This window comes from Rattus rattus, chromosome 8 (assembly GCF_011064425.1).
Source record: "Rattus rattus isolate New Zealand chromosome 8, Rrattus_CSIRO_v1, whole genome shotgun sequence".
Lineage (NCBI taxonomy): Eukaryota > Metazoa > Chordata > Mammalia > Rodentia > Muridae > Rattus > Rattus rattus.
In genome coordinates, this window is record NC_046161.1 from 97,575,479 (window position 1) to 97,717,244 (window position 141,766).

General features: G+C 51.2%; 2 protein-coding genes across 2 annotated transcripts; both read left to right on the plus strand.

Moving 5' to 3' along the window:
* The first annotated feature begins 10,610 nt into the window (after window positions 1-10,610).
* On the plus strand, window positions 10,611-77,763 carry Poc1a (POC1 centriolar protein A). The gene is made up of 11 exons (XM_032910831.1): window positions 10,611-11,016; window positions 12,354-12,438; window positions 14,594-14,765; window positions 15,124-15,303; window positions 16,701-16,808; window positions 18,254-18,369; window positions 25,089-25,222; window positions 35,020-35,088; window positions 37,699-37,791; window positions 58,426-58,569; window positions 77,553-77,763. The coding sequence occupies exons 1-11, from the start codon at window positions 10,999-11,001 to the stop codon at window positions 77,649-77,651; spliced, it is 1,218 nt and encodes a 405-aa protein (XP_032766722.1). The 5' UTR covers window positions 10,611-10,998; the 3' UTR covers window positions 77,652-77,763.
* Window positions 77,764-94,797: 17,034 nt separating this feature from the next.
* Window positions 94,798-101,925, plus strand: Dusp7 (dual specificity phosphatase 7). The gene is made up of 3 exons (XM_032910465.1): window positions 94,798-95,441; window positions 96,860-97,294; window positions 99,790-101,925. The coding sequence occupies exons 1-3, from the start codon at window positions 94,925-94,927 to the stop codon at window positions 100,095-100,097; spliced, it is 1,260 nt and encodes a 419-aa protein (XP_032766356.1). The 5' UTR covers window positions 94,798-94,924; the 3' UTR covers window positions 100,098-101,925.
* Window positions 101,926-141,766: the final 39,841 nt, after the last annotated feature.

The window sequence follows — 141,766 nt, forward strand, 5'->3', positions numbered from 1 at the left end:
GGCTCTCAGTCATCTGTAATTGAATCTGATGCCCTCTTCTGGTGTGTCTGAAGACAGCAACAATTTACTCACATAAAATAAGTTAAAAAATATGACCATCTGAAGCCAGGTGGTAGCTTTGCAGACCTTTAATCCCAGCATTTCATAGGCAGAGGCAGGTAGATTTATGAGTTAGAGGCTAGCATGGTCTACAGAGCAAGTTCCAGGATAGCCAGGGTCACACAGAGAAACCTTGTCTTGAAACTGTGTGTGTGTGTGTGTGTGTGTGTGTGTGTGTGTGTGTGTACACATATGACTATCTAAGTGACAGTGACCCTTCACAGGACAACTTGAGACTTTCTAGTATGAGACTGATGGCTGTGGGACAGTTTTAGCTCCATCTATTTGTGGGGGGTCAGGCACATCTTGAGACCCCACCCCATAAGTATTGCAACATCCCAAACTGGTTCAGACCTCTTGGTCGTTCTCTCTGAACACACTAAGGTTAAGAGGTCAGGTCTGTAGACAGATGAGTTCTAATCTTTACCAACTCCGTGCCTCAGTTTCTCCATCAATAAAATGGGCTTAGTTCTACACTGCCCCTGGTGTCCTGGTTGACTTCATTTGCATTAGTTATCCATCCACTCAGTAGGTGAGATCCATTCTCTGCTGGCCATCTGGTTTTAGGCTGCTTCTTCAAGTCCCATTGTGCTTTGACCTCTTTGAGTATCAATGTTCAATGTATTCAGGCCCTCTGGAAACAGCTGGAGAAGCCCCGTCATGGCTAACCCTTTTGTGCCCTGCTCCAGGTATTTACGTTAGACGAGTGTCCCTGACCCCTTGCCTTCACCTGGATAGTGGGGCATAGGCCAAACGACTTCCACAGGTACTGTAGGTTGGACCCCACACCCCTTCATGACCTTACCAGAAAACCAAAGTCCAAGTAGTCAATGACCTCTGAATCCACAGAGCCAAGGGACACAAGGGATATTCTGGAGCTGTGCTGGCCAATACAGTAGCCACTGGCCACACACAGCTAACTATATTTAAATGAATTAAGGTAAAATAAGATGAGGGATTCAGTTCTTCAGCCACACTAAGTATTCCGTACTCACATGTGACCTGTGTATACCACGCTGGACAGAGTACATGGACATTTGCATAGCCCTGGAAAAGTCTTTGGGTCGTCACTGGACTAGAGCAGGGTTCTTAGTCTTGGCTGCCCACTGGACCCACGTGGAGAACTTTAAAAACACTGACGTTAGACCAGGCACGATGGTGTACACTTTTAGTCCTTGCACTCACCGGGCAAGAAGGTCCACGAGTTCAATGCCAGCCAGCTCTACGGAATGACTTTCAGGATGGCCAGGGATTAATAGTGAGACCATGGCACACACAAACAGAGTCAGTGGTGCATGAAGAGGCTGTGCATGAAGCTCACTAGGTAGAGTGAAGGCCTGGTGTTTGAGTCTGGTGTCTTAGACAGGCCCCCAGCCCCCACCCCACCCTGAGTCCTGACAGTGTGGTGCTGGGCTTGATCCCCAGAACCACATAGACTGGGCCAGGTGGTGGTGCATGCCGAGTGATCCCAGCAAGTAGGAGGCCGAGGCAGGAGTATCTACAAGCTGAATTTGATGCTAGCCAAGTGTACCAGAGACCTTTAAAGTAATAACAAAATAACAAAAACTGAAAGCCACTGATGTTGCCATTGCCCTTGCATGGGTTCTGCACAGTAGCTGGGCTGAGCGAAGCTGCTGCTGTAGCCGCTTTGCTTATTGGGAAAGATCTACACTTTGACCTCAGTCTGTGTGTATTTGCACCCTGTTCTCAGCCCATGCTTGCAGAGCTCACAGCAGAGAATATTGCTGAGGAATACGTCTTATCACGGCTGGGATTCCTGTGCTCCTCCCTTGGCTCTGGCCACTGTTAAAATGGCCTGGGACTTTTGGGGGAGAGGAGAGAAAGGGGCCAGGCTTAGGGGATGCTACTAGAAGACCTGGGACACAGAGGCATCTGAGTTGAGCAGATAACACAGTGCAGTTAATAGTCAGCTAGGATCCACACACTTCTTAGAAGCTGGTTGAAGAGGACACAGGGTTCAAAGCCAGCATTATTTCTTATTTCCAGGAAGCCTAAGACAATTCCAGGCATGTCTTCGACCGGCAACGTGGGAAGAGGGCAAAGCTAGCTGCTCATTTAGAAGGACCCTCTTGAATGTCCCTATTGGTAAGGGATTAAAAACAAACAAAACAACAACAACAACAACAACAAAACCAACAGAGCTGCTGCTGGACTGAAGAGCCTGGTAGGCAAGGCTGTAGACCTATAACCCCATTGGCTCTCTTCCCTCTCTAGGATCTGGCCTACTTATAGAGAAAGCTGACTCAGAGGGTCATGTCAGCTCTGCAAAGCTCACCTCTGAGACCAGAATTGCTGTGGATTCCCTAGGGAGGGAATATTGCAGAATCACTCTCACCATAGGTGGATCTGGGCAAAAATCCCGTCGGAGGGACATAGGGGCCTCTTTTGTTTCTTCACAGCACTAGGGCGGTGGGTTTACTGGAGACTGATTCCCAAGGATCTAGTCTGCTTCTGTGTCCTCACAATCTGGTTTACCCCTGATCTCATCTGCTCTGTCTTTATCCTCATGTTTCTGCTTAGTTCTCCTTTCAAGAGAATTACAGACAAACTGTCCTTCTTCAACCACACCTGTAATCACAGCACTTGGGACACAGAAGCAAGACAGGAGTTCAAGGCCACCTTTTACTACATATGAATAGGAGGCTAGCCTGAGCTATGTGAGATCTCATCTGAAACAAACAAACAAACAAACAAAACCAAGGCTAGTTGTGTCGGCTCACACCTGAGCACTCTGGAAGCAGAGGTGGACAGAACTCTTTGAATTTGAGGTCAGCCTGGTAAGTTCCAGACCGGCCTGAGCTATGTACTGAGACCCTATCTGGACAGTGAAGGACAATAATGAAATCAACCCAGTGTCAGATAAGTCACTGGAGGAAAAGGAAGCAGAGACAAGGGAGGGGAGGGCTGAGGTTTTTTGTTTGTTTGTTTGTTTGTTTTGTTTTGTTTTGTTTTGTTTTCCCGGAGCTGGGGACTGGGGACTGGGGACCAAACCCAGGGCATTGTGCTTACTAGGCAAGTAAGCTATACCACTGAACTAAATCCCCAACCCCAAGGGCTGAGGTTTTTAAGTAGAGTGATGTTTCAACAAGACCTGATAGAAGTGCTAGTCAAAACCAAGTTGTCACTGGTACTGAATCCAGTATTAGGGGGAGAGAGAGAGAGAGAGAGAGAGAGACAGAGACAGAGACAGAGAGACAGAGAGAGAAACAGAGAGAGAGAGACAGAGAGAGGCAGAAACAAAGAGAGAGAAAGAGAGACAGAGAGGCAGAGAGAGGCAGAAGAGAGAAAGAGAGACAGAGAGAGAGAGAGAAAGAGAGAGAGACAGAAACAGAGAGAGACACAGACAGGCAGAGACAGAGAGACAGACAGAGAGACACAGAGACAGACAGAGACAGAGAGATGAGAGAAAGATAGAGACAGAGAGATGAGAGATAGACAGAGAGATGAGAGACAGGGAGACAGACAGAGATAGAGAGGGAGGCAGAGAGAGACAGAGAGACAGACAGACAGAGACAGAGAGATGAGAGATAGACAGAGAGATGAGAGATAGGCAGAGAGATGAGAGACAGGGGAGACAGAGATAGAGAGGGGAGGCAGAGACAGAGAGACAGACAGACAGAGACAGAGAGATGAGAGATAGAGAGATGAGAGACAGGGAGACAGACAGGGAGACAGAGACAGAGAGGGAGGCAGAGAGAGACAGAGAGACAGACAGACAGAGACAGAGAGATGAGAGACAGAGAGACAGACAGAGACAGAGAGGGAGGCAGAGAGAGTCAGAGAGACAGATAGACAGAGACAGAGAGAAGAGAGACAGAGAGACAGACAGACAGAGAGGGAGACAGAGACAGAGAGATGAGAGAAAGATAGAGACAGAGAGATGAGAGATAGACAGAGATGAGAGACAGGGAGACAGACAGGGAAACAGACAGAGAGAGAGACAGAGAGATGAGAGACAGACAGAGAGACAGAGAGATGAGAGATAGACAGAGAGATGAGAGATAGACAGAGATGAGAGACAGGGAGACAGAGAGACAGACAGACAGAGAGAGAGACAGAGAGATGAGAGACAGAGAGATGAGAGAAAGAGAGAGAGAGAGATGAGAGAGAGACAGAGAGAGACAGAGAGATGAGAGACAGACAGACAGAGAGACAGAGAGGGAGACAGAGAGAGACAGAGAGATGAGAGACAGACAGAGACAGAGAGAGCTGAGGTAGGGACAGGAGGTGTTGGGTAGACTGTTGCCGCAGAGGAAGTATGAAGTCACACTTCATATTAAATGACAGAGGAACATCAGGCTCCAACATGAATTAATAGTCATGGGATTTCCCTATGCTCACTGTGGCAGGTACAGTGCTATGACTGTGATATGTTTGTGAGCAGAGAGGCTGGGAGGGGTGGTGTGGCTCTTACTAGTTTATCCAGCTTTCAGATGGCCGAGGCTGGATGCATCCCCAGACCAGCCCAACCCTGGGGACAAGCCCTGAGCTGTCCTGACACAGAATTTCTAACAGAACAAGATGGCCTGACAGCATTGATGGGGTTTCCAGGCCAGGCTAGACTGGGCTGGGCTGAGGAGAGGGGTGCCTTTCCTATCTCTGTCTTCATCCTGTCCTGCATGGCCTTAGAATTGGGGTCGTGGGATGATGATGGGGAGAGATTCACGCAGATGGACATGCCCGTGGCCTCAGACTGAGACAGAAACTCCCCTGGGACAGAGGCCTGAAAAGGCAGGGCTCCTCTAACATTTAGTCCCCTCCAACATGGAAGCTCCTCCAACACTGAACTCTGACACAACATGGAGGCCCAAGTCAGAGCTGCAGTCCAATCTAAAGGAGCTGAGGAGGGTAGGAGGGCGGCTCACTGAGGTCTTGTCTCTCTTCCCTGGTGGGTAGGAATAGAAAATGTAGAACCTGAAAGCTCTGGAGGAGACCTGGAGACCGAGCAAATCTTCCCATGATTTGAGCAAAACTGGCATTCGAAAACTATTTTACGGGGGCTGGAGAGATGGCTCAGTGGTTTAGAGCACCGACTGCTCTTCCAGAGGTCCTGAGTTCAATTCCCAGCAACCACATGGTGACTCACAACCATCTGTAATGGGATCTGATGCCCTCTTCTGGTCTCTGGTGTGACTGAAAACAGCTATAGTGTACTCACACAAAAAAAAAAAAAAAAAAAAAAAAAAAGCTTGATTAATTAATTAATTAATTAGAGATGGGGTCTTTCTGTGTAGCCCTGGCTATCCTGGAACTCACTCTGTAGACCAGGTTGGCCCTGACCTCAAGAGATCTGCCTGCCTCTGTCTATAAGTGCTGAGATTAAAGGTGTTCACCACCATGCCTGTCCTCAGAAGTTCTTCCAAATCCCACTTTCCTTTTTCTTATTTATTTTGTGGCACTGAAGATGAGATTTGGGGCCTTGATGTGGCTACAGCCTCGGCTTCTGTTTTTACATATTTTTTTAAACATTTGTTTAATTTACTTTCGTGTGTGTGGGCACATGAGCCTACGTGTGGAAGTCAAAAGACAACTCGGCTGAACTGGTTCTCTCTTTCCACCTCGTAGGTTCCTTCCTTTTGGGCTGGGGTGGTGGTGGGAGAGGGTGTGCTCTTGTGATTATGATGTCTACCAGAGTAACGATCAAGAGAGGAAAGAAGATAGTTGGGTTCAACACCATTAACTAGCCAGTGCTGGTCCAAACTTGTGGACTCTGACCCCCAAGTAATTTATTTTGGGCATATTTAAGCATAGCACAACTTGGTGAAAATATTCCTAGTGCTGATTTACTCCATCTCACATGCACAATAAAGCTTAAGGCATGATGACATGGAAACTCTGTATGTGGGACACCTACGATTGACAAGCTCGTATTAAGAGTTTTGGGGAGGATCCCGTGTGATCTCAGCCACACAGAAAATGTGTGAAGAATGTCATCAGGTTACTGATCATGTCTGCCGCAGCCTCCTGGATGGATAACCGGTTGTGCATCCCTTCCTCTGAAAGAACAAGCCTGTGTGTTTAACATTCCTGGTTCCCTTAGTGCTTCTCTGTGAGCACAGGACTTTTGTGCCTCCCATATCTTCTGGGGATGGAATTCAAGACTGAACTCAACTTGCAGCAAGCTCTTTTCCTGCTCAGCCATCTCGATAGCCCTTTCCTTTTTTAAAATATCTATCCATCCATCCATCCATCCATCCATCCATCCATCCATCCATCCATCCACCCACCCACCTACCTACCTACTTTTTTTTTTCTTTTTTCGGAGCTGGGGACCAACCCAGGGCCTTGCGCTTATAGGTAAATGCTCTACCACTGAGCTAAATCCCCAACCCCCTACCTACCTACTTACTCTGTTTTATGTGTATGTTGCTGTGTGTGTGTGGATACCAGCCTCTGTGTGAGGATGGAGTCCAGAAGAGCGGGGCAAACCAGTGAGTTCGGGCAAAGGGTTACTTACCCTTTTTTACCTTTTGTTTTGAGACAGGATCTTACTGAGTTTTCCAGGATGGCCTCATATTTACTCTGTAGCCCAGGCAGGCTAAGAACCTGTGATCATCCTGTCTCAGCTTCTCTAGTAACTGTGACTACAGAGCTGAGCCACTGAGCCTGCTTAAAAGGTAAAACAGACAAAACCCCACTTCCATCCCCACCCCATATTATTATTATTATTATTATTATTATTATTATTATTATTATTATTATTTTTTTTTTAGAGACAGGGTTTCTTTGTGCAATACCCTTAGCTATCCTGGAAATCACGTTGTAGTCCAGGCTAGCCTATGACCTCACAGAGATCTGCCTGCCTCTGTAGAGTGCTGGGATTAAAGGCATTCACCACCACCACACCCAGCTAAAATATTAAATTAGACATATTTTTCTGCACCCTCCCCCCCACGAAACCCCTCATCCTCTACCCCTGTGCCTTGAATGTTTAGCTGACTGTGGAGACGAAGCTGTACCCTGCTCTAAGCTGCGCTACGCTGTGCGAAGCAGTGGTTTATCAGCTCTGCTTTGCCCTCCGGCCCTACAGCCTTGCTGTTACACAGCAGCAGCTGGTTTTGTAGTGAGTGCAGAGAGGCGGAACGACTCTATTCTTGTTTGCACACGGAACTTATCACCAGTCATGAGACACATACTGATGAAGACCTCATTCTGTCAAGTGAGAAGTCACCACCTACACCCTTCTCCGAGTCCGGAGGGAGCATGTAGGCACATGGTGTTTTAGAACCATACTAGAGACTCCAGGTCTGAGAACTTTGTTGTCATTTTGAGCCTGGGTCTCACTCTGCAACCTTGGCTGATCTGGAAATAGCTGGCCTCAAATTCAGAGACCCTCCTGCCTCTGCTTCCAAAGAGATCAAAGGCTTGTGCCGTCATGCTCAGCCCCTTGAGAGCTCCTTGGAACAGACTAGACCAAGGAAGGGTGCAACCTCCTCTGGGTCCCATAAAAAAGAACACCTAACGCCACCATGGTAACAGCTCCATTAACCTGCTTTTCAGTAACCAGTCGCCCAGTCACCAAGTGACTGTGTCTGGGAGCCAACAGAATTCACAGTTCTCAAGGCTCAGTGCAACTCCCTGTTTAACTTGGTCCAGTCAAAGTTCTCTGTCCATCCGTATCTGAGATGTCCTGTGTCTCTGCAGCCCCTGTGCCTCTGCAGGGTGGCCCTGGGCACCACTGGCAGCTCTCGACTGTGTTCTCTAACACCATGTTAACGTATATAACTAACTCTTTGCATCTGTACCCGTTCCCCACCTCTCCTTCCAGCAAGGCTTCTTTGAACTCTGTAGCCTCTTAAACCTCTCTGTAGTCATTTTGTAGTCTACATAATAATACATTGTGTGTACCTATATATTTCTACAAACACATACTTTCATGTATATTATTATGTAAAGGTAAGCGATCTGGAAGCAATATTAGTAATTAAGACTGAAATCATGAAGCTAGAGTTATAGCTCAGATGGGACCTTGCTTTGCCTAGCATGCATGAATGCCTGGGTTTAATCCCTACCATCGTGTAAATCAAACACGATGGTATAAACCTGTATTTCCAGAATGGAGGCAGGACCATCTGAAGTTCAAAGCTTTCTTCAGCCAATGTTGTGACAGGCCAGCCTGGGCTATGTGAAACCCTTCTTGGAACAGGTTCCCAGACCTTAGCACTAACTGACTTCCGTGGTGGAAGTACCATGTAGGCCGTAAAACACAGCACATAGATAGCACCACCTGCCAAAACTACAACAAATACCTAATCCATCAAAGTCCAGAGATGTGGGAAACTCTCTAAATGTACTAACCTTGCTTTTGGGCTCACCCTGAGAAAGGCTCATGGCTTCTATGGGAATCTTGAAAACCCAGTGTAGTCACTGGCTGGCTAATCAGGACTTTCTATTGGTTAAATCCATGTCTTAGCAGTCTTCTCTGGTGGCTACCCCACAACATTCTCAAAAAAATAAATAAATAAAAAGCAAGATGAAAGAAAAAGAATAAAAAGACCCCGTGGCTGGTTGCTAGAGAGAACACCAAGGGCACCACTGCTCTTACCACAGACCCGGTTTCAGTTCCCAGCACCCACATGACAGCTCACAACTGTTTGAAACTCCAGTTCCGGGGGATCTGATATCAGACGTAAGTGTGGTACATATTCATACAGGTAGGCAAAGCACTCATGCATATAAATGTAAAAAAGTAAAAATAAAAACAACCCACAGGGGTTGGGGATTTAAGCTCAGTGGTAGAGCGCTTGCCTAGCAACCGCAAGGCCCTGGGTTCGGTCCCCAGCTCCGGAAAAACAAAAACAAACAAACAAACAAACAAACAAAAAAAAAACAACCCGCAGCTGTCCGAGGAAGGACTACGTAGAGAGACCTGATCTCAAAAGCAGAGCAGCAGCAGCAAAGTGATACAGCTCGTGAATTTATTGACATTCAATACATTTTGACACTGTAGAAATATACAAATGTGGCCATCACGTTTCTGGTGTTGGATGCTCATGACACTTACAGACTAGAGACAAACTGAAAACTGTTTATGGGAAGACTTGGAATCTGTCCTCTCAACAGTACGGAATGATCCAGAGAGTATTGTATAAGTGGGCAACTATTTTTGTCTTGGGACTTTCACAATTAATGGCCTATGTTAAACTAGCTTAAACATTCCTAACACAAAGGAACCAATTCTATGCCAACATAGTTAAAATAGGTTCAGATACATATCCTGTATCTCTCATCAAAACACTAAAAATTCGTTTTAATGGTGTGTGTGTGTGTGTGTGTGTGTGTGTGTGTGTGTGTGTGTACACGCGCGCGTGCCTCAAGAGACAGGAGGTGTTGAATTGCCTCCGAGCTGGAGTTACAAACTGGAGTTGTAAGCCATCTGACGCGGGAGCTGGGAATAGAACTTGTGTCCTCTGGGAGAACCGTATACACGCTTAACCAATGAGTCATTCTTTTAGATCCAGATACACTTACCCACATGCCAGTTGCTGAGTTTACTGTCCCTGCAGATTTAGGGACACAGTTTCAAGCCTAGACATGTGGTAAGAAATCTCAGGACACAGCCAGATCCTAATTAGTGTTTGATTATGGACAAGTTGGCTTCCTCAGGAGAGGTGATAGAAGGTTCTTGATTCTTACAAAACATCCAGTACAGGTCAGATGTATAGGTCACTCCGGGCCTTCACTGCAGAAAGTGGGAAAGGACGACCTCTGGTGGTCGGGTCCGAGGATTGCTTCTTTTACCTTTTTTTTTTTTTTTTTTTTTGGAAGCTCGGGTCAGGCTATGTAGCACAAACCCAAGATTATCCTCAGACTACCCAGTGATGGGAATATATCGACTTCTTTCAGACATACAGTTTATAAAGGCTTCTTAAGGCTAAAGAGTTCTGAGCAAGACGGGCCGCAATCACAGTCCTCTTAGGACAAATGGGGAGGCAAGTCCTCAGAGTAGATGCATTTTTCCTGAGGTCACTCAGTAGAGAATTAAGAATTGAACCTAGGGGGGCTGGAGAGATGGCTCAGAGAGTAAGAGCACTGGCTGCTCTTCCAGAGGTCCTGAGTTCAATTCCCAGCAACCACATGGTGGTCCGCAACCATCTGTAATGGGATCTGATGTCCTCTTCTGGTGTGTCTGAGGACAGCTGTAGTATACTCATAAATAAAATTAAAAAAAAAAAAAAAAAGACTTTTTAAAAAAAAAAAAAAAGAATTGAACCTAGGTCTCTAATCCATGGTTCTTATTCTGAGTGACTCTGGTTTTTTCTTGTTTTCTTTTTTTTAATATACCCTTAAGAGCAGGAACGAACCACTCTGGGGTACCAAGGCGCTAATAACTGGTTTTCAGTGGCGCCTTGGGCGGAAGCTTTAAGCCAAGAGCAATACCAGTATCCTCCTTCCGGAATCCTTAAGGCCGTCACTCAAAATGGTAAAAATCCGCCCGTCCCGGGGCATCTTGGGAAATGTAGTTCTACCTTTATTAAGACTGTGGGGTAAGTGCTATGTAGAACTTCATTTCCCCGATGGCTGTGCGCTCCGTTACCAGAGCTAGAGCTGAAAGGCCGAAACCTTCATCTAGAATTTTTTAAGTTCTCAGGAGGAAAGTGTGACAGCGAAGTGAAGCTTTTGGCTGCTCGGTCGGTTACCTCATCTGGCAGAGCTAGAGGACAAGAAGGTGGCGCCCATCGAGCAACCCAACTTCCGGTCGGAGGGCAAAAACCTAGGGCGCTTCTCCTTTAATTGCGGTGGGCGGGACGCGGCGACGCCACCGGCGTTGCTATTGGCGGCGATTGGGGGCGCGGAAACTGAACTGGCACAACTGTCGACCCAGCTATCTCCCGCATTTGGGGCGCCACTGGTACTACCAGCCCCGGTAGCCCCGCCATGGCTGCTCACAGCCAGGTAAGTCCCTGGAGAGTGGGCGCCTGGCTGGTTGGAACAATGGCCGCGAGAGGGGCGGGTGATGACGTGGGGTTCTAAGGTGACCTCCTCATCCAAGATTACAGGGTGGGCCGGGCATTGACTTAGCACCCCAAGTGCCAGGCTAGATGCTGGACCACCAGGGCGAAGAAACAAGTCCCTGCCTCTGGGATGTACACAATCAAGACACAATCAAGGCCCGACCCTTGTCGTGGCCTGGGACGTGGCCCCAGACGTGGCCAGGGTGAGCCTCGTAAGTTTGTCCTCTTCAGAGCAACAGGTCTTTTTGGAGGTGACATCCTTTCCCAACAAGTAGAAGCAGTAGGCCTTTGGGATGCCTGGGATGGTGGAGGCCTGCAATGTGACAAGGGCTTGATTCTGACCCCTCTTCCCAATCCAGAAAAGGACTCTAAATTGGTCTTTTAAATAAGAATTTGCTTCTACATGACCAGGTGATAGCTGGTGGCCCCTGATGCGCCTCAGAAGACTTGGGTAGAAATAGGAGCCAGACTTTTGATTGCCAATTTGATATTCTGTTTACATTTAGCCACACACAGATTTTAGGGGAGAGGAGGCCTACAAGTAGGAAACTGCTCAGGGAAGAAGGCATTGGGAGGGAAGGGGTCTCACTGATCAGGGTTGAACGTGCTTCTGCCCACTGAGCCTAGGATGGACACGACCTCACCCGTATGTTTCTAAGAGGCTCTGGTGAGGACAGGAGGCAGAATGAGTGAGCACTTGCTGCTTAGTTGGAGCCTCCCCCTGACCTACCCCACCATCTGTTAAAAGGCGTGGTCCTGCAGGTGCGCTTGGGCGGAGCTGGGCACTGGGCCTCATCTTTGTTTAGGGTATAGCTTTGTGGAATAGCAATGGCTTTGCTATGTCATAGAAATATCCTTTCCCAAAGTTGTTTTGTTTTTTGTTTTTGTTGTTGTTGTTGTTTTGTTTTGTTTTTAATTTCTGATGTTTGAGATAGAGGGAGATACTATGGTCTTGGCTATTTTGGAACTTACCTTGTAAACCAGGCTGGCCTTGAACTCACTGAATTCCACCTACCTCTGCCTCCCAAGTGCTGGGATTAAAGGTGTTTGCCCCCACACTGGGCCCATATTCATTAGTTGTGGATTTATTGATTCTTCCGTTTGTTCTTGGACGCGTGTTTGCTGATTGTGTACCTATTCTTGCCATACTAGTTTTTAGTGGATTCCTTAGGATTTTCTACGTACAAGATCGTGATTTGAGTGCTTTTTAACATCTCCTGGTTATTCCAGAGAAGCCTTTGTTTCTGGTTATAACCATTTGACCTTGCTCTCTCCCAGGAGGACCCCTCACTGGAGAGACATTTTAAGGGCCACCGAGATGCAGTTACCTCTGTGGACTTCAGTCTCAACACCAAGCACCTGGGTAAGGGAAGGCGAGTTTTTCTCTGGGAGATGTGGTATGGGAACACCAGTGTACAGCTAGGACATGCTGCTTTTTCTGGCCCTTGGCTTTGGTTCTAGCTGCCAGCCTTCTGGACACTGGGCTGATTAGGCTCTGTAAGCTCCTTCTGCATGAACAGAATCATGCAAATGTTCAGAGAGGTTAGGAGCCTTGACGAGGTCATGCAGCATTTATTTATTTAGCTATTCATTCATTCATTCATTCATTCCTCTTATTGAAAATAGAGTCTTTTCTCACAAAATATGTCCTGATGACAGTTTCCCCTCTCCCTACTATTCCCAGTTCTTCCCCACCTCCCCTCCCATCTGGATCTGCCCCCTTTCTCTCTCTCATTAGAAAAGAACAGGCTTCTAAGGGGGGGTAATAATAAAACATAACAAAATAAAAGGTAATAAGATAAAACAAAAACTATCACATCAGATTTGGACAAAACAAATAACAGAAGGAAAAGAGTCCAAGAGAAGGCACAAGAATCAGAGACCTTGGACTGGAGAAATGACCTAGCGCTTAAGAACACTGGCAGATTTTCTAGAGGACCTGACCCAAATCCAGTTCCCAGCACCACATGGCAGCTCAAAACTGTCTGTAGCTGCAGTCCCAAGGGATCTGACACCCCCACACAGATATACTTGCAGGAAAAACACCAAGTGTACATTTTAAGAAAAAGTATTAAACACTTGTTTACACATTCAGGAATCCCATAATGACATTAAATTGGAATTTATATAATGTACCTCGGAGGGCCTGGGTGCAGACCCATGCAGGCTCTGTGCATGCTGGTAATGCAGTTTGAAGAGAGAAACTAGGGCCAGGCGTGGTGACATGCAGCTTTAATCCCAGCATTTGAGGAGGCGAGGGAGGCGAGTCTATGTGAGTTCGAGGACAGCCAAGGCTACACAGAGAAACCCTGTCTTGAAAAAAACCAGCAAAAGGTCTGAAGAGATGGCTCAGCGCTTAAGAGCACTGATGTAGTGGTTTGCTCTAAGCAAAGAAGGAACTGACACCATTGTTTGTTCTCTCCTTGGGCTCCTTATTAGGTTTGGTTCTTTCTTTTATTTTTATCCTATCTCTCTCTCTCTCTCTCTCTCTCTCTCTCTCTCTCTCTCTCTCTCTCTCTCTCTCTCTCTCTCTATTCTTTGGGAGAAGATTTCTCTGTGTAGCCTTGGATGTTCTGGAACTCACACCATAGACCAGGCTAGCCTTGAACTTGAAGAGGCTTCCTGCCTTTGCTCTCAAGTGCTGGGAATAAAGGTGTACTTTGCCTCCTCCACCACCACCTGCCTTTCTTTTATTTTTAACTTAGATTGCCTTATTTTATGCACATGAATGTTTTACCTGCATGTACGTCTGAGTACTATATGTGTGCCAGGTGGCCCCAGAGTTCAGAGATAATATCAGATCTCCTGGAACTGGAGTACAGAACCATGTGGGAATTGAACCTAGATCCTCTAGAAGGGTAGCAAGTGCTCTCAATCACTGAACTATCTCTCCAGCACCAAGTTGGGTCCTTTCTTTTCTTTTTTTTTTTTTTCTTTCTTTTAAAGATTTATTTATTTATGTATCTGGGTGTTTTGCCTGCATGTACATTTGTACACCAAAAGAGGGCATTGGATCCCATGTGACTACAGTTCTAGATGGTTGTGAGCCACCATGTGGTTTCTGGGAATTGAACTCAGGACCTCTGGAAGAGCAGCCAGTGCTCTTAACCACTGAGCCATCTCTCCAGCCCCAAGTTAGGTCCTTCCAATAGTAAAGGGCCTTTTGTGTCTGACAGGCTCCTGAGTGTTGGGAGTGCTTGACCCTGAGCTCTTAGAGTATCAATGGTGAGACCAAGGGCCCTACAGGTTTGAATTTCAAGGACCTTGGGTTGTAGTACAGAAATGTCATGCAAATGTCCTGTGTTGGCCTGCTACAAGGAGAACTGCCAGGCCATAACTGTCCAAACTATAGGTCAGTAATCATAGATGTAGGCCGTCCCAATGGGATCCTATCATCGTCCTGTTGGGAATGCCTGTGACGGTGGAGATGGGCCTGTTGTTCCCCTGTATCCCTGGCATTGAGGTGGGTGCTCATGATTCTTGAGATCTGAGAATCATCTTGTTACTACTCTCTTCAGCCAGTGGCTCCATGGACTCAACCCTCATGATCTGGCACATGAAGCCCCAGTCACGTGCCTACCGCTTCACGGGCCACAAGGACGCTGTGACTTGTGTGAATTTCTCCCCATCGGGACACCTGCTTGCCTCAGGCTCCCGAGACAAGACCGTTCGAATCTGGGTACCCAATGTGTGAGTTCTGGACTTCAAGGGACTGACAGCATCGAGGGACTTGGTATAAGAGCTGTCCCTCCTTGGGTCCTTATCCTGGCTTTGAGCTTGTCACAGTGGGACATGTGACCTCTGAGGTGCCATCAGAGGCTGAAGCTTCACTTGGGCTGTCTCCTTATGTTGGAATGACTGCTACCTGGTGTTGCTGCTCACATGAGGGTGGAGGTGGTGGGAAAAGCGCTTTGTTTCTGTTGGGCAGCTCTGGCCTCTTTGGGGTGAGACCGGGACAGTTAGGCCTAGGGAGTTGGCGAGAACTTTGGTGTCCTTGTAGGTTCTCATGTCTGTTATGAGTCTCCTGAGTCTGGATATCTATCCTCAGCAAAGGTGAGTCAACTGTGTTCCGTGCACACACGGCCACAGTGAGGAGCGTCCACTTCTGCAGTGATGGCCAGTTGCTCGTGACAGCCTCTGATGACAAGACAGTCAAGGTGTGGTCAACTCATCGCCAGAGATTCCTGTTTTCCCTGACCCAGCACATCAACTGGGTCCGCTGTGCCAAGTGAGAATTTCCTGTCTGGAGAACCTGGGAGCGTGAAGGGTTTGGGGTCAGAAGGGCTTGCAGGTGTCAGCTTGTAACCTTGGGCAGGTTGCTTACCTCCCTTTAGTGTACCCCTGAGTCTTATTTTTCTGATCTGTATTATGTCAATAGTGGTTGCTGTATTGAACTTGTTGGGGGAGCATCATTGAGCTCTGTGTGACACATATTAGTCAGCCATGACCCTCTGTCAGGTGTGTGGAGCACTCCCAGGCTAGCAGATAGCAGCCGCAGCAGCCACAAGTCCTCTTAGTACCACGGTGTGCTTTCTCCTTGTTCCTGAGGACAGTTCTGCCAGCTAGGTAGCATCTTCTTTAGTTTGCAGAGAGAGAAATAGGCTTCCAACAGAGCAGTATCTACTCAGCTTAGTTATACTTCAGAGCTGCTGGGTAAGGACTTGGTGTGGAGGCCCTGGCTCTGGTGTGGGAGGTGGAATGCCAGGTGGCTTGAAGAATTACAGAAAACATATTCCTGCCTGTGGTTTTGTCAGCTTCTTTAACAGAGCTTTCTCATGTCACAGCTCTGCTCCAGAGGAGGGTGTCCAGGGAGCACTAAGAAACCATGAAAGTCGGAGGTTGGGGACCACTGAACTATCTTCCTCTGGAAGTTTCTTATTCTCTATGACAGAACCATTCTTATTCTGGGAGGGCCCTGCTCAGAGAGCGGGTACTGATAGGGAGGGCAAGCCAGCAAAGTTGGGTGTTAAGTCCTCGGTAGGCCTTGAATAGTAAGTCTCAGGCCCTCCATGTGTTTTGTTGGCCCTCATATTTTGCTGATGTCCTCATGTGGTGTTCCTGACCACCACCATGCATCAAGCAGCACCATCTGTGTACTGCTATAGGCCATCTGTCTCCTGGGCGTTCTGTGCTACCGTGTGCTTATGGGTGGGCACTGCAGAGGGTCTGTCTCACAGAGGAGGGCTGCTTGTCCAGGATCACTCAAGGTATCAGAGCAGCACATGCCCGTAGGTGGTTCTCGGGTCAGGCAGTTGCTGGTACACACTTGGGAGGACTTGGGAGGCTGAGGCAGGAGGATTGCCACAGTTCAAGGGCAGTTTGATCTACATATAGCGTTGCAGGCCAGCCAGTGCTACACAGTAAGACCCTATGTCAAAACAACAACATTAAAAAGCCTTAATGCGGGGTTGGGGATTTAGCTCAGTGGTAGAGCACTTGCCTAGCAAGCGCAAGGCCTGGGTTCGGTTCTTAGCTCCAAAAAAAAAAAAAAGAAAAAAAAAAAAAAAAAAAAAGCCTTAATGCCCAAAGAGTTCCTGGATCAGGCAATAGCATGCTAGAGGAAGTGGCTGTAGAGAACATGGTGTGGTACTCAAAGTAGTGTGACTTATGGTCCTGTCAACCTAGGTTCTCTCCTGACGGGCGGCTCATCGTGTCTGCCAGCGATGACAAAACTGTCAAGCTGTGGGACAAGACCAGCCGGGAGTGTGTCCACTCATACTGTGAGCACGGCGGGTGAGTCTCTGTCGTCCTCCCTCTGCGGGTCCTGCACAGAGTAGGTCAGGGCATGGTGACCCAGGGGCCTTCAGGGGCTGGGCTGTGCATATATCAGCCCTGCTTGCTGCTCGTCAACTGAATATGCCTTTCATACGCACTTTTACCTTTTCCTTTGTAGATGGAGAGTTAAGCCCCATCCTTATCCCATAGACAGCAGAAATTTTTTTACCTAAAGTTACACAATAATTTGGTCTCTTTTCCCCCTTTTAGTTTCTAGTTCTCAAAATTATAATGTGTCTTTCTTTCTTTTTTTTTTTTTTTTTTTGTTCTTTTTTTCGGAGCTGGGGACCGAACCCAGGGCCTTGCGCTTCCTAGGTAAGCGCTCTACCACTGAGCTAAATCCCCAGCCCCATAATGTGTCTTTCTGAACATTGAATCAACCCCCTAAACTGTATGTCAAAACTTAGCGTCCCCCATGGTGATGAGTTATGAATGAAAGCCTCGGTTCTCTTTTTCTTTCTTTCTTTTTTTTTTTTTTTTGGGGCTGGGGGCGGAACCCCGGGCCTTGTGCTTCCTAGGCAAGCACTCTACCACTGAGCTAAATCCCCAACCCCAAAAGCCTCGGTTCGGTTCCGTTCGGTTCGTAGCTGGTATTGGCTCTTCGTCCTATGCCGCATTACTCAGGCAAAGTAGGATGGGCCTCTGAGCAGGGATTTAGCTTTTCTACTGTCTAAGCAGACTGCGGCTTCACTCCTCATTCCTTAAGCTGGGCCTCACCGCACGGCAGGGATCCCTCCAGAGTGCCTGAGTATTTATGCTTGTGCATTGAAGGCTCTTGACTGGTCTTCCAGAGACAGATGGGCGAGCAGCCCTTGTAGCACTGCCAGACCTTCCCACCCACACCTCAGTTGGTGGGACCTGCCTTGGAGCTAGCCCTGGCAGAAGAACCCCAGAGCAACTTGGCTGACCTGCTGGTCTGAAGATAGCTATCTCCACTTGTATTTAAAAAATCAGCAGGGGGCTGGATGTGGTTACACACACTTGAAATCTTAGTCCTGAGGAAGGGAGGTAGGAAGGTCGGCCGGGGCAACATACTGAATATGGAGGTGTTGTCTCAAAAAAAACTTAAAGACAATGGGGTTGGGGATTTAGCTCAGTGGTAGAGCGCTTGCCTAGCAAGCGCAAGGCCCTGGGTTTGGTCCCCAGCTCCGAAAAAAACAAAAAACAAAAAACTTAAAGACAGAAGAGGAGGGGAAGGAGGGAGGAACATGGTTCCTGATAAGTCTACTTTATGTCACTGCTGGTCACTGTTGTCAGCTGCTTTTTGGTGTCTCCTGGCTACCTGGTAAAGAAGCATGTTCCAGGTTGAGGGACCTGTGTGAGCAGACACACAGGGAAAGGGCGCTTTGGGTGCGTCCTATCCAGGGAAGAACTCTTACAGTATGTGACTGTTCTCTCTCCAGCTTTGTCACCTACGTGGACTTCCACCCCAGTGGGACCTGCATTGCTGCTGCTGGCATGGACAACACGGTGAAGGTGTGGGATACGCGGACTCACCGGCTGGTGCAGCACTATCAGTGTGAGTGTCGAGCAGTGTCGCAGGCCCACAAGCCGCCACTGCTGAGACGGCACGAGGGCCGGGCATCTGCTTCATTGCCTCGGTGCTTAAATAGGTCCAAAGACAGCCCCGAGCTGGGAGGATTCCTGCGGCTGTTGGGTCCACCAGGATGAATAGTTGGTGTGGTAGCCATCTTGGCTTGGAACGTTGGTCAGGTGGTGCCCTGCTATAGCAGAGTCTCACACACGCTGTAGCTGCCGAGTCTTTGGTGAGTTTCTGGCTAGGACTGTTCCTGAGGCCTGCTCCTTGAGAGCTCTATACTACTCATCTCTCCCTGTGACCGAGATGACTTTCCAGGGCCAAGGAGATGGGCTGCATAGAGGTTGGTGGGACCTTGGCCTCGTGTTACCTTCCACAGGTCTTCCTACAGCCATGAAACACGTAGAAGGTTGCTTTAGCTGAGGGCCAGCCCTGGTGCCAGGCCTAGGCCTATGGTCCCTTCTTTAACTGTCACCTGTGGATACAGAGCAGTGGGAGTTGACATTGGGTTTAGAGTTCAGTCTTTAGCACTCTCTACCCCAATGTTCCCGTAAGACTTCCGTGGTTGCTTCTCGGACATTGGAAAGCAGCACTTTCTTGGGCTGCCCAGCTGAGGAATCCAGGAACTGGGAGAAGTTCCTGGTTTGGGACAGGTCAGAGTGGAGTGTGGATTCTGTAGCCAGCTTCAGCATTCTCAGCTGTGTGACACTAGGTGGTGGGTCAGTGACTCCTCTGAGCTCTTGGGACAGTGATGGGGTTCATCTTACAGGTGGCAAGCCAGGGCTTGACTTAGCTCTTGTTAAGAGGGAAGAGTGGCTGGCACAACATGGCTACAGTGACAAAGATGTTGTTGCTGCTGGCCCCAAGTGTTCAGGAGTCATCCAGTCACTTGTAGAGACATACAGTCCACAGTGCCACCAGCAGGTGGCAGGCTTAGCCACCAGAACCAGGCCTTTCCTAGTCAGAGCCAAGGCACCTCCCGCTGCTGTGCTTTCAGAGGCTTCCAGAGCAGAACAGTCGGCTGCACGTCCACCCTCTGTAGACTCAGAGGCTTGGTTTCTGTCCTGGCCCAGGCCCGAGTTAAAGGCTAGGGCTGGAGACTGGGCGCTGTCTCCATGTTGACTGGTGAAGGTGGCAGAGCAAGGAGAGTCTGGGCAGGGAGAGATGAGACAGGAAAGGGACCAGGGAGTGCAGTGGCCAGGAGCGCAGGCTCCTGTGTTCTGTGACCCTTGCCCATGAGGTGATAATCTGCTGAGAGAGTATGTAGGGGTATTACGGCACAGCGCTTGGTGTGGTTTGTGCCACACGACCCTACACTGGGAGAAGAGGATTTCTAGCTGTCTCTGGAAGAGTCTCCCTGATAGAGTGGGAGCCTGGGCCTGGTATTCTTGAGTTCTAGCAGCATGTATCCATTGGAAGATCTTTGAATGCCACCTTTAAACCTAAGGTCCCAAATCCTAGTGACTGGTAACTCTGGGACGTGACACTCGAGGAGCAAATGGAGGAGGGGCATTTGAGAAGACAAGTGTTGAGAGAGATTCTGCTATGATGTGTGGTTGATAGACCCTGGTCATTGCTGCATGGATTTCCATGCTCAGTGTAGCATGAATCAGAGTGGTTAGGCCAAGGGCTGCTTATGTAGAACGAGTAGAGGCAGAAGCTGATGCCGTGCTGGTGGAGGGGCCACCTGGGCCTTGGGATCTGGGACATGAGAAAGAAGGGCCAACCATTATGGCTGGAGCTGGAGGACCACTAAAGAGGAAAGGACTCCACAGCAGCCACAGTGAGACCCATGAGACAGCTGGGGAGGGCAGAGTCCAGAGGAGAATGAGATCTCAGGAGGGGGCCAGCAGGAGGTGGAAGAGTTCAGAGGAGGTAGGGAGAGGACTGTGGGTTTCAAGGGAGTGAGCAGAAGTGCAGCTCGGGGCTAGCAGGGCCAGGAGGGCCTTGGGTGAGCATCAAGGCCAAGTTCCGAGTGGACGGGAGTGCTTGCAACCCACAGGTTCCTCTGAAAGCTTTCAGTGGGAGTTTGCTGCTTCTTTGCCTCTTGGGATGGAACTCCTCAGCAAGGCTGCAGGGTCATATTTCTCGGCTGTCCTGCTGTGTGTCGGAGCCTTGTGGGGACTTTGTGCAGCCTATAAACACAGCCGGCTTCCTCCTGAGCTTCCTGCCCAAGGCTGTGGCACCTGGTAGGTGTTCACGCGAGAGCAAACTCACCTCTCAGCTTTGGGGATCACCTTCCGGGAGTGGGAGGGGGTTACAGCTCACTCTACTTTCCGGTACTGTACCTCTGGCTAGGTCTGCTCAAGTCAAGGGCCTTCACAGAGAGCTTGGCTAAAACACTGCCAGGGAGGGTCACCCTCTTCAGTGCACCCATGGGTCTGTTTGGAAGCTCTCAGCACTGTTGTGGTAGCAAACCTCTGATCTCTCCTCTGTTCCAGATTCCTAAGAAACCCAGGTGAGAGTTCTAAGGATACAAAGTTCAGTGTCTCCCGTGGTGGTGCGGGATAAGAGGCTGGTGGGCTCTGAGAGAGTGTGGTTAGTGCTTGCAGTGAGTACCCAGCGCCCGTGCTTCTGTCCTCGCCTCGGCTGTTGGAGTGAAGCTTGCTTCAGCTGTGAGTTACAGCATGTAGCCAGTGCTGTTGGTCTAAGGTGGGCTGAGTGTCCTCCCCGGCAAGGTGTTTCTTGGCTCCTGCCTCTCACTGCAAGGAGCAGTTCTGATTTCCTAATTCAACGAGGAGCCAATGGGCTGGTGGAGCCCTGATAGTGCCAGTTCCCGTGGAGGTGGGTTAAGCACCATATGCTCAGAGCCCACGTTAAGACTGTTCAAACATCTGAGCAGCAGCCCCCGCCATCCCTGAAACCCAGAATGTGCTTTGTGGTTTGCGAACATGTGCAGGCCCATGATCCAGGCACAGGCCTGGGTGACCAGCAAGGCATGGCCTCTCCCCGCTTCATCCTCAGGTAACGTGAGGCTTGCCTAGAGCCACACAACTGAGAGCCAAATCTAGCTCTTCAGTAGGAAGGGTCTGGGAGTCTGCCCACTGTTCCCACGCTGAGGCCTACGCACTCTAGTGTTTTATTTACAAAGCTCCTGGGAGGCTTGGCTTGGTCATTTCCAGAAACTTGACTTGCTAAGTCTTTGAGTTCTCTGGTCACTGGCTCCTGAGAACATCTATGTACCTCTATCCTACCCAAGGGGTCTTTGCTTAATTGTATTCATTTTTGTAGGTATGAGTGTTTTGTCAAACATGTACAATGCCCAAAGAGGCCAGAAGAGAGCACTGGGCCTCCTCAGACTGGAGTTACAGATTGTCATGAGCAGCCATAAGGGTGTGAACCATGACTTGAATCAGGGTTCATCAGAAGAGCAACGAGTGCTTGTGACCACTGAGCCATCTCTTTTAATGTGGTACTAGGAATTGAACCTAGGACATCAAGCATGGCTTTCACCAAGCTATATACCCTAGTCTCATTACGAAGGCCTTTTTGCTCTGTTTTGTTTTTTGATTTTTTTTTAAAGTGTTTGTGTGTGTGCGTGTGCGTGTGCGTGTGCGTGTGTGTGTGTGTGTGTGCGTGTGTGTGTGTGTGTGTGTGTCTGCCTGCAGAGGATACTGCAGATACTGATAGGATACTGGATCCCCAGATGTTGGGAACTAAACTCAGGTCCTCTATAAGACCTGAGTTATAGGTTACCTGAGTTATAGTTATAAGCAGTACACATTCTTTTTTTTTTTTTTTTTTTTTTTTTTTTTTTTTTCAGAGCTGAGGACCGAACCCAGGGCCTTGTGCTTGGTAGGCAAGCGCTCTACCACTGAGCTAAATCCCCAACCCCAGCAGTACACATTCTTAACTGTTGGGCTATCTCTCCAGAGCATCATGGAGGGCTTTTAAATGACTTTGCAGCTAGCAAGATACTGAGCCTTTTATTTGGTGTTCTAATTTTTTTAATTACATTAATTTATTTAAATGTTTGTTTAGAGTGAATGCATATGTGTGTGCACGTTGCATGTACACACATGTGAATGTGCCATGGCATACTTGTGGAGGTCATAAGACAACTTTGAGGAGTTGGTTCTCTTTCTGTCATGTGGGACTCAGAGATTAAACTTAGGTTGTCAGGTTTGGCAAGCACTTGTTATTTCTCTGGTCCTATTTGGGGTGTTGGGACTTAATGTATTAGTCAGGAGCAATGCTGGCCAACCTTCTTCACTGTCTCCTATCATCCCAAAGTGGCTATTTATGTGACCTTGCTTAAGTGACTTAAGGGTCCTTGCTGCTAGTATCAGGATACATTTAGGTATATTCAGCATTCCTTGGAGACCCAGAGCCCACTGAGTCACAGGAATACGAGTTAGCATCATGAGGAGCATGTTGGTCCTTGGAAGTGAGCAGACCCCTTTGTGACAGGATGTGGAAAAGGAGCTCAACCCCAGCACCATCTACCTCAGAGAATCCATCCTCCCAGTCACCAGGCTTTATCTGGGTCCCTTGGCATCCCTGGACTCTAGCAGGCTCAGGTTTGCCAAAGGCTTCTTCCTGTACACAAAATAGTGTCCGTGGAAAGGATTGTGTGTACTTAAGTCTCTCTCCAGGTTCTCTGCTGCCCATAAGCTGTAGCCATTTCCTGGTGTTTAGGGGCAGGGGCTGCAGGACCCTGCTGGCTCCTGGTTGACCTAGAGCAGCGTACTGCTGAGCGTCTCTGACACAAGTTACAGTTCCCAATCTAGATCACAGCTAGGAGCACACAGCTACCAAATGATAATCTGTGTTGTCCCTGATATCTGCCATAAAGCTAAGGCGACTTGGACAGCTCAGGACGTCATAAAAAGGAGGTTGTTCTTGGACAGTCACTGCTCAAGGCATTGTGACGAGAGGCTCATCCCTTTGTTGGCTATGAGGAGAGGCTCACCCCTTTGTGGGCATTTGAGAGAATATTATGCAGTGATGGCTTTTGGGGTTGGAATAGATGGATCCTGCCCACTACCTCAGCAGAAGCAGAGCAGAGGAGACTGTGGCCAGCAGTCAAGGCAGGAGAGCAAATGGGGATAATGGGGGTGGGTTCTATGTCTGGATGTCCCTTGAGCCTGATGTCAGGCTCAGCCCTCCTCGGGGGTCAGTGGCTGTAGAACCCTGGCATTTGTAACAGAGTGGGGCTTCTGTTTCTTTCCTTTGGGGACAGTTTTCTTTCTCAGGTAGTGATGGGGTGCATAGTTTTGTGTCTACATAGACTGCTGTCCTTTTGGTTCTGGGGAAGCCCAGGGCTCCCCGAGCATGTCTTACTGTGCTCCACCTTTCTGCCACTGGCTGTGCCTCTGCTGCTTTGTCTTAGGTGGGTCAGGGGTCAGGGTGGCCTTCACTCCAGGGCAGGCGGAGGGGTCTCTATTCTGTCTCCAGGAGTGGGCTGTAGAAACCTTGAGATCTTTTCCATGCTGCTTCCCGGAGTTGTGTCATTGGAACGTGTTGTTCAGATATAAATATCAGGTTACATAAAGCCTTGGCTGTCTCCCTAAGTGTTCCTGGGAACATGTCTGCGCACTCCCCGCACATTCATACACCAATGCGGCTCGCATCTAAAAGGCTTCTTGTAATCCTTGTGGGCTCTGCTAAGGGCCTCAGAGGCTCCTGAATGCTCTCAGAGCCCAGGTGAAAGCCTGGTTTTGAACTTGTCTCTATGTGTGGTGTTGCCTACCTCAGGGTCATGGTTACCTCAGCTCCACTGTTTCTCCACTAGATCAGTGGTAGTGACTAGGAAGACACTGGGTCTTACCTTTGCAGCCTATAACAAGCAGGTCCATGCGTTAGCTATGATGTTGCTCCTTCCCTCTGTGGACCGCATGGGTCTACCTGTCTCTCTAGCTCCATATACAACATACCCTCAACCTCAAGGAAGGGCTGTGTAGCCCTTGGGGCTTCTGAACATCCATCATAAGTAACTGCTTCCTCTCCATTTTCTGAGTTCTGCTTGGTGGGAGACACCAAGCTAATAGTGAGGGACTGTGCTTGTTAGTCTCTGTCTGATAAAGGTTGTGATGCCATGAGACACCCAGGAGTGAGTAGAGTGGACTGGTGTGAGGCTTGTGGTGCTTTGGAAGGGAGCTGAGCAAGCTTCCTAGGGGAGTTTACTTTAAGTGGAGAACTTTATGATCACAGACAGGGCAAGAGACTTCTAGACCCATTGGGAACAGCGGTACAAAGTCTCCACAGATGGGTAAACCACCAAAGTTGAGAAGATGGAGATTCTTGGAGAGTAAGGGACACCAGAATAGATGGTTGGTTTGGTGGAAAAGGAGTCTTGAATGGGTAGAGGAGAAGGGCACAGGGAAATCTCTGCATCTTCTGCTTGCCTGTCCCCATACAGGTCCCCTCCTAGAGGACAGCATATTGTGTGTATGTGTCCTCTTCTCTTCCAGCTTTCTGCTGAGCATTGTGGGACAAGGTGAAGGGTCATTTGATCCTTTCGCTTGCTGTATGTCTCTCTTCCTTGTGTCTTCCAGTGCCTGCCCTTGGTCCCCATCCATAGATTGTGCCACTCTCCTGGGAAATCCATGTGGGGTTCCCTACCTTGCTTATCAATGGCCATCCTAGCCCAGTCCCCTGAGGCCGATGCTGAAGTGCTGTTGACCCTTTTCACCTGTCTCAGGCTCTGGCTGTATTCTGGGGGCCTCTCAGCCAGTGCCTGATGGCCATCTTTTCTCCAGTACACAGCGCAGCTGTGAATGCCCTCTCCTTCCACCCATCGGGAAACTACCTCATCACAGCCTCCAGTGACTCGACCCTGAAGATCCTGGACCTGATGGAGGGCCGGCTGCTCTACACGCTCCATGGGCACCAGGTGAGGGGCGTTGGTGTGGCGTGGGGCAGAAGCACAGCTTTGATGTAGGTGTGGGGCTAGGTTTCACCTAAGGGGGTTCATCTGAGGGGCATTCCCTTGGAGCCCACCATGGGTCCATCTCAGCCTGGACAATGGAGTGAGACGCAGAGATAGGCCTGGCACCAGCAGGAGCCAACCGGCCTTTTTTGTGACCTCAGTTGATTGCTGGGGTTGAACTTGGTGTGCCTGAGGAGGAAGTAGGGAACTGAGGTGGGGGAGGTGTGGGCTGAATGGACTCAGTTCCTAAAGAGCTCTTTGGTCTGGTGACTGAGTAGTGTCCTGGAACCTTAGTCACCAATGGTGTTCTGGGACACACTGATGTCCCATGACCTCAGAGACAAAGATATGTTTTCCGAGGTTGGGGCAAGAGAGGGAATCTGCATGTTTGTTTAAGGACTTCTGGCATTGAATCAAGGGAGCAGAAGTTTTCTACCTGAGCGGCTTCAAAGAACGTTAGCCCTCTGAACTCTGGTGGGTGGTGGCTAGTGTAGGGCTCCTGCAGTCATCTATGGGAATAGGTCTGCTTGCAGCTCTCACTGGCTGTTAGCCTGGGGCCAGGCCTCAACCGTACCCCTACCAGGGAGTTGTGATGTAGCTGTCTTCTGCTAAACAGATCAGTCACCAAAGTATCGTCTGTTGGAACATCGTCACTGTGTGCAAGTCGGGTCCAGGGATTTTAAGTTTGTCCTTTACTCCATCTGTGAGCTGGAGGAAGGCAGGATAAAGAGTAGGTCAAGTCCTCAAGGGCTATGGGGGCCCCGGAGCCAGGTGTGGAGGATCTAGCCTAAGGCTTCTGAGCGGTTTTGGAAACCTGTTATCTGTTGTTAGGCTACATGGAGCCTTTTAGCCATGGCTCAGAGGTGAGGACATAGCCTTTTCTTCTTTCTTGGGACCTGAAAACTGCTTGTCACCCCAGTGTAGTGGTGAGGCCTGTCTTCTTCGCTGTGTCGAGGAGCTGAAGGCCCTGTCTTCCTTGGGCCTCCACAGCCAGGTACAACGTGCAGTGGCCTAGAGTGTAGTGACTGCAAGCCATTGCTTAGACTCACGTGTAACCAGTGTGGGTCTTGGAACAGGAGAGCCCGTGAATGTCACCTCTCCTGCTCCCCATGGGCAAAACAAAAGCACTCCTCAGAAGCAACACGTAAGCAGGTGCATATCAAATGATGGTCCTGATTTTCCCTCTTTCTCTGAGGGTCCAGTGTTCTGCATTATGGAGCACACAAAGGCAAACCTGTCGACATTGTTCTCCCTGCATCCGTCTATCATCTGCACCCTGCCCACTGGGTCACACAGGAGGGAGACAAAATGAAAGTCGTGGTCCTATGCTCTGGTACTTTCAGCACCTAAGGCAGAGGAGCTAAGGGACTAAAAATGGGCAGGCTGAGCCTTAGAAAACTCCAAGGGTTGGGTAAGAGTGGGCAGACCTGCCTGTCTCCTATGGTGTAGCTCAGATGGAGGTGATAGTCAGAATATAAGGTCCATGTATTTCTCTCTATTCATCCTCTAAGTTCCCCAGCCAACACAGAAACAGGGCTGTTTGTCACAGGTTTTACAGGTTTCTCTTCTTGAGGTCTATGATGCCCAGTCCTCTGTTGTGGTACTGCAGGCCCAGGGTATCCTAGGCTTGGCTTCTTCAGAGTTCTGCAAACTGGCCAGGAAGTGAGGGATTGTCTGGCCCTGCTCCATGCCCAGGTTTCCCAGGATTCCTGCCCTTTCTAGAGACACTTATTTTTAGTCTACCTACTTCCTCTTCAAGACCCCTGTGCACTCCCAGCTGGTGGTGGCCGCTCAGTGCTATTCTCCACACCTAGTTTCCTCGTCCTCTCAGCATAGGGTGGCTGTGTGAGCTTTCTCTTGGGTGCTTACTAATGTAGAAGTGGTTTCTGGTTTGAGAAGTTGAATGTCATGGTTAGGGCAAGGCAGTGAATGTGAGGTCAGGGCTGAAGGGAGAAAAGGAAGGCCATGACTGCTGATATGTGCGGTAGGGGAGAAGGCTTACTGTAGATAAAAGAGAGATCTTAGCCCGAGGCATACACATCTCAGAGAGGCCAGAGTGAACACGATCCTAAGCCAGGCCACGTGAAGAGGGAGAGGAGAGGAGAGCCAGGAGAGTAAAGGGCAGACAAAAAGGATTGGTAATCAAACGGCTGGATTATATAGGGAAGGCAGCCCAGCCATACTTTGTAACTGAGGAATGCTGGGAGAACCTGGCTTCTAAGTCCGCTTTGTGATGGTTTGAGACCTAACAAGGGCTGCTTGGGCCTTATTTATCCCAGCCCAGTCCAGCTCCCCCTCCTGGCTCTGCCCTATTTGGAGGTTCAATGTCAGCTTCCCGAAGAGGAGAACGGCCTTGACTATCTGAGTCGTTGGTTAAAAAGCCCACCACTCTGTGCATATGGAGAGCTGTGGTCAAGAATGGTCTGATCTACTCCATGCTTGGAGGTTAGTCTGGGCTGTCTGTGACTTGAGAGTTTGTCAGCTGCTACCAAGCAAGTTTGGCTCAGCTGCAGGAAGTTCTCTGTACTCTTCTGGCTGAGTCCTTGAGAGAGGATTTGCTGGTAGTCACATCACAAGAGGCTCTAGACCACCAGTTCCCAGTCCCAAGTACTACTCCGCCTGGGAAATCCATTCCTGCCTTGATCTTCCAGAGAAGTGCAGGTGGGTCTGGTGCCTAAAGCTTTCACATCCTGTTCCAGGGGGCAGTGACATGGTGGGGGTTGAAGCGCAGCTGTTACCACATGCCCAGCTTTATGCAGCTTAGGAGCTCTAGGGCTGGCAAGTGGTTCCGCCCTGCTGATAAGCAGTGTGGCAGATTTGGAAGCACTTCTGAGGACAGGTGACACTGAGAGAGCCTCACGAGCTTCTCAGGACAGCCTCTCACGGCACAGTTTCTGCCGCACCCACTTGCCTGTCACATATGGTTTTGACATTTGCATTGTGGTTCTTACCCTTGGCTCTGCATCACCGATCTGGTTAAGATGCCAACAAGTCTCATGGCAGCTGTATCCCTACTTTATTGCTGTGTAACCCTGTTCTGGCCTAGTGGGAAGGATAACCCATGAAACTAGGCTAAACTCGGGAGGACAACTATGGGTTATGGGGCTCTCACTGCGTGGCAGTCCCCAGGCATAATCCCCAGACCGCTGTTACAAGGATGTCCACTGAGAGAAAGCAACTTCCTTCTGCTTCCATTTCCACCTGAGGGAAGAGGACCAGCGTGGGCTGAGGGTGGGGCCTGCGGGAGGTCAGCCTCAGTCATACCAGGAAATAGCCCTTGACCAGGAGGGAGGGGGCTGTGCATGCTAGAGAGCTGTGCTTCCATGTTCTGTCAGGGCAAGGCCTAAGCAAGCCTTTTGGGGAGACTGTAGGGAGGGTCCCACATAGGAGGAGGAAGGGCCAGGACTGCAGTGCTTTGGGTGACTTTCTTATCTGGGTTGAGGCCGCAGCTGCCTCAGTCCGTCTTCCCATCGTCTCCTTGGACACAAGGGCATTAGCATAAAGTAACTTGCCAAGCACCAGAACGAGCTCAAAGTTAACTCAGTCAGCTTTGGGTTTCTTAGATTGGACCTGTGTGCAAATGTGGAAGGCAGATATTAGCCAAGGAGTCTGACCGTGTGGCAGTCTGGTCATTCTCTGGTGTATGACGGACCAGACTTCCCAGTGGCCCACTTGAAGGGCATTCTGTGTGCAGCAAGGGGTTTGATATAGGGTAAAGGACCCCCACTGTGAGAATAGGGTCTCACAATGTGGGGCAATGGACTTAGTTTTGCATGAGTGGCTTACTTTGTTGAGCTAAAGGCTCACTCTGAGTTGAGGGGCTCACTCTTGAGTGAGGAATTTGCTCTGTGTAGGAGAGCCTCATTTTGGGGTAAGGACTGAGTCTGTTGAGCTAAAGACTTCCTCTGTGGGTTACGGGGCTTTCACTGTGTGGAGTGAGCTGAGGGCTCACTGCAGGGTAAGCAGGATTGCCTAGCTCCATGTCGTGTTTGTTATAACAAATGCCTTAATACCATACCTCCAGGCATGGTAGCATACTGTAGCGTCCCAGCATTGAGGACTCTAAGCCAGAAGGTTTACGAGTTCAAGGACAACCTGAACTACATAGTGAGCTATTGCCTTAAAACAACAGCTATAAATAAAAAAATTCCCTAGTTGGGCAATCGATGAAGATAGAAGTTGTTTCCTCACGCTCTAAGCCTGGGAGGTCCAAAGTCAAGATGCTGGCCTTGGTGAGGGTTGTTGCTATTCTCGGCTTTCCAGGTGGTACCTCCACACCACCTCCTTCTGGGAGGAGGCCTGGGTCACGTGTTCTACCTCACTTGGCAGAGAATAAGTGGGCAAAAGAGCTAAGTCCCCTGTCCCCTCTGTCCATTTATCTGACCACCTGATTTCTCTAAGACCACACTTTGGAACCCTCACTGCTTTGGGACTAGATTTTAACATGCATTTTTAGAAGAACAAAAACATTTGAACCATCAGAGGGATAGAAATTGGTAAGTTTATTGTAGGCATAAAGATTTCTGGTGTTGTCCTGTGGGCCTGGCTTTGGAGCTCAGATTCCCGTAGTCCATTTTACAGTCTACGTTGCTTGCCTGCACCTGGGGCGTGTGTGGCTGGCTCTTCTGAGGTCCTTTGGGAACACTGGGGTGACATGGCTGACAGACCAGACAGCTGGGTGAGTTCTTCGCTGACATGGACTTGCTTGAGCCCTGGACCTTTCTCGCTCCGCCTTAGCTTGGAGCCTCTCAGCAATGGCGGGAGGGAGTGGCGTGTCTACAAGGCTCTAGATGCAAGCCTGAGTGGACACTGTCGCTGTTTCATTCACTGGATCAGGTCAGCTCCAGAGAGGGGCCTGCTCTGGGTCTGAAGCTTGGGGGTCTGCCTCGATGGTGACTGAAGCAGGAAGGAAGAATTCCCAGCTTGTGTCTCCACTCAGTGCAGATTTAGGGAATTGAGAGTGGTGTGCCCCCTCATTTTACATCAGGGAACACCAGCAGGAGAGGGAAGGGCTTTCCCACTAACCGCAGCTGTCATTTAAAGCTTCGTGCCCTGAGCAGGGCCCTCACAGATCCGTGTGGCAAGTGTGGGGGCAAGATGCTAGAAATACAGATTTATTTTTCTGTGTTTTCTGAAGCGTAGTCTTGAGCCACGCTCATTTCGGTTTAAATCCCCTGGAGCTATTTGGGAGAGGATCGTGGGTGGGTGTGGGCAGAGAGTTAAATCTGGTATTAGTGGCTGTGCACTTGTATGCGTGTTACTGCAGACTGTTACTGTGGAGAGACTGAGCTGCACGCCATCCGGTGAGCACAGGCGCTTGCCCTAGTGTGGGTGGGAACATTTGCATTGGACAGAGGCTGCTAGCTGTCCTCGGTGGGCTCCTGAGGGACCCACAAATGTGTTCTGGGCGTGTGGACCATGCCAGGTCCTAGGCTGGGCTTGGGGAACTGGAGGAGAAAGAGGAATCTTTGGTGCTTGGGCAGCCCCTGGGGCTTCAGCAATGGAAATTAGATTCTGGAACATGTCTCTTCACCCCGTGTCTCAAGTGCACTTAGTCATGTTCCAATCACTTCGTTTCTGAGTATGCTGGTAGTCAGCAGGATCTACTTGGGATTGGTTGGACTCCTCTGGGAAGTGTAAGGGGCCATGTAGACAGGGAGTGGTAGCTTAAGAAACCTAGAGTGGGCTGGGCCTTTTGCCTTCTAGCAACCCAGAGTGGAGAACTGGGAGCAGAGTCCTGGGTTGAGAGAGAGACTTGCTGTTCCTGGGTAGCACCTCCTACACAGAGTTGCAATGTCCCTGTGGGTCACCACTTCGATTTATCAACACCTGATAGGCACAGGGTCAGAGGCCAGAGCACTCACACCAAAAGTCCGCTGGCCTCCTAGTCACCACATCTCTGATGGCCACTCTTCTTTTTGTCCTTCTCAAGGAGTGCGTGGTGTGACAGCCCTGTTTGTTTACTGGTACATGGAGTGTCAGGGCACCCGGCTAGACTTTGGCCAGCATAGCTCTTAGGGCACCATGGTCGGAAGCAGGTGCCATAGAGTCTGGGGAGTGTGAGGAGAGTGCCGAGGTCTGGACGGGCTGCTTAAGGGTAGTAGAGTATTCAGTGGACTCACTATGGAGCTGTCTGCCTACCCTCCCTCCCTCCACCCCTCTCTCCCTCCTCCTTCCCTCCTTTTTCTTGTTTCACTAATGCTTGCTGTTTAAAGGAAATAGACAGGGAACTGACCAGATGGTTTGTGGGTAAAGAACCTTGCTGCCAAGCCTGATGACCTACATTCTATACCCAGAACCCATGTGGTAGAAATAGAGAAGCGACCTCTGCAAGTTGTCCTCCTACTTCCACATGTGTGCCATGGTGCACACATGTTCCTGCTAAATAATTAAAGTGTAGAGGGAAAAAAACAAAATAGCATAGATTCTGTGAGTCTGGAAATTGACAAAGGAAAAGAGGCATGTGGTAAAATGACTGGATGTGAGTTCAGCCAAGCACAATAGGGTGAGGAGAGAAGACAGGGTAGATAGCATGTGTATGCAGTGTTCATGACGGATTAAGAAACATCACCTCATAAAACCACTTCGGGGAAGGAGAGGCGTTGGCCCTAGCTGAGCTTAGGAAGCATCTACATGGATGCAGTCAAGAATCAGACAGGGTTGCCAGCACAGGGGCTGCTCTGCTAATGTGGGGGTGCAGGGCAGCTGGACTCTACACTGCTGAAAGCCCAGCGAGAGATGATGCTCGGGCCACATTTAGGACTCAGCGTAGAGGGACCAGGGACAGACCTATCCTTAGGAGGGAAGAACTCAGCAACATCCCTGCTTGGAGCTGGCACAGTGCACAGGAGTGATTAATCAAAAGGGAAGAATAGGCCACCACAAAGCCAGAGCATACCATATTTGATCAGTGACATGGATAGAGGAAGATTCATTCACTTCCAAATAACTCACTGCCTGAAGAAGAACTTGGGTCAAAACTGGCAATCTGGGAGGGCATGCCAGTGAAAACATTACAGACTAGCGACTTCCTGGGGTCTGGCTAAGGCGGAGTCATAGACAGATTTGTAGCCTCAAATTTATTTAAGATGAAGGAAGATTGAAAATGACTGAAGAGCTCAACGTTGGAGGCTCTGGAAGGGGTGATGAGGAAGAGTCCTTCTGTGGCCTAGCCTTTGAGGAGCAGTGAGCAGTCAAGTTAGAATGCTGGCGAAGGGAGGACAGAGTCTGGCAAGATGAGCAGAGGCCAGAGCATGTCAGCATGGAGAGCCTGGTCTGCACAGTCAGTTTAAAGAACACATCATCATGTGATCTTGTCATCAAGCAAACATCATAGCCCGTACTTGACAAACCGAGGTGGCCACAGTGGCACGGGGATGCAGTCTGATAGGAGTGCAGGCTACACTCAGTGCCCCAGGCTGCCTACTTGGGTCTGGGCTGCCTCACAAGCTGCTGGATGAGCGCTGTTCTCTCTAGGAATGCAGAGGGTCCTGGTTGCAGGTGCCCTGCAGTCCTCTCAGTAGACACGCACTGCTGGGGAGGAGTGTGGGTGGGCCCCACAGAGCCTCCTGGCTGCTTGTGCATCCCTGAGTCTCCTGAGAAAGCACCAGAACTTCAGCCCCTGGCCTCTGGCCCTGATCCCCCTGTAAGCAGGGTGAGTTCTCCAGTGAGTCACTGCTGTTGCTGCTGACATCTTGTTCCCAGCTTGGCATCTGGTGGTGGAGTGATGACAGGCAGGGGAGGGAGCCACAGTGCGTGTTTGCTTCCTTCATTGCTGGCCCTTCCTGGGGCTCCTCCCGTGATCTCCGGGTGGGCAGAGGGGCCTGGCCGCTTTTGAAACTCTGTGCTCTGGTTTCTTTCCTGTTTCTTTCTTTCCTCTTTGTTTTTCCCGCTCACAGTAAAAAGCATTTTGTTGTCTTTTTTTTTTATTATTATTATTATTATTATTATTATTATTATTATTATTATTATATCACTGCCATACATTCATCAAAAACTTCCAAATATGAAAATGACCAAGATTGTCAAGAAGCAGGTAGCCATTCTTTGAAAGTGTGTCACCTCTCTCCATCGGCTGTGTAATCCCTTGCCAACTATCCACTGGAAGGGACATTCCGTACCTTCACTCTGCAGATGCAGCCAGTGGTGCTCAAAAATGGAGTCACGTGGTCCAGGATGCCTTGCACCTGGTATTTGACACTCACTGTTCATGGATGAGTGGGCAATGTTCCCTATCAGTAAAAGTGGGTCCATTATCTTGGTTAATGGTAGCTTAGAATCCCTGGGGCTGCCGGGGGTAGGGTATACCGGAGCCTGTGGCTCCACTTGTGTGGAGAAGGGAGGTGACAGGCAGGCCTTGGCTTTAGATTGTGTCCACTTGGGCTTTGTTTCCCCCAGCGTGGAGTAGTAAAGGCACACAGTGTCCTCTGGGGATTGGATGGGTTAATGCAGGTGCAGGGCGCTGAGCCATCGCGAGCTGATGTGGCACTCTCTCTGTCTCTCACTCCATTCTGTACACCTCTTAGAGAAAGAACTAGAAGTGGATTCTGGAAGTGTGAGCAGACATGTACGCTCTTGTCTCTGCTCAGTCTGCCTGTCTCCTGCGGGAGGAGAAGCTGCTCACGGCTGTGAGGTCTAACCTAAGCCATGCTGAATGCAGGAAGTTTCCCTAGGCTCCCCTTGTCTCTAGTCCAGGCTCTGCTGCTGAAGGCCCTCTGCCGGGCAGTTCTCGTTACACTCTGGCCGTCTAGAGGAACTGAGATGACCTCTGTGACAGATGTAGGAGACAGCCTTTGACCTGGTTTGCCTGCAGAATGGCAGGCACTAGCCACGGTAAATGTATGGCTGGAGGAGAGATGGTTGTGTCTGTGGCTGTGACCAGATCCTTGCTTGGATTATCTTTCTGGAATAGATTCCAGGCATATGGGGAGGAATGTTCTTTCTCTATTGGGAGATCACGATCCTCCCCCAACCCATCCTGTTTGTGTTTGTTGGAGAGTGCTGCATAGCATGTACTTGACATTCCCCTTTAGATGGTTACTCTGACCTTCAGTCCCTAGGAAGCCGGAGCAGCCCATCACCCAGTGTTCAGGCCCAAATGTAAGGAGAATGCATGGGCATGGGCAGAGACATTGGCACCATTTGGTCCACTACCCAGGTGCCTTCAGTGTTTTCCTCCTCAGCCTGCTTCCTGTTGTTCATACCCCTGACTTTGCCTTGTTCGTTCGAGTGTTGGCTTCTCCTCGGGCCTCCCATTTCTCTGGGCTGCAGCAGGGCACTGTTAGGCCTACATCAGAGAGGTGAGTGCTGATCTCAGCTGTGCATCTCTGATCTGCTTCTTCCTGGGGAAGCCATGGAAAGGAAGCCAGCCTGCCCAGCCTGCCAGTGTGAGCGTCCTGCTCCCTCCCTCTGCCTGCCCTTGATCCTGCAGCCTGGCCTCCGTGGAGGTGTTTGGAGGCTGAGGCCCAGCCGTGCTTCTTGTACCTGGACACATGCAGGCTTCTTGGACAGAGGCTAAGGAGGCTGTGTGCTGAACAAGTGCTCAGACCTTTGTCCCACTGCGGCTGCCATTCAGGAACTATGCATTTAGACTCAGAGTGACGGTTGGGGAGGGGTTGCACGGTCTGTATGGAGATAGGGTCTTATGTATTCCAGGCTGGCCTGAAATTCCTGATCTCCCCAGCTCCACCGCCCAATACTTGGACCACTGGTGTGCCACTATGTCAGCTGACCTTTGGTGTTTGTTCTATTGGTTCCGCCAGGGCCCTGCTACCACCGTTGCCTTTTCAAGAACGGGGGAATATTTCGCTTCTGGAGGCTCTGATGAACAGGTAAGAAAGAATGGCCTAAGGAATCAGACCCCCACAGGAGGCTGGGGGCCAGATGCAGATGGGCTGTGGTGGCTTTTGGTGACTATACCCATTGTGAATAGACTGCTGGAGTGTGGGTGGGGGCACCCAGGTCCAAGGCAATGACTGTTCCTAAATAAGTCTTCAGGGGTGACCTGTGGAAGTGTCTTAGAATAGAATGGGTTGGAAGGATTTTGAGCTAATTATCATGGTGAAAAAGTTGAAGATTTTCAGGTTTCTTTTGCCCGATTGCATAAACAGTGAAGAATTACTGGATACTTACTGTAGATCTGGTAATGTCGTCAGTGTGGCAAGAATTTCATAGCTCATTTAGTTCTCCTGAGTCCTGTGGGGCGAGTCTTCCTATTTTATTCTTATAGATGAGAAAACATCCCAGCAGGCAGCAGAGACAGGATGGGCCCTGAGCCCAGCTGACTGCTGGGCCTCGTATCCCTGGAGCCTCTGCTCTATCCTTTCCCAGGAGCCTCTGCGCCATTCTCTGTGGCCTTTTGCTTCCCAGCTCACTGCTCATCTAAAGGATCAGCATTTTCTGTGTCTTGGCTGCAGAGAAGTCCTGCCCCACCTTATCACCACTTGCACTGGGCTTCATCCTGTTAGCCCAGGCCTCTGCCCAGTCTGCTAAATGCCACGGGCTTGTCTGCTGGGGGAGGGAGGTACTTGCCCTTGGTGTCTAGCTCAAAGCCCGGCCCGGGAAAGGTGTGGAGCAGCGAGGGATGCACTGTCAGCAGTCTCCCCGAGTATACACAGTGCCTTTTGTCCAAACACTGTGGAGAAAAAGAGTGGTGGCCGTGAACATGCTTGATCTGGTGGGCTGCCGAGAATGTTCATGCTCTGGGTGCTCAGCCTAGACAAGTCCTGTTGGCCTTCATAACTCCCAGCTGCAGTAAAATACTGATTCTCCAGTAAGGCAGAGGTTAACCGAAGGTTCTTTGTCCACAGCCTAGATAAGAGCCAGCTTGTATCTTCCCATCCCATCACTAGGTCCTAACTATCAGCCAAAGAGGAGGAAGGTGAGAGAAAACCTTGAGCCTCCAGTGAGTGTGAAAGGAGAATGCATGGCAGATGCTCGTGCTAACTGTGTAGTAGAAGTGCGTGCTAAAAGCCGTGGTACCACAAGTCACCCGGCACAAGCAGGCTGCTTGCTGCGGCCATCCTCAGACAGCGAGACCGACAACTCCCTCAACCTTTTAGTTTGCTCGTGTTTTTCTGGGGTGACACTGGCGTTACGTCTACATTCATGCTGGCCACTGTGTTGCTGGTCATGTCAGGACCTTGTACGTGAGGTGTGTACGCCAGCATTCTGCCTGTAAAGGGGTAGATGAGGTACCCGTGTGCCCGTCTCTCGGGGTGGTGTGAACAGTGGAGCTGTGAGGAGCCACGTTCATTGCTGTGTCCCAGTCAGTGGGGTGTACCTAGGCATGTCAAGTCTTCAGTGGGTGAAAGACTGGTGGGCTGTTTTGTTTTGTTTTGTGACCACCATGGATGGCCAAGTCACCCACCCTGCAGATAAGCCTCGCAGCACCCAGCCTCCAGTGGCTTCTTAGCCACCACTAGGGAGTGCTCTTGCCTCCTGGCAGGGTGGGCGACTCTCAGCTTTTGTGAGGTGCTTTTAGGCATTATCCTGTTTGGGAAGATACTGAGTGTGGCTAGTTATTTATTTGGGTTTTTTGACATTTATTTTTGTATCTAACTTTTTTAAAAAATGTGAATAGGTGTTTGGCCCCTATGTAAGTCTATGTATCGTATTTATGCAGTGCCTGTGGAGGCCAGAAGAGGGCGTCGGGTCTCCTGGTACTAGAGTTACAGAGGTTATAGTAGCTATGTTGGAATCAAACTGACTGACTGTCTGTCTGTCTGTCTGTCTGTCTATCTATCTATCTATCTATCTATCTATCTATCTATCTATCTATCTATCTATCTATCTATCTATCAGTGTTGATCTCACTCTTTAGTGCTGGGTGGCCAGCTTGGCCTTGAACTCACAGATTTATCTGCCTTTATCTGTACCTGGCTAAGAGTGTATTTTTTTTTTAATTGTTAAACTTATTGGACTTAGGATAATGAGTGTGTTACTCCATTCCCTGGTGCCAGTGACTGTGTCACACTGTATCCTTCTAGCAGCTCTGGAAGGCGGAAGCTGGGATCTTTTCACAGAAGAGGGCATAGGACATATGAGTCCCTCACCTGAGGCCTCGCAGTAGGGGCTGGAGCCAGGACATTAATCCAGTAGTGTGGGCTGGAGTTTATGTTCACCGCTTCCCACAGTGTCCTAGGCAAGCCAACACCTTCAGGCCTTCCTTTCCAATAGACAAGATAAATGGAAAGGGAACAAATGGATTTAATAGTGATTCTGACATGAGGCATCTATGACGCTTGGGTAGAGGGAGAAGCAGGTGCTAAGATCTAATCATGCTACATGGTAATACTCCATCTGGTGCCCCAGAGACGCCTTATCAGGGATGTGGGGCAGGCCCCAGAGTTGAGTTGTCATATCAGGTGGGAGCCACTACAGCTGAGGACTTCGGGGTTGACCGATTACCTCTCTCATTCTCCGCCTGTTGCTCTTGGTAGGTGATGGTCTGGAAGAGTAACTTTGACACCGTTGATTATGGAGACATGAAGGCACGGAGGCCCCCACCCCAGGCCAGCTCTGCTGGGACTCTGGTAAGTGGCTTGGCAGTTAGGGCTTGAGCCATGTGACTCTGGGATAGTCACAGTGATCAGGACAAGGCTCGGAGATGAGGGGGCCTGGAGGCTTCTCTGCCATGAGAAAGGGACCCTGGTGTACCAAATAATACTTTGAGCCTTGACTCCAATCCAGAATGAACAAATCAGATATAAAGGCTATAGAGCAGTTTTAGGGTCCAGGATGCCCACCCTTTTGGTGGGGGTACTTTTGGGGGGCATATGCTGCTGCTGGAGTGAGGCCAAGGCATACAAAGGACCTGTCCCATGCCAGGCCTCCCTTCGATCACAGGACCCACGCACATGGGGTTCCTAGAGGGCTCGGGACCCAAAGCCTCAGCTGGGACGAGTGGGAACGACACTGGTTTGGTTAGTCTCACTTCTTCCCCCCTCCCCCCTTAAACCATGCAGAGGAAGTTCCTTACCCACAAACTATTTTTAGTACCTTTGGTGATAAAAGGACATTCAGTTTTCCTGAGTAAAAAGAATCTAATGTTGTAAAATAAATAATTGGGTGAAAACTGGAACTGATAAAGGCTCATTAAAAGCTATCACTTATTTTAACTTTGGTTGAAATCCCAAAGGCTTTAAGCTTCTATGGCCGTGGACTGTTATCCTCTCCTCTGCCTGGGCCAAAGAAGTACTGTGGCCTCCTGGGCAGGAGGAAACTGGCTCGAGCCACAGGAAGCGGCTCGCCCAAACCCCCAGCAAGTCAAGGCTGGAACTCAGAATAGAACCAGGAAGCCTCCCAGTCTGTCCCAGGTTTACTGTGGCTGAATCTCTCCTACCACAAGGCCCCCAGTCTGCACCAGAGCTGCCTTTGGAGTAGGCCACATTGTGCCTACAGTGTTCTCCCAAGAATCTCCCACTTGCCTGGCCACTGTGGCTGCAGGCTTTCTTTCTGCTCCGTGTTTGAGCTATGGGCTAGTTGGAGCTCTTTGGGTCGCCCCAGTGTTCTCCTTGCTGCCAATCCCTTTTCTGCCTAGAAAGAACTTTGAATGGTGAGGCTTGGGTCCTGTGTGGGTCCTGCCCTCTATCCTGCAGCTCCCTGACTATTGGGCACTTGCAGTGAGACCAGCACTGCCAAGGCCTTTGCCTGTGCTCATTGCCTGCAGAGTGAGTGGGTGGTTCTTGCCCTAGTTCTCAGGTGAGACTCTCAGCTGTCACCATGCTGTCTCCTCAGAGCAAGGCTAAGTAACCATGCAGGTAGCTGCTGGTGGCAGGGGCCTGCTTGACAGCCCTTCCTATCCTAGGGGGCTACTGCCATCTGCCTCGGGAGAATAGTTAGCATTCTTCAGGTAGAAGAAAAACTGACATTACTTCTATTTTATTATTATTAAAAAGAATTTCATGCAATTATTGAGCATATTTCTCCCACTCCCTGCCTTCTCCTTTCTCTTCCCTCCCCTCCTGGTAGTTATCTTTGTCCCCTACAGTTTAACTTGTACTTCGATGTCATATATATGTACACAGGTTTATGAATCTGTATATAATGTAAGAACTACAAATGAGAGAAAACATTGGTGTTAGCCTTTCTGAGACCGCCTGATTTATTTAATCCGGACATCTCTGATTGCATCCATTTGCCTGCAAACAGCATTGCTTCATTCTTTTTGTAATTTAGCTGTTGTGAGTAAGGCTGCAGGTGTCCCTGGGATATGCTGACTTGGAGCTCCTCTAGTAAATACCGAGCAGTGGTAGAGCTGCTTTTAGTTGTTTGAGAAGCCTCCGTTCTGAGCTCCACAGTGGTTACTAGCTTACATCCCACCAACAGAGTGTAAGTGGTCATTGTGTCTACATCCTTGCTAACCTTTGTTGTTTGTTTCTTAATGGCAATTCTGGCAGTACTGGGGGGGAATCTCATTGTAGTTTTAATGATTAGTGAAATTGCCTGTATTTTTTTTCTTAGTTATTGGGAAGTTAACTTGGACAAACTGCCTAATGTCCCTCAACCACATGCAGAATGGGGAACATACCTGCCTCGTTTCCCAGAGCTTCAGGGCCTGAGAGTCTAGGGTGAAGTCACGTGGGTGGGGAAGCCAGCATGACAGGATGGAGAGTTGAAGGTGAAGGGCTCAGCAGGACCCAAGGAAGCCAGCTGTCCCCAAACTACTCTGAGGCCCATATCAGGGCTCTTACTGTAGTCCTACCAATGGGTGGCCCTACATGGGACTCAAGCAGGGGCAAGATATGAGTTCTGGCGGCCTCTGAACCCTGTTGGGTGGTCCCGGACATCCTCCCAAGCCTCCATTTCTTCAGCGGTTCAGAGTACTCCACAGCATGTAATGAAGGCATCTAAAGAGACACAGTAATCTTAGAGTTAGTCCTGGTTGACATAGGAACTTCTTGTTCTTTGTCATAAGTCCCTTCTAGAGCCTTGAGCGAACAGGTAGACCCGAGACACCCCACCCCACCCCCATCAATGCTGCCTGAGGGGTTTCTCTGAAAGGGACAAAGAAGATGGCCCAGGGGTATTGTTCTGTCTGGTTTTATTGTGGGGGCATATGTGTGTGTGTGTGTGTGTGTGTGTGTGTGTGTGTGTGTGTGTGTGTGTGTGAATGATAAAATCAACCATTTTAACCATGTTTCAGTGTCTGTCTTAGGAAGCCATGAGCATCCACTTCCACAATTTTTTCATTCTCCTGTGTTGGAGAGAGCACGTTTTTGCAACTATAATGGCTAGGTTCTCTCCTGAGGTAGGAAGGGAGCTGGTTAGTGAGTTCCCCTCTTCCCTGGCACTCAGATCCTCTGTATGGCCAGAGAGCTCGGCTCCCCAGGGGAGCCCAGGAGCACTGCTTTGTCCTGGGAACTGGGTCCGACGAGCTCCCTTGCTTCTGGTAACCCTGGTTTGCTCAACCTCAGCAAGTTGCATTCGGGGCAGATATTCTTTGAGTGCAGTGCTGTGCACCGCGACATCTTTAGCATCCCTGGCCTTTACCTAATGGATTCCAGTTGCATCCTGCTTCCCAGTTGTGATGACCAGAAGTGTCTTCAGATATTGTCAGGTGTCACTGTTGAGAATCACCGTTGAGCCCAGAAAGAAAGCAGTTGGGAGGTGTGGGGTGAGGCTGCAGGAGGAGTGTGGAGGGGACACTGCTCTAGAGGTGGGCAGCTCTAGAAGACATGGACCAGAGCTCTCAGCTCTTAGTCCGTTTTGTAGAAATGCTGTTAGGTTGATCAGATTTCAGGCTCCCCTAGAGACGTTGGTAAACAATAAGAAAAGACACTTCACCTTTGCAACTTGGCTTTCCTCAGACTGGCTGTCTTGCCCTTCCTGCCCAAAGGCTCAGGCTCAGGCTCAGAGGCAATACCTAATGAGAGGCCTTGGGTGCCAGGGTGGTTTACTTCTCTGTCATCACTGGACTACGCTGCCCCTTTGAGGCCCTTTGCTCCTCCAGCTCTGTCTTCCTTAGGCACCGAAGCAAGGCGTGCACCCCTAGGCATTTGGTGCTGTCAGGGGCCAAGTAAGTGTGGAACTTCGGACCACATGCGTTCTCCACTGTGGCCATTGGAAACCAGAGGGACAGACCTTGCCTGGACCCTTGCTGCTCTCCCCCACCCCCTAGCAGAGACTGGCAAGGACATCCTTGTGAGCCTGTAGAGGTCCTTCACCCTTGAGCCCCCCGCCTGTGACCGCGTCTCTGAACGTGACTTTCAGCTTTCAGCTCTTGGAGTGAAGGCTGTCCTTAAACTCACTCCGAGCAGAGCTGCGTTCACTGTGGAGCTATTTTCAACCTCTGGTTGAAATTCACAGCTTATTTTTAGGCACATTTCATGTTGAAAAGCAAAAGCCATTTCCCAGCCATTCAGAATGAGAATAATGGGTGCCATTTTCCCTCTGTTCTTGGCTGAGTTGTACAAAGGAGGGATTTCAGGGCTCGTGGCTGGGGCTCTTTCTCTGCTTGGAAGGTTGCACATGAAGGATTCCAGGCCATGCTGCAGGCTGAGAGTGGGCAGGAATCTCCATGCTCTGCCCTAAAAGAAGACTGGAAGGACTACTTTTGGGCAGATGAGTGCCTCCTGGAGGGGGTATGTGTGGGTACCCAGAGGGCTTCTCTGTAGCAGCAGATGCTTGACTGGTGTTCCAGGGAACCACTGCTTTAGCCTGTTCCTTGCTGTAGCCACGCCCACCATCTGTCCTTACTTACCTGCCCTCCTGCTCTCCGGACTTGAGGGTCTGTTCCTTAGGTTGAGAGACCTTGGCCAATTTCAGAGTTCGCATCTTGCCCTCCTCAAATCTTCTCCAAGACAGATTTCTACCTCAGCTGCAGAAGTACTTTTAAACTTCTTGTTTGTTTTGTTTTGGACAGGGTCTCACAATGTAGACCAGGCTGACTTTGAACTCAGAGATCTGCCCGCCTCTGCCTGCATAATGGAATTAAATGAGCGTACTACCATGCTCAGCTTTTTAACCTACTTTTTTTTTTTTTTCCGGAGCTGAGGACCAAACCCAGGGCCTTGCATTTGATAAGCCAGCGCTCTACCACTGAGCTAAATCCCCAACCCCTTTAACCTACTTTTAATTAACAAGAATGCATTTATCTGGATCTATCCTTATTTTTGCCACAGTTAGAAGCCCATTATGCAATTGAGAAGTTGTGCTAGGTGGGGTGGAAGAGGAAGAACACCACGTTCTAGATAATTCAGCAAAACTGACAGAGGGAAAAAACCAACCCACTTCCTGAGCTCTCAAGGTTGGCTGCTCCAGGTTAGACATTAACCTTGATCTCTGGGTTGAGGGCTTTTCTCTGCTCTCCTCTCAAGATTGCATTTGAAGGAGAAAAGCTACCTGTGGTTAAGTGCTTGGCTTCTGGCTTCCGACCAACCAGTGATTGAATCCCATCCCTGCCTTGTTTGGGCTGTGACCCCAGCCAGTGGCCGGATCTCTGAGATCTTGTTTCCTCTTCTGTCAACGTGGGAGACACTGGGTCCTCCTCTTTTTGTACATTTCACAGGTGGTATTCAAGCAAGCAGCACTTGGCCCTGTTCCTGGCACATGGTGAGTGCTCAAGAAGCATAGCTATTTCAAGAATGTTCTTTTCCCCTTTAGGTCTTCTGAGAGTCAGAGTGATCAAGTGTTCATCAAACCTTCTGGGGTGAGGGGCATTGAACAAAGGTGTGGGTGCATTGCTGACTGGGGTAATTTCCAGTGCTGGCTTCTCCTTCAAGTGATTCTTATGAGGACCAGGGAGGATTTTAGACCCCTCCAAACATATATTGTTCGTTTGTTTTAACTGACAGATCCAAAGTCAGATAAGAAAGTAAACGGAAACAAATCACACATAATACACATACACATCACACCACACATGTACACACCACACCCATCCATCACACCACACAAACACACACCATACATACACACACATATGCCATACACACCATACCATACATACACACATCACACCCATCCATCACACCAAACATACACCACACATACATACACACCACACCCATCCATCACACCACACAAATACATGCCATACATACACACATACACACCGCACCACACATACACCATACCCATCCATCACATCATACAAATATATACCACACACACAGTACCCCCACACAGCACGTGCACACATGCGCGCGTGCACACACACACACACACACACACACACACACATACACACACACACTCAAAACTCCTCAGAGCCTTAGTGCTAGAACTTTTCCCAGAAAAGCGGTTGCCCTTAGCCCAAGGCCTTCTTGAGGCCTTCCTCTTCTGCCTCGTGCCTCAGGTTCTGAGGGCAAAGTCCTAGACACCTGCTCTACCTTTGTTTTGTTTTGGGTTCTGCCGTGTAGTTCTGATTTTGAGTGCAAAGGGATCTGATTTCTTCTCCATAGCTACTTCCCTGTTCTGAGGCTCTAGAAGGCCCTCAGTGCTTGCGGGGGATGGGGGGGGGTGTTTCAAGACCGAGCTTTTCCCTACAGAAACCTCACCTAAGGAGGCAAAGAGGAGACCCATTTCCATCTGCCTCAAGGATTTCATCTCGGTGCCTTTTGGCTGCTGAAAGAAAATCCTATGGGCTAGGTAGCTTTTAAACACAGAGGAATGCCATGTGGCATTCATGTCTCAGGGTTCTGGAGGCACTGGTGAGGGCGTGGTGGCTTCTTCTGTGTCCTACTGCAGTCGACAGTGCCGGCTAAAACCCTCTTATAAGGGCAGTAATCCTAATCGTGGTTGTTCCGTCCTCGTGACCCAGTTACCCCCAAAGCCTTAGTTCCAAATGTGCTAGGGATTATGATTCTAGCATAAATTTTATAGGGGATACAAATATTAAACTATTAGCAGTTTGATTTCCCTACTTGGGTCCTTTTCCCAGAATATAAATTTCTGGTCTTGGCATTTGCTCTTTGTGGGGAAAAATAAGGACTCAAGCTGGGTGTGATGGCACACGCCTGTGATTCCAGCCCTTGGAAGGTGGTGGGAGGGAGACAGGGGCCAGCCTGAGCTACAGGGGAGCCTGCCCCCAAAAAACAAAACACAAAGTGAAGGAAACTCGAATTCAAAGGCACGCTTAGCAGGCGGGTCACTGAGGGCATTTGAAGCAGAATGAACCCCAGATTTATATGTCTTAAAAAGGAACGTCTCCCTTCTCCACTTGACCCCCTTTCTGGCTCTTTTTTTTTTTTTTTTTTTTTTTCTCTCTCAAGACAGTTAAAGGGAATTCTTGGCTTTCTGTCTGCTCCCAGTGAGTCAGATACCCAGAAGTTACGCAGCCTGGAAAGGGGTTGGTTTTACAGGGCCCATTGCCCCATCACATGGTGCTGCCCCTCCTCTGGGTCCAGGCATCTCTGGCTGTTGAGCAGTGTCTCTTTATGTGGATATGTTGTGCATCTGGCTGGTTGGCCAGCTTTGTCCATTGTGCCCTCACCTCTGTGGGTGATAGCTTGGTGGGTAACAGGGAGCCAGGCTGTCTCCTGAGGGGCTCCAATCCTCCCTTTGGTGTTGGGAGTCTGCAGATGTCACAGGGCTCTGAGGGGTGACTTAGGGACAGTGGGGATGCTGATACCTGGTTGTACATTGCTGTGTGGCTCCTGGTACTGTTCATTCATGCCTAGACTAAGTCATACGACATTCTGGTGAATAGTTCTAGACCCAGTCAAGTGCAGGCCCCTGGGCTGGGTGCAGCAAGATCAAGAGGGCCTTGAATGAAGAAGCGAAAGGTGTCTCCGCATTTCTCCTTCAGCATCCTCAGACCTAAGACAATACCCGGGCTCAGTGTGTGCGAGTACACACTCACAGGCTCAGTGTGTGTGAGTACACACTCACATGTAGGCCTGCGGCATTGCTGTCTTAGGGGCCTGTGAGGTCTGCATTCCTACCGTCTGTGGTCAAGTGTGATCATTAGTGCCTACCGCTGCTGCTTAGACATGGGGTACCGCGGATCCCAGCACAGGACAGGGGACATCAGGCTACTCAGATGCCTTCCTGGTGTGAAAGTGGGAATCTTACAAGCACGGATTGCATTTGCACAAGGTGACATTCGCAGGAATCCATGTTAGCTGTTGGGATAAAGACAGGATTTTTAAAATCTTGGCCGCTAGCCTCAAACTCATAGAGACTTGCCTAGTTCTTGCTGCTTCCCCATCATTGGGATTAAAAGTGTGTGCCACCCTGCCCAGCCAAGGCAGGCTTTTTAACATTTGACATTTATTCATTGTCAGAAGCTCCTCCAGCTGGTTCTGAAACTCAGCAGTGCATCACAGCACACATGGGGATGTTAAAACTTAGCTGCCGGCTGGGCTGTCCCCAGGGCGTCTGATTTGCCAGAGTTTCCACGGCTAACACATTTCCAGGAGACACTGTGGTACAGCCAGTGCAGGCCCCACTCTGGAAACACTGTTTGACGTCCTAGACAAGGAGCCCTTCCTATCTTAGACATTTCTGTCACTGGAAGGATCTGGCCAGCTTTGTGGTGTGGAGCAGAGCAGGCATGAGAACGGGCTTCAGGCTCCAGGCGTCTGAGGCTCGGCCTTGTCTCTTTTTTGGCTCAATTCTATTTTTTAAATCCAGGAAGCTGAAAGTGGGAGAAGCAAGCCACGTGTAGAACAAGCCCAGATGCTTGAGCCCCGCTCTGCTTCTCTGGGGCGCTGACACCTGTTCCCGGCAGAGCTGCTCTCTGCCATTGGCTCTCCCAGATGGTCGCTTCACGCAGTCTTCCCAGGTGTTCAGAGGCTGGACATTCTTTCTCTTTTCTTGTTCTTTCCTTTCCTTCATTCCTTTTTTCTTTTCTTTTCTTTTTTTTTAAAATGAAACAAAACAAAACAGGATCTCTCTGCGTAGCTTGGCTGTCCTGAAAATCACTATGTAGACCAGGCTGGCCTTGAACTCAGAAATCAGTTTGCCTGTCTTCTGTGTACTAGGATTAAAGGCCATCGAGTCTGGCCCTTTTTATTTTTTAGATAGGTAGGAGGGAGGGAGGGAGGGGAGGGAGGAGGGGGAGGGAGGAGGGAGGGAGGAGAGAGAAAGGGGGATAGAGAGAGTGAGTTGCAATGCAAGAGTGGACGTCCAAAGACAACTTCCAGGAGTTCTCTCTTTCCACCATGTGGGTCTTGAACTCAGGTCATCAAATTTGGTAGCAAGCACCTTGACTCACTGAGCCATCTCACCTGCCCAGAGCAGCCCCTTCCCAGAGTAGGCTCCCTTCCCACATCAGTTATTCCCAGCCTAGGACTGAGCTTCGTTCTCCCCACAGCGGCCATCGTGTGCTGGAAAAGGATGCCAAGGAGTCAGGGTGTGGAGGACACGCGCCCGGGATCCCTGAGGAGCGAGCTTGAGTGTGTGAGCGTAGTACCTGGCTGGCTTTGGCCCTTTCCTTAGGGCGTTTGTTGTTGTTTGTTTGGTTTGGTTTTTGGTTTGGTTTGGTTGGTTTGGTTTTAGGTTTGGTTTTCATGGCTCCAGACTAATGAAGACAGCCTCTTTCTGACTGTGTTTGCTCCTCTGGCAGCTGATGGCTGGGGTGGTACAGCAGCCCTCAGGCCACAAAGGGAGGCAGAAGCTACACGTCTGGACGAGCTACAGAATTACTTCTCATCTGAAATGGAAAACCCCTCTTTGCATTTTATATTTCCAGATTGGCTAGTAGTGTTGACCATGTGGTGTAAGGGTGTTGGATAATACTTATGTTTATGTTCTTATTGGTTACCATGGCAAAGGGAAAAAATCAGAATAGATGGTTTCCATGGAGATTATCTTACAGTTAGTTTCCCTGAAGGTCTGGACACTGCTGTGGGCTCAGTGAACACTGCTACTGCCGTCAGGGGCTTTCTCTAGGAAGAGCCATCACCTTGTGCAGACATTCTTTGGACTTGGACAAAGCCACCTGCCCCCCAGGCTTACAGACCCTAAAGGGGTGGTGGCCCTGCAGCTCTGCTTCCTGCTGGAGTTTCCCAGCATGGCGTCAGCCCACAGCACTTGTTATCAAAACAAAAACCCTTGTGTGACAGAATAATTCAGATTAGCACTTGAGTGGAGCAGGTAGCATCCCAACCCCTTCCCCAGGGTTCTCTACTTGCCAACCTTACATCTTCTCCACACTTTTTAGAAGCCCTCAGCGCATTTTTTTAATTCCAGATACAATATTTTACTCTAAGGATCTTCCTTGACTATATAACCGTGAGGCTATTGTCACATCAACACAATTAATAATGTCTTCATAACAAGTACTTAGAACATGTTCACATTTTTCTACATTGTATCAAGAATGCCATTTCGTGGGGCTGGGGATGGGACTCAGTTGGCAGATTACTGTGTTTGATTCCAAGCACCAAATAAAAACAAGTGTGGTGATTTATGCCTGCAGTCCTAGCCTTTGGGGGCAAAGGCAGGAGGATCACAAGTTCAAGTCTGGGGTGTGGGGCTGGGGGCGGGGAGGGCGTCTCTTCACTCAAGTAAGGATATGAAGACTCGCATGCCCATGCATATCCTGCTGTCTGCACACTCCTTTCACCATCCATTGTTCAGAGTCAGGCCAGGAACAAGGGGACTCCTGGACCCGCTGTCCTTAGGAAGACCCAACTTCTCCTGGAGCTATGATGGCTACATAGGCAAGCTACTGCTAGGTGACCTGGTCTGGGCACTGGGTAGGATTGCTGGCCTTCTTTGGAGCCTGCAGGGGGAGGGGAGGAGGGATGATGTAACTGTAGTTCATGCAGCTTCATTTTCCAGGAAAGAGAGGCCATAAGACCCCCTGGGACACAGCCTCCCTGGGAAGACCGGGCATTGGCAAAGGGCTCTAGCTAATCCGAGACCAGCTGCTCTGCTGATTGGCTAGAGTCAGGCCTGGGTGTCTCTCGGCAGGCTCAGTTCACATACTTTTATGCTGTGCAAAATATGAATTAACTGAACTTGGGAGTGGTGCCTGGGGCATGGTCGGTGGCTCTGACACTCTCCATTGAACTAAGTGTGAAGAAAGTTTAAAATAGTCTAGCCTTTGTTCCCAGAGTTTTAAAATTCAACTCCAGTAGTTACAATGATCTGTCTTCGAGTGGATCTATAAATAAACTGCTACTGTTCCTCTTTGTCACCAAAGCTTCCGAGTCTTCCAGCGACGTCCCTGCCGCTCATCTTCGTTAGATGCCTCTCATCTGTAGGGCAGCTGCAGCCATCAGCAAGCTGGGCTGACACATGGGGTTTGTAAAGACAGCAGCATGCTCCCTTTTAAAAATCCAGTTCCCCCAAATAACTATGGAGGGAGAAATAGCAGCTTTGCAGTGGAGAAACTTGGAGAGGGGACAGTGCCCACAGAGCCATCAGCATCAAGTACTGGCTACACAGACCCTGCAGTGTCAAAAGGCATAACCTGAATCCAGTCCCAGGAAATATCAGGCACACAAGAATTGAGAAAATAACTGACCAATACTGTTGGAAAGAATTGGTCTTGAAAGGTCCGGGGAACTGACACAGAGTGCAGGAGGCTGAACAAATAGTAAAGTGTGGTGAAAGGCCAGGGAACCAGTGGCTGGCACAGCCTAGCACACAACCCTGAGGACCTGAGTGTCGAACCCCAGCACTCATGTAGAAACACAAGCACACACACCACACATATTATATATACACACATGCAAAACACACCACACACATTATATATACACACATGCAAAACACACCACACACACACACATATACCACACACATTATATATATATATATATATATATACACACACACACACATATATATATACAATGCACACCACACACATGCATATATATATATACATATACATATATATATACAATGCACACCACACACATGCATTTTATATATATATATATATAATATACACATACATACCACACACTATACACACACACACACACACGAAATCCTATAGTATTATAATATTCTGTCTAGACTAGAGATTGGGGGATATCAGCTGCAGAAACTGGTAGAACTCACATAACTTTGGTTAGTGGTATTCCCAATGTCGGTCTCCTGATCTCCTGACTGCTGTGGTTATGTAAGATGCTAACATGGGGGGCAGGGAGTAATGGAAATTCTCTGTACTATATTTTGCAACTTTTCTATAAGTCTAAAATTAGTTCAAAGCAATTTAATCTTTTATTAAAAACCAACTACAGCCAACACTAGGGCTTTATTAGAATTCTTCATCTCCTTCCTCCCAGCCCTCAGGCCCTTGCTGTATGGAGACTCCATGTAGCTGTGGTGGACCTTACATTCTGTTTGTAGGGCTGGCCTGAATACAAGCTGTCCTAACTGGGACCCCTGTGTGTCCCAAGGGAACAGTCTTTCCCAAAGAAAGAAGATTCCTGTGCTCTGACCACTCACCTTTGTTCTGTCTTCCTTAAATATTAGCTCATTTTGAAGACTTTTTTGTTTGGGTTTTTCTGTTTAGTTTTTGAGATGGTCTCTTTAAGTAGTCACGACTGGCCTGAAGACCAAACTGACCTTGAATTCAGAGATCTACTTGCCTATGCTTCACATGTACTGGAATCAAAGAGGAGCCAGTCCATCATGCCTGGCAAACATTTATTTATATGTGTGTATGGTCTGCCATACTTGAATGTGGCGGTCAGAGGTGAACTTGCAAGAGTCTGTTCTCTCCATTCACAGGTCTGTTCCAGGGATTCAGCTCAGGTCTTTAGACCATGAGGGTGCCTCAGAGGCGCGTCTCACATAAGTCCTAGCAGACTATATGAGGAAAGTGGGCTTCACTGGGATGGCCCTGCCTCCTCTGAGGCTCTTGTACACAAGGTTAAAGGACCTAGACCTCACTGCCTGCCCTCTCCCTGTGTGTGTTCCTGACCCCACCTTACCATGCTGCCACCGGTGTGGGTCTCTGACTGTGCTATGGCAGTGATGCAGTGATGCCCTGAACACCAACCAGAAGGCTGTGTTGTTTGCCGTCCCAGGAATGAAGGTCGAGGACCTCCGGGGAGCGCTGTGGTTATATGATAGGCATGGGCAGTCGCTGTCTTAAGGTGGCTTGGCTTTCTCGGTTCATCTTGTTCCCCCACACCTCACTTCCCCTGAGAGCAGAGGTGAACCCTGCCTGCCAGGGCATGCTCTCTCCTCTTTTGAAGACACCCCTTCACTCGATGTGGAAAATACTCGGAAACTTTTGCAGAGCCAGCCTCGTTGTGGGCCCAGGAGTGGCTGTCTCAGGCTGGAGGCAAGCAGAGTGGGCCAGGCAGAGTGGGCTCTGTGCTTCGTCTGTTCATTTGCTCCATAGCCCAGATGGAATGGAGTCACTGGCATTCCCTGCCTTTCTGACGGAATCATGACATAAAAAGGAACACCATGTTGCCTTTAGTCCCAAAGCCTAGATTGCACTGATCTGCATGGCAGGAAAAACTCATCAGTGTGTTGATCAGGCCTGTGGATCCTTTGCCCTCTATTTTAAAGACATACTCAGTTTCCAAGCAGTGAGAACCTTGTAGAGTCAAGGTGTAGCTGGTTGGGACCTGGCTGGGGTCTTTGGTTGCAGAGTATCCCTTTCAGCTGTGAGGCTGCTGTTTTGGCCTCAGACCTTGTACTTGACTGTCCCTCAACTTAAGCATGACCCAGCGCCCTGCCCTCTTCAGAGCCTGGTGTGGGGAACAGGCATGTTCATAAGTCGAGAAAGCCAGCAGCTGTAAGGAAACCCTAGGCTCACACTTGGGCAAACATCGGCCAGACTGCCAAACAATTAGATGCTTTTAAGAAACCAAAATTCCTTGTGGCTTCAGGCTATGTTTAGAACCAGAAGTTTGCTCCCCTATTGGATTCCAGGCCGGAACCCTAAATTACAAGACAAATAAGCGTATAGTATATCTAGTTTGCAAATGTGTGTGATTTAAGAAGCTAGCCCTGCCTCTCCCATATGAGAATCGGGTGTGAGGCTGAGTCCAAGTGAGTTCTACCTTTTAATTCCCTCCCCAGGGCCCGGTTTAGCAAACCTGAAGGCAACTGTAACTTCTGAGAGAGAGCAGCTAATGGTCTGAGGTCGGGACAGAGACCTCTGAGCTCTCCTTGCTAAGTGAGTAGACTGCAGTGAAAGAAAAAGAGCTAAAGAGATTTAATATGTGTGTGTGTGTGTGTGTGTGTGTGTGTGTGTGTGTGTGTGTACACGTACACGCGCGCGTCCTTTGGAAACTCTGAAATGCTTTAATGTGTTAAGTAGGCAGTGACCAGGTAGGCTGTGCAAGGAAGAAATTAGTGAAAACCCAGCCCTGGGTCACCTCAGCCTCTCCATTCTGGCCCCATATGAAGCCATGGGTCAGTTCTTAGATACCTGTCCATTACAGAGTTTTTATAGGAGCAGGCCAGGCAGAGGACAGGGTCCAGGGTGAACAATTAAAAGAAAAGAAGAAATGTGTACTCTGGGCAAACATTAATCATCTCCCATCCACCCACCTGCAGCTCTGTTCTGTTAGCTCAGCATCATCCGGTCAAATGGCAGATGCTTCTGGCTCCTTGCCCACAGTGTGCGGTCCTTGCTTGATTCTGCATGAATCCCTGTGTAGCTAAGGGCTGCTTGGGAAACCCTGCCCATAGGAGTGTGCTTCTTCCTCTCTTCCACTGAGGAGACTACACTGAAATGAGATGCTCTGCTCTAGCCATGTAGAAAATAGTTCACACACCGATGGCAAGCCTCCTGGGCCTCTCTCACCCAGTCATCAGCCTGCAGCTTAGCGTCTTGGCGCTGCTCTGTGGGGAGGCGGTGCTCTTCGCCTTGAGTGTAGAGTAGTACTGACAGACCACTGGCTCCGAGGGGCATTGGAGACGCAGTACCAGCTTTAGAGGGAGTTGATCAAGTTTTGTAATTACAATAGTAATAATCACCGTGAAGAAATAAGCAGTTCTGAGTTCTGTCAAACAGATCCAGTTAGATAATACCACACACCAACACATGATCAAGATACAGAATATTTCATTTGTTTCAAAAAGTTTTCTTGTGCCTCTTTGTATATACAAACAACACTAATTGATACACACCCCTCCGCCCCCGGAGCTGAGGACCGACCAATTGACCTTCTTATTGTAGGATTTTGTTTGTTTGTTTTTGAGACAGGGGCTTGCTATGTAGGCTTTGCTGACCTGGGACCTGCTATGCAAGCAGGCAGGCCTCAAACTCTTAAGAGACCTGTCTGCCTGTCTGTACTGAGGTTATAGGCATGAGTCTGCGTGCACAGCTGTTGTGAGGTGGGGTTTTTGGTTGGTTTTAGGGGTTTTTTTGTTTGGTTGGTTTTGCATATATGCGTGAGTGACATGTAAACATGTGCGGGTACACGTGTATGCAGTTGTGTGTGCACATGCTTGTGGAGGTTGACATTCAATTATCCACTGAACCCAGAGTTTGCTGATTCAACTAGCCATCTTGCTCTTGGAGTTGTGTCCCCAACCTCCAGAGCACTGGGATTACCCACTGGTGGAGCACCTGCTCAGGTTTATGGGACTGTGAATACGAACTCCAGTCCTGGTGTTTGCCTGCTAGGCCCTTTTGCCCACTAAGCCTTCTCCACAGCTCCACTTACTGACTTTGCTGTCTAAGTTAGTTTGCACCTCTTAGAATTTATGTAAGTGGAATCATACAATTACTTACTCATTTGATCTGGTTTCTTCCAGCCTAATTATTTTGAGGTTGACCCATGTTGTTACATGTATAAGTAGTTCATACCTTTTACTGCTGAGGATTCAATGGAGTGGATGCATCACAGTCTGTTTATCTACCTGAGGGTAAACATTGGATTATTCTCTGTTATTTGGTTGTCACCACCAACAGCAACAGCAACAAAGTTGCTGTGAACTTTCATATGCATATTTTCTATGCATATATGCTTTTGTTTTCTTTCTTTAAAGAAAAGTTTGTTTGTTTGTTTAATGTATGTAAGTACACTGTCTCTTTCTTCAGACACACCAGAAGAAGGCATCGGATCTCATTACAGATGGTTGTGAGCCACCATGTAGTTGCTGGGAATTAAACTCAGGACCTCTGGAAGAGGAACCAGTGCTCTTAACAGCCGAGCCCTCTCTCTCCAGCCCTGTTTCTGTTTTTCTTACAGTGTATGGCTGACCAGATAGTGGGTATTATACTATATAAGCCTTTAAGTAACTATGACTGCCATGGGCCACCATGCTAGTCTTACGTGGTACAGGGGTCAAACCAAGGGCCTTGTGCATGCTAGGTAAGCACACTGAGCTGTATCCCTAACCTTAGCCCTTTCGGAGGCTCACAGGACAGTTCTTTCTTTCTTTGAAAAATTTATGTGTATGACGTGTTACCTACATGTCTTGTGTCTGAGGAGATCAGAAAAGGCTATCAAATCCCCTGGAACTGGAGTTCAGAGTGGTCGTAAGCCACACTGCGTGGTGCTAAGAACAGAACCCAGATTCTCTGGAAGAGAAAAGCGCTTGGTCTTTTAGGTTATCCTCTTTTCTCTTCTTAGGGTAGGATTGCTGCTTTCCCCCAGCTCCCAGTATCCTAGGCCCGTTGTACAGTCAGCCAACCTAGACCAGCCAGGAAGTTGACCACAGTGATTTCTCTGACAGTGAAGACCCACAGCCTGTTCAGGTTTGGTTTAATGAAATTTCATGGGTTGCTTTCTCGTGTGCCCGGATGACTGAGAGCTATTTTAATGCATCCCTGCTGTGTATGAAGGGCGGAGCCCTTGGTGGCATATGACAGGGAGCTGACAGAAGAAAAGAGCCCAGGCAGACACCCTTTAAACATGCTGTGAGAGCCTAGAATCACGGTGGCCTCAGAAGAGACCCCGACAGGTCCCAAGGGGAGTTTCCACATCTTTTTTGTGGTTTTGGAATTAAAATAATATTTGATGTAAATGGCATAGTATGGAACTGTACATGTGTACTGATGCTGGTGGGGGTTTACTTATGATGCACTGGATTATTAGTTTCTCTTCTCCTGCTGTAGGGAAGTACCTAACAGAAGAAGGTAAGGAAGCAGGGTCTATTTCAGCTCCCAGTTTGAGAGGGGATACAGTGGGTCATGCTGGGAAGGCATGGTGGCTGGCAGTGGGTCATGCTGGGAAGGCATGGTGGCTGGCAGTGGGTCATGCTGGGAAGGCATGGTGGCTGGCAGTGGGTCATGCTGGGAAGGCATGGTGGCAGAGCGTGAGCCTGGGCTGCAGGTCAGGAAATGGAGGTGGGCGGATGCTGTTGCTCCGCTCAGTGCTCCTTTCACTCAGCCTGGGACCACAGCCTGTGGGATGTTGCTGCCCACATTCAGGGTGGGTCACTCCTCCTCTGTTAAACTTTTGAAAACACTGACAGTCAGGACCAAAGGTGTGTGCCCTGATGACTCCAAGAGTAAGTATCACATCCAAGAACCACTGTGGCCCCTAGGATGCTTCTTGCTAAGCTGCTGTGACCTTTGCTCTCCCACGCTGTTGAGGCACCTGCATCTCCACTACTCCACAGCTACCTGGGCACTTAGCTTTCCTATGACTGCCTTTGTGCTACTCATGCGGCTTCACAGGGAATGCTGCAGCTCTTGGACACTGCAGTGCAGGTGGGTGACTGCAGGCTGTGGGGGCAGGGCCCGTGGCCCACAGCCCTTTGCTGCAGTGCAGATGCTGACGAGGTTTTGTCACAGGAATTTCACTGTTTCTGTGGGTTGAGCCCTTCAGGGCATCAAGTATTTGTGGAGGGCTTCTGTTCTTGCCTGGGCAGGCATTCCAGGATAGACAGGGGAAGGCAGTGATGTAGAAACTGTTAGGCTCAGAGGAGCTGGTGGCCTCACAAAGATACTAAGGAGAAAGTGCACAAAGAAGTCCAGTTGCAGCCAGTATAACAGACATGTCACCTGTCACGGACTGCCTGATACCCAGGAGTTTGTGCTTTGAGGTTAGATCCCAGCCAAATGATTTTGAGCAAGTATGTAGCGTGCCAGGGTGATCTTTCCTGAGAGAACACTTAGACTGAGTGTTCTCTGTCTGAAAAATAATAAAACAACCTCTACTGTGAAGGACCCTCAAGGATTTAGTGAGGTGATGTTAAATCAGGGCTTGCAGTAGATGGCAGGTAAACAGTACTGGCCAGCCTCAGTGCTGTGATGCCCCCTTTGATCTTTTGAGGCGGGATGGCCTAGACCATGGCCTTAAGTTCACTTTGAAGCCTAGACTGGCCTCACATTTGTGATCCTCCTGCCTCAGTTTCCCGAGTATTGGGGTAACAGGGACCATGCACAGCTTCCAGAAACCTCACATTCTTTTAAGTTGTTTTCTTATTATATTTTTCTTATTATCTTTTTCCTTTTCTAATTAATTCTACCACTCAGGAAGCAGGCGGATCTCTATGAGTTCAAAGCCAGCCTGGTCTATAGAATGAGTTCTAGTACAACCAGGGCTACACAGGAAACCCTATCTCAAAAAACTCTGTGTGTCTGTGTGTCTGTGTGTCTGTGTGTGTTTAAATTAAGTATACATGTGTGTGTAGTGTAGTATGTGCTTGGAGGGTAGAGGACAATGTCTGTTAGTCAGTTCTTTCCTTCTGCCATGGGTTTGGGATTGAACTCAGTAAGTACTTGTCCTCATTCTGCCACCCCATATGTCTCCATATGTAGCCCAGGCTACCCTGGAATTCACAGCCCTCTTGTCTTAGCCTCAGAGTGCCAGGATTTGCATTTCTTTCCTCAGTTTCCTCTGTTGTGACGGGAAGACAGCCCATATCCCTGGTATCCATGGGAACACATATCTCCCCTGAAGCCACGTCTCCAGCTTGGAGCACCACGGCTCCAGTCTTTGCTGCTCCCTTGGATCTGCTCAGCTTTGGCTCAGAAGGAGACTGCTAAAGTTGGCGCTCACTCCCCACCCCCACCTCATCATCCCTGGTTTCCAGAAGCTCAGTTCAGCACTGGCAGCCTTCGGGCTGCTCTGCAGAAACACTCAGAATTTCCATTCCCTCCTTCCCAGGCGGCAGGGAGCACCAGTCTGGCGGTCCCCAGGAAGATGCCTGCCCTCGGGACAGGAAGCCTGTAACCTTTTCTCAGAAGTCTGTCCTAGTGGATCCACAGTTCTCCTGCCCTGGGGAAGAGTATGTCTGTCTGAAAGGAGTGAGCAGGGGCACAAGGCTTGAGGGTGACTTCAGGTGCGCCCGTCTAAACTCACTGACCCTATTTTACAGATGAGAAGGTAGAGGCACTAGCTAGAGTGATGGAGCCAAGGCCTCTCCAGCTTCTCATTCCTCACCTGAGGCAGAACTACCTGAGCCTGGAGATCAATGTGCTGGGTCCGAGCTGTCTTGGCAAGGCTGGCAGGCTTCTGAAGTGTTTCCTTATGCAATGGACTTCTGGGTAGGCACTGAGATCTGATTGATTCCACGATGGAAGAGCCCTGGTTCTGATAGCCAAGAGCTTAGGAAATGGCCACGTCACACAGTAGACATGTCAACAGTGGACATGTGGTCATCACACAGTAGGCACGTCAACAGTGGACATGAGCTCATGACACCAATTTCATTCTCAAGAATGTCCCTCTGGCTCATGTCTCATACACTCAAGTTCTTTGGCCACCAGAGCTGGCATTTTTCAAGTTCATATCAATATGTCCTTGAAAGTTTGTGGTTTATAAGATCAGAACTCTTTCCTAATAAAGAAAAATATTCAGGTAGATTCCACAGCTGACTTGCTGTGCATTCCCTTGTCACCTGAACCCTCACCTGCGTCCATTCCTTCCAAAGACTGTGATGTAATCACGGTGAGCATTGCCAGGCCAGACCATCCTCCACAGCTGGTTAGTGGATTAGTCTCAGGGAAGACCCTTGGGGGAGGTGTGAACAGCCAGCTGGCTGTGGGTCTCCAGGCATCCTAGAACTGTCAGGGCTGAGCTAGGTGAGTCCCAATTGTCCCCAGTATACTCCACTGCCTGTGGCTCTGGGAGGTGGCTGGCTTCTCGGTACAGTAGGCTTAGCTCTGTGGTACATGGGTGGACCACAAGCTTTGACCCTCGTGATGTCCTAGATTTGTGTGGAAAGGGGTAATGAGCACAGCCCACGCAGGAGGCCCATGAACAGGGAGCACCAATTCGTCTGCCTGTGTGCTAGCCCTTGTTTTCAAGATGAAGTGGCTAGAGGAATGGGGCAGGAAGGAGGCCTAGGTATGCAGGAGCAGCGGAGCCCCTGATGAGGAGGGCAGGGCACTTTTAGCAGAGGGAGAGGGTGAAGCAAAGTATCCATGAAGAGAGAAATGCCGTGAGAGTGCCAGGGCACAAGCAAGAGGGTGTGGAAGGAGCTGGATTGGACTGGCAGAGCCCTGCGGGTGACATGGTACATCTGGAATGTCCACTAGACACGTGTAGGTCATCAAAGCTTGGGAACTGACCCAGAGCACGGGCCGTCAGTTTTACACAGTGGGGCTGCAGGATTGGGACTGTGGCATCTGCTGTGGCCTCCAGGCACCCATGCTCAGGGAATCCTGCTCCATACATGCAGGCTGCTTCCCGAGGCAGGAGAAGCCTTCCTTTGAGTATAGAGAGGGGCTCAACTTTTATGACTTGGGGGCTTAGTCACCCCTCGAGTCATAAAAATCCAAGTGCCTCCCATTCCTGGAGTCCTGTTGGAGACAAGCCAGCTGTGGCTGTCCTGTGGATTCAGGCTCCTGCCAGCCATCTGGGCACAAGAGTCACACAAAGATCTTGGTTTTTCAGGGGATCTGGGGCAGGGCAGGGGTTGGAACATCCCCTCTCATTTCTGGGCCACAGCTGCACGGCCGTTGGGAGGGCAGGATTGAAATCAAGCCGTCTGGGGGAAGAGGGACTTGAGGGCTTTGCAGTCTTGTCTCTGGCTCCTCCAAGACGCATCCTGGTTGGTGCCTGAGAAGGAAGAGTTGCGAGCCGGATCGGCCTCCCTGAGGACCTCTGAGATGTGAGAGTATTCTGCGCACTCAGGGGTGCCCTGCCCCCGTGCCCAGTAGTATGGATTGCAGAGCGCTCACCTCCACTTCTCCTCAGTCTCTGCCATAAGATGGGCACATGGACCTTGGTGTGAGGAAGGGGTACTTGTCCTATCTCACTGCGTTCCCTGCTGACGTAGAAGCCATTTCCTCAGCTCTCCTGGCTTTTCAGATAAGCCTCTAGAGATGGTCCTCTCTCCTTGTTGCCTCAACCACTAAATAGACTGAGGGCCTGGTCTCTTTCTGTTTTTAGCCAGAAATGGATTTGCCCGTCCCACCAGGCAGAGACAGGAGTCTGGAGTCAGTTCATAGTGACGCCCAGGAGCCCATCAGCATGCCCCAGACACTGACCAGCACACTTGAGCACATCGTGGGCCAGCTGGACGTCCTCACACAGGTAGGGCCTGCTGGGACTACACCCCTCATCGGTGTTGCTTGGTGTTTGTATCATTTGATGGTGGTTGGCAGGTATTGACTTTTATTTTAATGAGTCAGGGTCACCTTGGATGGCCAAGGCTGACCTTGAACTGGAGACCCCTTACTCCAGCCTCAGTACTGCTGTCACAGGTACTACTGTCACAGGTGTGTGGCCATCACTGTCCCCAGCAACCGCTGGGTTTTTAAAGACAAGCTCAGGGTGCCTTTGTGTTCCTCATGAACTGTGTCCTTCACTGGATCAAAGGCATGGTGCCTGTCTTGTTACGGTTTCTATTGCTGTGATGAAATACCATGACCAAAAACCAAAACGTGTTGAGGGAAAGGGACTTATTTGGCTTACACTTTCACATTGTAGGCTGTCATTAGAGGAAATCAGGACAGAAACTTAAAACAGAGCAGGGACCTGAAAGCAGGAGCTCACGCAGAGGCCATGGAACAGTGCTGCTTACTGGCTTGCTCAGCCTGCTTTCCTATAGAGCCCAGGACCACCAGCCTAGGGGTGGCTCCACCCGCAGTGGACTGGGCCTTCCCTCATCAATCACTAAGAAAATGTCCTAGAGGCTTGCTTACAGTTTGATCTTATGAAAGCATTTTCTTAATTAAGGTTCCCTCTTCCCAGATCACGATAGCTTGTGTCAAGTTGACATAAAGCTAGCCAGAATGGTGGCTTACACCTTTGAATTTAGCACTGGAGAAGCAGAGGCAGTGGGTGTCTGTGAGTTTGAAGCCCGTCTGGTCTATAAGTCTTAATAAGTTCCAGACTGGCCAAGGTTACATAGTGTGAGACTCTGTCTTTTAAAATAAATAAATAAAGTGTTTCTGTGAGTGTAAAGGGGTGAGGAGGAGGATGGACCTGTTTTCCAGGGGGAGGTTACATAGTTTGAGACTCTGTCTTCTAAAATAAATAAATAGTTTCTGTGAGTGTAAAGGGGGTAGGGAAGAGAATGGCCCTGTTTTCCAACTGACATTAATGAAATATTAGTGCCTTTCCTGGGATTCTGACTGATGGAGCTATGTAAGCCCCAGCCACTAAATTCCAAAGTCACCACACAGGTCTCTGCCAGAGTTTGCCCACCGTGGTATGGTAGGGTCACAACAGTGCTTTGAGAGAAATCCTGTCCATGCTGTTCTCGCCCGCCAGGAGCTGGGTGCAGTGAGTTGGACTCTCTGTGGGCCTGGCCTTGAACTCCGCACCATCCATGCTTTTTCCCAGGAGCCCTTGGAACGACCCCTTCAGTTCTTTAAACTCCCGTGTCCTGACTAATGCACAGGTGGTCTGAGCGCTGACCTTTGCTATTTTCGGTAAGGGTTAGCAGATTTGAATCTCTGCAGTGTTTGGCTCTTGCCTGATTCTAGGTATCTGCTGAGGAAGTGTTTATGTGACCGATGGTCTTCTTCGGTGAGGTAAATGTGGGTCCTACTCTTTGGAGCTTAGCTTACATTAGTAACTTGCAAATTACAGCATGGCACCTTCAGTAAGCAAGAACCCCAACAGGAGGTGGTAGCTGCACTGTGGTTGCCCAGCAGAGCATCACATCTGAGGGAGGCCTTGACAAAAGAGCAACTGCTGTGGTCTGGAAGAGCCAATCCAGGGTAGCTGACATGTGGCACTACTGGGGGGCCACTGGGCAAGCCAGTGTTGAGAGACCTCTGTCTTCCTGGTGCCTTGGCTGTAGATGCCTGGCAGGGACCCTACAGATCCCGACATCCCATGCTGGCTTGTAGTTAATGAGGCTGTGGGACAGCCTGCAAGGAAGGGCTGTAAAAGCAGGGAGAGGCAGGATCTGTCCCTCGTTCAGTCCTACAGGAGAACTGTAAAGGCCAGCTAGTAGAAATGGAGCTGAAGCAGCCTGCCATCCCTTCCCTGACTCTAAACCCTGGGCTAAGGGAGACAAGCCACTCCATCTTGCCTTGGGCCCACGGATGGAAGCACCTATGGGAGAGGCTGAGTGGCTGGGCGTCAGGGTTGTGGGACTCCAGAGCACAGTGTACAGACATTCCGGGAAGCCCGAGAAGCCCTGAGAAAAGGAAAGCCTTCTCTGAAGAGACTGAGCCATGTGCCAAGGTTTTAAGATGAAAACCCCACCTCGAGCCCAGCAGAGACTGCCTCTGGTTCCTCACAGCCTCTTCAAGTGAGAGGTCGGGGAGGCGGAGTCATTAGGACTTTACAGGATAAAATTGGAAATTAAGTCTGAGAAGATGGCTAAAAATACAGGCGTATGGCACCCAACACGCTTTCTGTTGCTTATTTGGGGGTGCACATGGAAGGTTGTTTCGTGTTAACAGTCAGGAGTATGATAGTAACTTTGTAAGAAGCTCATCTCACAGAGTAGAAGTGGCCTGCAGCTGGGTGTCTGGATGTCCTACCTGACACTGGTCTCTTCGCAGCTCCATAGCGGTCTTCTCCTCTGACAGCGCCTGCCTGTGTGTTCCTTGGTACCACAAAGTGAAAAGTGTTGCCCTTGGACCCACTGTGTCTTGAGGAAGCTTGGATTCCTTAAAGCCCCACACAAGGCCATGAGGTGCAGCCCCGTTTTCTACATGGTACATTTGAGTTCCTCGGACTGTGCTCTTTGGAGGCCCCGTCCTAACCGAACCAGCTCTCTCCTGAGTGGCAGCCCAGGCAGCCACTGCCACCTTCCTTTTCAAGTGGTTTGTTGAGCAGGGCCCCTGTTTATTCTGTGAGTGTTGGCCTTGAGTGCTACCCCTCATCAGTTACTCCTACTATGTGCTTAGTCCTCAAGTTTTCTGTGCTCTGTGCTCTGGCCACCTCAGCACCAACTCCTGCTTCAGTGATATCCATGTGACTTATCTGTTGTGCTGTGTGAGCATACTTACTGCCTTTTCCTCCTCTTCAAGGAAGTCTACACTTCTACCCCACAGAACATCCTTCCAGAGCCATGCTGTTGAACTGGATAGTGGGCAGGGGTGATTTCTTTTTTTTTTTTTTTTTTTTTTTTTTGGAGCTGGGGACTGAACCCAGAGGCTTTCGCTTGCTAGGCAAGTTCTCTACCGCTGAGCTAAATCCCCAACCCCAGGGATGATTTCTGAATGAGTCACGGGTCCTCCAATACCTATTACAAAGGACCCTAGGGGTGTTTTTTTCTTTCTTTCTTTTCTTGTTTTGTTTTGTTTGTTTGGTTGGTTTTTGTTTTGGTGGCAAGATTCTATATGCAAGATTCTTCTCAGCTGTCCTGGAACTTACACTGCAGATCAGATAGGCTTCGAACTCACAGAGGCCTCCCTATGCCTTCCAAGTGGTGGGATCAAAGATAGCAACACCACCACCCTAGTTCTTAAAGCTGAAATCACATTTCACACTTGGCACTTGCATTGCTGAGGCTAGAGGATCAACAGTGTAAGGCCAGCCTGGTCTACAAAAAAATATAAAACAAACAAAACCTACCTTCTTAGTCAACAGTCTGGGTGTGTGGGCATGCAGTTCCGTGGGGCAAGACAGCCTGTGTGGACGTTTGTAGTCTGTTTACCACGAGGCTGAGGGACAGATACAAATTCTCAGCCCTGCTCAGGGAGACACTCTGCCCCAAGCAGCCCTTCTATAAAGAAAAGTCCTAAATTCAGGGAACTGAGCACCACCACCACCGCCCCTTGGGGCTGGGAGTATGTCTGGCTTCACTGCAGCCTCCAGTAGTGATCATAGGAAAACCCAAGCCTCCTGTAGGTCTGGAACGCAGTGCTACTCCGGCACCCGCTCCCCGGGTCTCTGGGAATATGAAATATGCCCCCCGTGGGACTCATCAAGCAGGGCCCAGCTCTGTGCTTCTGTCATGTTAGGAGCTGTCCTGCTGTCCCCACGACCCAAGGCTTGCTGGGCCAGAGCCTCGTGTATGACAGCACCACAAAGCCTTCCTCCAGTCTTCTCCTGCCTTCTGAGGCTAGGCTTTCCCAGGGCCCAAGAGAGCCATTTCTCAGCCCTTCCAATAGCAGTCATGGTTCCCCTATGAACACACATTCACTGAGCCCATTCTGTCTGCCCCTGTGTGAAACCCACTGCCATCCCTGAGAAGTCTCCTTAACTGAATGTCATGTCAGAACCAGGCTTTAAGGAGAAGCAGGCAGCTAGGGCCATTGTGAGAGCCAAGAGCCAGGCGTAAGGAGCCCAGCCAGTGAAGGCATGGAGGCCTTGGGTCCTCTGGTGGGGGTTACAGAACAGCAGCCCAGGAGTGATGGGACACTGAAGACAGCAGACCTGGAGCCCACCTAACCTGGCAGAAGCTGGCGGTATGTGAGAGACAGACAGACAGAAAGACAGAAAGACAGAGACTTGGCAAGAGGCTAAGCTGTCACAGGCTTGCTCCTGGTAGGCAACTTTCTAAAACCTTGGAGTCAGACTTCACCACAGGTCAATGGGTGGTGACATCAGCATAACTGAGGCTTCTAGCCTCCCAAGCTGACCAGGTGGTTGGCCCCTAGGGGTCAAGAGGCCTTGCAGGTCCTCAGTTTCCCAGCTGCCCTTGTGGTGAGTGCTGCATCAGAAATCAGTTCTCTAGCCCCAGGTTGGGGTTGAGCTGGTTTTACCTTAGAGACTCCCATGTTTATAAAATGCACACATTAATTTTCAAACGTGCACTTCTAAGGCAAGTGTAGTGGTGCATGCCTTTAATCCCAGAGGGGGGTGGGGGCAGGGAGCATCTATAAGAGGAACAGAGCTTTTGAAATGACCTTGCAAGGTGTGGGTCCGTTTGCTCGTCTCCTCCTGGCTGTCTTCCCCATCGGCAGTCTCCTGGCTGTGTTTTAGATGGAAAGCCCCTGAGTGTGCACATCCTGACACTTGGCTGGAGCCAACAGGTCTTCTGAGCTCTCCTCCACCATCAGAGGAGCTAACCTTCAGATGCATGGAAGCCATGAGAGAGGTGCTGAGAAGGCCTCAGCACGGATGGCCTCACCTGGCTCCACCCAGCCTGTGGCTTTGGCAGGAAGCAGGTAATCCTGATCTTAGCCACCATGGCCAGAGCATCCCTGCATCCCTTGCTAAACAGTTTGGGTGGAATTTGGGATGTCTTCATCAGGAAGTTTCCTGCAGAACCAGCAAGATGTCTCATCAGTAAAGCACTTGCTGGGCATGCCTGCCAATCTTTGATCCCTGAAACCCACATAAAGCTGAGGGGATCATCCCCTGACCTCTATGCACATGCGTGGACTTTGTGCACCTTCCTTCACTAATAAATAATTAAAAGAATAAGTTTGAGGTTGGAGAGATGGCTTAGCTGTTAAGAGAGTTTAAATAAAAAATGGTGGGAACATAGGTAGTGCTTACCCAGCATTCACAATACCCTGACTTCAACCTCTACGACTGCCCACCCGAACCGTTCCCTGTAGAACACACTTAGCCTTCCTGAAGGATAAAGCCTTGGGGCTCTGTAATGAGAGCACAAAAGGCACATGAACACACACATACACACCATATATTCATACCCCCCCCCACACACACACACACTCATTCACTCACTCACTCACTCTCTCACTCTTACCCTGGCATGTGCTTGCTGTTGGTGTAGAAGAGAGCTTGTTCTTACTATCCCTGTGAGACTGCTCCTTGGGGCTTCACTTGCTCCTCTGCTGAGCTCATGGAGGATCTGATCCTAGCTGGATGCCATCCATGCTTAGAGCAGGCAGGATTCTTCAGCTTCATTCATACCCACCAAGTATGGAGAAGCCTACCGAATAAGCCGCCTGCCTATCAGATGCCTCAGCACATCACTTTCCTAGATTTGAAGCCTGAAGCATGGGAACAGCTTTATGTGGGTTTCTGTGTGTCTTGGATCTTTGATACAATTCCTGTGGCCTTAGTTTGTTTCCTTCCTTCCTTCCTTCCTTCCTTCCTTCCTTCCTTCCTTCCTTTCCCCCTCCCCAAACACCCCCCCGACAGGGTTTCTCTGTGTAGCCCAGGCTGTCCTGGAATTCCCTCTGTAGACCAGGCTGGCCTTGAACTCAAGAGCTCCACCTGCTTCTGCCTCCTGAGTGCTGGGTATAGCTAAACCTGCTAGGATCCTTGGTTAACTGGCAAACTGCACTGGGGCAGCAGCTGAGGTAAAGACCAGCAGTTAGTCCAGTGTTGTATGTAGCACCGTGGGACAGCCCTGCGAGCCTGAAGCATGGGAACAGCAGAAGTGGACATTCAGGAGTACTGTGAGCTGCCAGGGAAGTGCAAGTGTCTGGGGCAGGGGGCACACAGAAGGTGACAGTGGCACTGGGGTGAAGCTGCTGTTGAGATTACAGGTGAGTCTGATCCTGAGCTAAAGCATCCAGGCCCGAGGAGATCGACGTTCTCCTGAGATGAGCACATCTCATGACAGTCTTTCTTAGAATCTAGTTACCTAAGTAACTGGGAGGCCAGCAGCGTTTATTACTTTTGTCTTAGACATCAGCAGCAACTGGCTTGGGGAAAATGTGGGCGTTCCTTCCTTCTTTCTTAAGATTTATTTATTTTTATTTTACGTGTATGGGTGTTTTGTCTGCTTGTATGTCTATGCAACCCATGTGTCTGGTGCCCATGGAGGCCAAAAGAAGGTGTCAGACCCTCTGGAATTAGAGTTATAGATTATTGTGAGCTACCATGTGGGTGCTGGGATCCAAACCTAGGTCCCCTGGGAGAGCAGCCAGTCTCTTAGAGGCTGAGCCTCTTTCTAGCCCTGAAAAAAAGAAAAAAAGGAGGGGAGGAGGGGCGGAGAGGCAGGGTTTTAACCTGTAACCTTGGCCAGCCTGGTACTCAACTTAAAGATTAAAGGCATTTCCTGCTGTGTGCTTTCTCTCCCCTGGAGGACTCTGCTCTGAGCTCATCACCTCATCCCCTCCATAGACAGCATACATATGGTACCCTCGTCACCCTCACGATTGGCCTGCCTCAGTCATTTTGCTAACAAAGCAGGTTCTACCCTAGAAGCCTAAAGGGAAAAGCCAGGAGTTAGAGCACTGTGGTTGGGCTTTACTTCTCAAGGCCTTCTGTGGGGTGGAGCACCTGGTGCGGCAGTTAGAGCCCTTGTAGTGGCTGTCCCTGCTGTTTCTGCACTGCTGACTGTCCCACTTCGTGCATTGTCCTTCAGAAACATGGGTGCAACCACCCGGCTTTCTGCCTTTGTGTCTTCTGAGGTAGGCAGCAGACATCAGCAATGCTGGTAGAGCCAGGTCTTCCCATGAGGCCTTGTGAGGTCTGCTGTGCTGCTGTGCTAGGCTTGTCCCTCATGACAAGACCTGGAGGACTCAGTCCCGACCCTGGGGCTGCCGTACTTGCTTGTGTGACATCACACATCGAGGGGCTCCAGCACAGGCTCTGACCTGCGTGTTCTGTCCCCTCGTGCCCCCATATTGATGCTATAGAGGTTAGCTGGCAGGCAGGTAGAGTGTTGATCAAGCTCAGCTGCCCACTGGCTTCCTTGTGTTTCACTGTGGACTCAGAATCCTGAAGAATTGCTGGGTGGAGCCTTGCTACTCTCTTGAGCTTTCGAGGCCCCGGTTTTCTCTTCAGGACGTGGGGTGGAGCATGGAGTGTAGACAGTGGAGATCCTGGAAGCCTGGGAGGCTCATGTGCGCAGCCCAGCACAGGCTTAGCCAGGGGCTCAGTGGTTCTGTTTCAGGAGCCGACAGCAGAGTTATTTTTGACTCAAGTTTCACATCTTGCTGCTTTTTAAAAATACCAAGCCATGAAATTCTTGCAAATTCTTGCTCCAACTGTTTTTTTAATAGCACGCAGTGCTTCAGGCCAGCCCCAGCCATGCTGTGATGTCACAGTTGGGTCCCTATGGCTCATAGAGACTGCTAAGCTCTATTCTAAGGCTTGAAATTAAAGCAAGAAGAACCAGGCGATAGAAGCTCTGCTGATTTGGGGCTCCTTGGCAGTCACGTTTGCCAGATGTTGAGGTCCCTGAACTCTGCTGATGTCGTTCAACAAGGCCAAGGGTTTTTGTTTGATTTTGGGATTTAGACACCTTTAAGCACCCCCACCCTGCCAAGTCCCAGCAGTTCCCTGCTTCATGGGCTACTGGGGTAAAGTGTCTACCTCCACCCTGGTGGGACAGGTGGGGGTGCTGGCCCACACCACCGTGCTGTGGGCCAAGCTGGGTGACTACTTCCTGGAGCTCTCAGTGTCCTCCTTTGTCATGCAGGCCAGCTGTTGTTTGTAGGAACGACTGGATTTTAAAAGTACTTACACCATTTTCCCTATGAGTCCTCTCATGGGATCCCAAACCCAATTTGTGGGGAAGGCGCAGAGCAAGAGTTCCCTTGCATGCCGCCTGGCAGTCCCTGCTTACAAGAGGGTACGCGTTTGTGTCCACTGAGACCAGCCTTTGCACATCAGTGTTTGCTAACACACATCTAAGCACGCACGCACACACAGGCAGTCCAGAGTGAGTTTGTCATGCTCTCCAGACGGGCGTTTCTGGGCTACCCTTCAGCACAGTCAAGTTCAGAACGGCCTGAGCCCCTGCCACTTGGGGCTTTGGAGAGGGAGGCTTGTCTTCCTGATAAGAGGTTACTTCTTGGGAGACACTGTATAATCTGTGGTGGGGACAGGCTTGATGCCTGCCTTTAGCTGGTTGCAGACGCTCCAGGGAAGAATAAGAACATCTGGCCCCTCATCCCCAGCCCTGTTGCTGGCTTTGGCATTCAGTCCACAGGCTCCTGTGGCTTTACAATGGGGAAGGGTGGGGGAGGACATTCCTGCCTCAAGTACCCGGTCAGGGCAGTGTGCAGCCTCCACTCACAGCACAGCTTTTTCGTTGCACTCCAAAATGAGCCTGCGCTTGGTATTGCATGGAAGGCTGGATGCAGCTCCCTGGGGATCTGGCAGACATGGCTTGCTTTCCGTCTTCCATCCCGTCTGCGGTTGTGGTGAAAAGTAACCCCCTACCCCCCAAAGAAGCTGCAGATTAAAATGGGCCGGGCAATGGCTGCGGTTACCTCTGGAGCCTGGGAATGTTCACGGTTGGTCATAGGAGACTTCTGGGGCTCCAAGCTAGAGTAGTGGGCGGGCTGGAAGACGGTGAGCAGGAGTTGGGAGTGGGGACATATGAGATGCCATGCGTGGACCCCTCATTCCGGCTGGTGCAGGATGTGCTTAGAAATGGGTAAGGGGACTCCAGTACCTGCTCTTGTTCATCTGGAGCCCTCTAAAGGACGGGTCAAGCACAGAACACGAAAGGGGCCTGTGTAAGCTTTAGGTCGGACAGCTGCAGACAGGCTGTGCTGCCTTGCGATTAACCAAGCCACAGCTGCCCCTGTAGGCTGCCAGGTGCTCTCTCTGCCGAAGTTCCATTACAGCAAAGCCAGGAAAAGCTTGCTGTTCCCATCCACTCACTGACCTAACCGGTACTGAGCACACAAACCCTTTTCATCCCGGGGGGCTGCAACAAGATGGGAAAGTAAAAGTGTTGAGCTTGGCCTAGCACAGCGATTGAGAACAGTTCTACGTCTCGCCCTGGACGGGCCAAGGCTGGCGCGGTTGGAAAACTCAGGGCAGGGAAGTGGATTTTCCCTGGTGGGTCCAAGTGGCAGAGGAGGCTTAAGAAAACACATCCTGGTGACACATGCCCTTCTCTGTCCCTGCAGCTGTCCTATTGGGCAGGAGCTGCAGCGATGTTTCTCCTCCCAGCGCAGAGCAGTCTTCTGGGCGTGGGATGCAAAAGGTGGCCAAGGTCCATGTTGGACTCAGTATAGACTCAGTGTAGCAGAACCTCTGGACAAGCATGCCCGCGTCCTGTCCCTTTCCCATGGCTGGCAAGGAGAGGCACTAAACGCAGGTCCACGGTGGCGGGGCTGTGTTCTGGTCTCCTGGGGTGTGAGCCATGCTCCAGGGGTCCCTGGAGCATCTCGCTTTACAGCCGCTGGAGGTGGGTCCTTTTCTAGCATCTCCTTTTAAGGGGAGGCTCTGCTTATTGAGAGGTGAAAGAGGAATTGCTATGAAGCCATGAAAAGGTAAATTAGTCAAAATTCCTTAATCCAGTGGCTAATCCAATGATAGAAAATAGCATTTCGTGTACTTCCCTAAGAGAGCTAATTCAGCAGAGATGGGGACTGGGGCAGGGAGAACCGGCAGAGAAATCCTATACCCCTGAGATAATGTGAAACAGAGCCGGGACCCATGGGCTCCGGGAGCCAGGATTGCTTGCAGCAGACTGTGGGCTGGGGGGGAAGGTGTTAGAGATTGTGGGGGATTTCTGTAGATTCTTGTGTTTTATGGGCCAACTGTGTGTGACCCTGGGTACTTGAACATTACAGATGTCATCATTGGAAAAGAGGACCTCCACTCCCTGCCGCCCCCATCCCCCCTGTCCCCCTTGCCCCCCCCTCGTCCCCCAGGCCTTAAAGCTGTAAGTCATCAGTCAGGGCTGATGGGAAGAGGAGGAACTAACTCACTGATTCTTCATTCCAGCTCTGACTTTGTCTTTCCCCATTTCCTGCTTTCCTAAAGTCAGGGTGGGGGGCTCTCCCAAGGCCATGCTTGGGGTGGGGCAGGTGGGGTCTGGCACCCACCTTCCTCCCTGCCACACTTGCGGTGTCGAGGGATTAAAGTGAACGAAGTGCTGTTGAGAAGCAAGGCCGCCCATCGCCAGCCTCAGCTGCCCTTTGCTCTAGGGAACTGCGCTCCCTACTCCTAACATTCAGGACTCAGCATTTGTCCCTCACGGGCTTTCTAAGTGCCACCCATGTCTTGGAACGGGAAGACTTGGAACTTGTCTATGAACAAGATTTATACAAAACCCTGCCCTAATGGTGTAGACACTAGATGTCTGACTGACAGGCTGCCTGAGGGCCAGCGTTGGCACCTCAGAGTTAAAAACCCCTGTATAACAAATCCTTCAATGTGGGCTGTGACCAAGAGCCTGGGTGTCAGGAAGGGTTGGACCAAGAGCCTGTCTCCAGGGAGCTAAGTTGGCCCCTCTAGTTCCTAGTCACCTTGACATGTGACTGGCCAGGCACTGTCCACCATCAGCAAAACAGGGCTTCCTGTGTGCACATGTGTGTGCACACATAAGGCTATGTACCAAGAGATGGGCTAGCACTTGCTAGGGACAGGGCAGAGCTGGGACAGAGCCCACTCAGCATCCGTACTTTGGTTTTATAGCTCATAAGACCTCACACCAGAGAGAGGCTCTCCGTTTGTGGCTTCTGTTTTAGGTGTTGAGAATTTGAGTAGAGTCAAAACCATGTGATAGAGAGATTAATTCCACATTTTCTGTCTTTAAAATGAACAAAGGAGTTAGAAGTGTGTAGCACAGTCCAGATCATGTTCTTGGAGCCAGTGGCCATCCCCAGAACCTTCGCCCAGACATACCACTTTTACTCACAGCGGCGTGCCAGGGAAACTGCACCTTCTTCTTTTTTTAAAATGATACCCCTTAGCCTTTAATAGAGTCCCGAATTTGGGGGGAAGGGTACTGGGGAACCCAAGATCCTCCAGAGAGACCTCCTGGGAAGCCCAAATCAGCCACAGTCCTGGAAATGATTAAGAGCAGTTTTCCATCGTAGGGGAGCTATAAGAAGCCACAGACTTTGCACCCCAGTGGCTCAGACCCTGCTAAGACTGATCACAGAAAACTCTGTTTGGAATGTCAGTGTGTCCCAATATCCCAAAGCCCAGCCAGGCAAGAGCTAGGGGCATCATGGTGCCCACAGTGCACCCTATTCCCACCCCAACAGTATGTGTGGAATAAACATGAGTTAAGTGAGGGTTGCAGTAGCCTTGAGAGCTGTATTTTACATACAAGAAAACTGAAGCTCTGAGTCCGGTAACATAGCCAAGGCCAGTCGGCAAGCTGGTCAAGTTCAGATTTGAGCACGGACCATCAAAGTCTGAATCCTGTTCTTTTGCCACACAGGCCAAAGCTTCTCACCGAGAATTGCTGTGACATTTCTCAGGTGCTCACACCCCTGCTTCAGTCACACACAAAGGAGAAGGCGGCAGGCCCCACGTATGATCTGGGGCCAGGAGGGATCCTGGGAGAGAAGTTGTACCTGGGTTTCAGGAAGCAGTAGTGACCTATACCACACAGAGCCACAAGTGCCATGTGAGTGTCACACACAGGAGTCTGATGTTTTGGGTAGGAAGGGATGTGATAGAGGCCATGGGAAGGATGGGAATCAAGGTGAATTAGGACATGAGTCACTTGGCAGCTGAGACATGGTGTCAGGGGGACAGACAGGAGGTAAAGCCCAGAGTATGGCAAGGAAGGTGTGGGTCCATAAGGTGGATGTGGTGTGTGCTAGTGCAGAAGGAGCCCTTTCTCCACAGAGCCCTGCTATGGCTACCTTGGTTGCTATGAGACAGCCGAGTGCTACCTTCTGCCCAATGCTGCTGTCTTTTCCTAGCCAGAGTAGGTCTCTATCTTGCCCTAGACTCCCATACTAGACTACAGTCACTCCTCCTCTTGCCGAGGCAGAAGGCATGTGGCTGGGTGTCAGCATTCTACTTCCATCTGGCTGCCTGGCTTAGCCACCTTGCCCACTTCCGTGTTACCTACTTTCCAGCCCCTGGAGCAGGCCCAGGAGGTGCCTCCTCTCAGGAATCTACTCTCTCTCCCAAGAGGGTCCAGGGTTCTCCTTGGAATAAGACCTGAGCACAGCGAAATGCTCTGTCCAGGGTAGGGTATAACTGCTGGGAAGAAGGTCCCCAGAGCTCGGTGGGGAGTGGGGTAGCCGAGGGAAGCTGCGCTGAGTCCTGCACATGTGCAGATCCTCCTAAGAGCCTAGCCGTGTATCTGAGAAGCATAGCTAGAGTGGCTGGCCTACCACATACCTAATAGCTCACTTAACTCTTTTTTTTTTTTTTTTTTTTTTGGAGCTGAGGACCAACCTCAGGGCCTGCACTTACTAAGCAAGCGCTCTACCACTGAGCTAAATCCCCAACCCCATAGCTCACTTCTTAATTCCTGCTAAGATATATATATCACTTACCATCGGTGATGGCAGAGCAGTTTTACCAAAACTCAGCCCTTCCAGACTTGTCCTGGTCACAGCAATGTCTAGAAGCCCTGGGGAACCAGAGTCCCTTGTACTGAGTGTGTAGGTGCCTGTCAAGAGTGTGGTAATAAGAGTTGTTGGATATCCTGAGTGGGTCAAAAGGACCTCATGAGTGTCCTGTGATATTTCCACAAGAGAGGCCTTCTGCACTGGTGGTGACCGTGGCTGTGGGGAGAAGTAGCTGCTGGAAGCTGTGTGACTTTGAACATTATCCTTGGTCTATGTTCTGAAGGGCCTTCCATTCCTCTACTGGTGGAACCAGTGGTTAGGTCAGGTCTTCACCCAGAGTTCCTTCAGGCAGCAGCAGACGCCATATCATCTTTCCTGACAGGACCTGCTCAGACCTGGCTTAGTGACACAGCAATAGGGAACAGAAAATGGAGGCTTCCTCCTTCCCTCTCCTTTTTGGCTAGGACCCCTACTCTAACTTTCGTCTTTCTTTTCTGTTTTTAAATTGTTTGGTTTTGGTTTTGGTTTTGAGACAGGGTTTCTCTGTGTAGCCCTGGCCCTCCTGTAGACCTCTGTAAACCAGGCTGGCATCGAACTCAGTGATCTGCTTGCCTCTGCCTCCCAAGTGCTGGGATTTAAAGGTGTCCCCCACCACCATGACCAGCCCCCAGCCGTATTTCTATCATACATCTCTTCCTACCCAACCACACTGGCCAGAACAGGACCGTTTGCCAGCTGTCCCTTGGCCTTTTCACTCATCCTATCCTTGAGAAGCACCATGATGTTCCACTCTGTGACAGTTGTCAATCCTCTCCCAGGGACAGCAGCCTCCTCAGCACTGAGAGCTGCAGCCTGAGGCCCACAGCCTTATGTCAGGGGCACCGTACCGGTGGGTAAGACATTCGCGAGCTTCCCTTACCTTCTTCCCAACACAGTGAAATGTGAGATAGAAGAAGAAATAACCAGGAAGAAAGAGTTGTAAGAAGATGCAGTATCAGCCTACTTTGAGAACACCAGACCAAAGAGGGAAAGAGGCCAGTGAGACTGTAGGGGGTCAGTAGTGGGGAGACAGGAGATGAGCAGGAGGTGGCCATCAGGAAATAGAAGGGACAATGAAAGGCCCATGCAACCCAGGGAGAGAGCACGAGGGTGTTGGGTGTCCCTGAGGTAGGGGGACAACCACCAAGTTGTACCTGACCCTTTTCACTGTTTTGCCTTCCCTTAAGGAAGAAATCTGGTCTCAGGGTTCTGGACTTTCTCACCCCTCCTTAAAATGGACAGAAGACCCTTCTCTGGGAGTTTGCAGGGATTGCAAGCGCAGTGTGGGTCACCGGTGAGGCCCTGTGAAGTTGCCCTAGCTTTCTAGTCACATCTGTCAGAAGCCAAGCGTCTCCCCTCAGCCACCTCAGGCCATCAGAGATACCCAAGCCCACGCACAGCATCTGGTCTGGCTACTGTGGGTTCTTGGTCCTGTCAAGGAGCAAGATTCAGCTGTTAGGGGGTCCTAGAGCTTTCTTGGGATCCTGGCAGGCCTTCAGCAGACACCCTCATAACTGATGCTGGTATAGAAAGCCATCATCAAAACGACCCTAGCGCTGTTTCTCTGCCACTGGGGGGTGGGGGGAGCCTAGTGCCAGACGTGTCAGGCTTGGCATTTTGGTGCAGCTTCTTTGAGAATCACCATGGTTCTTAGGTGACTAAAAATAAAGGCTGTCACTTTAGAGTCAGTTCCTTTTAGACTGTTTAGAAGGCCCTTCAGAGTGTTACGTAAAATGTCTTACTCGTCTTGAACTGTGAGTGAAAGAAGCCGCGTTTGCCTGGGGAATGTTGCCCTAACCGGAGGCAGATCGCTGTCTCCCCTCCCTTGCAGGAAAATCAGGATGGAAATAGAGTACCATTGTTGAGCCTATCCTAGGAGGGTTTTCCTCCAGAAGCCCAAGATGAGTCACACTGGCAGCCCCACCCCCGGCCCCAGCTCCTAAATCCTCACTTGCCTCCCTGAGCCAAGGGCTGGCCCAGCCACTTGTCACTGCGCCCTTGGGTTTTGTCCCCAGCACCTTACTCCTATCCGGTCACCTACGCTGGGCAATCCCTTCCTGGCTGACTCCTGCAGGGCTCTGCAGCACCCTGGATTGTCCTGTGCCCTGCAGAGCCCCTGGCCCTCCTAGGCTGGGTTCCACTTTCCTTCATCATGGGCTTGTGGATGCGCTGACCGCTCCACTCTCCCAACAGTGATGATTGACTCAGAAGCGCTTGTTCTGCTGCGCTCACTGTGCCTCCTCCAGGCCACTACAAGGCCTACTGTGTCCCTCTGTTCTCTCCAAGGGACCTCACACTCCCTTCTCTCCTGGGCTCTCTTCTCTAACCTGCATCTTGGCTCACTCTCCAGAGAGTTCTCTAATTTTGTCTAGTTTCCTCCAGGGCTTCCCTTTCTCCAGTCTGAACCACCCCCACCCCTCACATCCGATTCCACCTTGCCTTCCCACAGCTATGCAGCCCCTCCCAGACTCTTCCCAGGCAGCAGCCACATCCTCTCACACTCTCCCTGCTGCTCTGAGGGCTGTGGGGCCTGGGGCCCTCTCTCCTTGATCCACCGTGTGACACCGTGTGAGCTCCTGTGGTTGTCTGCCTTGCCTGGTGAGCTCCTCCCCAGCTCCTGATCATGTCTCACTCCCTCAGCCTAGCATGAGGCCAGGCGGGCCAGCACAGCCCCCGGCCAGCATAAAACTTGTTATTTGTCCCTTTGAACCAGTGGGCACTTGTCCACCCCTGACTCCAGGACAGCATTGTCCCTGAAACATTACCTCTTTTTTTCTCCCTTCTCTTTCTTTTTAAACTGTATATGCAGGATGCACACATATACACATGCTCACACACATACCACAGCATGCATGTAAAGGTCTGAGGACGACTCTGGGGATTCAGTTCTTTCCTTCAGCCATGGATTCTGACGATCATACTCAGAGTGGCAGTCTTGTGGCTGCCATTACCTGAGGAGCCATCTCACCAACCCAACATTTTTTTTTTCCTTGCCTCATGGCTTCTGTGAAAATTCCAAGCCTAGGCATTTAGGCAAATCAAAGACCATTTGCCTGAGGTTTGGGGAGGGGATGCCTGCAATCTAGAAAGTGTGTCTGTGTGTTACCAGACGTGTGACAAGGCCCTGGTTGGCTCTGAGCAAACTGGAGTTAGGACCTCTGGAGGCCTCCGCCTTCTCTTCGGGCTGCACATGCTTAGACATTGTGATTGGAAGTCGTGACAGGTGTTCTGCCCCTCGGGCACCTGCAACCTGATCTGACACACTTCCATCTGAGGGAACCGGCCAGGGCATAAATCACTGGATGACCTGGAAGGCCAGGTCTTATCTGCCTTTGTACTAAAGAAAGTCAAGGGAGGTAGGCTATGGAGTGTGGACTCCCAATACTGCAGGTGTGTTTTTATTAAAGTCCCATTCACATTCTGAGAGTCGGATATGGCCTTATGTTCCAGCCCAGACAGATCAGACTTTCTGTGACAAGAGACTCCCATGGGATTGAAATGAGGTGGGTAGCTAGTCGCCTGTGTGACCAAGCTCCCCTGCAAGGGCACTGGGTAATCAGAGTCCTCTGGACACTGATGCAATACATACTTACCAAGCTTTCTGAGTCCCAGACACTGGTGTAGACGTGTGCTCACTGCAGGTAAAAGTCCCACTCTGAGAGTAAGATTAGTCTTGGCAGGGAAGCCCCAGATGTCCACCATGATCCCAGATGTTTTGTCCTCCCTCCTCTAGGTCCTGGCAGAGTGGCAGCAGCCTGTCCTGAGTGTTCCAGTCTGTGACCTATGCAGACCCCAGCCAGGGGCTTGCTTAGTTACCTCACCAGACTGAGGGTGTGTGATCCTGCTACTCAGAGGCCCTGGTGGGGCCTTTCCACAGCGGGGAGAACCCTCTCCTTTGTGGAAGAGAAGAGCAGCACACACGAGAGATAGCTGAGTTGGTAGAGCGCCTAGCGTGCACAGAGCCCTAAGTCTGATACCCAGCACCCAAGTGGGCATTAAGCAGGCATGGTGGTTCATGCACATGTTCATAACATGTTCATGTTAAGGCACAAAACATGTTAAGATGTATCTTGGAACTGCCTGGTAAGTTATCCCTGGTGGTGACTGCCACCTGACCTCTTGACAGAATAGGCTCAGGGGCAGAGCAGACAGAGAAAGTGAGTCCAGACACGAAAATGGCGTGACTCTTCTAGCTTGCCTGGCAGGGAGCAACGCGTCAGAGTAGTAGGGGGAGATGCAAGTACAAGGCACTCACTGAAGTGTCCCTTGCCAGACACGGTGTTCTTGTCTCTCATCCCAGCACTGGAAGGGTTAAGGCAGGAGGACTGCCACAAGTTTGAGGTTTGGAGTACATACATCGTGGCTACAAAACAAGGAGTACCCCTTCAGAACTGCAGGCAAAAGTGTTCCCAGTGGGGCCGGCACCCTCCATTAGTGAATGGTTGTGAAACACAGGATGCTTTTCTATTCAATTTAATCTAATATAGACACATTTAATGACCACATTCCTGCTGGGCTAAAGTCTGGGCCTCCCTCCCATGGAACTGAGTAGAGGCCCCAGTCCTGCCATTGGCCCAGCATCTCTTGTTTTTTAGGTCCGCAGTCTCTGCATTTGGAAATTGGGTTCCTATTAAAAGTTTTAAAGGGGAAGAAAAAAAAAAAGCAGGCAGAAAAGGAAATGCCATCAGCGCTGCTCCCCACTGTGGCCTTGGGTCCTGACTGTCTGTCGGAAAGGGGCTGGAAGAAGACTGATTCCGGCAGTGCACGGTTCACAGCAGCCAATGGAAACTTGCAGGAATGCTGCTTGGGCCAGCCGGGGGCTTTTTCCACTGCCACTTTACGAGATGCAGACCCGTTGCTGGTTCCTTGGCTGGCCAACTTGGAGACGTGAGGAGTTCTTTGAGCTGAGCTCTGCCTCAGGGGGTCCAGTTCATGTTCTACAGGCAGTGACTTTTCAGGTTCTGTCCTCAGACCTAGAGGGACAGAGTCCTCCCATCCCTGGCCAGCTCATGTAGAAGGGACCAGCCATCAGATGGAGCACCCTTTGTAACAGCTGACATCCACACAGGATGCTGTGAGAATTTATAGCAGCATTGAAGGGGAAACTCTTTCTCAAAATGTCTGTTTTATTGAGTGTATGAAAGCTTCCTTTCTGCTGGATCAGGCTCAGGCATCCATGGAGCCTCAGGGGATGAGACACATTACCTGGCCTTTCTAGTGACAGTGGGAACCTAGCTTGTTGCGCTCACAGTGACCTTACGTGCGGTGACCTTATCCTCAGTGGCTGGTGTGGCCTTCATGTATGAAGTGACCAGCAGAGCCTGGGCCAGCTTAGCGTTGTTAGGGTTGGTGAGACTGGTGGGACAGGCAGAGTGACAGTCCTCTGTGAAGTGTGCAGCTGCCCAAAGCCAGAGGAAGCAGACAGATTCTACAATCTTTGTGGGAGCCCCATCTGCAAGCCTGGCCTTGGTCCTTGAAGTACACATAGCCTGGGTGCGTGGAAGTGGTTCCATGTGGCATTGTCCCTTGCCAGTGATCACCCTCGTCCTCACCCCCAGGTGGCACTGTCTCACTCTGTGCTCATAGGACCCACACAAGTAGAGCTCCCACCCTCTGGGCTTGGGCTGGTAGGGTGGATGACACTCACTTTGTCCCCTGCCAGTCTTGGAAAGAGTGCCCTTAGCATAGAGGGGAGGGCTGTGTCCTGTGCAGGAGTACCAGACTAGGGCTCAAAATTCCTTATCCCATGGTTGTCTTGGAGAAATGACTGAAGGCTATGAGGTCTGCCATCTGCCTTTCCTCTTCCTGCCCACAAATTCTCCAGAGATGGGCACAGAGGGCATGAAAGGCCAGGCAGAGCCCATTGGTGGGGAGTCAGGCACGTGGCATTTGGGTACCAGGCTGAAGTGGCTTACAGTGATTCCAGGGCAGCAAGGTAGGCCCTCCATCCTGAGCCTGATACCTTTTATTTTGCAGACAGTGTCCATTCTGGAGCAGCGGCTGACACTGACAGAAGACAGGCTGAAGCAATGCCTGGAGAACCAGCAGCTAATCATGCAGAGAACACCACCTTGATGAGGGGAGCAAGGATCAGGAGCTCAATTGATTGGGGGGATAGCAGGCCAGGGATTTGTACGGGAACTTGAGTAAATAAATAAAGGGATCCCACCCGGGGAGCCACACCTTACCCAGTCTGGGATTGGGTGCCCTCCTCCCCACCCCCTCCCCACCCTTTCCCACCCCCTCCCCACCCCCTCCCCACCCCCACAGGTGCTGTTGGTACCTGGACCTCTCCATCTGACAGTGGGAAGCTCCCAGTGGGCAGAGCCACGCAGAAAAGACTGGAGACCCGGAAGGCAGGGCCACACTCAGTTTAACAAAAAGTACCCATCTGAACTGTGTGTTTACTCAGAAGCCTAAGACAGTGCATGTGTGGGCTTGCTCTGCCCCACCCCACCCCCTCCCTTCCTCTCTCTCTCTCCCCTACCCCCCACCCCAGGTCTCCATTCACCTCACCTTTAGCCTCCTGACTGGCTTCTAAGTTGACTGCTCATTGCTTAGATGAGCCAAGAATCTCTCCATCTGACCCCTCTCCCCCCAAAAGCCCCAACGAGGGCCATCTAAGTCAGGTTTGTTCAGGAATGAGCTGGGTGGAATAGGTGGGTCCTTTACCATGGCCTTAATTTCTGTCACCACGTATATTCACCAGGACCCATGGCTTCTTGCTTTCTATATGCATGAGAGTAAAGGAATCTGAGAAGTAAAACTACTCTGACTGACCTTTGTGCAGACTTGTTCTGGATAAGACCTCATCGGTCCATCCCAAGGTCCTAAAGGGAGAATGGCAGCAACAGGGAGTGGGGTGTTCAGATTGTTTGCAGCTGTTTGGGTACTGGGGTGCACGAATAGCCGAAGCCTCCGTGTACTACCCACACCCTCATAACTGGCTTCCATGGGGATCCTGTCTTCCCGGGCATCCTGTCTCCATTCATGAGGGCTTCCAGGGGCCTCTTCCTCCACCTCTGGACTGGGAAAGCCATAGTGAGTGCTTTCCGTCTGGGCTGCTGAGCCTTCAGCCTTGAGCATCTTGGGGCTTAGCCAATCAGGGAGGTCCTTGTCCCCTAGCTTACTGCCCTGCACCAAGGTGGGTCTTAGTGCTGGAACCTCTCGGAAACTGTCAGTCCCAGCCCACACAGCTTCCAGGAGAAGCAGCACCTGAATGTCTTAAGCGTTCAGGCTGGCAAGAGGGCCAGTCTGTGTTGATTTCTGATAAGCCGTAAGTGTGGGAGGTCACCTCCTCCAGCTGCCATTAGGTGAGAAAGGCTAAATTCCAGAGCCAGACCTTGGTTCCACCCATCCCAAGCTGTACCCCTTAATACTGTAGTCTAACTTCTCTGAGGCTCTCTGATTGATAGCAGTTTTGAAGAATGATCCTATCCTCCAGGTGCTGTACCTGCCCAGCGCAGACTGCTGGCACAAGGGAACCTGTTGCTCTGTCCAGTCCCACTAGATGGCAGAGCCTCTTGTCAGGGACAGGAGGTAGGGAAGAGCTGGGGCTCTCGGGATGCCCTGAGAAGCTGCAGTGTAGGGAGCCCAGTAGCCTCTGGCAGGAAGGGCACTCAGCTGCCTCTGGAGATAGTAAGCACCCGATCCCATGAGCCTTAGCTGGTGCCAACTCCAAGGGCACAACTTGTGTGGCCAGCCTTCTCATCCCCTGCCCTGCTGGCTCTGCCACCAGCGAGGGCTCTTGGTGGAGCCAGGCCGAGTGCAGATAGGCCCATGTGGGAGCACATGCCTTAAATTCCAGCACTCAGTAGGCAGAGGCAGGAGGATCTCTCTGAGTTTGAGCCTGGTCTCACCCAAAGCACAGGTGGGGCAGGGGCAGAGCATCCGTGTCCACCCGTCCTTCCCTGCTTCCTGGCTGTGAGTGCGTGGTAACCAGCTGCTTCAAGCTCAGACTGCCATGGCCTCCCTACTGTGATGAGTGTGACCCAAATAAACCTTTCCTTCTGAAGCTGCTTTTCCAAGTCTCGTCAAAGCAGTGGAGAAAGTAAGAGAGCTACCCTCATGAGGTGCTTCTGCAGCTCACACACCTCCCTCAGTAGAGCCGCCAGTGACTCGGGATTCCCCAGCCTACATACATGGCTCTTGGAATAAGCAGTGATCTTTACTTCCATACCCAGGGCAGATTTACAAAAGGGCTAAAGCTCATTGAAGACCAAGATCTTCAAAAAGATTTTGCTTTCCTACCACGAGACCCAAACTCAGAACCTGCCTGGTTGGGGCAGGGTTCTACAGTGCTCTCACCACGGGGCACTGACTAGCTACACTGCCAGCTCCTACCCTTGTGAAGAAATTCTAGGCTGCCTGAATGGGACAACTATCTGGAGTGGTAGAAGGGCCAACATGGGCCTGGGTGTCCTGCAAGGTTGGAGGTCATGTAACTGGGCCTCTCTGGCAATATTTGTCTTCCAAATAATACTACCAACCCTACCTGATAGCTACTCTGGCCCTGCCCGCACCCGCTTTTGAAGGGTGTCAGGCACAAAAGCATCCCTTCCGAAAGTTCAGCCAGAGGCTCCCAGGAAGGCAAACCGTAACTCCCACCCCCAATGTGCCCCGTCCTTACCCTTCTCTCCCTCTAAGAAGTGGCTAAGTTGCCATGGCCAGCATCTCCAGGCTCTAGGACTTGGACCCACACTTCTTGTCAGAGAAGCAATAGTGGCGGGCCAGGTGGGCTTTGAGAAGCACCATGCCAGGAAGAAGTTGCCGAGTCTGACAACCACAGGCATGGTTTCCTAGCTTGCTTCCACTACTGTGGCAAAACATTCTGACCCAGAGCAACATGGGGGAGAAGAAGCTGACTTGGCTTACACACCCAGGTCACAGTCCATCCCTGAGGGAAGTCAGGGCAGGAACTCAAGCAGGAGCCTGGAGACAGGAACTGAAGAGGAGGCCATGGAGAAACACTGCATTTCAAAAGTCAGAACCTTTTATACAGTCCAAGCTGAGGGGTGGCACCAGAGGGGGCGGGTCTTCCCACATCAATCATTAATCAAGAAAATGCCCCCAAGACTTGCCTACAGGTGGCCAATATGATGGGAGCATTTTCTCAGTTGAGGGTCCCTCCTTCTCAAATGACCCTAGCTTGGCAAAGTGACCCAAACTAGCTGGCACACAGGGCACACCCACCTGCCTCTCATCTTTGCGTACCACCCCCAGGGACATCTAACAGGCGGGTTCCAAGGACCCCCAAAGGCCTCTGGCCATTTTTGCAGTCTCCATTGGAACTCCATCCTGGTTTCCTGCCTTCTGTCCTGGGATCTCTGTCATCTGACAACTTTGCCTTGGCTCAGGATTTCTTCCTAGTCGTGGGCATATGGGGCAGGGGAGCGCACCGCACAGGTGAGATGTTCCTCATACATTGCGCGTGGCCTGGCTCTTTGGTCTTGAAAAGTCCTCCCTTATTTCCTGGCCTCTGTAAAACCCTCGGTGAATGTGGACAACATAGGACTGTCTTTCACCTTATAGCCAGGTCCCTTTCCCGGCACTTGGCTCTTCGTGTCAGTGGGGAGAGGGGACTTGGTTCCAGGGTCTCTCTGGCTCCCGTTGTAAGTGGCCTTCATTTCCTAGTGTTCTTCTCCTGCCACCAGCATCTCTGGGGACAGAAGGAAGTTGGGAGTGTGAGGAGGTAAAAACTCCAGAGCAGCCACCTCCTCTGCCACAGGGAGGGGTAGGCAGGCTTGGGGTGGATGTTTGTGATTACCCAGAATCCCGGAAACCCAGCCCGCTGAGCAAGCGAGGACACGGTGAGTCACCATCACCCTCATCCCAGCTCCGTCACTGACCTCATCTTTCTAATGATTTGCTCAAGATAGGCACTTGATGGCTCCAGCCTAAACTGGCGTGTGACCATTTGAGGGGGACCAGAAGCACAGGGGTAGTTTCCTCGCCCCTCCCACTCCGCTGCCTGGAGAAGTCTGTTCACCGGGAGGAAGGAAAGAAGCCGCCTTCCTACCGCTTCCCGTTCTCAGCCTCAGCTTCTCTCTTTCAGGCGCAGCGTGTGCTCCTGGAAGGGGCGCTTTGGTCTGTTTGGTGGGTGCCCTGTGGCAGAGGTTGGGCCTACAGGTCAGTGTCACAAAGGCACCACACCAGTGCCTTATCATCTCTACCTTCTAGACAGGCATTGGTGAGTTAGACTTCCCTAAGCGCCCAGGCCTTTGTGTTCCCTTGATCTCAAGGTCTAGCCCCCGTGGATGGTGGGTACCCTTGATTCTAGATGTCCTTGCCCATCACAGCTCTCTGCCTTCCGCCAGGCTTGGCTTGGCCTGGGATCTGACAGATCTGTCTAGAACAACCCTGCTGTTCAAGAACTTGCTGCACTCACCCAGCCCACATCCACCATGAGCCTCTCAGACTCTGACGCCAGCCAAGGCCATGCCCTCATGCTCAGGGCTGGGATGGGATCGTGCACTCAAGGCTTGCACATGGTGACCCCTTGCCAGCCCTGCTCAGGATCCAGCATCTTGTTCCCATGACAGCTGCAGAGTGTGTCCCTCAGAAGCCTCTGAACTCCAGAGCCGGAAGCAATGTGTGAGCACTCCTACCCCTCCACACGGCAGCTCATATGCGCCCGAACCTATGTCTGCTCTCTGGAAACAAGGTATGTTCTGTCCCGGTAAACATGGCTGCTATGAACTCTGGCAGGAGCTGGGAGACTGACCTCTCTTCTGACACTGCCCCTGGAGTGTGGGCTGGGATGCACCTAGAGCAAGGCCAGTCATGAGCTCCCACGAGGATGTTCACAGCCCTGTGAGAGGTGGCTGGTCTCCTGTTGAGAGCCAGTGCCTTTGGTCTGAAGGAGATGAAGTGGGAATAGAAGTCTCCGGCAGGAATGCCACCTGAGGGGACCACCAACGTCCCCAAGAGCATGAACCTGTTGCCGTCCTACAGATCGAAAAAAAAAGCAAAAACAAAAAACAAAAAAACCCAGCAACTAGCCAAGGCCTTTCCAACCTTTCTCCCACGCCTGCCCCTGGCTGCACAGCACTCAAGCTGCCAAAGGGTCAAGCAAAGTGCGGATAATAGAAAGCCTGTAAGACGGCTCACACCACTCCTGCTCAGCCCCAGAGAGGCCAAGTGGGCCCTCGTTTTCATCCCGCACAGTATACCATATATCATAAATCGTCACTGTTCAGCCCCAGGATTCCTGCAGCCAGGAATGCAGGACCTCACCTCCGAGCCTCTGCCCTCACAGAGCGACAGTAGAAATAGCCTCATCGGCTGCTGAGACAACTCACAGTTCTGAGAGCTGGGTTTCTCTGCAGTGAAATAAGACCCAGGAAGTAGATAGGAACCCAAGAGGCAGGCCTGTATTATTGGTGCTCCCCCTGCCCCCATGCTAGCCAACCTGGGCTCAACTGGGGCTTGGCCGGTATTCCTAGGAGGGGTTCCATTGTATGTCGCCATGCCTCAAAGACCACTGCCCAAATCTCACACATCTTTTAATGAACTCCACCACCCAACACAGACCAACATGGCCTCTTCCCAGTGGGGTTTCTAACCATCAGGCCAATCCAGGTGCCAGGCCTTTCCATGTACTCGTCGTGAATGCCAAGTTGGGGTTCAGACTGGTGATTAGCTCCTCAAACCACCAGGCCTGGTGGAAGGACAGAACTTGAGAAGACAGCTCTGTCACTAGTCACTGGAAGTGAGGGAGGAAGCTTCTATCCCCACCCTCTCCTGCCTGCCAGGTTCTATACCCACCAAACCCCTGAGGTCCAGGACCTAGACAAGCAGAGCCAGGATTTTGGCTTTTTCTATCTGAGAGAAGAGCAGCCTCCTAGGGGCCTCCTGCACCACCCCCATCGGATCACTGGCCTGAGGCCTCCTGCAGGGGCCTGGGAGCCTGCCTGCCAATCTGGGGTGCGGTAGAGCTTCTGGGGACTGAGCTTGCCTTGGCTTCCTCCACTGCCACATGTTTCCAATCCCTTCCCAGGCCCTTCTCCCCCTCCCCAACCCCTTCCCATTTCCTCTCAGCCATCCACTCCATGTGGAACTCATTAAGAGACCCTCAGGGCTCGTAACCCAACTCTGGCCTGGGCTTGGGGAGAGTGCTCTGTCCACAGCCTGCATTCGGAGAGACTCAGCCTCCCCATGTTCACCCCACAGCATCTCTGTCTGGCCCCGTGGAGCTCTAAGCTGACAGAGACCACAGAGAACTGTCTAGGACCAAGAGTCCGCCGTGCTAAGGAAGGAGGTATAGCCAAGCCATCTCGGCTCTTCCTGTCCTCTCCCTTTAAATAACCCAGCCTCCTCCTCAGTAAGTACCTCAGCCTCCTCAGCAGCTGGGTTAGGAGCCCTGGTCCTAATGGCTAACTGGATTGTGTAAAAGGCAAAGCCCAGTGTCGCTGAGGGCAGATTTTGAGGCTTCTGAGCCACTGGCTTGATGACCTTCAGCTTCCGGTCTGAAAAGTGGGAAAGTCCAGGGAATAAATCAGTGCCGTGTGGAACATAAGGCCACATTGTCCTGAAAGCCCATTCCATTGGAGCTTACGCATGCATAGATAGACAGACAGGATAGACAGACAGACACAGATGATAGATAGGCAGGCAGACTGACTGACTGACTGACTGACGGACAAAAACCTGATACTGATCACTCTGATCACCAGAGTTTGGGAGATACCAGGGTGAGTGTGTATGGCTGACACCCTCCCTGCAGGACTTGTCAGAGTCTTCAACTCATACCTATACAGTGGAGTTGTTTCCAGATGTGTGACAGCATGGCCTTTTGTGTAGAGGTATACATAGTGAGCCTAGAGTTGTGTGGAATCCATTCTGGAAAATACTAGACGGTCAGTGGCCCCTAATAAGAAAGACTCCTGTGGATCTGAACAGTAATTTTCTTCTGGCTCTTAGGAAAGCTGGACACTCGATGGTGGTGACAGCTTAAGAAGGGAGCAGGAGCCCATGGGGGGTAGGGGACGTCTATGGTCAAGGAAGGACGATGAAGGAGTCAGGCCAGGGCCCTGATGACTCTCCACCTAATCTTCCTTCCTCGTGGGAGAACAGGCTAGTGGGTGGGACAGGACAGCATCGGTGCTGAAGCCCAGGCCGGCAGGCAGGCAGGGCCTTTCCCATGGAGTGAGACCTGCACAGGCAGGCCCAGGGTGTTGGGAGTGTCCGCACTGCCACCCCACGGCAATATCAGCCTGGGGATGGGGTGCCACTGGTTCAAGGTTCAAAGGAGTTCCTTTGTCTCTGTTTCCCACCCAGCTGGGGCCAGCCTCTGCCCAGAGCCCACCGTACCTACATGCTGGCACAAGTGCCCCTCACCCTTCCTGGATCTCTGTTCCAGAAGGCCTCCCCACCAGGGTCCTCCACTAGTCTGCCCTGACTAAACACAAGACACATAAGAAGGAGAAGCAGGCAGGGCTGGACTTTCACACACGTATTTACCGTTTCTGTCTCGTGGAGGGTCTGCATGCATCTTACAGCCAACCCGCTTTACAGAGAGAGAAACAGGTTGGGGAGAGGCAATGATGGCTTCGGGCTGGAACCAGCTACCTTAGCTTAGGCCTCACAGCTTCCACCTCACTCCGTTTCACCCCTACTCTGTCTTGAAAGTCACATCGAGGGCCTGGCAGGTGTCTGCACTTGATCTTACCCAGCGCGTTTTGACCAGGCCAAGACACTGCTACATATATAGAGAAGAGAACAGAGTCTGCTCAGCCAGCCCCCTTGGCCACAGAGGGCTTCTCCACTATTTCCCACTAAAGACCTGCCAGGCTTCCCTCTTCCCTCTGGGAGTTAGCTGGGCAGAGGAAAGATGGAAGGCCCCACTTGGAGCCATCTGATTGACAGCACACTCGTGTCTTTTCAGCTCTCCAGGTCTTTGTGTGGCTCCTGGGAGCTGCCTGGGAGTCCCACATCTGGGCAGAGCCTGGGCCCTGTCTGAGGAATCAGCCACTTTTTGCCCTGACGTCCTGCAGTGAGACAGTGTTCCTGGGCCGGCTGCTGTTTCAGAATCTCTGCTGAATGCCTATAGCACCGCAGGGCCCTTTCCCCTGCCCTAGGGTCCAGGCAGAATGTCAAGCTGCCTGGAGATGGGGGGTCCGAGCTAGTTTTGTTGTTGTTTGTTTTGTTTTTGCTCTCCCGCTCTTCCTCCCCCTCTCCCTTCTCCTCCTCCTCCCCCTCCTCCTCTTCCTCTTCATTTTTGGTTTTTTTAAGGAGACAGGATCTCACTATGTAGCTCTGACTGTCCTAGAACCCAGCATATATACCAGGCTGGTCTTGAACTCATGGAGATTAGAGATCACCTGCCCCTGTCTCCAGAGAGCTGGGATTAAAGGTAAGTGCTACTATGCCTGGCTCATGCCGTCTTCTGAGACTCCATGACAGATGCTTCATGAGCTGTAATAGCTAGATGCCAGGAGAAAGACGAGGCAGCTCCCAGCAAAGCTCGCCTCCAGCCCATCCTCTCCTCACATTAGAGAACAATCAGAGCTCACTGAATCTCTGCCCTGCCAACAATCTTTATTGCATGTTTCATGAGGTCGAGGGGCCTTCCTTGGGACACTTGCTGATGTACCAGGAGTAGGACTGGGTACAGCCAGGTCAGATAGGACAGCCCAGCTTGTATGAGATGTACTACTAGGTGTGACACCTAGGACAGGGACCTCAAGCCAGCACCCACGTCTGGGCCAGGCCGGGTGGTTCCCAGGCCATTTCCCTAGCAGCATCATGGTCACTGTCATTGCCACCATCAATGCCTCATAGGAGGGATTCCTGAAAAACAGGGCTGCGTAGGCTGGTAGGGAGAGGTACAGACAGGCCCGGGCGACAGGCAGATGCTAATGAGGCAATTAGGCCTAGCAGCTACAGAGAGACCTGCCCACCCAAGACAAGCCCAGCCCAGGCCCCTGGCACATCCGCCAGCCCAGGCCAGGTGCCCTGGGAATTCCTGGCCTGTTCCACCCTCCCTGCCTCAGAGGGAGGCGGGACTGGCTTGATAGTCAGGAACCTTTTCACTCCTGCTTCCCTAGTTCAAACACCAGGGTGAGTTTGGAAAGATAGATCCAGGGGACCTCTAACTCCATCACTACTTTTTACAAATGAGTGAGAGGGTTTATCGGGGGAGGCCCCAGCCCATCCGTAACCCCTGGGCAAGGTAGCCATAAAAAGCCATCCTCCTACCCCCCAATCTATTTCCTGGTATCACCAACCTGGGGCCAGGCCACCTAGCTCTTGATGCCAGAGGCCGAGAATGACGTGGTGAGCAGTTGCCTGCAGCCAAATACCCTGCTCCCCAAAGATGCCCAGGATGGGCTCATGGGAGTGCTGCCTCTAGCCCGGAACTGTCAGAGAGGAAGGAAGGACAGAGTGCTTAGACTTTCGAAAAGGGAGATATTTCAAGACAGTGGCCTCTTTCCCTCTCTGCCCAGCCTACCTCTGAGGCCCAAGAAAGTTTTCAGCCGCCTACCGGATTCCCCTGGCTCTCTAAGGATGACTTCAGTGTCCAAAGATGGGGCATCTGGCTGAGTCAAAAACCCTCCACACCCCTCTCAGGTTTAAGGGGTACTGGTATTGGGCCTGGAAACCAGGCTCAGGACCCTAAGGATTTGACATCTACAAAGAGGCTAGAGTTTTGTTTCAGCCTGTGGAAGAAAGGTATGCCACCCTGTTCCCAGCCCGGGAGGGAAGACCTCTGACAGGAACTTGAGGCCCTGACATGAGGGAGAGCAGAGGCTAATGGCAGGGAGCTCCAGAAACTCCTACTGAGCAACTCCAGGTAGGTCAGATGGGACGAACTGAAGGCCACATGGGGAATGGAAGTTAGAGGCTGCTATTGTTAGACCATGTGGCAGGGGAGGCCCCAAAACATTTAAAATCACAGGAGCATGTGCTTATGGCTGACAATGTAGACGCATGCTGGGGTGGGTTCTAATCCCGACACAGCCACTTTGCAGGTACCTACTCAGGTCCAGAAGGGGACAGGAAATCTGGGAAAGAAAAAGAAGGTAGTCAAAGGAAAAACCTGGAAGATAAATCCTAGCAGAGGGATTGATACCTTACCCTCCAACACCCATACACCCAAGAAAGAACCAGCAAAGGTGTCTGAGAGGAAGCTGGGTAGACCTTGTCAGAGTCTAGCCAAAGGGAATGTGGTGGACAGCTGAGGCCCTGAAGGAAAGTACAGAGAGTCAGGGCTAGACTGGCCACAAGTAGTGGGGGTGGGGGCGGTAGGATAGACTATACAGGGGCAGCTGAGGCTAGCTGAGGCAGGGACCAAGGGCAGGACCAGTTCACTCATTCTTAGACATGCTGGGGGCAATGTATATCATAGCTGTAGGGCTGGAGACAGGAAGTCTGGATAGAGACTGGAGGGACCCACTGGAGAGGTCAGGAGCCTGGGCTGTGGTGTAATAACTGAGTCCAATGGTCTTCAGGTACTGGGTACATTACCCATGTTTGCTACAGAAGTAGAAAACACCCTGTGGCCTCTCTATGGGGCTGCCTCCCACTCCCAGTCTATCCCCACTGTACTCGTCCTCTGACCTGGGGTGTTGAGGGGAGAGCAGAGGACCCTGGAACCAGATGAGAACACCTGGCAAAGGAAGAGGAGTTCTGGATTTTAGTCGGACCCAGGCCTTGGCCACGGCTTGACTTGTGACCATGGGCCTCAGTTTCTTCATCTGCCAACAAAGCTGGCAGCATTCCCATAGCTGACACAGAGCCCAGATGGGAGGCCAAGAGGGAATATGTTAGACACAGTCAGATGTGCACCTGGCCAGTAAGCCCAAGGGGGCCGGTGTGTGGGAACTCATACTGGGAGCCCCAGGCGGTCCTCCACCCTCTCCCTAGCCTGCCCTTCCCACTTGTTCATGTTTATATGTTTCCTTCCCATCACCTGGGCCACCATGACTCACCCCAGGCCCTGTGGGTATATGAGTAACTTGCTGGGACCAGAGCCAAGCCAGTGGGCAAGACACTTCCCTTCTTGTGCCTCAGCTTTCCCATCTGTAGAACGGTCAGAGCCCTGCTCCACTCACCTCATTGAGGAATGTGGGGCAATCACAGGGCCGGGAAGGTGAAAGCATGAGAGGCCATGGAAAGAGGGCAGCGTGGGTCTCACCTACCTGGGGCTGACCAGCCTGACAGTCCCTATCTTCTCAGGGATACCAAGAACTTGGAGTGGCCACTGGGACGCCTGGCTTGACACTGGCTGGCAGGACTCTAGGGATGAAAGGGACCAGACCCAGTGGGACCAACTGTCTTTAAATGGGTAAAGGACCCTATACAGGGAATTTAGATCTTTGAACAAATTCTACGGTGACCAGGCAGAAAAACTGACCGTGCTAGGCCCCTCGGGAACTAGAGATGTGATGGGCATCGTGGAATGGACGTGTAATTACAGCAAAGGGGATACGACTTAAGTGAGGCTTGAGAGTTCAAGGCCAGCCATAGGTACAAAGTGGTAGATAGCCTTTCTCAGAAATAAAATGGTCCAGAGATGTAGCTCAACGGCAAAGTGCCCGATTATTGTGCGGGGGTTGGTAAGTTACTTCCGCAGTACCTGGGAAGAAGGTGGGATGAGTTCAGAGGGTGGGGACAGAAGCTCTGAGTCTGGAACAGGGAGTAGGAGGGTCAGGAAGACATAGATGAGGTGGTGCAGGGATGCCAGAGCTGCTATGGCTATGAATTAAGAGTCCACCATAAAGAAGGCCTGAGTACCAAGGCCTGAGTATGGAGTCAGAGAACAACTGTGGGGATTGGTTCTCCACTTCTATCATATAAGTCCCAGGGATCCAACTCATCCAACCTCAGCGTCAAGTGGCTGTATCCGATGAGCCACTTCACCAGACACTACTTTTTTTGAGCCAAGTTCTCACTAAGTTACCCAAGCTAGCCATCAGTTCACTCCATAGTCTAGTTAGGTCTTGTGAGCCTCCCACCTCAGAACTCCTGGATAGCTGGAGACTACAGACATCTGTCACCAGGACTGGCCACAATCCTTTATCCTATCACAATTATTTGGCCTGGTAACGTTTGCTGTAAAGAATGTGAAGCCAGGGTCTGGCTTAGCAAGAAGTGCTGCAGTTGACTAGTAATGTCTGTCTGGAATAAAACATGGATGACTGCCCCATGTGGATTCCTGCTTCCTATTTTTCATTCTCAGACTAGGCTCTGGAGATGGGGACTCCATGTAGAGAGGTTCTGCCCTGTCCCCCTGAGTAAGGAGGACTTAAATTCATCTGACCTTATCCGAATGCCCACTCCTCTGTCTTGTATCTTTCCTGGCACAGAGCAGGCTCTCCAAAGGTGTTTGAGAAGGAGCAGGTGGAAGGCTAGCCAAAGACTGGCTTTTTCCTCTCCCCTCTTTGCTTGCTCAAGGCAGCCTTGGGGATCAGATTCCCACCGATTTCCCAGGGCCATCATGTCATGTGCTCTGACCTGGACATGGCCCTATCTCTTGCCTGGGTATTTGTTCCCCAAGGCTCTGCATTCTCACCTGCCCACACATCTGGGCAGATGTGGCTCCCACTGAGACCCTAGAACTAGCCAATAGGAGACAGTGAGTCTGGTGAGTAGGGGTAAGAGTATGGTTCCCACTGGGTTGGTGGGACATATCCTTTGGCTGGCCTGTCTGCTCTACCCAACAAGAGCAGCAAATGCCAGAGAGGGATGCTGAGTATGTGTGTGAACATGACAATGTATGTGCATGCAGTCTATCTTCTTCTCTACATGCACTTAGGTGCATATGACACATATCTACAAGATGTATGTGTGTGTGTGTGTGTGTGTGTATCATAGGTAGATCCATGTCTTGGGGCTGTGTTGTGTGTTCTTGAATGTACATGCGTGTACAGATGCAAACATATGAGCCTGTGTGGCAAGAGACTAGTTCAGGACTAGTCTTTCACAGATCACCCCTGACCTAGTTGTCTGGACCTCATCTCCCCAAGTGAGTGACCCACCAAGGGCTGAGCAAACTGCCAAGGCTAGAGGGCAAGCAAAGTGAGCGAGTTTCCGGTGGTGGCATGGGGAGCATCACTGGGCACAGGGTGGCTGAGCCAACATCAGCAGGAATCGTTGACTGCACTGTTCCTCACTACCCTAACCCTGCTCATCTCTCACAGGTGACAGCAGCCAGGACTGCTCAGAAGCCCTCTTGACTGGAATCACAGAATACACCAGTAGGCCCAGCAGTCAAGGGGCTGAAATGGGGATTGTTAATTTGAAGCCAGTCTCAGCTACAACCCAGACTATGAAAGAGAGATCTTATCTCAAAAAACAAACACAACAGGAAACAAAGATGGAGGGTTTGCAGAAAGGAGAAAGCGTATCTAAGTAGGAATTCAACCTAATTATGTCTAGCTTCTTTGGAGGACAAGAAAGGACTCCTCTACAGGCCATGTCACTTAAAACATGATGGCCCATCTTGAAGAAATCCTCAAGGATCAGAGGATGCTTTAAACTGACACAGCAGCGGGGTCGCCAAGCCACACGAGGAGTGGGGGTTTGGGGGTACACACCAGTTCATATCTGTTTTTGGGGATCTGCAGTTCCTGCTAGAAGACAACAAAAGGCAGGAAATGCCCCACATATCATGACCAGGCTTGCCCCCCCCCCCATTCTGTGTTGAATGTGCACACACATCATGGCCAGGCTTGTCCCCCACTTCCCCCTCCGTGTCATTCTGGGTTGAATGTGCACAAACAGGGAAGGCAGCCTCAAACGTGTCTTGTGGCTTTCAGGGAATTAGGGATGAGACAGGGACAGGGAGTGGAGGACCATAGATGCCACTGGGCATCCAGACTGAAGAAGTCTGTAGGGGTATTGCCCGGTAGCTGTGATGGAATGCAGACCGGATGGGAACAAGGGTCCTGGAAGCTCACAGCAGCTAATCTGGACTGGAGGATCAAAGGAAGCTTCTGGACAGGGACACCTAAGCTGAGATCAGAGAGTAGACAAAGGCTAGGGGTAGTCGATGGATGGTTGTGTAACAGTTTCCTCTGAGATTGAACCACTCCATCCTGCAGGGAAGCTACTTAAACAGGAAGGTAAACAACTCAAAATAGCTTTAGGAAGTCCCTGACACTGACCAGATTCACTAGGCCCCTCCCTGTCAGAATAAGCAATAAAAGCTGAGAGTCCCTCTAGAAAGACCAGAGGATTATTTTGAGACCAGAACAGCTGCCCAGAAGCAGCAGAAACCAGCTGAGCTACCTGAAAGAGGTTTAGAACAACTGAGTCACTTGGAAAGGACACTCTCCAACCCGTTGAGTTGCCTGTAGGCTGCACAGTGAGCTCCAGGTTCCCAGCTTTTGTGAACTGTCACCCTTGCTGGAGTGGGCTTTGGTGAGACATCTGTCTGTGAGTCACTTCTGCTCCTGTAAGTAACCCCAATAAAACTTACTGGTTCACCAAGTTGGATTTTTGTGGTATCCATACTTTGGTCTGTCGTGGGGTTCCTATCTGGGGGGAGCAGATGTGTTTGTTGCAATCTCCTCAAGAACTCTTGGCACAATGCTGCAAAGGCCTGGAAGTGTGGAACAGGCTCTGCCTGCAAAGAGCTAAAGTAAACCCACTTGCATACCACCTTCTGGGGTCTGCTAATCCCAGGGGTACAGACCTGCGAGGGAAGCCGTAGTCTCTTCTTCCTTTCCCTCAGGGACAGCTTGGTAAGCTAGGCACTTCTATGAGATGCAGGAGGGACTAAAGAGAATGGGGTGCCAGGTTCCCAGTGAAACAAATATCTCTTTCAAGGTCCTTCTCCCAGTATCTTTGAGGGAGGCACACAGGTACTGGGTGTTCACTCAGAACCAAGGTTTTGGGACTTTCCTCTGCCTGGGTGGGTGATGGAGACCCTGATCCTGCAAGCATCTCACAGGCTTGTTTTTGCTGTTCTTTGTCCCAGCCCTTTGTCTCACTGTCAGCCCCTCCCCATACGGTCTCCCCCATCCAAACTCTGATGCTTTTCCCATTCTTACTGAGTACACCTCAACCCCACACAGGACCATTTCCAGTTCCCACCATCCTGCAGGTGCGTGTCCCTTTGAGAGACTCCAGAGGGAGATAAAGGCCAACCAGTGAAACATCACAGCTAACAAAGAATGGCAGGCCCTCTAACCTTTCTTTAGGACATGGTGTAGAACTATGGGTGCACCCAAAAGGTGTCTTTTTTCAATGGAGCTGTCACTGGGTAGAACCTAGCTATTTGCCCCCACCTCCCATTCCGAGACCCTCAAAAGCAAGCATGCGTTCCCACAATGGGACCCCAGCCTTACCTGAGGACAGCAGGAGACTCTGGCCTGCCCCTCTGGCAGTGTCTCCCTAACGACATGTTAGTAAACCATGAAATCATCTGAGGAGAGGCCCCACGCCCATCTTTCTCCTAAAGAGAAAGGTCTCTGGGTTTGATTCCCAGCACCATGCAGTGCCTCACAACCATCTGTAATTCTAGTTTTGTGGGATCCTTCACTCTCTTCTGGCCTCTATGATACATGGACATACAAATAGAGAAAACACTTAAATATTTTTAAAAAAAAATAAAAGAAGACAAGAAGTTAAGAGGTTGTGGTGCACACCTTTAATCCTAACATTTGAGAGGCAGAGGCACCAGGCCATCTCTGAGTTCATGGTCAGCCTGGGTTACAGAGAGAATTCCAGGACAGCCAAGAGGACACAGAAAAACCCTGTCACCACTGCTCGTCTGTATTTAGCTCTTGGCAAAACTGAGACCAAGACCGAAGAACAGTACTCAGGATATACCACACATCACCAAGTAGCAGGACAGATTGGGACTTAGCACTTGGGACTCTGAAAGTTGTCAATAAGCAGTGTCCAGTACAGTACTCACAAAAGGGTCAGTTCTTTACCTCTACAACCCCGCCCTGGCTGCCCTACTGTGACCTTTCTAAGAGTGAATGTAGAAGAGGGCTCCTGCGGCTGGGAAAAAAACAAAAAAACAAAAAAACAAAACCTTAAGTGGGAGACGGGGACTGAAACTGCAGCCCAGGCAACACTGACACCGCAATCCCCGGTTGGGGTCAAGATGGCTCAGAGATGACTAGCCCGGGACAGAGTGAGGAACTAAGCTTTAAGTTGGGCCACCCTGCCTGTTAAGAGGTACAACTCCCTCCAAGGAAAGACCGCCTTGGTATGGTCAAAAACGCTACGCGCGCTCGCCGCCCGAGTCCCAGCCGCTTTGTTTGAGCCCTACCTGCAGATCCCTTTACCTCCTTCGCCCCACCCGCCAGAGCCCGAACACCACGCAGGACGAGACCCCGCCCACTACCAGCTGGGTGGACCCGCCGCGGGCCCCGCCTCCTTTTCCCGCAGCCTCCTTCGGCGGCGATTGACTGTCTGCCGAGCGCGTGCCCGCCTACCGTGAAAGTTGATTGGTGCATGGAGAGAGAGAGGTAGGTGAAGGAAAGCTGATTATGGAGCGCTCCCTCCCTCCTACCCGCCCCAATGGGAAAGTCACGTGGCGCTTCACTCCGCGCTAGTCACCACCGTACTTGTAAAAGCTTTCTTAAAGAGCTCGCGTTCCCTTACCCAGGGATGGTCCTTTCAAATTCCTCCAGTTCTGCCTGCGGTATGCGAGAGCGGTCCTTGAACCATCCCCCAAGCCACCTAGGTGATGATTCCCGCAGCAGACCCTCCAACTCAGGTCTGGAACCTATGGTCATCGGGGGGATGAGGCGGTCATCTGAAACTAAGACCGCTTAATACAGAGCACAACACATAGTAGGAATTCAGTTTCCATTTGTTGAATGAACGCGATCAGAGGATGAATGAGGATAACAGGCAAGAGGAGGGAAGATGGGCTCTGGGTGACCGCACCCCCTACCCAATCCTGAAGAAATTCTGCTTCTCTAAATGTTAGGTGGGGTTCCAGTGCAGCCTTGCTGCAGGGCACAGTTCTAGGCGCTCGGCCAGAGGGGATCTGCGAGGCCGCCTTGGCTCGCCCCTGGGTAGGTGGTAGCCAGGTCCCGGCTAGGCGGGACCGCAAGAACCGGCCGAGGGCGCTCCCGCGCTGCTTGCGGGGGAGGGGCTGCGGAGGCGCGGTGCCTTTAAGCCCAGACGCCGGCCTCACGGCCCCGCCTCCCGGAGGACGCCCGGGCGCGCGGCCGCCGGAGCCGCGGTTTAATTGGGACTGTCAGGCCGCGGCACGCGGGAGGGCCGGGCGGGCGGACTGAGGCCGGAGGCTGGGAGGCCAGGGACGGCGGGCGCGCGGCTCGGCGGGAGGCGGGCGCCCGGAGACGCGGCTGGGGCCAGCGCGGCCGGGGCGCCGTCCCAGGGCTGGGTTGCCCGGCCCCGGCCCCGGCCCCGGGATCCCCATGAAAAACCAGCTCCGCGGGCCCCCAGTGCGGGCGCACATGTCGACTTCGGGGGCGGCGGCGGCTGGGGGCACCCGGGCGGGGTCGGAGCCCGGTGCGGGATCTGGGTCCGGCGCAGGCATCGGAGCTGGAGCGACGACAGGAGCGGGGGCCATGCCCTGCAAGAGCGCCGAGTGGCTGCAGGAGGAGCTGGAGGCGCGCGGTGGCGCGTCCCTGCTGCTGCTGGATTGCCGGCCGCACGAGCTCTTCGAATCGTCGCACATTGAGACGGCCATCAACCTGGCCATCCCGGGTCTCATGCTGCGCCGCCTGCGCAAAGGCAACCTGCCCATCCGCTCCATCATTCCCAACCATGCCGACAAGGAGCGCTTCGCCACGCGCTGCAAGGCGGCCACCGTGCTGCTTTACGACGAGGCCACGGCTGAGTGGCAGCCCGAGCCCGGCGCCCCCGCCTCGGTTCTCGGCCTGCTCCTGCAGAAGCTGCGAGACGACGGCTGCCAGGCCTACTACCTCCAAGGTAAGGGCAGAACCTAGACCCCAGACGGCATTGGGGCTGCGCCGCTGCTCCCTGGCGCCCTCGCTGCAGGCTGTTTCCTTTCCATTCGCTTGGCCAGGCCGGGCGCCACGTCGCCCCTGGTCCGAATCCGCCCTTCTGGGAGCCATCCCCTAAGGTGTGGATTTAACCAGGCACGGGGAACCCAATCTGTGTCCTTTTTCTCAGCACCATTCAGTGGCTGAAACAAACTTTTCCTTTCCTATTTATTATTTTTTTTTCTCTGTTGATGGGTAGACAACAGCGCACAGGCTCCAGCTGAGCTTGGAGGAGGGGAGAGATCGCTGCTGGAGCCCAGAAAGGAGCAGGGCCCACAGGCTAGCCTGGAATTTGTGTCATTAGGAAGCTAGGATCGGGAAGGCACCTTTCACAGTATCACCCACCCTCCTGTGCATGGGGCCCGTTTATGTCGGTTTCTCAGGGATCCCAGTATGACCCCTATCAATCAGGATCGCGGCTTCTTGGAGGCACTTTGGCAGGATGTGGGCAGTGGCCCAGGTGTGTGGGTGTGTTGGGGGGTGGGGAGTGGTCCTCAGTTCGCTGCCCCTGAGTTTATAGAAGGGGGAGGCAGGCAGCCTGTCGGCTGGGGGTGGGGGGAGCTATTGGCTGCAGCCGGTGTTTCCAATTAACATTCCAAAATGGCCTCTTGCTGGCAGCAGACAGGCAGGGAGGGGAGGGGAGTCCTGCGGCACCCTCGGGTGCCGCAGGGCCATGTCTAGCTGCATGGTGCTCCGTGTCTCTCCTGTCCTTGTATAGCCCCCATGGCCCCTCTCTTTGGGTCACACGCAGTGTGCGAGGGTGCTTGTGCTGAGGAAGGGCTCCAGAGAAAAGTGGATAGCTAGTACCCATTTCCCCTCTTGCTGGGGAAAAGGACTTCACACCACCCTCCCCGAGTGTGGTTGCTTGAGCTCTGCCTCTGACTGGCCCATATGTGTTCTGGTTCCTCTTTGGAATAGGGGTTTGCTGACCTACAGGTGCTGGCCTGAGATGGGATTGTTGGCCTTTCTTTGCCCATTAGCCACTACTGAGCACTCAGGTGTGTAGGTTATATGTGGGAGCTATGGGAGAGAAATGAGCTGGTACCTGTCCTCAGGTGATCTATATCAAGTGATAGGGCCAGTGTACTTTTAACGGTTAGGGAACGGGCTGTTTAAAGCTTAGGCCTCAGTTTCCTCATCTGTGAAGTGGCGATAGCACAGATGGCCAGAACCTATGAGTTGGGTACGTGTGTGATGCATTTGGCTTGGTCGCATTGCCCTTTGACATGGACGTGTTGTGTGTGGCCTTTGACATGGGGAGTCCTGGCCATTAATAGTTTTTTGTGACCCATTTGGACTCACCAGACCCCCCCCTCCCCTCCCCCAATCTTGCCCTGGCCACAGGTGGTTTCAACAAGTTCCAGACGGAATACTCAGAGCATTGTGAGACTAATGTGGACAGCTCGTCCTCCCCGAGTGGCTCGCCGCCCACCTCTGTGCTGGGCTTGGGGGGCCTGCGCATCAGCTCTGACTGCTCAGATGGAGAGTCAGACCGGGAGCTGCCCAGCAGTGCCACTGAGTCGGATGGCAGCCCTGTGCCGTCCAGCCAGCCAGCCTTTCCGGTCCAGATCCTACCCTACCTCTACCTCGGCTGTGCCAAGGACTCTACCAACCTGGATGTACTTGGCAAGTACGGCATCAAATATATCCTCAATGTCACACCCAACCTGCCCAATGCCTTTGAGCACGGTGGTGAGTTCACCTACAAGCAAATCCCCATCTCTGACCACTGGAGCCAGAACCTCTCTCAGTTCTTCCCCGAGGCCATCAGCTTCATTGGTAGGTGACTTTGTCTGGGCAGAGTGGGTGGGTGGGCGGGCGAGGCAAGGTGTGTGAGGGACGCTGGGTGTCGCCCCTGCCCAACTGGGTACCTCTGGGCCTGTCAAGACCTGTGTGTGTTCTGCATGTGCTGGCGTGTGCCCGTGGGTGTACCCGTGCTTGCAGTGACTCACGGAGTCCCTCAGGCCCCTCTGCCTGTTAGGACCTGAGCAGCCCCCTGAATCCCTGGACTCCCCCAGCTCTCAGTACCTATTGGACTCTCTGGTCCAACCTGTGTTTTTCTGGCTTTGCTGTAGTTTCCAGCACAGCAAGCTGAAACATCACAGCTCACAGACTCCTACGGGTCTCACTTGTTCTACCTCACGCCTCGGCACATGTGTCTCTGCAGTATGGGGCTGTCACGATGCCTCTTTTGGCTTTATTATGCTTCTGAAAGGGCTAGAAGGTAGCCCAGGGAACCAGATTGACCCTAAAGTGCCATGGTGCTTTGGACATGGGATGCCCTCAAGTGTCTCTATTGGGATCCAGATGCCTACATGGAGAAGGTAGAGGCAGCCTGAGGAAGGGCTCTGTCCCCAACCTCAGCTGACTCAGGCTCCTCCTCCTGCTTCCTCCTTGGCCAGCTGGCCTGGAGGTCATCTCTTCTGGCCTCAGGTCTTAACCGGGCAGCCAGGAAAGGACACAGGCTCAGGATAAACATAAACCTTGTGCTGTCTGAGCCTGGTGCTTCTGTTTCTACTCAGCCTCCAGTGTCAGGGTGAGGGAGGACCTAGGCAGTGTTTTCCAGATTGATGACCACTGTGTCCAGCTGAGGGCGTTTAGTGTCAGCCGGGCTGGGCTAACTTTAACAACAGGAAGTGGGAGGCTTCCCCGGCCTCATCCGCTTACTGGGAACCAAAACTAGGTGCCCGGGCTGAGAGGAAGGAAGGAAGCTGAGGTCTGGGGGAGGGGCTGCCCAGAGCTTCCAGCCCTGCCCCAGGGGACAGAGCCAAGCTCTCTGGAGGTGCTGCCTCAGCATTTGGGCTCCCACAAAAAGGGAAGGTACAGAGAGGAGGACCCCAGGTTGCTCGGGACTAAAGCCTGGCCTGTGGGTGGTTTTAGCCTTAAAAGCTCTCCTCTGGTGAGAAACAAGGAGAACAGGATGCAGAGGTGGAAGGGAAGGTTCCCAGATATAATTAGTAAATCGGCCCCCCAACCCGCAGTCAGGACTCCCTGAAGCAGGACTGAGCCACACTCTCAAAGCTCTAAGAAAAAGTTTTAGTGTGGGTCATCTGGGAGTGACCCTGCTGTGTCACTCTGAGGGCTTTCCCCTCACCCCATCCCCAAACTTCAAAGTCAGACCACTCGACTCCTTACAGAGTCACGTCTGCCACCTGTCCTGCCCTAGGACCGGTGCCATGGGCCAGCCTGCCAGTGCTAGCTACTGTTTGCTTAGGAGTAGGTCCCCTAGATGAACAGAGACGAAGAGAGGAAGTTTGGCCAGGCCAGAGAATAGAGAATAACTGGTGAGTGCATCCTACAGGAAAGCATCAGTTGTCAGCTATGTGCCTGCCTCCCAGGAGGCTTGGGGCAGGGACCGTAGGGAGCCTGGGGCTGTCTCTTGTTAGCTCATGTCCCTAGCAGCTGTGGTACAGACAGACGCTTCTGCTGTGGGGTCTAGGGCAGAAGACCTGGTGACCCTGTTCAGCAGCTCAGTCAGTATTTACAGAGTTCATGCTATGTCTCGGGTAGAAGTGCCCTTGCTGGCCCTGGAGGAGCCTGGAAGGGTACGGGGAGGAAAGGGACTGACTGGGGCAGATGTTATCCTTATCCCTGGGTCTTCAGGAGCTGGAGTTAAGACCTAGGGACTGAGTACAGTACATAGCCATGCTGGACCTGGCTGTCCACTTCTTTCCACAGGCTCCTGCCCCAAGCCCCCATCCCAGGATATGGTAGAAACCCCCGGGAGCAGGTGCGGAGGGACCCCCTGTGTGCCCTTGTCACTTCATTTCTGCATCTGTTTGCACTTTGACTTGATGGGCTGACTGACTGTGGTGTCATCAGGAGGATGTGGGTGACACCCTGTGTACCACTTGTGGCCATGTGGGACTAGAAGCGATCCCAGGGGTGACAGTAATTTGTGCTTGGTGAACCCCCTTGCCTCAGGTCCCTACAAAAGCACTGACAATACCTGGACAGTGGTAGGGACACCTTTCATCCCAGCAGTCCAGGAGGCAGAGGCAGGTGGATCTCTGAGTTCAAGGCCAGCCTGGTCTACAAAGTGAGTTCTGGGACAGCTATGGCTACCCAAAGAAACCCTGTCTCTCTAAATTGGGCTGCATAGTCAGGGGCTCAGTTGTAGCATGGTATTGTCCTCCAGTGTCCATCCACACTGGGCTTATCAGGCCCTTAAAGCATCTGCCTGTGCCTCTGCCCTTCTGTGTGACCCGTCTGCCCACCTGCCTTGGGGATTTCTCGGAGATGGCTCTACTCTGACCCATGTCCTTACGTTTCAGATGAAGCCCGCTCCAAGAAGTGCGGTGTCTTGGTGCACTGCTTAGCAGGCATCAGCCGTTCAGTGACAGTTACCGTAGCCTACCTGATGCAGAAGATGAACCTGTCCCTCAACGATGCCTACGACTTCGTTAAGAGGAAAAAGTCTAACATCTCACCCAACTTCAACTTCATGGGGCAGCTGCTGGACTTTGAGCGGACGCTGGGCCTCAGCAGCCCGTGCGACAACCACGCACCCAGTGAACAGCTCTACTTCTCCACACCCACCAACCATAACCTGTTCCCGATCAACACGCTCGAGTCCACGTGAGGCCTGATGCGCGCGGATAGGCGCAGCACCAGGGTCTCCCAGCCCTCCACAGGGCCTGGTGGGGGGGCCCTAGCCTGCTGCCCCTTCTGGCCTGAAGAACCCACAGATGTCACCTGTGTCCGGAGAACCAGGCTGAGCAGTGGCTGAGCTCCCATGCCATCCTGTGCAGGACCCACAGCAAGGCCGCCTGTGATAGCACTTGCCAGATGGCCTCAGCTTTCCAGACATGTTGCCGAAGTGAGCGTTGGCCTCAGCTTGCAGACTTGTGGCTTGGGGGCCAGCGGGGCCTTGTCTCTGCCCCAGGACATCCATTCTGCTGATGGCCCAGCCAATCTGGCAATTTTTAAAGACATATCCACAAACCTGAGTTTGCTACTTTTAGCAGGTAAATCCGAGCTCCCTGGAGCAGTGTTCAGGCTCTCCTTGGTTTTTCTTTTCCTTCCTTTCTTTCTTTCTTTCTTTTTTTTTTTTTTTTAACAAAAAGTGTTATTTTTCAGGCTAAATGCAACAACGGATTGTATAAACCAATATTTCACCCCCTTAGAGAGAGAGAGTGAGATAGAGATGTGTTCTCAGTTTCTTTTCTCGTTTCAAAAAGAAAACCATCGGTGTATTTTGTTTTCCGTGGAAAAGGCAAACCCCGTGTTCTCGACCGAGTGCATTTTGCACGTGTGCGAAGTGAAGTCTGTTTTCCCAGCAGGCCATTCTTGAAGGGTGAGTCGTAGCTTTCCAGGCATAAGGACCCTGGTTACACCATCGCCTACCCGTGGCCCTGCCAGCTCAGTGCCGCATTTGCACGAGCCAGTTGCTGTGAGCTGTGCCTGGTGGGCACCGGTGGTCTTTGTGTTGTCTGCTCTCCTGCCAACCTTCTGAGAGTCCTGCAGACCTCTCTGCCAAGTCCTACTGGAGGTGGTGCTGCAGGGGAGTGCCAAGCAGTAGCATCAGCCATCTGGGCTCAGCTCCTCAGAGGGCTGGGCCCTGGCCCTTTTATAAATTACCCACCACTTCTGTCCTCATCTCTGTCTCTTAACTGGGAATAGAGGCCCCCAGTACCTGAGTAAAGCACTTCCCAGCCCCTCATCTCTGCTGTAGATTCCGTCTAGGTCCACTCCCAGCCCCCTTGTCCAGGTGCACACCTGCCCTGGCCTGTGTTGCCCAGGCCTTTTCCATGCAGGCAACTTACACCTATTGCGTGCGGCACCAAGAGCCGGAGCAGGTGGGGCAAGGACTGGCCAGTGGGAGTGTGAAGCCACCACCCACCCCAGTATCCATAGCACAAAGCCACGGGCTCCATAATGCTCCTTTGGTTTCATTGCTTCTCAAGCCTTGGTTCTCACCAGGCACCATGAGGACCAAGAAGTGCTGAGGGGGACCTGCACCCCCAGTGGGCAGTGACTGAGGCCACAGAAACTCCACACCACCATATCTTACCTCACAGGGGTGGTTTTCAGGGATTCTTTAGGGAAGCAGTTTAAAATCTTGCATCTTGCCACAGTTGAGAAATTGACAAAAAAAACTTCTACTCTGTACATGGTATGTTCTCGTGTTCTCTCTCTCTCTCTCTCTCTCTCTCTCTCTCTCTCTCTCTCTCTCTCTCTCTCTCTCATTTTTAAAAAGAAAATCCAGAAAGGTGTATCAGATCAGAGTGTAAATGACAGTATATCAGAGGTGGCCAGTTTTGCTTTAAGATCTTATGAAGGAAAGTTTGTGACCCTACATACATACATACGTCCACACAAACACACACACATACACACATATATATATAGGTCCCGAGCCAGCATGGGACTTTGTTTATATTGCAAATAAATATTATTTTTTCTTTAAATGGAGTCCTGCTGTTCACTAAGGACCTGGAAGGCGAGGCAGGAGCAGTGTCACCTGTTTTGTGAGAGTGGGGCCTCATCTTGCCTAGAGTGGGCCAGGCCAGGAGGTGCTCAAATATAGGAGGTAGCAGCAAGGGCTTTTGGATGAAAGTAAATCCAAGCCGGGCAGTGGGGACAAATACCCCTAATCCTAGCATTCAGGCAGAGGAGACGGATCTCTGCATTTGAGGCCAGCCTGGTCTACAGATCTGGTTCCAGGACAGCCAGGGCTACCCAGAGAAACCCTGTTTCGGAAAATACAAAGTAGGACCCAGCTCACCAAGGCACTGATCTCTTCTCGGTCTGGCATGGTGAGCACCTGGTTTTCTGGTGAGAGCTTGGGCATGCTGGGGACAGGTGGAGCTGTGTGCTCAGGCCTCCCCTGGGGCTCCCACTCTAACAGGCTGCAGCTGGGAAGGAGAAAGCGACTCTGGTGAGCAGGGGCCACCGTGGACAGCAGCCCCCCTGGTGGAGTGTTTCAGCATGCCTTACCCCTTTGCCTCTGCCTGCATCGGCTGGGCACAAGTACAAGGAGGGTAGACAGACCCCACCTGTCCCAGGACTCGGTTCTCTGTCATCCTGACTCTCCTCTGACCCTGTCTCCTTGCTTGTCCCCCAGCTGCAGAGCACACAACAGTCGCCATCCTCACAGTGTGGCTTAGGACAGAGGGGCCAGGCTCTGCCATCCATCAGCGGCTCGACTGCTGGGACTGGCGCCCTGAATTCAGTGCTCAGGACTCCCGAGTAAAGGACCTCAGATCCCTGCAGGCTAAGGGCCAGTGAAGTGGGGTTCTCGCAATGTTGGCAAAGGGGAGGTTGCTACTTTTGCTGTCAGGGTTCCTCAGGGCCCTGGTCCTTCTGTGCCAGGGGCAGGCAGGGGGTGGGTGTCTGAGAAGGCAGAGACTGCCCCTTTGTTCCCTCTCAGTGCCCTTGCCTGAGGCTAGGGAAGCCCGCGGGCGCCTGGCTGGGGGCTGGGCCCTTAACAGGCCGTGTAAGTGCCTGGCAGTGCCAGTGTGCCCAAGGACATCGTGGGGGTGGGAGCACAGTGACTTCCTGAGCAGACTCCTCAAGCTGAGGACTGAGGGCTTGAGTGTGCATGAAGGGGGCCAACCCCATCCTTCCCAACCATGAAATCTTAAGCACAGTGGTCTGTCTCGGACCCACGCTACCCTCATTCTTTGGAAACTCTGCCCTCACAGGATGTTCACTAAGGCTTGGGGGCCGGTGAGGGGTGGGGGCAGTGGTCCAGATTATGGCTGAGTGGCTGGGCCCCTGGTTCCCTGGTCTGAAACCTTAGGCTGGGCCATGCAGCTCTAGATCCTAAACTCCAACCTTGTGCACTCACACACTGCCTCTCTACCCTGTCACAGCCAATCCCCATCGGTGGGCTCTGAACATTTCAAGCCCATCTTCAGCTGGGCCCCCTGAATTTCGGGTGAGCACTTACACTCGGGCTGTTCTACCCTGTCACTCGCTCTCCTGACCCTCTCTCAGCCATGCAAGGTCCCTGTTTCTGTCTTCTCAGACTCTTTCCCCCAGGAACCCAAGTTCCACTTTGCCACTCTTTAGCATTCTCAGGGGAGAAGGATCCCAGCACTTACTCACGGCACATTCATGCACCAGCCATTTCCTGTGCTGCCTGGGCAGCCCCAGGAATGGGAACATGCCCTGGGGAAAGTTCTGTGATGTCAGCCTGGGTGGTAGGATAATGGGCCCTCAACTTGTCTTCTGATAAATGAATCAGATTGCAACAGCAAGAGTGACTAAGGCTGGACACCAAGAAGGACTTGAAGCACTATGAACTAGTCATCTTGGCAGGAGGGGGTGGGCGAGGGGGGTGGGGTGGCTGTGACAGGGAGACCTCATAAAAGATGAATATTTTCCCTAATGGTCTTGACCTGAGCCTGGGTTGGGAAAGACAGCCTGTACGATAGGGCCGGCTCTAACTACCTGCCACCCTTAGATTGAGAACTTAATGAAAATTAAGTAATTGAAAATGCCTCCCTCCTGAATGGGGTGAGCAGGGGGGTGGTGGCAGGCTGTGACGGAACCTCCCCATGCCACCGTTACTTCCCATCGAAACTGAGTGGCTCACTACGGCCACCAGCACTTGCACCAAGCAAGCTGCATGCTCTGTGTAGGAGTCTTAGCACGAACCTCTGGACATCCTGGTAAGTGAAGCACTAGTTTCTAGCTCTTGACACTTTGCTCTACGCTTGTCCTACGCACCACCAAGGCCTAGGACTCTCCTACCCCAGAAGCCTCCTGGATGGGTCCTGTCTGATGTCAGGTACCCCCACAGTGGGGCAAGGGGTACTGCAGAGCAAGTCAGTCCTCACCCCGCTGCCTGTCTTCTCTCAAAGCCCTGCCTCTGCCATCAGTCTGGCAACATTCCTCCCTCGGGCCCTGTGAGAGGCCGGACACACACACTCACGTGTGCACATGAGGCCTCCTCATTTCACAGGCTGAACAGGTCCAAGCAAGTCCTACTGAGATGAAGGAGAGCCTGTCTCTTTGACTGTTGCTTCCTCCCATCCTTTAATGCCCTGAGTGACATCAGCCCTTCCCAGACCTGGACATTAAATCCCAGCATTTAAAAGCTCTCCAGGGCCTTGCCCTCATTGTCTCTTGACTGAGCCACATGAGTCCCTGTCAGGCTCCCTTGGGGCTTCTGTGGGGACACTATCTGCAGCAGGGCTTCTGGGCTCCATGGGCATTTCCAGGGCCACATGTTCTCTCCCCTGGTGGCCTGCAGGCAAACCAGTAGGAGTAGTTCCTTTCCACATGGGGCCCAAAGGCCAGGAAACCTCTTAAGGGGGCAAAGGTCCCTAAGGGACTTGCAGTTCAAGGCTCCCTGGATGGAATTGTCATGGTGAGATGGTCTAGTCACTGATGGCAAGTAGCCTGAAGAACAAATGGCCAAGGGACGTTAAGGGGACTACACAGTCATTCAGGGTGGGTCAGAAGGGCTGGACCATATGGCTCAGGAGCAGACAGCGAGAGGACATAGCTTCTCTACCAACAAGACTTGGCCCTATGGGAAGCGGATGTCACATGTGAGCAAAAGGTGCCAACTTGTCTGGCTCTGTATCCAGAGCCTGAATCCTGACTGCCAGTCTCATGGGTCCAAGCCTTAGGAGATGATTCTAGTAACTAGGAAGACAAGAGGGTTTAGTCACGAGGCCTTGGATTCCGATGTCCAGCATCCATATAAATACCAGTCACCGCAGTGTGCAACTGTTATCCTCAGCTAGGAAGGCAGAGATATGACGGTCCCTCAAGCTTGCTGGCCAGCCAGACAGCTGAATCAGTGTGTGCTCAGATGTTCAGTAAGAGAGTCTGTCTCAGAAAAAAAAAAAAAAAAAAAAAAAGGTGGAAAAGCAATTGCAAAAAACGTTTAGTCTGCCCACATCTGTCTGCAAACACATGAACACACATGAATATGCACATGTGCACACGCATGCGCACAATGGCACTTAGCCAGAGTTTGTGTGGGTCTCAGTCCCTACTCATATCTTCTGGGGGGAGCCTGTGCCGACCTTTTCCATACTCTACACTGGGCTTCCAGGAGAGGCAGCATCCTTAAGGTTCTTCCTTCTTCTGCTACCTCCCAGGCAAGAAAAGCACAGCCATGATGGCTCTGCTCAGTCTTAGGGATGTGATCCATAGTGATGGTCATCTGCTAGGACCTCCCCACCCTTGCTGAAGGGCACCTTTCAGGGGACAGCCACTGCTAATTCATTGGGTAGACGACCCTCATACAGTCTTTTTTTTTTTTTTTTTTTTCCAGAGCTGGGGACCGAACCCAGGGCCTTGCGCTTGCTAGGCAAGTGCTCTACCACTGAGCTAAATCCCCAACCCCCTCATACAGTCTTGATGACAATGATCTGGGGAGACCTGGCCCTCAAACGCAGACCCCCAACCTTATCCCAAGGACTGGACAGCTTGGCCTCAGTACCCAAGAGCCCCGGAGCCAGTACCTTAAGAGGGCCAGTGCTGAAGTTCCATGGAGGGCCCAAGGACTGAAAGGATGAGGTGAAACCAGGCTAGCCCTTTTGCCCTCCTCAGTAGCTTCTCTGTCTTCCTGTCCCTCCTGTCTTTCCAGGGGACACCCTCCTTCACTTGCTCCCCCAGGTCCAGGGGAAGTCAGAGTGTTCTTAGCAGAGGGTACTTACCCTCAGGTCTCAGTCCCACTAACTGCTCTGGTCTGGGAACCATTCAAGCATGGATTCTAGCTATTCCCATGTGGCCACTAGGGAAGGCTTTAATCCCAGCCACTCCCTTCCACTCCTGTCTTTAGATCTGCTCATTTCCTTTCCTATCCGCCACACACACACACACACACACACACACACACACACACACACACACACACACACACACAAGCTTCCCAACCTACCCACCCTTAGCCCAGCATCTCTGCGAGCCCCCTCCAGTCCCCCTAACCAAGACTCTCTTGACTCTCTTCCTTTCCGAAGAGCTGGGAGTTGGCAACGCTGTGTGCCGTGCAAGGGTCGAGCACAGGAGCAAAGCCTTGCCCACACCTAGCCCAGACCCCTAGAGCCAGAACTCTACGCTTCTCTACCCTGTCCCTGCAAGGCGGGGAAGTGGGGACAGCTGAATGATAACCGATCCCCTTGGTCGCTAGAAGTTCTGCTAATCCAACGTCTGCCCTTCCAGAGTCTGAGTGTGATTTCTGTACATCTGTGATTCTCTCCCTTGGGCATCGTGCCCAGAAGCTGCATTTCTGGGGCAAACACCTGTGTTCTGTTTTTTTGACTTGGCTTCCAAAGGGAAAGGAACAGGGCTGTTCGACTTTCCTGTTGGCCTATTGTTGCTGACTCGAGAAAGCCAAAAGTCAGCTGTCCCTGGCAGAAGCTAGAGACCTAACTAAGCACCCCTCCTTGGCCCAAGCCCCTGGCTAGCCTGCACTGCCCCTCCCAGGTGGCCCTGCCTGAGGGCTGTGCTGACTCGTGGGCTCCTCCACAGTTCTAACTGCAGCAAGAGTGATGTCAATAATAACGCACTCAGCTTGGCCCTCGCTCTAGGTCTGGATGTCCTGCAGGCTTAAGATGATAAACTCATTTAATCCTCCCTGCAGCCTTCAGAGGGAAGGGCTGGGCTAGCCTTGATGGGCAGATGAGAAAGCCGAGATAAAGCAGTATAGCCATGGACAGGAAGATGCTACACTAGGTAGGTTTGGGCTGGTGGATGACAGGGACCTTCAGTATTTGAGGTCTTTTTTTTTGGGAGGGGGGTGCCTAATTTGTTTGTGTGGTCATCTGTGTACTTGGGCATGCTTGTGGAGGTCAGAGGGCAACCTTCAGGAGTCACTTCTCTCTGTTCGTCACGTGGGTCCTGCGGATAGAACTCCAGTTTTCAGGCTTGGCAGCAAACACACTGACCCATCTCACAGGCTCCTAAAGGGACTTATGGTCTTCATTCCTCTCCAAAGCCATAACGATCACCAGAAGCAGCTGAAGCAGAACACTGAGGCCCCGCCAGTGCTCCTGGAGGTTACTGGGAAGGGAACAGTTAGCAACAGTGAGGGGAGCTGGGAAGTGTGGGGCCAGCACTATCACCTACCACAGCACATAACCTGGAAGAGCGAAAAGGTAGACGCCTGGCTCTAACAGGAGACACCCTGGAAGGCTCCCCAGAGGAGGTGGCATTTTCCAGTGAGCCGGAACCTTCTGAGCATCCTGCCTCCAGTCCTTGTCGTGTATGTGGCTTTCTCTTTCCGGAATGTAGAATCACCCACTGTCCCTTTCAAACCGCTAGCTACCTCTTATCTGGCTTTTCTCTGAGCCCATCTCCAACAGCCCCACCTCTTGGAAGCCCTTCCCTAAGCTCATTCTCCAAGGTGGGGTCTGATGTCCCTTCTGGTTTCCATGGGCCCCTGTGCAGTATCAACCCTGGGCCAGGCTCAGCTGGTCATCCCCTAGGCCACCTGGGGAACACGATGAGCTCTGAGTGTCTGTCTGTGTGAACCGTACCCAGGAGGTATTATTGCCTAGGTCCTCAGAGGGGTTGCCCCCAAATGCCTTCGTATGGTCAGGTGACCCGATATCCTGCCTGTCCAGGCTTGAAGTGATAGAAAAGTGTGGCACTGAGCACCCCCACGGTGCTCCTCCCCTCCCTTTCCCCCACCCTGATTGCTCCTCTACCCTTGGCTAGAATCCAGCCAGAGAAGGTTCTGGTCACTCTTGTTCAAAAAGATCTGCCATTGCCCCAGCTAAGTGGAGGGGTCTGGAAGCCACACTAATTGATTAATTAAACCCTCTCGGTTAATTAGCTACATTCCTCCAGGGAAAGAAGTGGAGAGCTGAGCCAAAGCCTAGTTGGGGCTGGGGGAGGGGTTCATTAGCTGGGGTCAGGCACAGCCTGAAGCTTGATGCTTGATGGTTGGGGAGGCAGTGGAGAGAGGAGGGCTGCAGAGGTGTTTGGAGGAGTTCTGGGCTCTGGAGCCAGGTGGTCCACCTAAGGGAGGGAGAAGGGGGCCTTTAGCTTTGTCCTGGACACTGAGAGCATTCCTGAGCATAGACACTGAACTGAAGACTAGGGGATAGTTAGCCCTGGGGAAGAGAGAGAAGCAGAGAATTGCAGAAGCAGAGGGTTGAAGACTCATCTGGCAGGATAAAGGCTGTACAGGGCTGGAAGGATCAGGGTAATCCTGCCCCCCATTGCTGTTTCTATGCCTTGGGGGGAGGCTTTGAACACCAGCACCGGAACCGGGCTGTGGGGGAGGGGCAGCCTGCAGCAGGTTTGAAGCAGGGGCAGCACCTGATCAGGTTTAGGTTTTAGAAAGAGTGCAGGGGAAGGGCTTGGAGAAGCAGGAGAGGGGTGGGAGCTGGGGCAGAGGGGCTTCAGATGGAGCAAGGATACCCATCCAGTCTGGGGACAGCAACAGATAAACGCCCACTGCATTGCCTAGGGACACCCAAGTTCTTCCCTTGGTTCTCTTTCCTCATCAGCAAGGTGTCAAGGGGGTGGTGGGTGGGGAGGAGGCAGCCCTGAGGCCACAACCTTGGGATATGAATGCCACCCAGTATGTTTCCTTGACCCAGGACAAAGCATCTTCACCTCTGAGCTCTGGTGGCACTGAGGTGCACCTGCCATGTGAAGTGACTTGCCCAGCCCCCTGAGGATAAGCACCCCATTCAGGATCTGCAGAATTCTGATTCCAGGGTCGCAGAGAGACACCTGTGTCCAGCCTGGCTCAAGAGGAAGAGGGATTGGCCATGGGTCAGAGGCAGAAAGCCCAGGACATCCCAAGCAGCTACAGGCAGCAGGCAAGGGCTACAGCCTTGGCACAGAGCCTGCCCTGGGCTGGTCCTCCAGCTCCCTGAGTGGCTGCCCAAGTGGGAACAATGACCCTTTCACGTCACGCCTCCTCCAGTCACAGCAACTTTGGCGCCGGAGGACAAAGGGGCCATTTCATCATTGTTGGGTTGGATCAACAGCCTGCCCGACAGAGCTCTACCACCCCCCACCCAGCCAGGCCAAGGACTCTGTCTGGTCCAACCTCATGGGTCCCAGAGACCCTCCTGATTCTCATCTTCCTTCTTCTGTCTCACTGTGAGAATGATAGGCGAGCTTCTGAGCGTCAGCCTCCCCGTGTGGAAAGAGGCTAGGGGCAGTGAGTTCTCAGGCTCCATTCAAGTTCACCACACTAAGATGTGTCACCTTCTACCTGTTGTGCCTTCTGTCCCCAGTCCGTGCTGGCCCCAAGGAGGAAGCAGCACCAAAGTGGAACAGTGCAACACAGCCTGTGAAAGAGGCCCTGTCCTGAAGGTACAGAAAGGAGACCCTCGTCTGAGTCCTTGTCCCCTGCCTGGCCTTCTAGAGCTAGTGGCCTTCCATCAGGTGAGCTAGTCCAAGGCCAGAGTTATTCATTTTGGAGTTAGCCTCAACTCACTGTGTATACCTGACTACACAGAGAGCCAATAGGATGACTTGAGCCTGGCTCGGCTAAGGGGAGAAGTACAGGAAGCCTTACCTGTGTGAAGAGACACACAGCCTCCCGCGATCAGCACTAGAATCTTGCCCTCTGAGGCCCAACTTCCAGACAAGGCAGGGGCCATGGAATACAGGGTGGCCTGTGGTCCCATATGCCTTTGGGCCTGAAGATCACAACAGTATTACTAAGGCCCATTGGTCCAGGGATCCAGAGACAAGTCCAGGCAATGGATCTGGGGATCACAGCTGTTCACAAGCACACGGTGTAAGCCATTCGAGCAGCCTGTTCCAGCAGGAGCACATTCAGCCTTCTGCTAGGCACGGGCAGAGACTCAGGTCCCTGAGAGTGGGACACACTTGCCGAGTAGCCTCCCTATATTGGGGGTGGATGAACTGGGGACGTGTGTGTTTCGCCATCACGCCCACTTCGCAGGTGAGAACCTGGGACTCTGAGGTAGTGTGGTCTGAAGCCTCAGCCGTTGAGAGCACACCCTGTGCTTGAGTTTGGTTCCCAGCATCCATAGTGACAGCTCACACACAACCCCTTGTAACGCCAGCACCAGGGAGGCACAATGCTTGCCATCTCGGGCACCCCCACACGTGTGCTCACCGCCCACCACAGACGCATGTTTATTTTATTTATTTTTTTTTTTGGTTCTTTTTTTTTTTTTTTTCGAGCTGGGGACCAACCCAGGGCCTTGCGCTTCCTAGGCAAGCGCTCTACCACTGAGCTAAATCCCCAACCCCTATTTATTTTTTGTTGTTGTTTTGTTTTGTTTTTGAGACAGGGTTTCTCTATACAGCTCTGGGTGTCCTGAAACTTGCTATGTAGACCAGGCTGGCCTCAGACTCAGAGATCTGCCTGCCTGTGTCCCCAGAGTAGTGATATTAAAGGCATGGGCCGCCACTGTCCGGGTTACATATTTTTAACAAAAAAAAAATCTTAAGAATAATTATGCGTACCGTGATATCTAACCTCTCTGGCAGGTAAGGGGCATAGTTAAGGAAGGAGCTAGAACATGGTGCTGGGCTCAGAGTAGCTGCTGGGCACTGGGCAGCAGGATAGATGTGGAGGTCAAACACGGCCTGTGTGGGTGTGGGAGCCTGCTGGGCTGGGCTGCCTCCATAGTTCCTGCTGCCATGGTCCCTGCAGGCCTGGCGGCCCTACATAGGCACTACCCATTTACCCTGCCTCACTTCCTCTGACTAAGACTAAAGAATTACGGCTCCAGGGGAGTAACCTGGCATCTGTCCGCAGGAAGTGCCCAGCTCAGCCTTCCCCAGAGCCACGTGCCCTGGCATCCTCATCTGGGCTCTCGCCCAGGACTCCTAGGAGCATAAGGTTGGAGGTGCTGCCTTTTCTGAACATTGCCGAGCTCAGCCGGGGCCATCATTAGACAGTCTGGGGTAGAACAGGGGGTGCCCTCTCATCCAAGGCTGGCCAAGGATTCCCGTGCCCTAGTCTTGCTGACACCCTACCTTTTAGAAATATCTAAGAACCCAGGGCCTTGAGAGGAAATCAAGTAAGTGTTCAGCCCCTAGCAGACAAGCAAGGCCAGGACATTCAAGGACTTTCACCTTCCTCTGACTCCTGGGTAGTGCTATTCAGGACCAGTGTGTATCCCAGGGGCTGAGAGGGTAAGCCTGTCACAAGGCCTGGAGAAAGCAGACAGTGGAGAGCAACCCCTTGTCCCCTAGGATGCCTAAAGGATCAGGGTGAAGTAGTGTGAGATTTGGACTTTGAGTAGCTTCTAGATTGAGGGCACCTGCCCAAGTAGGGCCTGGCCTAAACAGAGACCACTGAAACCCAAAGGAGAGGTGCTGCAAACCACAGAGATCCTCAGAAGGCCCAGGAGGCTAAACCTCTGGATTCTCACTGTAGCTCTACCCCTGAAGGGACACAGGCTTGCAGCCACATCCTGCTGGATCTCGGTCCCAGTGTCTCCTAAGGCTGCACATTGGCCAGCCCGCTATCGACAGTGACCTTGGTTCAGACTCCTGAGTTCTGGTAAAATAAGCCACCGGGCCAAACACTCGAGTGTCTTGCAGCCAGCAGGCCCAGTCAGCATGTTCTCAGGGAGTTCCTATGAGAGGATTCCACTCTGTCCTCCCATGGAGTGTCAGTCTGAGAAGGACACAGTGGGCAGCCGGTGTTGTAGCTGAGCGAGATGACAAGGTGCTCTTAGATGGAACCGTGGAATCGGCTGCCTAAGACCTGTGTAACACTCACACTGAGGTTTATGCAGAGGGCCTGGAAAGCATCTCACCACTTGAACCATAAAATAGTCCAGCCCCAGGGTGGACATGGGACAAATAGAAAGTCGCATAGTGGCTGGGCCAGCAGCCTGCACCCCTGAAACTCCTTAGCACCTCCTTTCTCATATATGGACATACCGCTGCCTGGGTTAGTTAGTGACTCCACACTATGTGATCCAGAACCAGCCAGCCCTGCTCTCTCTGGGCTGTAACTGCAATTCCTATACAGTGAGTCCCTGCCCTCCCAAAAGGGTAGGCAAAATCAGAGACCTTGGATGAGCAAAGATTATGTAAAGTTTTGCCATCAGACTGACCTGGAGCCCCCTGTCAGAAAGGATCCTCTGTGGGACTCTTAGGTAGGTCACTTCACTTCTTTGAGTCTCACGTGAATGATGACAATGAAGATACCTCAACAGACCTGGGGTATCCTGGGGCCCCAGGGGAGACGAGGACAGCCCCTCCCAGGACAGTAGTAGTGCATACACAGAGGATGCTCAAAAGTTTTAGGGATGCAGGCTTTTTGGGTCAATGGCATTGGATTGGTGGTGGCTCCTGGGTTCCCATCAGTTCCTGTTGCTGTAAATCTAAACTGCAAAGGCCTCTCCTGCTGAGGGAAGGGCCCAGGATTGGGAGTTGCATTGCTGGGGCTGTGCAAAGTGCAAACGACCCCGCTGTGGTATCCACCCCAACTGGAGGACACAGGGGATAGGATGTACCCTGGTGACCCTGTAGAATGGTGGAAGGAACAGAACACCAGGCCACTGTGCCTAGTGGCAGCGCTAGAGGAGGGGTTCCACCAGTAAAGGAAAAGGTCTCCTGGTCATGATAGTCTGAGCCTCTGACCCGGGGAATGCAGGGTCCTGAACCACTGGCAATGGTTTCTACCAAATCCCCCTCCCAGAAGGGGTCCCTGACATCTGAGGCCAGCAGTGACCAAGTTGAAGACTTGGCTCAAGTTCTCCAACTTGCTCCATGGGTTCATACTTACTGTGAGTGTGGACACTGAGACACTCTGTTCAATACATGATAGCATGAATATTCAATACATGAATACGTACTATGAGTGTTCAATAAAAGGGGGTGGGATGGGGGACCCATGGAGTGGCAATTGGAGTTCAGTTTTCCTTAAAAAAACAAAACAAAACACAGAGATTAGAAAATGTTTTCATTTTAATACCAGGTGTGGAATGTGGAACTTCAGATTGTTCACAGCAGCTGACTATGATTTGCCCAGTGCTCTAGCAGAGGCATGACTTTGCCAGCTGTAGATAATTTCTGTGATTGTGTGGTGTTTGGAATTCTAGGAACTTTTTAAGAGGGTATATAAATGCTGGGCAGGGTAGGTTGTTGGTTGTTTGTGTTTTTTAGTAGTCGTGAATAAAGAAGAAACAACAGGGAGAAATTAGATATCCTGGTGGCGAAGATCAAATCTGTCCCAAGGAACTCTATGCTCCTAATCAGTAGTCTAATGATAACATTGCCCCTTTCACTTTTATTCTTCTTTATCTGTCTAGTGGGATTAAAGGGGTGGAAAAAGGGTCTAAGAAAGAAGAACCACAAAGTAAAAGTTACCTACCACAAGTGGCACCCAATTGTTGGGCTAGGCCGAATGGGAAATTTTATTTCAAATGCTGTAGAGAAAATGGAAGGGGATGAAGGATGGATTTTTTTTCAAGACACCCCCCCTCCCAAAAAAAGTTATTGTGTCTGCTACCACTGGAATATCCCTCACTTTGTTCCCAGAGGGGATTTTCTTTCTTTCTTTCTTTCTTTCTTTCTTTCTTTCTTTCTTTCTTTCTTTTTCTTCTTCTTCTTCTTCTTCTTCTTCTTCTTCTTCTTCTTCTTCTTCTTCTTTCTTTATTCTGTTTCAAAAAAGGTAGGTGTCACTCCCTTGTTTCTGAAAAGGTTGCAGAGTTGGTGAGCCACACTGGAAAAAGGCTCAGTCCCAGTAACTGAGTAAGATAGAAGGAATTTTTCAAAGGAGGAAAGAGGGAAAGAAACTGTGCCAGAGGGAGGTCAGGTCAGAGAAAAGCTGAAAAGGCAGGAGGAACAACCAGCTTTGAAAGAAAAGGTCAGTCTTGAACCAACTGTGCCACCATGGTTCAGGGAGGGGTGGTCCTGGGTTATCATCAGCTTTCCCATTAGTCATATAGCATATGCCTGCTAAGAGATAGGATAGCATGCTAAGGAAATGGCAGACCTAAGGCCATTTAAAGAGGTCATTATTTCATATGAGATGCACTCGCCTTACGTGAAGCAAATTCTAAATAGCTGGGCTACTCAAAATAGAGTTATTCCACAAGACGCGAAGAGATTGATAGCACCTGTACTAGAGGCCAGTCCACAGTTGCAATAATTAACATGGTGGAGGAAGAAGCTGTGAATATTGAACCACAAAGTGGAGTGAGGGGAATGAATATACCAAAAGATCAGTTGCTGGGAGAACAGTGGTCCTCTGAAGGGATGCAGTCTGATGACGCTACTGTAGAGCAATGCCACTTAGTGGCTTTAAGAGCTTGGGACAAGGGGTTGGGGATTTAGCTCAGTGGTAGAGCGCTTGCCTAGGAAGCGCAAGGCCCTGGGTTCGGTCCCCAGCTCCAAAAAAAGAACCAAAAAAAAAAAAAAGAGCTTGGGACAAAGTTGAGCTTGGAGGAAAGTCCACCTCATTTACAAATATTATACAAAGCTCTGGAGAATCCTTCACTGGTTTTTTACAAAGATGAGTCTCAGCTGTGAACAAAGCCCTATCAGACTCTGATGCAAGGCAGGTGTGTGGAGAGCTTTGGGGCTGCTTCTGGAAACTTGGCAAGAATTGGACATCAGGTCAGGACAAAGAAGTAAGCTCAAGGCGGGAATCTGACTTCCGGGCTAGGACTCAGGAAATAGGCCCAGATTAAGAATATTTACATTTGAGCTAATGCAAACCTCAGAGCAGGCTCAGCTATGGCACGTGTGGCAGTCCTTTTGTCTTGGTCATCCTGATTAACAGCTATAAAGGTATTACGGGATTTTGTTTATTGCCTTGCTTGTTCCTTGACCCAGAACTGATCTCATTATTTCAGTGTACTTAAAGTGATATAAAAACAGACTAAAAAAGAAAGAAAAACAAAACCACTTTAGCCTCAGAACTGGCTGGGGTCATGCTACAATGTTGTCTAATTGTTTCTTTGTTTTGTTTTGTTTTGTTACCTTTTTAATCCTCGCTCCTGCTCTGGAGAACCTGTTGACTGACTGAACTGGCTCCGTCACAGGTGCTGATAGAGACCTTGGCATCTGAAATGTAAATACTCCATGTAAAAATGTTATTAGACCATTAAAGGTATGAGGAGTGCCCATGGACGAGTGGATAAGGGGCACGTCCAATATGGTGGCTCTAACACGTACAGCTAATATAGGCCATGCTTCAGCTGGAGACCCCAAAGCCCTGGCCCTTGCTTGGACAGGAGGGGTAGACTGGCTGCTTTGTCTTACCTTGGCTGTACCCCAGAGAGGCTTAGGAACCAGGCTGCCCCATGGGCCACTGTTTAGTCTATCCCACTGTGCCAGAGGCTGCCCCTGCGAGAGCTGGTGTCACCTCTTCCAGGGACAGATGAAGGCTGTGACTTACTTGGATGTAACCTCTTCCCTGCCCCTCCCTCTACAAAGCAAGATGAGCTCATTCACTCTCAAGTCTCCAAAGAAGTAAGTAAAGTGGAAGGAGCCACGAGAAGGGACCACGAGGCCATGGAACCTTGGGGTCAGGTCAGGGGTCCTTCCACACTGGTATCCGGGCCCTAGGTGACCTCATTCCTGGCCCCAGGAATGACTGAACTACCAGCATGGGGGTAGGTGGCTCAGCTGTCTTATAATTTCCCAGGTACACGAGAGCTGCTTTCTGGAAGCCGTTTGACCACTTGAGTCACAAGGTCTGAAAATATACACAGATCTTAACCCAGAAATCTCCTCTATCCTTGTCCATCTGCCCCAAGGAAAGTGCCCCTTGAATGCACAGAGGAGGTGGGGGGGGGTTCTAACTTGCTCTGTGATCCCTGACTCACTGTTACCCAGACTTGGCTGTTATCCAGACTTCCCCTGGATTGTCCCCTCCCACAAACTTGAGGTCCCATATCTATGCCCTTCCCTGCCCAATCCGGCAGGATATCCGTTTCTCAGGAAGACAGATACCCACAGAAGCAGGTAAACGCTGGCTGTGAGCTTTAGCCATTCTAGGCGCATAGCACTCCATCCTGTCCTCGCAGCAAGGTCTTATTCTCCCCGTCTTTCATGCAATAAAACCAAGGCATCCAGGGAGGCTGAGGCAAAGAGCCAAGGAACTCAGCTGTAATCCTGCAGGCAGCAGAGGGAGACCTAAGAGACAACGTGGGCAGGGAAGATGTGGAAGCCCCTCCAGCCCCCTCACAGTCATCTTGACTCTGCAGTATTTCCCTTCACAACACTATAGCAGGTGCTAGAGGCAGAGGGTGGTGCCCCCCTCTCGGCCATAGACACCAGCCCTGGTGTCCCCCCACCCCTCCCCACCCCCACACACATACAAACAGCCTCTGCTGCAGCCTCTGGATGTGCCTGGAATCCCAACGTTGAGCTGCAGCGATGTCTGGCCAGAGCCGCAAGGTCAATCCCTCCCTCTCTTAGCTCTGTACACACTACTGCAGCATCTGGCCAGCCTCAGGGGAGCCCCCACCCCCACCCCATCTTGAAGAAACAGAGAATGAGTCAACTGTGGTCCCACCTCTAGACCTGGGAGACTATCATGGGAGAGAAAGAAGCAGGGTCCCTACAGAGCCCTGGACCCCTCTCTCCAAGGTAACCGCCGCTGAACCATCCACAAGGACTGTCCAGAGGCCTGAAGGCAGAGCCAGGCAAAAGCTCCCCTGGGAACCCCCAGTTTAACAGAGAATCCCGTGAGGCAGGCTCTGGTCCCCTGAGGGCCACATGTGGCCTCTGAGCGGAGAACAGGGTCAGGATAGTCGGGTTGGAGCCCCAACTGTGCTTTCTACAGCTATGTGATTTGGGACGCTTCATCCTAGTATGTCCCAGATTCCTGTGTGGAAAACGGGAAGAGGTTGATCAGAACCTCAGAAGTTTGGAAGAGACAGGGCAGGACCTGACATGACCATGAAGGCTCCTGCCACCGCCACCTGAGTGTGGCCTTGGTCTGTTCCATCTCTGCACAAAGCCTTTTGTGTGCACATTGAATCATCACAAAAAATCCCGTGAGACACACCTATTCTCCTCAAGCATGCGGTATGCTCCGTGGGTCACAGACAGACAGTGGGAGAGGACTGAATCACCTTGTGGTGAGGCCAGTGATGGGCGTGAGGGAATATTGACTTGAAAGATGGTGGAGGTGGGGGAGGAATAGGACAGGAATGAGATTCAGATAGTAACTGCTCTTTGTGGGATGGTAACATGAAAATGGCAGTCCAAGTATAGACATGTGCTAGACCAGCTTGTTCAGAGGCCAGTGTTGGTCTTAGTCAACTTTCCGAAGTGCTACAAAGGGGCTGTTCCTGGGGTCCTGTTCTTAGTGGACGCCTGAACCCACAGCCCTGCTGTTGTGGCTGTCGGTCCTGGTCTCTCCTGTGTTGCTTAGCCTGGTCAGGCTGAGACAGATATGCTCAGGAGGTGGTGGGCTTAGATGGTTGATTCCAAGTGACCAGGCTCCTGTCCAGACCCTGACTATCTTTGGGACACAGGTGCAGCTCCTGCCTTGTCCCCCTCCCCCCAGTCACAGCCCAGCAGAATGCTCAACCATTGCTCTCCGGCCTGCACATGGAGCTGGCTAAGCTCCCAGAGAAGTCACCAACATGAATGGATTCCTTGCCCTGCCACCCCAGCCCCCAGCGGATGAGGGGTAGCCAGCATGGAGACAACAGCAGGCCTGCTTCTGATCAACCCTGGCAACTTCCTCCTTCCTTTGGAGAAAGTGCCAGCACCAGCCTGGAGACTCCAGGAAAGCTCAACGTTGCCTGCTCTGCGCTACACCCTACCAGGTAAGGATCAAAGTTAAGAGTTAGAGAAAGTTCTCCACGGTCCCTTGCCCCGGACCTTTTGCTCCCCGCATCATGTGACATCCTTCTTGGTCCACCAGATCTGACACTAGGCACCTGAGAGGTCCCTGGGGGTGGAATTCAAGGCAAGGGAATGGAGTCTGAGCCCGCTGAGGAGTGGGTCTCGTTGCTGTCATGAGTGGGGAGGTCAAGGAAAACTTGGAGGGGCAACATCTGGATAGGGTTGGTCAAAAGGGCAGTGGCCATGCATGGCTGAGGAGAGGATGTGCCTGGCTTGGGTCTGAGGCTTTAGGACCTGCTAGTGATTGGAGGCCAGTGGCTTGTGAGTTGCTCTGGGCCTCACCAAGCTGAGACGTGGGACAGTGAACATAGCAGGCTCACAGAGACCAGTGGGTTGCAGCAGCCCTGTCTCAAGCAGGTCCTCAGCAGCCCACATTGCACTCAGGCCACAGATTTCCAAGAAGCAGCCTATCAGATCTTGGCACCAGATAAGTGATCTCAGGCCAGGCTGAGTGAAGTAAGTTGGAGTATTTAAACGAAAGGGGACCAGGAAGGCTGTGATAAATGGGGTTTGGCTGTGACAGGTCTGTAGTTGGCAAAAGTTGTCCTGTTTTTGTTTGTTTGTTTGTTTGATGCAAGGACTCCCTACATAGTTCTGACTGTCCTGAAGCTAAATATGTAGAACAGGCTGGCCCTGAACTCACTGAACTGAGAGATCCTCCTGCTTCTGCCTCTGGAGTGCTAGGTTAAAGACATGCAACACCAGGCCTCGCCCATTGATCGTCTTCTTGATGCAGGTGGCTGTCCCTGAGGCCTACACTTCCCACACTCTCCTATCCCTTGTCCCATTTGACAGATGGAGAAACTGAGTCGAGGATGATGCCCTCACTGGCTGAAGGCCATAGGGAGTCTGTTTCAGAAGTGACTTAGCTTGCCTCACCTTGGTCTCCTGGGCCACGGGAAATAGTCAGGAAGGTGTTTGGGCTGGTGGCAGAGATGGGAAACCCCAAAGCCTTAACCTACTCTCTGGAAAACCATGGTCCTCTCCAGCCTCCCTCTCACCCGTGAGGCTTCAACCCTTTCCCTCTAGCTTCTGAGGCTAAACCAACCTTGAGCATCTTCCATCTTCCCATAGTGCAACCAGGCTTAGGACTGCTACAGGAGACAGACGCTGAGGCCTGTGGTTCCCCTGTTCTTCCTATTCAAGCTCAGCCCAAGGCAAGCATGAAGCCCAGCTGGAGTGAGGCTCAGGCAACTTTACCCCAGACAGATGCCCCAGAGGTTCAAGAGGGCACCACGTATGACTCATGTCAGAGGAGTGTCAGAGGTGACAGAAAGGGGAGGGGGTAAGAGGGTAGGGAGTGAGGAGGTGGGGAGATGGGGGTGGGGGAGTGACTGAGAGGGAAGAGAGAGGAGCTGAGGGACAGCAAAGTGAAGGTTCTTAAGCTGCCAGTCATGTCTAGGCCAGCCCTGCAACTCTAGTCAGGATTCATTCCTGGAGCTCTTCTGCCTTTGTTCACAGCAAGGATGCAGAGCCCCATAGACAGAGAGACTGTGAGGGGCCCCTGGTGGGGGATCTGTGTGTGTGCAGGCACACAGAGGGCCCTGAGAGCCCTTCTTAGGCTGTCTGTACCCAGTGTGGCCCTGTGTATATGTCTTCAATGCCTCAGCTAGAATGGTGGGTGTGCTCCAGAGGGTTGATCCACATTGCTGAAACCAGTTTTCCTCTAGCAATGGGCTTGGGTTGCTTTTCTGCCTTGTCTTGGTCCCACTACCAGTTCCTGCACCCATCTGATTGGCATCCCGTGGAAGGGTCCTGAGTGGGAGACATTAAGTCCCCCAAGATTCCACACTGGGGATCTTGCTGTCACAAACCCACTCACCAGGACTGTGCTCTTGAGCAGTGAGGTACTCCCTGGGGAGTGCGGGTCCCTCTGAGTGTGTGCACTGGGCATGAGGATTATTGATGCTCTGGGATGCCAGGCAGGGTTTAGCCCCTCTGGGCCTCTGCTCCTCATCTGTAAACAGGGGTTAATGATTGTGCAAATCTCCCAGGGTCATGAGAATTAATTAAACAAGAGAGTACCAGAAAATGGAGCCCAGCCAGCATCTGGGGCTGAGCCAGAGCAGAATGTGCTATCCTCTAGGTTTCTTGGGTTATCCTGTGACCGCATGGCGTCACCGTCCCCTGAGGAGACCCTCCTGCTCTGCCTGTGCCCTGCAGCCAGCAGCACCTTCACTCCCCCATACAGATACCAGAACCACTTTCTAAGGCTAAGACTTTTCTGTGAAGGGATTTCGCTGGCTTCTGGTTCAGAGGCCGGCCAAAGAAAGTACTTGCTAAAGATCGGAGGCTTGTGTCTCCCCATGGCTTAATGTCAGGTCATTCAACCAGTGTCGTGCATCAAAAATTCTTTCCACAACTTCCGGTCCATGCAAGCCCATCTTGGAGTGCAGGAGGAGGCCCCTGGCCAGACTGAAGGAAGAGCAACTCAGTATGGGAGCCTGCAGGGGCCCACGGCGGTCAGACTGGCACCCATCCATCAGAGATTCTTTCTGTGTGACTAAAACGACCACAGGCTCCCTTCTGAGGCCCAGAGACCCTTCTGGGCCCAAGCTAGACCTTCATGCCTTCCTAGCATGGCCCAGGCTAAAGAGAAAGGATACAGAATCTTCTAGAAGATAGATAGCTGTGTGTCCCCCCCCAGCCTCCTGGGACTTCTATTGCCCGTCAGATGAACTCAAAGGGAAATATGTCTGGGTTAAGTCTACTGCCTGAATGCTAGAACATGGAAGAAATCCAGATTTTCTCCCTAAGACTTTCCCTGGATCGTGAGGCCTAGCCTCCTGTATCACCTGAATGCAGTAGCCCTTAGGGATGCCAGGAGAGAGGGCTGCAAAAATATTCACCCCAGGGGGAGGATAAATCTGGCTCCAGCTAGGAGAGTCCGCTCACTCCTTCCTCCTCCTCTTCCGCCATCTCTGAAATCCAAGGCTTAGACTCAACTTCTTGGCTTCCAAAGAGGCCACTGTCGTTTTTTTATGGGGCATTATGGAGACCCAGGAGATGATGGGCCAATCAGGAGCTTGTCCTATGCTGGGAAGCTGGCTCCGCGGGTAAAGGTGCTTCCCGCCAACCCTGAAGATCAGAGTTCAACATCCAGAACCCACGTGGTGAAAGGACAGAATTGTCTCCTGCAAGTGACTCCTACACATGAACCACTGTGCACGCACACACGTGCCTGCGTGAGTGTGGACACACATGTACACATACATACACTAAAAAAAGAAGTGCAATAGAAACTGTTTTTAAAGGTTGTTGTTGCTTAGGCTTTGTTCAGAAGTTTGTTTTTTTTTTCTTTTATTGACAGAGTCTTATATACCAGGCAATCCCCAACTCTCAATTCTCCTGCCTCAGCTTCCTGAGCACTAGGATTACAGGCATGTGTCACCCACTGCATTTGGCTTTTTGAAAGCATTTATTGAACCCCACTGAATGCCAAAGGAGAAAAGAAAGGTAGGCAGAACAACCCAGGTCCCTCAGACAATTTAGGGTTGATAGCTTCTAGGTGGGCAGAAGGACCCCAGAGCTGCTTCTGCACGGTGGCTTTGTTCTAGACTCTGCCAGCCAGTGCCCAAGTGCACAATGGTCTATTCTGGCTTAGAACACTGTCCCAAGTGCTCAGCCTTCAAACTCAGTGTGACTACTCTCACGAGATGGGGACTGGGCCTAGGGACGTCACTTGTCTGGGCACTGTTTCCATCTGGTCCACACAATGATGGGAATTGCACAGAGGTCACATGTGGGGTGTGTGTGTGTGTGTGTGTGTGTGTGTGTGTGTGATGTGTACACACACAGAGAGATACACACACATACCACACACACACACACACACACACACACACACGTGTATATCCAGTAAGGTTAGAAGGTAAATCATGAGTTTTCTTCCCACCCACATTGTTCAGCCAGGCAAAGGGCAGGCTGGGGTCCAGTGTTTGTTTGTTTGCTTCCTTTACTAAGAGGAGGCCAAAAGACCCTGTACCTCACTTTCCCATTTATTAGTCAGCGATACAGAATCACAGGGGCCGTGCTACTGAAGAGTTTAACCAAAAGGAAACAAAGACCAGGCCCCTGTGGCCTGTGGTTCCGGGGGCAGGATATCACAGCATGGGGCACAGGTAGGAGGTGTTGAAGTGAGCCCAGGATGGAGACATGATTTGTCCCATGGCCTCTGAGTGACCCTAGGTTATCTCCTGCAGACAGTTCCTTCCAGCTATGTTCTCTGGCCACTGCTTATCTTTCCCTGATAAATGGCCCAGTGTCCTTCAGGAGAAGAGCTATCGGTGTCCTTTAGAGCCTTCCTTGCCTGGCCTGGGCATAGCAGGGCACAGGCACATGGCCTCTGACCGAAGAGTTTGCCAGGTAAGGATAGGGCTCTGTACCCAGGGAGGTTGGCTCTCCCCAGATTGTCCTAATGACCAGAGTCTGATAGGAGAGACAAGGTCTGGTTCTCACAATAGGCTCTCATTCCTTCTCTGAGTGCCTGTTCCCTGCGCATGCCCACCTGATACATACACCACATAGTCTTGGTTCCTCAGACCTGGACATTGCTTTGAATTGTGATCAGTATGTGACTCTTGGCAACCAGAGCTGGGGACAGGAACCTACCAATGAGGCCATTAAATGGACGTCTACAGAAGAGGAAGGCCTGTGTCTGTCTCTGTGGAGTCCCTTGGTCCTCACAGCTATTTGAATACTGTCTCTTGAGGGCCATGGCCAGATTCCCAAGAGAAACAGAGAAACTCAAGGAGCCTGCAGACCCCAGCCCTTGTCCTGCAGATAGCACCTGTCCAGAGAACAAACAGCAAGAGAAGTAGCTTTCCTTCCTTTTGGTCAGAGGGCTAAAGACTGCTGGTCCTGCTTCTCCTCCTGGCTTTAGCTTGATGCCCACGTAGGCAAAGCTAGGTTTTGTCTGTCTGTCCACATGCCCAGTCCTCATCCCCCATGGCATGTATTAGAGCTGAAGGAATCTATCGATGAGTGGACACTGGCTCCATATGCCTGAGTATCTCAGTATTTTCACTCAAAAAACGTTTTTGAGTTATGAGATAGGGTCTGACTATGGAGCTCAAGCAGGACTCGAACCCCTGATTCTCCTGCCTCCACTTCCTAACTACTAAAATTACCAGTGTGTACCACCATGCCCACTTCAATACGATTTTTCATTTCATAATGAAGTGGCCATTGACTTAGCTGGTGTCACTACTGTTGTTGATCTCTTCATGGCTGCCCCAAACCAGCCATGGGTGACACTGTGTAAGGATCCAAAGCTTGTGTCCCCGGGGGTTAATGTTGGGTTACTGAGGCAATGCCATAGAGCAAATTCCCTTCCCATACCCTCCACTCTCAAACAGCCCAGTTTTAAAGTCATTGGTGCTGACTCTTGGATGGCATCCTTTTGTACGCAAATCTAATCTTGTCTAAGTTACTTCGAGATTGCTGTGAAGAGACACAATGATTGAGGCGACTTGCCAAAGGAAAGATACTGGGCTTACAATTTTCAGAGGGTAAGAGGTCATGCCCATTGTTGAAGGGAGCGTGGCAGCAGGCAGACAGGCATGACTGGTGCTCTAGCTGAGAGCTTTCATCCTTATCCGTAAACATAGGTGCATGCGTGTGTGCTCGCACGTACACCCCACACACACACACACACAGAGAGAGAGAGAGAGAGAGAGAGAGAGAGAGAGAGAGAGAGAGCGCGCACTAACTGGGAATGGTGTGAGCTTTTGAAATCTCAGGTACCTCTGACTTCAGTGACATACCTCCTCCAACAAGGCCACACCTTCTAATCCTTCCCAAACAGTTCCATTAACTGGGGACCAAGAATTCAAACATATGAGCCTATGGGAGCCATTTTCTTCCAAGCACCATATAACCACCTCTGTAAACCTTCTCAGCAGGTGGATATGGGCTGACACTGCCCTCTTACCAGCTTGGGGCACCTGAGCTTGTGCTTTTGTTCTAGAAACACTGCAGTTTGTACATTTATTTACTCAGTGTGCACATATGTTTATTAAGAACACTCTGGGTGAAGTGATGAGATACAGCAATGACTGACAAAATCATGGTGTACTGTCTGTAGTGGAGTCTGAGTCTCTCACACACGCTGAAGGATCTCATTCCATGCTGAATGCTCTGTGGAGCATGTGGGGGCAGGGAAGCTGCAGTCACAGGGACCTTACAAAGCCTTAGGAGCCAGGGAAGCTGTTTTGAGAGTGTAGTAGCTAACAAAACAGGGCCAGGCAGGCTGGGGGCACACCTGTAATGCCAGCAGCTCTCAGGAGACAGAGACGGGCGCATCTCTGTGAGTTCCAGAATAAGCTGGTCTACATAGAAAGACCCTGTTTCAGGGGGAAGGAGGGGAGGGGAGGGAAGAGGAAAGAAAAAGAAAAAGGAAGGAAGTGAGGGAAAACAGAAAGGAAGGAAAGAAGGAAGGAAGGAAGAAAAGAAAGAAAGAAGAAAGGAAAGAAAGAGAAAGAAAACAAAATGGAGTGATTCACAAAATGGAGACACTCCTGACATCAGAACATGCTAGCAGCAGAAACATGCGCCTCAGCGTAATCAGCAGTACCCTGGGATCAGTCAGCCCTCGCCAGTCAGGAGCAGGCCAAAGAGTCTGCAGCTACGAGATAGCCTCAGAAGGACCTAAAATCTCAGACTCCAGGCAGCTCAGCTGACTGTGGTCTCCAACGAACCTTAACACGCTAGTCACATACTCCAGAGTAGACCTTTTCAGTGACTTCATCTCCCACCATGATATCCTGACTCTGGCCTGGCTCTCACTGTGTGACCACTGAGTGTCCGGCACTCTGGTTGACATGGTTAAGCATAACTGAGGCCATGAGCAGTTAGCTTCTGTCAGTCTTGAGCCAGCATCCGCTACTCTCCTTCCCCTGACAGTGGACATGTCAGCTAGCTGTGCACTGGACTATCAGACTTACAACCCACTTGTGCCTCCTCTGCCCACTGTCCGTGAGTCCTCCCTCCAGATACTGGTGGTATCACTTAGAAACTAGATGGTTAGATTCATCTCTTATGAGTTGTGCCCGGCCCCTTTTATGTGTGAAAAATAAACTGTGTGTTTGAAAGGGACACCTGGTCATCTACCTCCCTGTAAGGTCCAAGTCCTGTTTGAGACAGGAGGGGGCTGAGAAGCTGGCTCTTGAGAGGCAACAAAAGTAAAATGGGAAGGAAAGATGGGGCGTTGTGTTGACACGTGGGTTTAAATTTCAGCACCGGGGAGGAGAAGCAGGTGGAGCTCTTTGAGTTCAAGACTAACCTGGTCTACGTAGTGAGTTCCCGGACAGTTAGGGCTACATAGAGAGATTCTGTCACAAAACAAAATCACAAAGAGGTTCCTGGCAGAAGGAAAAGTCCAACACAGGCAGATGGCCAGAAGGATCATTAAAATAGAATGGACAGTAGACTTGAAGGCAGGGGAGGAAGCAGGTTTCCAGGAAGAAGCAGGGGAAAGGTGGAGCAAAACAGCACACGGGGCCACTTGGGAAGCTGCGTTAGGGTTTTGATGAAACATCATGACCAAAAAGTCAATCGAGGAGGAAAGGGTTTATCCAGCTTACACTTCTACATTGCTGTTCATCACCAAAGGAAGTCAGGACCAGAAATAAGGCAGAGGAGGATTCTGGAGGTAGGAGCTGGTGCAGAGGTGAGGGAAGGATGCTACTCACTGGCTTGCTTTCCCTTGGCTTGCTCAGCCTGCTTTCTTATAAACCCCAGCACCACCAAGCCAGTGGCACCATCCGCAGTGAACCGGGCCCTCCCTCATTGATCAGTAATTGAGAAAATGCCTTACTCCCCCCATTGATCACTAATGGAGAAAATGCCTTACAGCTGGGTCTCATGGAGGTATTTCTCAACTAAGGCTCCTTCCTCTCGGATGACTCTAGCTTGTGTCAACTTGACACAACCAAACCAGCCGGTAAGGAGTGAGTCATGGCAGGTCAACCTGAAGGAGCAGGAGACCAGGGGTGATTTTGAGAGGCTCCCCTCTGGTTGCCAAGGAGGAGGTAGATTCTGAAGGACTTTACTCCCCAAAGTCTGGGGCAGATTTTTCTATTATGGCCAGGGACTTCTTGTCATCGGCTGCCTCCCTTGTAGCTGACTAGACAGAGAGCACCCAAGGGTCTGCATCTAATTCATTTAGCTCTTCTCCCTCTCCTTCTCTCCCCCAACCCCTGTCTTTGACATAAGGTCTCACTATGTAGCTCAGGCTGGCCTTAAACTTACTATGTAGCCTAGGATGGCCCTGAACTTATGATCTTCCTGCCTCTGCCTTCCAAGTACTGGGATTACACATGAATATTACTATGCTAGGCTGGCATTTACTTAATTTCTAGAAGTTCAGAGTTAGACACAGCAGAGGCTGAGAGAGGAGCTCACTGATCAAGTGTCCAAGTGTCCATCTATCTAAGGATAGCCCTGAAGTTGTCTATCTGGCACTGCCTCTGCCTATGGGCTGGTATCCACAGTTTGGTCAGGCACTATTGGGCCAGCCCAGTCAGGATGTGCGAGGCATCCAGAAAGCAACATGGGCACTTCTGATGCTCACATATTGGCTGTCAACTGGGGAAGTATCACCTAGAACCCCATAGCCATACGGCCAGAACTGCCAGCACCACCCATCACTGACAAATCAATCTGGGAGACAGGGCCATGCAGAACTCAAGGTCCTGTCCAGATCCACCTGTCCCCAGGCTTGATCAGGCAAATGAGGTAACGGAGCAAAGATGGGAGCTGGGGGTGGCTGCAGGTTGGTTTACAGGGACCCATGATTGGACGCTTAGGGAGAAAATAGCCCCTCATCCAGAAAGGATGAAGCTGGGCACATTCATAAGCGGCTGGTGAGCAATGAACTGTCTGTCAGGAGAGCTGTGTAAGCCACAGCAGATGCTAGAGGAACCTCCCAGCTCTTCTTCAATCCACCACGTACCCTCTGCCCCACTGGGGCTTCAGAAGCCGTGCCTTCCTGCCCCCTGCAGAGCCAGTCCTGGTGATTGTGGTGTCTGTGGAGGAGGCTGGTGTGAGATAACCCAGAGACGGCCCTCCTCGTCCTCCTTACACCACACACACACACACACACACACACACACACACACACACACACACACACACACACACACCACACACTGACAAGGTCCTCTGATCTGAATGAACCAGTAAGTGCTCCCGATCGCTTCTCGTGTCCTCTCCTCAGCTCTGCTCCCATCGTGTGTACTCTGCTCCCCTAGAATTCCCTTCCCCTGGTGAAGAACACATTTATCCTTTAGGTCTTGGTTCATTTGCCTCTTCTTTCAGGGAATCCTCCCTAGCCTCATCGGGAGTTCCCACAGCATCTTCCTGCTCATCCCCTGCTAAAGCTACTCACTCTGTCCTGTAACTGTCTGGCCACATGTGACGTTACCTTCATTGCCACTTGGTGTCTTGGAGTTCAGCACAGTATCAGACAGGATGTAAATGAATGATCTCCAAAATCCCTCTGAACTTGGGGGCTGGTCTTGACCGGACCTCTTGATTCTAAGCTCACTCTCAAATACCTCAGAGTACAGGCTTGACCTGAGTACTGATCGGCGCCTGCGACCTGGAATCCCTGCACTGAGAAACGAAGGATGTGTTTAGGACTCTTTCGTAGCATGGTCCTCACTTGGGAGCCGGCCTCTGAGAGCAGGAAACAGGAAGGGAACTTAACCTTCTGTTCTCCCATCTAGTCTCCAATTTAGAAGTGGCTCACCCTGTCATTTGGAAGGCTAATTCGGTGTCGGGTTAGGAGGAAGCACTGTGTACCAAATAATGTCAAGTTGTTGGAGCCATACTTCTTCCTGCCTATTGGATTAAACCCATGTCCGAGCAGTCTTCTCTGGTGGGTACACCACAACAGACAGGTCCTTCTGTGAGACCGAGGCTGATCTTGAACTTCAGTCCTTCCCGAGTCAACCTGCAGCGATTAAAGGTATGCATCATGGTCTCCTTGCTTCAAACATGGTTTTACCTCCTCCCCTGTAAAATCCTCCGTGACTGACAGGAGGCTGACTCAGGTTACCTGTCTTATAGATGCCTGGTTACCTTCCCCCATCAGGACACGGATTAGTGAGCACGATTGCCTCTGTGCTGGCCCAGAGCCCCGCCCAGGGTCTGGCCTGGCAGAGTCATGATATCTGATAGGCAGAGAGGCCACTCCACTCACGACTTCGTGGCCCTGGGCCAGAACTGGCACTTTCCTGGGCCTCAGTTTGCTTGTCTGTGGGCCAGACACAGAGCACTCATTAGTGAACGTTTTAATGACAAGTAGAACTAGCATAGCCTAGGCCATCCCTAACTCTCTAATCTCTAAGCCCTGCTCCCCTAAGGTACAAGTCTCTTAGCCCAAGCTCATGACAAGGAGAGCCATCCACCTAAGCTGGGCAGAGAAGCCTGGGGAAGGGCGGGGCAGGTAAAAGCTGAAAGCCGTGACTGAGGTGTCAGGTGACAGAGAGGGATGAGAGACTCTTTAGAGTGGTCCCCACCAATGACCAGTCCTTTCAGTTCAAGGACCCCAGATATCCTGGGGTAGCAGAGCGTCCTCATGCTTCACGGCCCCCACCTTCAGTTCACCCACACCCTAGCAACTCTGAAACTCCTGCTAACTGGGCTCAAACCGTCTGTCGCTGGTGATTCACACACCGCTCCTCTTTCCTCTTCCTGGCTAATTATAGCTCTTGCGTGTTTTTCCTCCTGGAAAAAAAAAATGTCTTCTTAAAAAACGTATCCCCAAGCCAGTGGTAATTAATTTGGTGAGCCTCGCTGTATGCATGCATTTCAGACTGACTTTGAGGACGGGCAGGTACCAGCGTGGGGGTGTATACCATGCTACAGAGGAAGGGCTGACATGGGCCGTGGAATATGTGTCAGGATGTGTAGAGCAGAAGCTCATCCCATCCCTCACAAGATCCATCATGGCTTTAGGGACCCTGGAGAGTAGCAGTACCAATCGTGGGGACTCTGCTGAACACAGTGTCTTATGCTTAGGAGCAAAATGTCTACCATATGTATAGACATGTGTGTGCTGGTACTTGCTAAAGCAAGTCTGGATATAGACACAACCCTTTAGAAGAGTGTCCCACAGTCATCGGTGACCTAAACAGAGATAGGCTCTAGGGAAATTAAGCCCTCCAAGGGCAGGGACTTCTCTCTCTCCTGGATCAGGGCACCATTCTCTAAGCTTCTCCAAAGTTTCAGCTGGTGTCCGAGTGGGCAGCTTGGGAAGGAAGGGGGGCCCAAGAACAACTGTGAAAGAGGAAATCTGACTGGATCAGAGAGTGCCAGGCAGAGCCTAAGAAGAGGCAGCAAGCCATAGGGTATCCACAGAGACAGAGAGGAAGCCTCAACCAGAGACAGGGCTGGGTCCAAGACTGAGATAAAGATAAATAAAGCCTAGAGAGACAAGACAGGAGCAGGGACCCAGCAAAGAGAGTTGGGAGTCGTGGGACAGAGTCACAGGGACAGCTGGGATGGGCAGGAAGCCCAGATCCTGCGTAGCAGTAGGATGGGCCCTGCCAAAAGAGCAGGGGCTAAAGGCTAGGATGGCCCCAGCTGAAGACCACTGAGAAGAAAGACTCAGGCACTTTATAAGACTAGGGCTGCCGGAGAGGCTCCAAAGGGGCAGGGCAAGCATGGCACTCCAGATCGGACTTCGATCATGAACATAGTACCTTCTGCTTTGATCAATTCAGGAAGACTGTTTGGGGAGTATCCCAGGGTGCACTCTGGCCTTGGCAATACAAGAGCTAAAGTTGATGTTGTGAGGGAGCTGGAATGAGGTAGAAGCAAACTCATGCTAGGATAGTAAAGGGCAGCCTGGGCTACACAGCAAGTTCTAGGTCAGCGTAGGGCACAGAGTAAAGCTCTGTCATTTTTCCTTCCTTTTTGTTTAATTAAAAAATATGGGGTTGGAGTTGGGGATTTAGCTCAGTGGTAGAGCGCTTGCCTAGTAAGTGCAAGGCCCTGGGTTCGGTCCCCAGCTCCGAAAAAAAGAACCAAAAAAAAAAATTTTTTTCTTATTTTATTCGCACGTGTGTTTTCTGCATGAATACCTGTGTGCCAGGTGCGTGCCTGCTAACCAAAAAGGCTCTCAGAGCCCCTGGAACTGGAGTTACAGGCAGTAGTGAGCCTCGTGTGGGTGCTGGGAATAGAACCCAGGTCCTCTGGCAGTGCAGCCAGGGCTCTAAACCCCTGAGCTATGTCTTAGCCCTAAGATTCTGTCTTAAACAAATAACAAGGCATCTAGTATCGTGGTGCACGCCTATAATACCAGTTTTCAGTAGGCAGAGGCAGGAGGATTACTGGTAAATTTGGGAAACAACCGGGCCTTTATAGTGAGTTCCAATCCAACCAAGGCTACTTAGCAAAACTTTGTCTCAAAAGAACAAAAACAAGGAGCTGGAGAGATGGCTCAGTGGTTAAGAGGTCCTGAGTTCAAATCCCAGCAACCACATGGTGGCTCACAACCATCTATAATGAGACCTGATGTCCTCTTTCTGGGGTGTCTGAAGACAGCTACAGTGTACTTATAGATAATAAATAAATATTTAAAAAGAAAAAAAACAATAAAAGAAGTGTGTGCATATACATATGTATATATGTATGTATATTCTTTCTGCCAACCCCTAACACCAGGCTCCTCAGACCAGATGGGCTTCCTTCAGCATAGCACATGCCTACACTTCTTTCCCTGGGCCCACAAAGGCAAGATCTGTCTCCTGCTTAGACCCCTCAAGACAAAGTCTGTCAGATCACCAGGACAAAACTTGATGTCTCCTCAGACTTCAGAACAGGATCTGTACCTCCTCTGACCCCTCAGGATAGAGCCCTGGTTGCTCGCTCAGATTCCTCAGGACAAAGCCTCTCAGATCCTCCCTCCAACCATCAGGATCAGAGAAAGACCCCTCCCCCAGCTCCTGGACTGCCTGGCTCGGGCAGCTGAGGAGGTGTTGACAGCTTGCTAACCACAGGCAGAATGCCTCTGACATCATCCATCACCTCCCCCAACTTCTCTGGACACCTGACGTGGCCTCCCGCCTGGCCAGGGTCAGGGCTGGGTGCCCAGGACCTTTTAGCCAGGCAGCTGTTGGGATTTCCGGCAAGGTCTCTCAGCCACTTTCTTGTCTGGAATCTCTTGGCCGAGTCTGCGCTCTTCTGGGGTCTGTGTCTGAACTTTGGAGCATCTGCCGTTAGAAAGGGATACAACAGAAAGCAGGTGGCCTTTGGTGGCCTTTGGCCCAGAAGGCTCAAGGACAGTGCCCGTGAGCCTAAGGAATGGGGGGAAATGGCTGCCAATTTTGGGGCAAGGTTTTAGCCAGTGCATGAGTCAGGAGGACTGGGGACTCACTGGTGGTCTGGGCAGCCCATTGGCTCTGCAATACACGATGGGCCAGGAAATTTTTATGGGAACTGATGGTTTTGTTCATAGGCCCACAAAACAAACCAGAAATTTTCCTTTTGACTTATAACTAGAGACAGCACAGTTTGGGTTAATCCAGCCCACACTCTGGGTACCACCCACCTCAGTTTATCTGTAAAATGGATTACAGTAAACCCTCTTCTATTTTTTCTCTCTCTCTCTCTCTCTCTCTCTCTCTCTCTCTCTCTCTCTCTCTCTCCTCTTCCTCTTCTTCCTCTTCCTCCTCCTCCTCCTCCTACTCCTCCTTCTCCTCCTCTTTCTCTTTTGTTTTTTTTTTTTCTTTTCTTTTTTTTTTTTTTTTGAGACAGGGTCTCTCCTGTCACCTTGGCTATTCTGGGACTCACTCTGTAGACCAGGCTGGCCTTGAACTCACAGAGAGCCTCCTGCCTCTGACTCTTGAATCCTGGGATTAAAGGTGTTTGTTTGCCATGCTGGTCAATGACCAAGATGCTCCAAACTTTTCCCGGAAGCCATCTTTCTCCTGCCAAGCAACTAATGGCTTAAGCAGATAGGCAGCCCTTCATTACCCCTAACCCAGTGTAACCCAGGGCACTCACATTGAGTTCTGCAGGAAAAAGAAGCCTGAATGGGCTCTTAAAATGGAGATCTAGAGTGGAATCCCTCCTGGAAAGGAACATGACCGAGCCCCCTCCCTCCCAGCCTCTGCAAAATGGGGAGCTGTTGGCTGAGTGCCTGCTCCTCTGATGTGGAAGCCACAGAGCGTGCCCAGAGGTCTTCTCTCCTCTGTCTTCCTTTACCTCCCTGCCTTCTAAGCTATTCTGACCTTTGGCCCCAGCTCCTTCAACAAGAGGAGGAGGAGAAGAGATGGCCACCCCCATCCCAGACCTTTTTTAGCCCCCTGGGAACTCGGCGTCCTCCCAGCAAGGGTGCGTGGGTCGTGGTGAGTATTAATAGCTTGGCTGGAGGAGGTGACAGGGACTATCATAGCCAAACTCTGGAAACTTCACTTCCTAGGCAGGCCAGGAAATTCTCCTGTCCCCATCTCCCCTACTGGCTCCAAGTGTCTCCATTTCTGTCCCTCAGGGGCTCTCTCAGCCCCACCAGCCCCCACCCCCTCAGGCAAGCCTCTAACTGCCTCTTGGTTTGAGCCTTCCTGAGATCCTCTTGGGTCAGAGCTCTAGTGGGTTGATGGCTTGAGGCTGATCTGTGACCTGCCCATGGGAGATGAGAACAGGGGTTGGGGGAGGGCTGTCTGTGACAAGGAATTTGTTTGCGCCCTTCCCTGTCCCCTGGCTGACTGCTCCTTCCTGCAAGCTTCCTTCATCTTTGTTTCTGATGGAACTGTGCTATGTCCTCAATTTTTTGTCCATGCTCTATTGAGCAGAGGAAGAAGAGGAGAAACTGAGGCAGAAGAATGGGAGTCTGGGAAAAGTGCTGGCGTCCTGTTCAGCTGGGCCACCTCTCAGAGTAGCTTGGTAAAGAATGACACTCTGAGCTGTGACTGGGGACAGTGCCTTGGCCCAGTGTTGCCTCTAAGGCTATGCTGTGGGGGCAGCCACAAACCCCCACACCCCGGTCTGGAGCACTCATCCCCACCTTCCGAGCTCACCCTCCTCACCCTGCAGCCTTCGGTCTTGGGGGAAGGTGGTGCAGAATCCGGCAACACCGAAGGAGCATGGGAAGTGCTGGGTGTGACTTAGAGTTCAGCAGGGAGCAATGGAGACCTGGAGAACAGGGGGCATCTGAGGGCAGGAAAGCTGAGTTGGAGCCTCGGAGCTGGGGCTTTGGTCCTTAGTTCTTTCAAAAGTCACGTTCAACCCCTGGAAGCCTCATCTTGCTTAATACAGGAGTCTGTCTGCTCCCAACCAGACTGATTAATTTCTAGGAAATAGAAGTTTCTGAATCTCTGAGCAGCCTCTGACTAACATAATCCTCTGACCCCTGACCTCTAACCCTACCTTAGTCTACCTCCTAGCCTTGACCCCAGGCTGAGCTTGCACCTCTACCCTCATCAAATCTGAATGGTATGCTGGCTCTGTGGCCCCAGATTTCAGATCAAGCCTGGACCTCTGCTGCCAAGCAAAGTCCAAACTGAGGCAGGATCTCTGACCTGTGACCCGAGTGAGCCTTGCGCCAGGCCTAGGGAGGCCAGTCCCTCCTCCCTTTCTCAACTTCTGTCCTTGGTCCCTCACTCTGAGGAGGCCGTCACAGCCACCTCACTCTGGGTCTTGAAGCAAGATGACACTAGGGACACGTCACACCAGGCGATTTGTGACTTGGAAGAACAGAGGTGGAAGCAAATGCTATTTCTGGGATGAAGCTTACTGGTTTAGACTGAGGACAGAGAAGAGCTCTCCGTGGGATAGGGAGGGGGAGGAGGCAGATGGACCCTCAGACACATAAATACAGCAAGATGGATAATCTGAGACTGGGGCGAAACTCTCCTGGGGCAAAAAGGTGGACATCCGTACCCCAGCCAGGGGGCAACAAATTGTAATAATACACACCCTAACTCCTGCACCTGCTTTTCTCACTAGTGAAGGAATATGTATTCCTGGTGGCTCTGAGTGGAAACTGGGTTTGAGTCTTCCTTCTCCTTCCTAGGAACAATGACCTGAGCCAAACTGCAAGAGCCCATAGTAGCCTCTGTATTCCCATCTATAAAGTGGGACCCTCTGCTACCTTCATTTCAGAAGTTTACAACTTCAAAATGCAGTTGCCTAGTGAGTCTCTGCACATGCCCAATACACATGGAGAGCTCAGGAGAGCTGGCCCAGTATGGTGATACACATCTGTAATTGCAGAACCCCAGAGGTGAAGGCAGGAGGGTCAGTTCATGTCCAGTTTCAGCTCTGTAATGAATGTGAAGCCTGGGATACATGAGATCCTATCTTTAAAAAATAAAAATAAAAAAAATAAGGAGAGCTAAAATTAACTCTGATTGTGAGATGAAGCCCATTTGCTGCCCTGCCATGGGCACTCATCTCACCCTCTGAGCCAAGGGCTCCTGAGAGACACACTTCGGAAGCCTCGAATAAGATCCTTGGCCTGCAGCAGAAGCATGAGCTAACAATTACAGGAGCTGGAACAACATGGAATTTGTCAGCATGGAATTAGGTCACAGAACTCTTAAACCAAGAAACTACAGAAGCCCCAATAACTCCACATCCTAGGGGACAATGCTCATGGAATTTCCTGAACCAAGCACAAAGGCCACAAACAGACCAAAAGGGGGGGGGGAGGGAGATCCTGCAAGGCCACTCTCAGATCCCGAAGCATAAAGGGAGGCAGAGGGTTCAGAGAGGGTGAGGGCTCCCTGGCTTCACCAGGATCTTATTTTTTTTTTTAAGATTTATTTATTGGGGTTGGGGATTTAGCTCAGTGGTAGAGCACTTGCCTAGGAAGCGCAAGGCCCTGGGTTCGGTCCCCAGCTCCGAAAAAAAGAACCAAAAAAAAAAAATTTATTTATTTACTTAATTATTATATATAAGTACACTGTAGCTGTCTTCTGACACAGCAGAAGGGGGCATCAGATCCCATTACAGATGGTTGCGAGCCACCAATGTGGTTTCTGGAAATTGAACTCAGGACCTCTGGAAGAGTAGTCAGTGCTCTCAACCGCTGAGCCATCTCTCCATCCCCAGAGTCTTATATTTTAAAGATTTATTTTATTTTTAATTATGTGTGTATGTATGCATCTGTGTAGGGTATGTGCACATGGGTGCAGGTGCCTGCAGCGGCCAGAAGAGGGCATCAGATTCCTCTGCCGCTAGAGTTACACACAGTTGTAAACTGATGGACTTGTGTCCTGGGAACTGAACTTGTGTCCTCTGTAAGAGCAGTATGCACTCTTAACAGCTGGCCTATGCCTCCTCGCACTACTATGGACCTGAATCTCCCCATTTCTTGGGGATTCTTCCCTGCCAGCTCAGGTTCCCTGATCATCCATCTTCTTCTAGATCACCTTGCTGGCTTGTCCACTCTCTCTGACTCCTAGAATAACATATTCAGCTGGGTGAGTCTTTGGGGCTGTCCCTGCTTCTCTGGGCCTTCAAGACAGTATCCTAGAGTGGAATTCTGATATAGTGGTGACCACAAGCCCTCTCCTCTCTCTGGCCTCCCTCACAAACACTGTAGGAAGGATGCAAGCACTGAGCATATGTGAGACACCTGCTGTACACCAGGGGTTTACACACATCCTCTCTAATCTGGGAGCCTGAAGAGCAGGCGGGGGAATTACACACCCAGGACAACTTTGCTGAAGGTGGCAAGGGAATTCTGAACTGCAGCTAGTGTCCTGATCGGGGAGAGGCAGTTATGTAACAGCTGTCAAACAGGTTACGGTTTAAGGGGCTGCAACAGTGACCTGTGGCCTGATCTCTGGAGGGAGGGGTGGGGGGGGTGCTAGCTTCTACCATGGCTGGCTAAGCCCTTCCCCTTGGTGCCAGTCCCGCATGACCTTTCTAGGTGGTTAATGAGGGCCCAGACACCACTCGGTAATTGGACTCATTAGGTAGCTAGGACTGCTCAGGGGATGGGGTGGCGGATGCTGGGGCCCTGTGGGGACAGGCCAGACAGCAGCCTGTTAATTACCTGAGAAATCAGACAATTAGGCTTTCTGCCACCCGCCTGCCCATGTCCTGCTGGCCCCTAATTACTGAACGGCTGCTGAGCAGGCCAGGAGTGACCTGGATTTGGACCGGGGACCAGCCCCTGCTATTTCCCCACCTCCATTCTCTGCCTCCATGACAAGCTACAGAGACTTGGCTGGGTATCTCCTTCAGGGATCTACCCCTGCAGACCCCCTGACCTCCACTTCTTTCCCAGCCCTTGGACCCTCTCGTGCTATCTCTCCTGCCAGAGGCAACACTGAGCAACATGAGACAGATGCTGAGGTGTCCACCGTGATGGGATGAAGACTAAGGGTTGTGAGAATGGGACCCAAAGTGGGGACTCCAGAAGTGAGAGGGTGACAAAGCCATTCAGGGTCTCTTTGCAGGACTTCCTCAGGGAGGAGGTACAGGCAGGGCTGAGGAGGTGAAGTTGGGGGCCTGAATGTACCCCCTCCCCAAGAGCTGCGTAGGCTAGATCCGTCCTTGGGGATCCCTTCCACACAGAAGTAAAGAGAACAAGATTGATGGGCAGCCTGTGTTTGGGGGAGGTACAAAGAGAGGACTATGCTGGGAAGTTCTGGAACCCTACCAAAAATGGAGTGATCAGGCTGAGTCAGGTAAGGACAGCTTAACAGCACATTTGGGGACCTGGAGGTAGATTGTCAAGCAGCTGTTGTGCACCAGGCAACTGACTGGAGGGAACCAGATGGGCTCTGCCCTGGGATGATGATGAGGAAGCTGGGTGGTTCAGTGGGCAGGGCAGAGACACAGGCCTCATCTCATCCTGAACATACAAGGAGCTGCTGTCCGTCGTGGTCTGAAGGAGGAGGTGAGATCATGAAGAACCAGCTTGTAGGAAATACCTGGGTTTGCTGCTTTCCTTACTAAGGCTCTTTGCTGGTTCTGTTGTGGAACTGAAAATTCCATCCACTATCTCTCCAGATGATTAAGGGTCCCAAAATTACCTGCCACTCAGAAAAGCACACCCAGCCCTGAGAAGTCAAGAAGATAGGTTGATCAGTCTAGGGATGCACCTAGTTGGCAGTGGTACGCACGAAGCCCGGGCTTCATTCTGAGAGCAGCACAAACCCAGGCACTCTGCGTACAACCCCTGCATACAGGAAGAGAGAACAGAACAATCAGAAGTTCGATGGCATCTTCGGCTACGTGGCAAATTTGAGACCAGCCTGGGCTATGTGAAACCCTGTCTCAAACAAGAAAAAGAAATTAAGCTAAAGAAACATGGCCGGCTGGCTGGAGTGGGTCTCAGAGAGGCATCCCAGTGCCATCCTGGCCCAGCAGAGGAGGCACAACAACAAGGTAGGAGAGAGGCAGGCAGGATTGCACTGGCATGGCTGGACACCGGCATTTGAGAGCTGACAACAGTCACGTGGATCCTTGTCTTTAAAGTGCAACTTGGGGAAGGAGTGTCATCTGGAGGACCTGCACCCCACCTTCTCCAGAGAAAAGGCCTAGGAAACCTTCGTGAGCTTCTTCGTGGGGCTAGCACTTGAGATTCACTGTGGCCCGAGGCCCGAGGCTGAGGGCTGAGTCGAGCACACAGCCACTGAATCTCTCTTCTCCTCACTGGCTCAAGGGCAATCTCTGGATAACCACGGGTGCTCTGTGGTCCTCATTGCTTAAGTATAAAGGTATTTCCTGACAAACACATGCAGTACCCACCTCAGAGATGTGGGGCCTCAAGGCTTCTGCCAACTGTTTCCCAGAGAGCCAGCCCTGTGACACACACACACACACACACACACACACACACACACACACACACACACACACACCTCACATACAACCTGTAGCCCTAACTACCTGTCGGCCTCTGAGCCCAACTGGGTTGAAACATCACTATTCATTAGAACAGGTTGTGCCCTTGTGCCTTCAGGGCACCGTTCCAGACAACAGAGTCATTGTCTGGCTGATCTTATTCGACTGGCCACGTGCTTTCTCCTGTCCGACCTCCAAAGGCTGGCCAGGCCTTGCTCCACGTCCTCTCCCTATGGTACCTGTCTTGGGGTACACTATACAGAGGGAGAGTTGTTTAAGTGTATGTTAGGCAAATAGAATGCATGTGTGTCAGGGGGTAGGAGTGGAGAACAAGTGACATTTCCAAAGTCCCTTTAACAGTGTAACATGTGTAGGACCTGGCACCTAGGACCTGCACTTACAAGTGCTATCCGCCTTATCCTGCACTTATCCCCCTCATATGATGTCTACACAATGGGGGACCTTCGATCTGTGCTCTCTATTTTAGCTGACATTGGCCAGGGGAGATCACCAGGTTGTGTGTGTACGCGTGTGCATTCTGTTCTGATACCAAGCATCGGACCCCAAAAGGTGGCGCTCACCTGGAGAAGGAAGATACTGCCTAGTCCAGAAGTCTCCCGTGCGATGTCACCTTTAGGGTCCGGAGCTGGCAGAGAGCACAGCTGGGAGCTGGGCAGTGAGAGGGGGGTGAAAGGAGGGGGCCAGGCAGCCTGACACCCACCCCAGTTCAAATTCCACCTTCTCCATGCCTCTCAGTTCAGTCAGCCCACCCTAGGTAGGACTTGCTTCTGCCAATCACTGACTCTGTGCCCTCGGGCTGCCCGCTGCCTGGTGACTCCTCAGCTGACTCACCCACAGTCAGGTGAACCATGAGAGAGATACAGAAGTTGTCTGGATACAGACTCCGGGTCTTGGGTCCACAAGCATGGCTTCTCTGTATCGCCCCACTTTCTGAAAGGAAAAAAACCAACGAGGCAACGACAGGGCTAGGACTAATGCTCTGATTCTTGTAAATGTGGCAGCATGCTCACCACAGCGACTCCTGACCATGAGGGTTGGGTCCCATAAGGCCCAGCAGCTGAAATCTATGGTAGAAAAAAGTCACACATGTTCAGCCAGTGCCTGGGTCACCCCTGAAAGGAGACTCTGCCCCACACACAGGTTTGCCTAAAATTCTACCTGGAGCGGTCATTGTTCCTTCTCCGTGTTAAACGCTGCCCCCACTTCTGTATACCAAGCCTCCTAGACCACTGCCCAAAGGCTATCTTGGGCCACACTCTTGGCCTAAAACCTTCTGGATGTAGCTAGACACACGTCTTGCCTTTGAAGACATTGGACTAAGATGGCCAACACCTTATTGGCTCATTCTCAGAGCCATGCCACGGTACAGGCTGTTCCTGGAAGACGGTAACCTGAGCTGGTTGGTGAGGCAGTGCCCATGGCCCACAAGGACCAATTCAGCTCTCAGGCGAGGAGGGCCTGCTGGCTGTGCCGTGATGAGGCTCTAAAGAACTGTACTCTGGCAAATCAAGGCCTGGACTTCAGGGAGGGCATTAGACGTTTACTCTTTCCTCATAAAAGCGGCTAAATGCCATTAACCCGCCCAGCTTCATGGAGCACGACAACTTTGCCCCACACTTAGAGTCTCCAAAGGACAGCAACATCACCTTTCCCGAGTGGGCCTGGCTGTGGGGAGTTGTGTATCCCAGGGCCTGAGCAGGTTGGGCTTCAGCCGTGGCTGACTCTGGGAGAAGGGGCCACATTATTCTCCCTCCACAGAGAGAATGGCCTGTTGTCCGAAATCACACGGTCTCCCGACTGGACTCAGCCTAATCCCCTGAGCAGGTGCCCTAGCTACCGCCAACCATTCCCAAGGCATAGCTAGCAGATGGACTAGAAGCATGGAGAGCAAGGCTGAGTAGCATGGGGGCCAGAGGCCTTGCACTATGGAGAAGGAGGTAGATGTCACCCCAGGATGGCATCCTGGTTGGACCTATCTCTTTGCCTATTCATTGAGCAGGGTAAAGAGCTCTACAGTCCTGAGGGGGCGATGGCAGAGGCGGCAAGGACATTAGCTCCTAGCAGACAGCCCTCAGGGAAAGTGCTGGCTGCATAGACTCACAACTGTTTTGCAATAACCTGTCTCATTCCTGTTACTAAGAAACGAAAAGCCTAGCTAAAAAGATGGCTCAGCGGTTAAGAGCGCTGGCTGCTCTTCCAGAAGTCCCAGCAACCACATGGTGGCTCACAACCATCTGTAATGGGATCTGATGCCCTCTTCTGGAGTGCCTGAAGACAGCTACACGGTACATTTTTAAAAACCCGGACGAGCCATGGAAGGTCTCATAATCCTCTCCAAAAGCCCCACTCCTACCATCAGAGCAGAGATCTCCAATGGAAATCCTGTGTCCACCTCCCCAGTGGGTGGAGTGCTTGAGTCAAGTAGTCGCTGTCCTCTTCCACAGCTTAGCAGCAAAAATGTATGTGTGGTAAAGCCATAGGATGGTTGGGCGGGTGAATGGAAGGTATGTGCAGTTCCTACGGCTGCTGTAAGAGAGTCCCACGAATTTATCTCATTGAAACAATGTATTCTGGAAAGGGTGTCTCCATCGGCTGAACTCTCCCAGGGAGGGCTACATTCCAGTCTCTCTCCAAGAGCATCCTTCTCCTTACCTTTCACGGCTTTCCTTTCGTGTCCCTTGTCTTCTGGCCCTGTTTCTTCATCTTTAGACTCAGCCATGTTGGCCAAGTCCTTCTCACTCTGTATCTCTCTGGACCACTCTTCAGAGACCCTCTCTCCTCCTTGAGACCCTCGTGATTACATTAGGCCCCCTCAGAAAAAATCCAAGATAATCTCCCTATTGTGGCTCCAGATAATTAGCAACCTACATTCCATCTGCTGCCTTAACTCCCTTTTGCCATGTTAAATAACCCCTGTGGGTACTGGAGATTAGGGCATCTTTGGGGGACCATTATCTTGCCTCTCACAGATGTGAGTTGTATGGCTGTGCGGATGGTGGGTTGAAGGATGGATGGAATGATGGATGCTCGCCAGACTGAGTGCCAGCAGTGGGGATGAGCAGCTTGACACAGAGAACACGTATCTCCTCCCACCTCGTTTTCTGTTCAAACCGTTAAAGAGCCCTAGGCCTGCAGGAGGAACTTTACCAGACCCTGCTCTTCATCCCTTGTATTTTATCTCCCCATCTGACACTAGCGTCCTCGAACAGAGAGAACTCCAGTCCACCTACCAGCCTGATGCTCTAAACTGTACCTACTCAGAGTGAGTGAATGACTAGAGTAGGCTATGGGGTATCTATTGGGTTTGAGAAAGAGGCTCAAAGAATTGGGCATTTGATTCCCAGTTGGGGCGGGGGGAGACTGGGAGGCATTGCAGCCTTCATGGAGGCTTCGAGAGTTCATAGCCCTACCCCATTTCCAGTTCAGTCTCTCTGCTTTACACTTATGGCTGAAAATGTGATAGCTTAGGCTTCTGCTCCTGCCACCACCAGGCCTACCACTTGCATCCATGCCTTACCACCATGATGGATTCTTATCCCTCTGGAATTGTAAGCCCCCAAACCTCTTCCTTCTGTAGGGTTGTCTTGGTCACAGTGTTTCATCCCAGCAACAGAAAAGCAACTAAGCCGGGTGGTGGTGGTCCACGCTTTTAATCCTAGTACTCAGGAGGCAGGCAGATTTCTGAGC

What these genes read in the sequence shown, in the direction of transcription:
- Poc1a (XM_032910831.1), top strand. An exon ending in TCTCAACACCAAGCACCTGG is followed by an intron (nt 12,439 to 14,593) that starts GTAAGGGAAGGC and finishes TACTCTCTTCAG; the next exon opens with CCAGTGGCTCCATGGACTCA. An exon ending in ACACGCTCCATGGGCACCAG is followed by an intron (nt 25,223 to 35,019) that starts GTGAGGGGCGTT and finishes TGGTTCCGCCAG; the next exon opens with GGCCCTGCTACCACCGTTGC.
- Dusp7 (XM_032910465.1), top strand. Translation starts at nt 94,925, where the DNA reads ATGAAAAACCAGCTCCGCGGGCCCCCAGTGCGGGCGCACATGTCGACT. An exon ending in CCAGGCCTACTACCTCCAAG is followed by an intron (nt 95,442 to 96,859) that starts GTAAGGGCAGAA and finishes CCCTGGCCACAG; the next exon opens with GTGGTTTCAACAAGTTCCAG. An exon ending in CGAGGCCATCAGCTTCATTG is followed by an intron (nt 97,295 to 99,789) that starts GTAGGTGACTTT and finishes CTTACGTTTCAG; the next exon opens with ATGAAGCCCGCTCCAAGAAG.